General features: G+C 40.3%; 4 protein-coding genes across 4 annotated transcripts; 2 read left to right on the forward strand and 2 right to left on the reverse strand.

Moving 5' to 3' along the window:
- Positions 1 to 826: 826 nt before the first annotated feature.
- Positions 827 to 46,529, forward strand: LOC134867536 (V-set and transmembrane domain-containing protein 2-like protein). The gene is made up of 4 exons (XM_063888190.1): positions 827 to 1,128; positions 39,587 to 39,756; positions 40,937 to 40,981; positions 44,119 to 46,529. Exons 1-4 carry the CDS (start codon positions 1,011 to 1,013, stop codon positions 44,572 to 44,574), a joined length of 789 nt encoding a protein of 262 aa, XP_063744260.1. The 5' UTR covers positions 827 to 1,010; the 3' UTR covers positions 44,575 to 46,529.
- Positions 46,530 to 47,938: 1,409 nt separating this feature from the next.
- tti1 (TELO2 interacting protein 1) lies at positions 47,939 to 82,848 on the reverse strand. Its single transcript, XM_063891646.1, has 14 exons — positions 82,706 to 82,848; positions 81,143 to 81,882; positions 76,692 to 77,029; positions 75,624 to 75,918; positions 74,659 to 74,836; positions 74,257 to 74,549; positions 70,468 to 70,884; positions 69,288 to 69,447; positions 62,545 to 62,712; positions 62,234 to 62,376; positions 56,198 to 56,338; positions 55,457 to 55,661; positions 50,731 to 50,818; positions 47,939 to 48,585 (listed from the first exon to the last, which is right to left on the reverse strand). The coding sequence occupies exons 2-14, from the start codon at positions 81,866 to 81,868 to the stop codon at positions 48,366 to 48,368; spliced, it is 3,372 nt and encodes a 1,123-aa protein (XP_063747716.1). The 5' UTR covers positions 81,869 to 81,882; positions 82,706 to 82,848; the 3' UTR covers positions 47,939 to 48,365.
- Positions 82,849 to 83,129: 281 nt separating this feature from the next.
- zgpat (zinc finger, CCCH-type with G patch domain) lies at positions 83,130 to 88,233 on the forward strand. The gene is made up of 7 exons (XM_063891658.1): positions 83,130 to 83,287; positions 83,755 to 84,431; positions 84,784 to 84,917; positions 85,129 to 85,287; positions 85,436 to 85,558; positions 86,979 to 87,408; positions 87,720 to 88,233. Exons 2-7 carry the CDS (start codon positions 83,812 to 83,814, stop codon positions 87,856 to 87,858), a joined length of 1,605 nt encoding a protein of 534 aa, XP_063747728.1. The 5' UTR covers positions 83,130 to 83,287; positions 83,755 to 83,811; the 3' UTR covers positions 87,859 to 88,233.
- A 10,741-nt stretch (positions 88,234 to 98,974) lies between these two features.
- chrna4b (cholinergic receptor, nicotinic, alpha 4b) lies at positions 98,975 to 109,329 on the reverse strand. Its single transcript, XM_063894478.1, has 6 exons — positions 109,057 to 109,329; positions 106,345 to 106,496; positions 104,699 to 104,743; positions 104,504 to 104,613; positions 100,802 to 102,239; positions 98,975 to 99,914 (listed from the first exon to the last, which is right to left on the reverse strand). The coding sequence occupies exons 1-6, from the start codon at positions 109,106 to 109,108 to the stop codon at positions 99,789 to 99,791; spliced, it is 1,923 nt and encodes a 640-aa protein (XP_063750548.1). The 5' UTR covers positions 109,109 to 109,329; the 3' UTR covers positions 98,975 to 99,788.
- Positions 109,330 to 119,137: the final 9,808 nt, after the last annotated feature.

Raw genomic sequence — 119,137 nt, forward strand, 5'->3', positions numbered from 1 at the left:
CAACTTACTTAACTTTCTTTACATTACGATGTTGCTAAAGTGATATTGGAATGATACTGGAGTCCTAAAACCTGGAAATGAGTCAGCATTTTAGCACTTCTGGTTCCCTTGTCTCAAAGTCATTTTCTTGCATATGTCTTAAAAGAGTTGCTTAATGAGACAAAAAGAGATTGTCGGGACATTAAACGTTATCATGCAAAACAAAAGATTATTTCTTCCAAACAAAAGTTAGTACTGTACATTTTTGTTTGCCATAAAGCTTATTTTCTGCATTAATCCAGACAAACAGACAAAATAAATTGAAAATTAATATGTTATGTGAAAGGTTTTTTAGGGATTAAAACAAAAACAAATAAAGGAGCAGGTCTTTTCATACATTTTGGATGATTCAGGCTATTTTTACTTCATAAATCTTAATCAAATAAACAAATCCTAATAAACATTAGTAGTCAGTAGTACTAGTTTCCTGTAGTCAGATATTGGTCCATACAAATATGGGAAGCAGGCTGTATGCCAACTCTGTTAGCTAACTGGCTGTTAAGCTAATGCTGGAGCACTCAAGTGTATGATTGCGCATGTTTATCCGTTTATATTTAGTTAACATGAATAAAACAATGAACATGTTGTAGCTTATAATTTGTTATTGTTGTCTTATCTTTACATAAAATTTAAGGTGCTTGTCGAAAACGTTGGAAAGTTTAGGGTTTCTGAACGTGTTTCTAATATCCCTCCACTCAAAACCGCAGCACCTGCCATGTTGGAGAAGTCCCTCCGCCGCATGTAGAGCTGAGTGAACGAAGGCAGAGGCTCATTCAGTCCGCTGGCACACAGAGAGGCTGCAGCGACTTATTTATTCTTCAGTTATTTCACTCCCTTCCTCGCCACAACAAGTCACCTGGATTTAAACAAACAAATAAACAAAACAAATAATAAAATATCTTTCTCGACGTGCACTACAACGGAAGTGAAAAAAGACAAGAGAGGGGAACAGGAGATAAAACAGAAGAGACATGGGAGCGTTCAGAGTGCTGCTGGGGAGTTTACATTACATGGGACTCTACATGCAACTTAGTGTCTCCACAAGGCACGCTGGACACGGCGAGGTGGAGAACCACATCTCTGGGAACGGTAGGAGTGATCATTTATTTTATTTTATTGGGGGCATCAAAGGGGCTGTGGAGAGGACGGCATAGGTGATGCCATCTGCTCACATGCAGAGCAGGAATTAAACAAAGAGCAGCACACAGGCTGAGAGGCTGTTGCTGACGATATGCTAACCAATGCAAATGTGTGTTTTCTTTGATTGTGTAAGATTTTCTGCTTTCAGGCATTTAATGAAACATAGTTTATGGCTACCTGTCATTGCATGTTTATCCATCTTATTAACAATGTTTGAAGAAAGGGGGATGTTCAGACACATTTGGAAGGCTGAATGAATTTGCTAGCATTGATATAATTGGCGGTGGGTCATTCTGTAATGTATGACTGACAGGATTTTGTTTTCTGTAAGAGCTGCAGCTCTCTCTGGATCAGTGTGTGATTCATCCAGGAGGAGCAGAGTGGTGGGTGATGTCAGCTGATAGATGGAAGTTAATATTCTCATTTAGTATACCCATGAAATCTGTACTCAACCAGCTTTCCTCAGATCTGTCTTTCTGTCTCTTTCTATCTCAATGAGCTTCCCTAAATATCCTCCAAGTGTTTACACAGTGTTGCATCATGCCGACTGACAGATATGGAGTATACACAGTTTGTTTTCGGTCACTTTGGCTCAGCCTAAAAATCTCCACAGGTGTCACGATGCAGGTTTGGCTTGCGTGTGTGTGGGTTTGAAAATGAAGGGAGGAAGAGGAGGAGAAGGGGTGGATGTGATGGGAAAGGGTTCTACATTATTCACTGCCCTTGAGGTAATACAGTACATGTTACCAAGGGTTCTTAATGTGCACTATTATCAGATCCTTCCTCTAACACCTATTACTCAAAGGGTATCCTACACACCTGAATTGTGGGGTTTAAAACACAGATTCCTTTTTCCCTTTTATTTAGACGCTGATTTGCCATATCGCATTTGTTAGGTTTGGTAATGTCAGGTATCGTCATGTCTGGACCTGAAACTTGAGAAGGGCGCGTTAAGGTCTATCCAATTTAGTTTGAAGCACTGAGCTAGTGTATTATCCAGAGGAAGCAGAATTGTTAGATCTTTATGACAAAAAACTAAGAAAGACAAAACAAAAAAGAATTGTATTGAAACTGCACTGATACATCTCGCAGAGAAACTAGTTGCGGTATTTCTCAAATGTTCAGAGTCAGGATGTTCCGATCAAGATTTTCCTTCTTTTTCCTTTCATCATTTTTTCACTTGTCACATACCAGTCCAATTCAATACATATATTTAACTTAATATTGTTTTTTAAAAAATCATTCAATAAGAGTGTAGCCTGCTTAATCTGGCACACCTTATGTTTACAAGATACTCGATCCAAATACTGATTCAAAATGATGTGGTTGATAGACCTAACTTATTTTTGTATATGTGAATATAAAACTTAGAAAATGGGATTTAAGGAAATTGAAAAAGTGCAACACTAGAGTGAAGTGACCAAAAACATTGGCATAAAGAAAGGATAACATTTTTAGAGGGAGTACGTTTACATAGTGAGGGTTAAGTTGTCGTTCTTGTGTGATCTTAATTTGGAACTTCGGTTGTGGCTGTTCGTATATTAGCATGGATAAATGACTGACCTGGCATTCACCTACAAAATGTCACTAAATAAACATGAAGCAACTAAGAAGAGACTCAGAAGGGAACAAGAACAACTTTAAAAGGGGCAACGAGCACATTAAGACGCACAATAACAAAAAAGAGACAACCAAAGTGGCTAGAAAAATTGGCAAACCAAACACAGACAAAAAATAACTACAAAGAGACAGAAAATTACTACATATAGACACCAAAAAGATACGTAATGACTACAAAGAGACAATAAACTTGTATGTAGGATCGCTGGTAAAAGCTTTTGCATGTCTGACCCTATAGAAGCAAATGGCAAATAATGTGCCAATACGTACGGAGGGATTGTTAGACCGCTGTCTAAGCGTGATTCTAGTCTTGTCAGTGGTATCCTCCTTCATCTTCTTTGGTTGTCCACTGACTCCTGGCCCGTGAACTTTGACGCCTTCCCAGTTAATGCTCTTCGTTGTAGTCTCGGTGAGGTCTGCTTTAGTGTTCATTAATTGTCTTGTCAACTTTGCCATTTCATCCATGTTGCTTTCCTAACAGCTGTCCTATGGGATGTAAAATATGACTTGAATTGTTCTCTCTGGAGTTCGCTCATGATCTTTAGGTAGTACCAGCAGAGATCCTAAAGTGTTGAGTTGTTTGTTAAGAGTGCTTACTTCCTGTGACAGCAATGGGCCCATATGGGTGTCCCACTCGGATGTGACTGGGGGTTTCTGTTGATTTAGCAATGCCTACCTTCTCTAAAGATTGTCCTCATCCTTTTAAATAAATCATCAAAACTAATATTTTGTATTTTTACAGAGCAACATGAGTAATACCTCCCGGCAGGTTGCGCCATCTTAAACATAACGCATAATATTTTTCAAGCTGATTAATGTGAGAGAGATTTTCGTTGGTGTATGGGACTTTTATGGAAATAAGTGTGTGCTGATACTCTAGTACGAGAGGGAAAAAGCAGAGTCATGCACAGTATTTCTTTATTATAATATAAAATGGCCTTGAAATGCAAGTATGATGATTTGCAGGGCATTACTGATGAAGCGTTCAGGGTTGAAGACGGGGATAAACATTTATATTTGCAGAATACAGTTGAGCACTTTTAAAACCGACATCCATAATCATGAGGTGAATTTACACCGTGTGCTACACCGCAGCGAGTATTATAAAATAAATGGAAAGAGGACAAGGTCAAACACCTTCATTTGTTTTTGCTGAGAATATATTGCAGGTTTCGCTCGTATTGGTGAGTACTGAGCCCCTTGGGGAGGGTCATCATTTATTCTACGTCTCCCGTTCTGGCACTCCACCAGCTGGAACAGTGAGCAGTGATGAAAAAGAAAAGGAAGTGGTGAAAATGAAAGAAAATAGTTCTAGAAATGTTCTCATGCCTAAACACTACTTAAGTCATTGATACTTTTCAATTACTCCTAATTAGGGCATGGTTATCCAGCGAGGCAATTATTCAGGCCAATCAATGTCCTCAGTAATCAGCGAAGTGTAAATGAGCTGTTGGGCTAATGAGATGCTTTTCTTTAAAAAGGAAAAACATTTAGAATGAGACACCAGGAGCAATATGGACCGACTTTGGATCAGGGATGCACATTAGTCCCTTTTTCAGCCAATACCAATCATCGTACATCATTGTATTTAAAAAAATACTTCATCACCAGCAGTTTAAGCAGACATTAAGTCAAGAAAGGCTTACTGTAGATCTTGTGAGCAAAGATCGTTTATTTATTTCTCCGTAGCCTTCATCTTACCAATTCAGCCTTCGGTCCTTTCAATCCGTATTCATCATTTTTTCAAGATAACTACAATAAAGCCTTGGCAACTTGACTAATTGCGTGTTGTGTCCTTAAACTTTAAAGCACTTTGTCTCTTAGTCCGTTGCTGTGCTTGTTGTCTTACTGTCACTTACTTTATCGTGTTGTGTGGATGCTGCAAATGTTAAGTCAATTTTGCTTCTCACTATTGGCTTAATAATATAACTTGGATTGATATATAATGTGTTTCCTTAATTTGGATATCAGGTTATTTGTTTTCTGGCTGGCTGGTTAGAAGATGCTGTGGATAGTGATCAAAGATGGCTGCCATTCTTTAAAACCCCAACCTTTTTATTCAATGTTTAATGGTGTAATTCTCTAATTTACCATACGTGCTCCAGCAATGACAAAAAGATACAAATTGATTTTATTTTTTTTATCTAAGTTCAAGACATCTCAATGGCATGGAAACAACTCGGTGGTCTTATTTCACACTTTCTGGGCACCCTAAAAAGTAAGTGTGTCCCTTCCTAAGATCTATTTTTGCCTCCAATGTCTGGTCTGAAAAAGATATCCGTGCCTGTGAGCCTTCACTTAGGGCTTAGTCTCATATCTCCACCCTGCTTTGACCTCCCTCACCACAGAAACCAGCCCCATTCTGGCTCCCATTATTAGATTGGATTTGAACCATTCTTTCCAATTCAACAGGTGAATCATTTACCATTCAGCGAAGACAGAATCCTTTATGGCTGCTGCACCACCTTGAAAAGGCTTCAGGCATGGCTGCTCCTTCTGACAGTATTTGAGAGGAATATACTGGAGTGTAAACCCAGGTCTGGCAAAGATGCAATCACAGCTTGTGATGGTTAAGCCTCCTTTACAATCCCGTCTTCCCACCCTTAAATGGCTTTTCCTAATGATGTAAATTATAAATGTAGTGAGGGTCTTCCTCTAAAAGCAAACTGGAGTGCAGAGGCAATGACATCACTACTGTTAGATTATTAAAGATTTAACAGTGGCCAATACAGCATGCCTGGCATACATTCAGCAGCAGATTGTGGGGTTTACTGGAGTCTCCCGCAGAATTAGACACCAAATATCCCCGTCTGCTCATCGGCTCAGTCTCACTCACTCAGTTCTCACGGCGCCGGTGTATTGACACCATAGTGAGTTCCAGACGTCCTCACAGCAGAGAGTATGGAACAACAACTGTTATGACAGAAACTCAAAATCAAATCCGCTGATAATGAGGTTTTTTTCTTCTCTGTCAAGTACGAGGACAGTTATCTAAATCAGCAAGAATGGGTACTGATCCAAGAAGCACAGAATAAACAATTCAAGCATTGGCTCTAAAAAAAGAAAGCAGCTACATGAACATCTGCTTCATCACACCTGGGAGATTTTGTAACAAAACTCATCAAAATGAAAGAAAATTATAATAATACAGGTTCAGTCAACATTTAAGGAAAAACAGCAGTGATTTTCCCACTTTGTAAAGTTAAATATGAATATGAATCTCAAACAGTTAGTATTAGCCACCAGAAGCTAGCAACCAGCCTAGCTTATTGTAGTATACTAGCTGTAGCTTAAAGGAAAATGTAAAAGTAGTTGTTCCTTGGCCTTCTGCTAAACTGATCTGTTCTCACACAAGTTTTATATGTATAAAATATAGACATCCATAATTGCCAGCAGTTCACCAACATGGGTGTTTGATGCAACGATGATTGATGATGATTAAGCAGTTAAATGATGAGGAAATTCAGCAAATTTGACAATCATCTAGTTATTTAAGTCATTTATCAAGCCAAAACCGATTGTTCTATGTTGTATATTATTTTATGTTGAATATATTTAGTAGTTACATGTACATTATGTGTAAACAACAAGACCAATAAACGATTTGCATTGCAAATACAAAACAAAGTTTTACTGTAAAAGGTTCTGGTTAAACAGTAAAGTAACATTTTCTCCGTAAACAGGGACAAAGAAGGTTGAAACAGGTCAGCATCATATACGTCTGATTGCTCGCTGTGATTCCTTTCTTTAGACTATGATCATCTGGTCATGCTCCCCTCCCTACTTCTCCGTGCAGTTTTTTGTGCAATTTTTGATAATCGGTCTGGACAATAAGCAGGCAACCGTACTTCAAAGATATTGAAAAGCATTTTTACTTATTTTTTAACAAATCAAAGACTAACCACTTAAAGACAAAAAGCCCCTTCAGTGCCTCTACCTTCTTCATTCTTTGCAATGTCAATGGACCTAGACTTTTCCTTGATATCCTTTATGTTCTCTGTGTGTCTGCTTGATGTGTATACACAAAAAGGCATACAGTAGAAGGAGGAAAGTGTCAGAAGAAACAGGAAGGGAGTAGAGGACAGGCTGACCGTTTTAAAGCTTGTCTGCGCTCAGCGGTAGGTAGCCGATGTATTTAGGTCCTGACCTCAGTATATATTCCTCACTGAGAAGACAAGCGCTGCAGGGCAGCCTGGGATTAACTGCAGCGGGAGAAGAATTATTACTGTAGCTGCAGCACACCTCTGCACTGTTGTCTCAGGACCTAAGAATCAATCATACACGTCTACTGGCTTTGTGTGAATATACCTTCATGAGCAAAGTGTACTTAAAGTAATTATCCTTGACATTTTCATATTAACAGGTGTTGATTTCTCCGCTCTCCACCATTGACTGATGCCATTCCACAGTGGTTTAAGATATATCTATTTCATAATAGTGGTTTTGCTGGGATTAATATGTGACGGTAACATGAAAGTCAGAAAGGTAGTTTTTTCATGATCCTGTTTACAGGACAATGACACGTTTTGCAGTATGACATTAAAAAACTAAATTATATTTTCCTGTTTTTGTACCTAACAGATACATGTAGGGCATAAATGTTTTATTGTTTCTAATTTTAGATACATGATATGACTTTCAATGTGTAAAAAGTAACTATAAGTTACATTTCAAATAAATCTAAATCTAAATCTAAAATAATGACATCACTATGTAACTCGTGCATCTTTTGGCTAGCTCTGTAACACATTGTGTGTGATACAGCACAGGCATTCTGAGAAAAAAAACAACCCTTTTTTAAAGATATAAGTACAAAATACAAATACTGTGCCAACCTGAAAATGAGCATAATATGTCCTCTTGAGGTATGGAATAAATGTGCTTAGTTTCATTCCACATCTGCATGGAAGCAAGGCAGTATTATGCTTCATGTAATGGACATTTACTCTGAATTTACTTTTCATCAAGACTACCCATGGAAATTTGTCTGGGTTGTAATTTTATAAAACTCAAGGAAAAGATTGCCAAAGCACATCCTCCATACCATGCCCGGCTGAAACTATTTTTGGAGTCAACAGTCAACATGCTGACAGACGCCGCTGTGCCGTGATCAGGGAGACGAGGATTCACATTGAAGACTGCGAGAAAGAGCAACTTCAGAAAGCCCTCATACAAGGCAGCTTGGCTCTGTGATGCAGGGGATTGAGAAGAGAGGGCTGCCAAAGATGTCAGACATACAGACTCTCATCCAAGTGATTTCATCCAAATAAACTGCATGGTGAGCATCTTAATGAGGACATTAAAATAAAAAAGATGCCTGGTGATGTGAATGCTTCATAGATAATAGATGATCTGCCTAACTATAGCTACTTCATCACAGCGACTTCAAACCTCATTCCTTATTTGTTGTCAAACAGATGGAGGGTTTACATGAGTTATTAAATGGAGTTATTAGGAGGCTCTTTATAATTAGTTCATACAATACAGTCATACAATTTGCAAATAACTTTAAGTTTGTATGAGGCTCATGTTTTGAGTTTCAGCCTAAAGATATAGGGTTTTTTCTTACAGATGGATGGGAAAAGTGAACACAGGGCGCCAAATTTAAAATGTTGCTATTCTGAATACCATAACCATACTTTAAAGGGGCCCTTTTGTCCCTGTCATGGTTTTCACTTGCCTGTAGTGTGTTGTATAGGTTTTTGTACACACTCCCTCCCCCCAGCCTGAAACCCCTCAATTGGACTACTTTGTGACATCACTATGTAACACTCGCTTCTATTGGTTAATGCTCCAGGGCTAAGGGGCGGGACATCTCTAAGCAGTGGCCTAATCGCAACAAAGCCAGCAAGCTGTGAGAAAAATAAATCACTTTTTGAACATTAGAGCAGGTAAACATGTCACAGAAGAGGCACACAATACAAATATGAACACGAAAATTAGCATAAAGTGTCCTCTTTAAATATAAACAATAATACTTGTAATCTTACAGTACAAATCTCAGACACTAATATGTTCCTAAGTAAACATGAGGAAATTGCAATCTTGCATCCACGTGTTTAGTTTTGCCATATGTTGCTCTTTTAGAAAATAAGTAAACCCATTCTTCTGTGGTATGTTCAGAATGCATTTAGGAGTTTTCTGTTTGCATTCACTTGCTTAGCACCATTGCAAAAATATACTTTTTACACTCAAGTATCTAAACTGTAGATAATTGTTTTTTTGCACTTAAAATTGCAATGCTAATGCAGTACATTTCAGTATTCAGTGGCTCTCAAGAATAACTTTTTAGTAAGGTGGGAAAGATAAATGCGGCAGGGTTTGCAACTTACATGAGACATATCCAATAGCGCTGCACTATGATAGGTCTGTAAATAAATAATGAACTCGAAGCGAAATAATAGAACAATGTAAAATAATTAATAGAATATGCCTGCAGCATAAACTTCACTCCACCGTGCCGTAGCTGCTGTGAGTGAGAAAATGGAATGAGAGTATCTGACACACCCAGCCCATTTATCAGCCTCCCCCTTAAGGAGGAGCAGTTCAGGTGCTCATTGTCCGACGATGTGGACTCAGACCTTTCGGTGTCCTCTATCATTCTTCCTTCCTTGCCTCACCTGTCACTGCGTTAACTCTGGAACCTCTCCTCTTTCTCCACCTTTGATCAGGATGCTCTCCTTTAAAGCGGCACAAACAAGCTGCGGGGTCAGCCGGCAGTCAAGGACTCTTCCTCCGTCTTTCTCTATAAGTGCCTTCTGCTGTGCCCGTCTTTCAGTCCCTCACAAAGCACTTCACTGTGTGTGTGTGTGTGTGTGTGTGTGTGTGTGTGTGTGTGTGTGTGTGTGTGTGTGTGTGTGTGTGTGTGTGTGTGTGTGTGTGTGTGTGTGTGTGTGTGTGTGTGGATGTACTTTAGAGGAATGATGATTGCGGGCACCTTTGATAAGGCGATCCAGCGCTACACTTTCTCTAAGGTGTCCCTCTGTGACTAAAACTCATCTACAGGACTCATCATTGGACCATGTAGGGGTTTGTGGGAGAGGCTTTCCAAACTTTGTGAGAGATGATAAAGGCAGCTTTGAGAAAGAAGATCCAAACCATCCCTCCTGAATGTGTTTGCATGGGTGTACACTGCGACGTGTGTGTGCTTGAAGATATGAAGAGTGGGAGAGTATTCCCTCTATTCCGCTCAGCATGATGATGTTGGGGGGGAAGTGCTTGGCTGTGAGACATGTCTGTTGCTTATCTTCCATTAGGCACATTACTGCCAACGTTGCCATCAAAGAAACACACACACACACACACACACACACACACACACACACACACACACACACACACACACACACACACACATATACACTGTCAGATTTAGCGAGACACTTCTCCTGGGGAGGCACTTGGCAGGATTCATCTGTTGGCAGTGTCACTGAGGGAGGAAAGAGGAGGAGAAGGGAGGCAGAAGGAGAGGGGAACGTGATGAATCCGTGGTCCAGGATCTGTCATTTGCAGCCTGAAAAAGCTCTTCAGCCTCCAGCAGGCAGCCACATAATTTAGTGAAGTGTCATTCTTCCATGGAGAGTCTCCATTTGTGTCTCGAGACAATGCAACTCTTACTTCATTAAAAAGTATGTTTTATTATTACCTGCATTTATTCGATGCAGCTTGAGAAAAAAAAAGTTTTTAGTTTGCAGGATGGTGCTTCATTTGTTGTCCTGCTGCTGTATGACATCACAGGGTTTTGTCTTAAATGGTTAACAGGCGCCCTCTTACTTTTGGAGTGTGCCCTCATACCAAAATGCTGCTTTTCTGAATAAAATTTGAAAGTGATGCGGGAAAACAATGTTTCTGTTCGTTAACAACGGTACAAGTTTTTCCCACTAAGATTTCGTTCTGAGGATTATTTTGTTTTAAGAATCGTATGACTACAGTCACGTAATCTCCCTGCTGCATAAACATCCTGATAGGTAACTTTCTCCTGAAAAAAAGATGAATTTTACTCGATTATGCATTGGAGGGTTCAGGTTGTACAATCATTTCTACAGAAGGAAATCAGGCAAACCAAATGTGAAAAAATAGCTGTAGAAGTATGTTAAAGTGAGTTGGTTAAAGTTTGACTATTATCTATATTTGTTTTAAGTCTGCAAGATGGTGCTGAATACATATATACTCCAGTTATATGACATCAGACAATGCCTTAGTGCTCTAGATGAAGTCTGAGAAATCATTACATTTAAATATAAATTAAATCTAATGCATAGTTTAAAATGAAACAAGTATTATTATTTGAAAACAGAGCAATCAAATTACAAGGATGCTCCCTCAGTCCAATAAAGTTATTGTTCAGAAAAAGTGTAACAGCATAAGTTACCATGTGATATCTTTATTACAAAACCACATTAAAAGCCAGAGGATGCTTTCGGCAATCGCTTCATTATTACATGAAGGTTACTGACTTGGAAAATTGCTTACAACAACATAACTATAAAGACATTCATAAAATAATGTTTTTTTGTCTTTGTATCATATTGGTTATCTCCATAAGAAATACATGTTGCATTAAATGTCTGCTACAATAGAAACAGATCCTCACATTTTATTAGAATCACAGAAATTACTAATGTATGGAAACACAATTTTAAAAGTCAGCTGGAAAGAAAACTGACTGTAACCACTCCAGGTGGTTATTTGTAAAAAATAATAAATAAATAAAAACAAGGCAACGTTGTGTTAATGGCATAGAACTAAATCTCAAACAGAAATGGTTCATCACACTGTTAAACCATGTGAATCCAAACTTAACATAAGGCAATGGTAACGCTGTTCCAGTAGAGATATCCAAAGGTTAGCGATTATTGATTTACACACTTTTAAACATGTAATCAGATCAATATTTTCACATATTTATTTATACACCTCTGGTATTAAGGGTTTCTGCATTAGTGCCATACATTTGGATCCGTCAGGCTAGTTTTTGAACCTCAGCAACAAAAAAAATTGGAGCTACAGTTTTGTGTTAATAAGCCATTTTTCTAAATCGTTATACAATCAGATTTTCAAAATGTGATTCATTGTGATCTGAGTGTATTTTGAGTCTTTGAATATACAAATTACCTAAAATAGACCTTTTAATCTCAATAAATCAGGTTGTATCTGAGGATTATTGATTGTGAAGTTATTTCTTTACCGTAAAAAGCATATAATGTTAGTCGCAGGATGAAAGCATCAGTTTAAATGTAGTATTCATTTAGTATTCATGGTCATGTATCCTGTTCATTGGTTTGAACACCCAGCTTTCCTCCTGCCTGTGGAGCTCCTGCTCTGATGAAAGTATACCCTGCTTTTCTATACGCACTTATGTTATGGCCCTGTGTCATCCCTTTGAAATCATCCCATCCCATAATCAGCGGGCGGCATCCCATGACTTCAAGCATATGGGGGAAACTGACTTTGAAGATTGCTTTAATCTGTTTGCTTCTCACACTGCCTTTCATGTGGCTTTCTGATATGGAAGTGCACATCCACATTAGGATGATTTTCTGATGCACTGTTTAAAAGATAGAATGATGGAAGTATTATATTATTTATAAAACTGTCAGTCACGCTTTCCATATTCTACTTCTCTGGAACCTCTTTGACACTGTTATTGCTTCCAATTAGCTTGGCCCTAAATTAATTTACTTTAAATTATAGACAAAATGTCAACATTTCCAAAGATACCAGACATGTAAATAAATATGCAGCAGATACTAAATATTTCTATTTGATTTGGTCGTGCAAACCTCAAAACATTACTGTGCTCATATCTCACTATTTAATTAGACTTTAGAAAGTGAGGGTAGTGAGACAACAAAATGCAGTTTAGGGTTAGTCTTACCAAAAGTAAAGGTTAAATTCATTTAAAGAGCATGTAACACAAAATAGGCATCAGAAAGCCTCAAAGTGAACTATTAGAACATATAAACAATTGCCTTTCAGTGTGGAAGTCTTTATTTGTTTAGACATAATAGACCCACCCACCTATAACATAATGCATCCCTCCATCTCACATTTTTTTCGAATACAAAGTAAACAAAAAGTGATTAAAATGTAGGATTACATTTGGGTATGCAGTTCAAAATTACAGAAAGGAAGACTTTCAACTATCAAATGTTGCACTTAATTGTAAGATTAAGGAAAACCTGCCAGGTCGAATGCGTAGCACCCAGAATTACAAATACAAAACCTTTAAATGTAATCTCAATGTGGTTATCAAAGCCCAGCCCTGTCTGTTACCATGTCCACACAAGTACTGTATAAGCATACAAATGTATAAAAATGCCCTAACTTCACATGGTATGCCTCTACTGCCTTATGTCGTTGCTCTAACCTTGTCACTTTAGCTCCTCTTGAGTTGCCATTTCCTTAATCATAACTCCCCAAAAATGTAAGTACATGCTTTTACTATGAAGCATATTCCATCCATCAGCAGTTACAGCAGAGGGCTTTCCCTGGCCACATCAACCAGCTCTGACTGGAGAACTCCAAGGAACTCCTAGCCCAGTGTGGAGATCTAATCCCTCCACCTGATCCTGGGTCTGCCCCTCAGTCTCCTCCCAGCTGAATGTGCCTGGAACACCTCCCGAGGGAGGCAGCCAGGTGGCATCCTTACGAGTTGCCCAAACCACCTCAACTGGCACTCTCACACTCATATGCAAACCGATCCAGATCAGGTCACCAACCGATGACGCCATCAGCACCACAGCAAAAAGCAGTGATGCAATCCTCAGCCAATCGAACTGAAGCCCCGCTCCTCCATACATATGAATATGTTAACGTTAACTCTTTTGTAATGTCTGACACGTTGACCATGTACCCACACATAAAAGTACCAGGCTTCAACACAATGTTCATTAGGTCCACACATAATATATAACCCTGTAAGAGCCAAAAAAAGCAAACATCAAGGTTCCCCACTATTTTAGCCTCCCCTGTGAAGAGCACATAACACAGCATGCTCAATTATGTGTGCTGCCCCCCAGTCATTTTCAGACAGGGTTATCCATTACATCACATCTCAGCAGTGACCAAGCCTAATTATCCCGCTGTGGAGAGTCTCTTTGCTACACGTATGTGTGTGTGTGTTCGATTGTAGCCTGTGAATGACTCTCCTGGTTGGTTTCACAATCACCCAAACTGGAGCCAAAAAAACTGGCATACACATGTGTAAAGTATTGTACACACACACACACACACACACACACACACACACACACACACACACACACACACACACACACACACACACACACACACACACACACACACACACACACACACACACACACACACACACACACTGACAGGCACATTTAGCTTGAATCCAATCATGCACTTTCCCTCCTTTAGGCCGACTGCAGTGATTCACATATCCTGTCTTTTATGTCCGACTAATAGCCTCTTGGCCGTCTTTGAGGCCCTGCATGATGTTTACTAAAGTCTGCTGTGTTGGACAGCTTGATACCTGTGGGCAGTGTACAATGAAACATGTAAACACTTACACACACACACACACACACACACACACACACACACACACACACACACACACACACACACACACACACACACACACACACACACACACACACACACACACACACACACACTAGCTTATACCCTTACACTCAGCTTGGTGCAGTAGAACAGCGTAAAGTAAATGGTATTTTCTCAGTGTGGTTCGTAATGGTTGGATTTCCTGCAGGCCACAGTGAAAGTCAAAACACACTGAATCCTCTTCCACTGTCTTTCAGAATTTATTTGTATGTATTGCTCGTTATTAGGGCTGTAACTTGAGTGTTTCAAATTTTTGTTATATGTGAATATGTGGAAGAGTAGCATTGATTGCAGCTTCGAATGGTCTCAGTTAGAAGGGCTTAAGTAAACTTAAAATACTATATAACTGAGATATAACAGAATCAATTGCAATAGCTTGAACGTGAACATGAATGTTTGGCATCCTTATTTGATAAACACATTTATTTCTGACTAGTCTATCAATAGCCTTGTTGCTACTCTAATCTGCGTATGGAATTTACCTTTAAGACAGACACAACGGTGTATAAACAAGTTGTGAAGACTGGAAGAAAAGACGAAACAACTTACCTGGCTCTGAACAAACCACCAACTTGTAAATAAAATATGTTTGATCTTATTTGTGAACCTTATGCTATGCTAAGCTAAGCTAACTGCCTCCACCTCTAAATCACTGCAGAAAGTGATTGATAGGCTTGTTTACCTAACTATTCCTTAAAATATTCCTCTTGAAACAAATGTGAATGTTTAAATTAAGCCAGTCTATACACTGAACAAAAAGAGAGGGAAAAAAGGTCTACTCCTAAAGTCCCTAGAACTATCCTTTTTTTTTTAAAAAAAGCCTCTAAGAAACATGCCTCTACGAGACCCAGGCATTTGGCTCCACAGGGAGTTGGCAGCAAAGCATCTTAACGCAGAAGGGAGTCCCAGACATTTCACAGCTGAGACATGCTGAGGACATTGGACAGAGAGGAGGTGGACGAGGCTGCTAAGAGCTGTGCTTAGCTGTCCCCCGGGTGGATTTCAGTCTGCAGCTGGCTGTGCTGCTTATAGAAGAACAATCTGTCCAGTGAGGATGCAGCTCAATAACAGCCCTAAACATGACATGGTACCAGTGATGAGAGCTTGCTGCGTATCATGCTGAATTGCCACTGTAGGGATGCTTTAACCCTGAAAGTGCTCAGTGCTGAGCCTTTAAGTCCAGACAAGGGATTAGAGATGAGTATATGTTGCATATCAAATCACCTTTTAAACCTTTTAAACAAGGGATGATTTACCTAGCAGTACATTTCCACTGGTTTTCTCTCCCAGGATCTTGACCTCGCTTGTTAGAACCGCAGAGGCCATTTTGACTTCTTTCCAGTGAAATTTTAATTTGATGTCTTCAGGATCTCAAAATGGTGTAGGAGCAACATGCATGACAGAACTAAAATGGCATCATAGGCCAGAAAATCAAATTTGTCCTGTTACTGCACATCCTCTCACAGCCTCTAGCTTCTGAAGAGCCATTCCACAACTCAGAGCATGGACTCTGAGTGCCTCTGAATTCAATTGGTTACACAGGTCTAATTCACTGTCAAATATTTACATCATCCTTTAGCACACAAATCACTGTACGACTGCGGAGGGGGGGCAATTTGTACGCTAATGTGTTTGTGCTAGAATATTGAGTAAATCCTAACGACACTTAAAGTCTTCTATTACTTTAAGCTAACGTAATAAGCTGCTATAGTATTTTTACTTCCTGTGTCACTTTCTGTTATACATCAACTAGCTTTTAAAAGCGCATGTATACCTATGCCAATTTTCTGGGTTGTTATGTATTATTAAATGAATAGATCACACAGCAGGCATGATTCAGTTGGTTGTGTCATATTTTGCAGTGCTACTGAAACCCCTTCAAACATTCTATTTGCAGGTAATTCAAGTAGCCGTAGAACTTGTTGGCAGTGGGGGGAAATCCCTCAAAACAGCTGATGTTGCCTCTTAGCTCTCCTAGTTAAATTGTCTTCCATTGTGCTGCTGATGCAGTATGCTCCATTGTAATCAGATGCAACTATAGAATTGATTATTCAAATCCATGGTTATGGATCCCCAATCAAGCAATTGGAGTGGCTTGATGTTGACGTTGGTTGAGTTATATTTTGCAGCACTACTTCAATCATTTGCTTGGTAGATACTGCAAGTACAGTAGCCTTAAATCTTGTTTGCCTATCAAGTTGAATACCGGCAAACTGCTGTCATATTTGTTGTTAGCTCCCTCAGTAACGCTGTGTACAGGTGGGCTGCAGACACATGACATTCAAGAGGAATCAGACATAAACATGTATCCATATATATATATATATATATATATATGGATACATGTATGTATATATGTATGTATGTATGTATGTATATGCCAGATGTCCTCGATGCCCAATCTATCTATTTGAATCAGTATAGGCCCTTTCTCTGGTATTGTTATCAAAACACTACATCCGTAGAACCAATTTAAATTCTATGAAAGTGTACTGGTTGAAGTTTGACCTAATGTACTTACCGTTGATGTCTTTTCAAAGGTGATGGTTTACTGCCAACAATTTTATATGGACACACTTTTAAGGTTAGATCATCTGATTGAACTTTTGGCTTGTTTACAGTCTAAACGTCTGACTCATTCATGTTTCTGCTCAGTTGTGTCAACTTCATATTCCTTTCATTATTCTATTAATGCCTTTGATGTGATTATAACCCATCGAAATCCTAATCAAAACTACCAGAATTATAGTTTTATAACCATCAAATCATAAATGATTTACTATCAGAGCATCACTACATAACATAATAACTTACTGGCTTGTTCCAGACTTGTCATTTAAACATACTGATCTCCTCTACAACTTCTATGCTGATGATGTCATTCAATAATGTTATTTGAGGAGCCTTATGAAGGCCTTTAGTTGAGAGTTGGTTACTGATTTCTTTCTATAAGTGTGGTACAAGTGCAATAGCCAGAAGGGAACAAGTTATTTTCTATTATGAAATCCCAAACCCATGTCCTAACACTTGATTCTGATGCTTTGGTGCATGTCTGATTATATATTTATCCCAGATGTACGCAGCTCATTTGTCATGTGGTTCCCTCTTGATTTAATGTTATTGTGCGGCCCTGATAAGCTCAGATGTCTCGCTGCCGTCCTGAGCTGTACAATATGTCAAGATCATTAGCCCAGCCATTTAGTACTTTGAGAAAGACAAACACAATCTCGCTGCACATAAAATGTCCCACAAATGAAGCATAGCTTCAGCGATGCAAATAGATTACAACAGAGGAGATGTATTCCCAACGTCGACTCTGATTAGCGCCGCGGAGACGCAGCTCGGTCTGTTTTTAGAGAGAGTTGTTCCAGTGTGACAGCCCGCTGTCTCAGAGGAGCTTGATGTGTCGTGTCCCTATTAGCCGTGACACTTTTCACGCCAGTTATTCTTGTTTTAATCTGTTGTGTCGAAGTCTTGCTTCTCCCTTTGTTTTCTGCCATTTCCTCAATCTTTTCTGGCTCTGTCTCTAACCCTCCTTTTTCCTTTCTTTCCTTCCTCTTTCAGGTGTTAATTTGGCCAGGTGCCACATTTTTCATTCTGCCCTGTCTCTACCCGACACAGAATGGACGATTAAAGCATATTCCAGTTTGCTTACACTGTTTATTTAAATCCGTCACTGGTTCACAACCTAGTATAACAAACTCTGTCCAGCTACCGCTAATAGGTGTCACACTGTCAACAAGTCAGTGTTGAAACAAACACTACATAACAATACTATTGTTACACCACACACCCTCGCTTTTTCCCACCTCTGATTAATAAAATGTGATTTACTTTAAAATTCTCTGTAAGTTTTCAAAAGTAGGCCAGGTGTCTCTTTTTGTCAGTTGCACGTGCTTCCGTCTGAAGTGCTGAGGTGCTTTTAACTTCGATTTTTCTTTTTTCAATATAATGAGCTGCACTAAACTGAGACTGCAGTTATTTGAAAATGATGCCCTCTCTTCCCAGTTTGCTCGACTAGTTTATCATACTGTAAAGATTGTGTTAAACTATTCTTTTTTATTTATATTGTGTTAGCCGTTCAAGCTATGAATCTGTGTTCAGCTTTATAATCAGTACGTTGAAAAATTCACTGAGAATTGATAACTAACAGCCCTGCTAGACATCTAGCAAGTGTTGCATTCATAAGCAGAGCAAACAAAGTCTCTATCTTGACATCAGTTTGTATCGGCTAAGGAACGAGAAATCTCTAAGCTGTTGACCAATCACAACAGAGCCAGCCAGCTAACCAATCAGAGCAGACCGGGCTCTTGTTTCAGACAGAGGGTGAAAAGAGGTGTTGCAGGACAGGCAGTATGAGAAAAATAAAGACCTTTTTGGACATAAAAGCATAAAAACATGTCACAGTAAATAAGTAAAATAAGCAAAATAGGGCCACCTTAAAACCCACATACCAACATATTTAACTTTAACTAAAGATTCTAGCTACTTTGTAGTCAGACATTACATGCATTCCCTTAATGAGAGTGAGCCATGAACATATAAAATGTTGTAAAATGCTTAAAACCTTACAGATTTATCATATCTGAAGTCCGAACATAATGATTTAATTTAAAGGTCTCCTATTATGCTATACTTGAACAATATATTGTAGGGCGATATCTATACAAAGCGTGTCTGTGAAGTGTTTTGCTCAAAATACCAAACAGATCCCCCATTGCAGCATGCCTCATACCCCTCTATTTCAGCCCTGTTCCCAAAGTGCTGATTCTGTGACTGTCGCTTTAAATTTGAGCTGAGCTGAAGCTGGCCACTCCCCTTTGGAGCATCATGCAGCTCTTTGTCTGAAGAGAGAAGTTTCTAATGGAGAAACTCAGCTAAACGCTGCCATGATTAAACCCCATGATATGTTCCAAACCACATCAAGCATTATTTCTGAAACACTTCTCAGTGTTTACCACTAGAACAGTGACATTATATGTATTACAACAGGGGTGCCCAACCTTTTTTGAACCAAGATCTACTTTTAAAATTGATAGTGTGTCGAGATCTACCGAGTCATATCGAAAGCCATAGCGTAGCCACAATTAATTGTGCACTTATATAATAACACAATTTTCTGACACAAAGATCAAGTTTTAACAATAATAATACATTTATTGAAGTAAATGTACGACGTGCAAAGAATAAGCACAAGTAGGCCTAGGACTGGCCCGTAACAACACAACAACATACAACCCAATTAATACAATGCCTAATTCAAGTTGGAAAAATGGTTCTCTACCTTAGTGGGACTTCTGGCACTGAGAGAGGAAGCTAGTCTCTCATAGTCCGGACAGTAGGAGCTCAGTGCCAGCCGTAAGCAGGCCACAAGGTGGTCGTCAGTCATGGTGGATCTGTATTTTGACTTAATGATTTTCATATGTGAAAAGGCAGACTCACACAAAAATGTTGATCCAAAAAGTGCAGTCAAATTCTTTGCTGCTTGTCTGAGGTTGGGGCACTTCTCTTTCTGCATTAGATTCCAGAATTGGACATTTGTGTCAGGTGTAGCTCTTGATTTGAGCTCAATGTCATTATTTAGTCTGAGGATCTCATTCTCAATAGCACCGTTATCCAGGTTGAAGAGTGATGCCGCTTTGGACGTTATACAATCCACATCTATATTCTCCCCAAATGGAAAACTGAGAAAACTGACAACAGGCTCAATGGATGCAAAGTCAGTAAAGCGCCTGTCAAATTCTGACAAAATGCTTTGCAATTGATCATCATAACGTGCACTCTCAAGCTCCGCACAGTCTTTGCCCTGACGCTTAAGTTCTGTGTCCATGTGTGGAAAGTTCCGCAGATCACACTGTTGCAACCTGCTTGATAGCAGCTGTAACTTGCTTTTAAAGGTGTTCACGGAGCTGATCATGTTGATGATGTGTTTGTTCTTACCCTGCAGCTCTAGATTCAAGTTATTGAGCTTGTCAGTCAGATCGGTAAGAAAGGCTAAATCCAGAGCCACTGACTGTCTTCTAGCTGTGCATATTCAGCATGGTTTGAACGTTTCAGAAATTCTTTAATTTCGGGCAACAATTCAGAAAACCCTTCCAGAAATGTCCCTCTGCTGAGCCACCTTACGTCTGTGTGCAGCAGCAGATCTGTGTGTTCTGCACCGGTCTCTTCGAGTTGCGCACAGAATAATCGCCTCTGCAGACTCCTGGCCCGAACAGAACACGCAATCTTGTTAGCCACATCCATCACCTCTTTCATATTTAAAATCTTCCCACACAACCCTTGCTGGTGAATTATACAATGGTAATTCAGGAAATCCGGGAAAGATTCAGACTGTTTGCACAATCCAATGAACCCAGGAGTACGTCCAATCATTGCTGGAGCCCCATCGGTTGAAATGGAGATGAGTTTGAAGAGGGGCAACTTGCTCTTACTAACAAATTCCATAAAAACCTGAAAAATATCTGTGCCTCTTGTGTGCCCTTTCAAAGGCAAAATGGTCAGCAGCTCTTCTTTTACACTCATATTGTCGAAAACCATTCTAATGCACACACACAGCTGAGCCACATCCACAGCATCAGTGGATTCATCGAATTGCAGAGAAAAACACTCACATGTGTCAATATCATTCCTCAATTGCTGTTCAACATCCTCCGCCATTCCCTCGCATCACCGTGTAACAGAATTAAAATCGGCAAAAAGCGCATCTGCGGCTTCCATGAACGCTTCTTTCACAATCTCACCATCCTTGAAAGATTTCTTTCCTTTTGCAAGAAAAACGACAGACACGATAAGAAGCTATGGTTGCCGGCTTACTCGTGGTATTGGGCCTGGTAAAAATGGACTGTTTGTGCTGCTAGCTGACTTTTCAATTTCTTGACTTTTCGGGTGCGCAGTGGTGATTTAGCTGGGAAGTTTGTATCGTAGCTCTTGTGTACCGTCTTGAAATGCCGCTCCAAATTCCCTTTCTTTGGTAAAGCCACATTTGCATTGCAGATAAGACAGATGGACTTGGCATTAGAATACATGAACAAATAATCCTCCTGCCACTCTGAATGAAAATGATAAGTTTTAGATTTTTTAGCTTTTGTCCCCATGGTAGTATCCACTCGCTCTAGTCAAGCTTCTAACGCCCTTCCGAGTCCTTAGTTAGAACCTAGCAACCATACCATGCGTGCGCATATAGAAAGAAGCATGTGAGATTTTTTCTTTGATTATGCCTGATCTACCTATAGCTGTACAAATCTACACACTGCTTCACGCGATCAGCAGTTCATTGTGCCAATTTAAGATGTTTTAAGTTGGAAGTTTTAATGTAGGCCTATTTTACACAACAGTAGGAGGATAGCCTACTCACAACATTTTCTCGCGATCGACTGGAACACAGCCCGCGATCGACTGGTAGACCGCGATCGACTGGTTGGGCACCCCTGTATTACAACAACTCTAAGTCCCTCCTGCAGACATCCTGCTGAATACATAGACACACAGAGGAGCTGCACGAGGGGATTCAGCTCGCGACTATATATGGGGGACGATAGGTTGGGACGTGTCACGTGGGCGGGACGTTGCCAGGAGTTCAATGTAAAGCCAGCCCACATTTCGGTTATGACGTCATTATATAACAACAATTTCAATTTGAACACTAGAGAAAGTTATTTACAATGAATTTTGGGTAACCCCTCAAACCTTTTATATCAGCTCCGTTTCCTTACTGCTGCAGTGTACAGGGAGAAAAAGAGATGGGACAGAAACCAAAATGGCATTTGGCAAAGCTGATTTGAAAAGTCTAAACGTATTATTGTTACTTACTCTTTTTGGAAAACTGAAATGAGCATACATTTTACAGCCCCAGCATCATTATGCGAAAGCCTTATCTAAATATATTTTAGTGGCTATATGTCTTCTTAGAAAATTCGATGGAATATGCTGTTTCATGTTTAAAAAAGCTTGTTTCAAGGATTATTTTTGTAATAAACAAGGTGACATTAAAATAATTGGAGCTGCATTGCAAGTAAATTCATCCAAACACTATCAGAGTTTCTTTTAGGAAACCTCAGATAAGACTGAGCTGCAGTATCTCCATCCTTTTATCTTGCACTTGACAGCTTCAGACAAAAGCTCATTTTTTTGTTATTTCAACGTATTAGAACAGGAAAAGCTTATTTGCTGTTCATTTCTGGAATCTTTTTTACACCCTGTGGGTCAGTAATCTCATTGAACAGTCCCAGTATTATAGAAAATGTCTTTTCATCTCTAACGTCTGTGTTTAAATGAGCTCTATGAATACAAAAATTGTATATGTTAATATCTCAGCTTGCCTTATTGCATCTATCAATTTTTCAACCAAGTTTAGATTTAACCACGCTCAATAGACTGCAGCCCTGGAGAAACACTTTCGTTGGCTGTAGTGCAAGCCATGCTGCAAACACTACATTGGTCTTAGGCGAACAGAATATTTTACATAACCTGACAGTGTTGGAAACAAAATACATATATTCTAATACAGTCACTGTGATTGTCAGACATATTCAAAAAGTACTATTTTCATCATATACTTTTTATTTGCCATCATATGATTAATAAAAAACATGAACATGAATGGTTTGCTCAGATAATTGCTGTATCAGGGACTTTTATCTTGAAAATGTAAAAAACAATTATGATGAAAGCTTTATTATGACATGGCATTATCATCGCGTCCCATGCCTACCTCTAAAAACCTTATTGTCATCCAAAATGGATTTCCCTGTCTTCCAATTCCTGTCAAATCCCTGCAGGTTTAGCACCTCTGGAGTTCAGCCGATATATGACTACCTCTCCTGCCTCCATCTTGCAGAGTCTAAAGTTCCCTCGGTGCTCTCCGTGTCTCTATGTTTGATAACATTCGTTCTGTGATGAAGCAATCTCAGTCATTCATCAACGTCAGCCTTAATAGAGGCAGAGAAAAAAAGAAGAGTGAGGAGTCTTGTTGGTAAACCTCCAGTGACTGCCTATAACTGCTGGTGTGTGCAGATCTAACGTCCTTAAAGAAGCACATTTTGTGTTATGTGCATGCAGGAATATTTACAAGGAGTGTATATCCTTTCAACTCATCCCTAGATATTGCACAATGTTACCCTGTAAAACAATAAGGAGGATGAGTGAGAGATAATCAGGAAGGGAAAGGAGGGGGAGAAAGTGGAGGGAAATTTATGTGGAGAGGATTTCTACCACTCCCAGACAGGGAGGCTCGATTCCAGCTTTCTACAAATAAGGCTCCCCCCCCCCACTCATCTTTCCCCTGTTGCTAACTGCACTCGTCCAGCATTGGACACAAAGGCTGTTTCTCAGCTACTGTGGAGATAATGGGGGAGTCTTGTGGCCCTCTGCAAACAGCGCCATAACTACCAATGCTCAGTCATTGATCGTTCTCTATGTCAAAGGAAGATGTAATGCCCATCCATTACACCACCTCCAATTCATCACATCGTAATGTCCATAAACGGGCCCTTTGCAACTAGACCTCAATATAGTGACTCAACCTTTGCACAACAGTAACTGCTATGTAGCTCCTTCCTGGAATGACCAAGCATAAAAATATGTACCTAAAAAGTTTTTTCCACCTTTATCACAAGAATACATTGTGAGTATGTTTGGGCAAACGAGGATTCTGACTCCAGTGTCCCGTCAATTGGCCTCATAGAACAAACATTCTTAGTCAGCAATGCTCTTCACTGTGCACATTTCTCATGGAATTCTTGTTTCAACCTGATGAAGGGGATCTGATCAGGAGTAGAAAAAGAAAGAGACATACTTAACATGATTAATCCTTCTAGGGGAAATTCCGTTTTCACTCAGTTGTTAGACATTATAGTCGTAATACACAAATGCACATATTTAATGGAGAGGTGTCAGTGCGTGGGGGGCTGCCATGGTAAGGTGCACCACGCAGTTTGGGGCTCATTGCATTGCTTAGAGACACATTTCCCAAGAGGTGAGCTGGCACCTCTCTAGGATTTAAACCGAGGGAAAATAACTTTGAATTCCCCTTTTTAGTGCATTGTATAACTTTTCGGACATAATGAGGAATATCCAGGTGTCCGCATTGGCTAGTTAATGTAGCTAAAAAAACAACTTGCTTTTACGTCTCGTTCCTAATTTAAGTCAGTAGGAAAAATGCCTTTTTGGGCCTAAATCTTTTGACAGACTCTAACATAAAGGTTGTAGTACTACAAAAATGTGCTTCATCGCACCGTTCACTTCCTCGGGGCTTGTTCAACGCCTGATAGATTGTTATGATAAATCTAGTGGCATTCCCACCAGCTTTCTTGACTGAGATGTCAAACTAAATAATACACCAGCTGTTTTTAATGTAACTGTGATTTTCTGAGACTGGGTAAACTATTTTGAATCTGTTCAGTTTTGTTGACTGCTGTTGTAGAAGCACAAGCTATATTTTGATTCTTTATTTCCATGATCATTTCTTTGGTATTTTCATAATAATTTTAGCTTCTCAAATATTGATATGTTCGGCTTTTCTATGTATTATATCATATTAGGCTGAATATCTTTGGGTTTTTAAGAATTACCACTGAGCACTATGGTTATCAGTTGTTGCTTTCAAGGTGATTTAAACAGTAGTTTGCTTATTTACTTACTCTCTCGCCCTTTCCTTCAAGTATTGTAGGAATCTAGCAGCAAAATCCTATTTTTAACAAGATGAACAAAAACAACAATTGGATTTTCACTGAATTTACATAATCCACTACTCTCCAGAGGCTGGAAACGTGTGTTTATTTGTATGTAAAAAATAATGAGAAGCCAATGGCTTTGTCTTTCCCAATTAGCTTCCTCTCTTAACGTACATTGAAGAGTGTTCAGATGTGTATAAGATTCTTGCCAAATTGGCTCTGTTTCTACTTAAAAGCCACTGGAGGGATTGACAAATAAGACAAGCCCAGCTGATTCAGCCTTTTTAAGTCTCTTTCAACCGTACTTCCTTCACTTGCCCCTCCTCTGTTCTGAGTCAGGTGCAGCAGGGCAAGCCCAACTTCAGCTGTAAAGCGCCGGGTTTGAGCCTGTTCAGCTGTCGACTCCTATCTATCCTTCTGTGTCTGAACTGGAGAGGATACTCCAGGGTGCATTAGAGAGACTAGGGCTGGTGGAGGCAGCTTTTTAAAGAGGCAGAGGAAGAAAGATGCTGCCTGCTGGGATTTCTTTCATTGTGCCTCGTCTGACTTCATCATCTGAAGCTATTCCCCCTCCGATGCCTGCTTTGATGCTGTTGAAAATAAGAATATACTGCAATAATACAAAAAGAAAAGAGATGTTTAAAAATGTGTGTTTATTGTTCTCTACACTCGGAGCAGTGATTTTCTGTGTCTATTGGGAGCTGCTATAGATTCACCTTGGAGATGGCTTTATTGATCGCTCTGTCTCTCGGGGTGAGATACACACCTTCAAATTCATTGACTGGATGTTTGTGAGGTATTTTAATTGCTGTGTGCTAGTATACTGAGATGGTGGAAATAGAAAAAAGTGAACCATTTGAGAGAAGCTGATGTTTGGGGAGAAATACTGCAGGGCACGTCGCAACAAAGCCTTAAAACCTGAGGGCAAACTATTCTCAGATTTTAGTTTGCACGTTTGTTGTGGAATTTGAATCAAACTACATTCAAATCTAAAATACATTGTCATCATCGGTTAAATACTATGTGTTGTAGCTAACACTGGGGACCAAGTGGTGGAATTCATAACTTGGAAGCCATACAGTTTAATTACATGTGTGCTTTTAGTGGGTGAATTGTTTCGAGATGATTTATTCCAAAAAGTTTGATTTTTGTGTTGTTATTTTTGCAATTACACTATATACCATTTTTATTTTCCTGAGTGACACAATGATGTTTGTGATGTTTAAGCTTTTCTCTCATCTGCTGTTTTCTTCAAAATTGGATTGATTATACCAAAACATTAACCTTTTGTTGTTAAAATAGTGTCATATATATAACTCAGCGTATGGTGTGAACTACCTCTTTAATTGTTTATTTTCCTTTTGTTTACAACACAACTCTCACAGGCTCCTGGTACCCAATAGTAATAGTAAGGCTATTTAGCAAATGTTAACATGCTAACAAACTAAACTAAGATAGTGAATGTGGTAAACATTCTGCCTGCCAAACACTGTAATTTAGCTAAGATCAATTAAAGGGGCCCTATTAAGATGGGGTTTCCCTTTCCTGTAGTGCTAAATAGATTTGTTTGCATGCAAATGGTCTGCAAAGGCTAAAATCCCAAAGTTCCCCCCAGAGGGACACTACAAACTTTATTTACTTCCGTAACATAGTGACGATATGAAACACATGCTTCTATTGACTAGCAGTCCAACACCTTGTGCATTATAGGCTAAGGGGCAACCAAACACATATAAGCTCATTCTTGGCCATTGGAACAATAGGTTTTATCAAATTGACCCAAACATTTAATCCTGTCTTATACTATGACTAAAAGCTCCAAAATAAGCCTGCAATTTATTTTAACATTGGTATTTAAAGTTACATTTTGTGCTGAAAGGTCTTCAGTAAAATAGGTAGTACTGGTCACATAAAATTTGAAACTAAACAAATCTTGTGGTGGAAACATCCAATTGTAGATAACCTTGGTGTCTTTTATAAAGTTAGAGACTTCAGTATGCAAGCAGTGTATCTTTTACAAACCCTCATAACAGGAAGAACGGCTCATAAACACGGTGGCATTTACACATGGCGTTTTAAACCTTCATATCATCCATCACTGTTTTATGGCTAGTTAACTCAGCTCCTGCTGTACACACCCCCACAGGGCATTTTCATCCAGGCTTGTAAAAATCATTACACACCTCACCATGATGCATGCATGTCCTTTTCAGTCATTTTTTAAGAGCTGATATTTTCGCGGTGTTTCACGGTGAAGCATTCATGGAAAGATCGATGGGAGGTGTTCGCTAAATAATTGTTAATCCTTCAAAGATGACTTTGTTTTTTCTAAACTTCGAAAGAAGGTTCCCATAATCTTCTCATATTTTATTTTTAAGGAGGACATATTATGCTAATTTTTAGGTTCATATTTGTATCTTGTGCCTCCACTGTGACAATCACATGCTTTAAGGTTCAAAAAGTGCCTTATTCTTCTCATACTGCCTGTGCTGCAGCCTCTCTTTTTAGTGTCTTAAATCACTGTCTGCTCTGATTGGCTAGCTGGCCGGCTCTTTTGTGATTAGCCAGCCGTTTAGAGATGTTTTCGCTAACATCCCGCCCCTTAGCTTATCGCAACCTACAATCGCAATTGGTAAACAAAGGAGTCCAATGGAGCCGTTACCTGCAAGTGGGGAGTTTACATTACACCATTTACATGCACTAAAACCTATAACTCACTACAGGAAAGGGAAAACCAAAAAAAGCATAATAGGGCCTATTGAAACTGGTCTGATCGTGTTCAAAACCTTCAAACCTGTGGTAAATCCATGACAAATACTGTAGCAGGATGTGTGGTATTTATTGACATACTATAAGCCTAAGTAAGGGAGGCTGTGGCTCAGTGGTTTAGTGATCTTGGATCTGGGGAGCACTGGTTCAATCCCCACTGCAGTCAGCACGACCACAGTATTGAGGTAAAAGTGCAACTTCAAGTGACTTAATGTAAAGTAACGATAGGAAGGTGTCTTGCCAGAAAGCTCTATTTTTATAAAATATTTTGAAACTGCATCTCTAAATACGCTTACTCCCAAACTAGTTTGTAATGCTGTGGAAGCACATTATTTAATTCTGATGTTTGGACTGCTGATTAAAGATGTGAAGAATTTTGGACCTTTGAGTAGGCAAATTTCCACTGTGCCGTTCCTGATTGAATTCATTTGTGACTACTCATTAGCGAACATTTTCAAAAAAAGTCAAACTTAAGACAAAACAGTCCTTCCCATTCTGCTGCCTCATGCTGGTTTGTCTTCGGGTTTGCTCGGGCTGAAGGCTTCCGGCAGGTTCTCTGTGTAACCGATGGCAGCTGTTTACCACGGAGCTGTGCAGAGGCTCATTATCAGAGCGTGAAGCTTGTTATAAGGCCGTGTGAGAGACTCGTTAGGCGCTAATTATTTCTGAGGGGCTGCCTGGCGAGTGGGGATGGAAATGAGTATAGAGAGGAGCAGAGGGACGGTGCAGTAGAGCAGGAGGATGGATGTGGCGGTATAAAGAAACTGAGGGATCAATATGTCAGGAATTACAGCTGTGTATCTTAACCTGAAGGGATTTTCTTCTTGGACTTCATTCAAATTAATGTTCAGCCTGTCGCTATATCGTGAAATTTAAATAATGATTTTATTTTTTGTACAGGTGGTTCCCAGCTTGGGGATAACAACTCCCCAAGGCGTCGAAAGATAAATCATGAAAGGTCAAAAGATAATTAATATTATTGAAGCCATCAAGGATAAGAAAGACGTGAATTGAAAAGACACGTAAAGAACACATTTCTGTAAAGTTTCGCAAAGTTTTAATTCTTCAAAATAGAAATTTGTGTGTTTAACGGTTTCTGCTGTTATTCCATTTATATTTAATTAATTTCAGCTAGTTGCCAACTTTATTTGCGTCACTAGTAGCATTGTAATTAAAATATGTTGATGCGAGCTTATTGCTTCATAAATAAATGCTGCTCCATCTGAAAAACGGCAACGGCAGTGAGGGCCATAAAACAAAAACAAATAAGACTGAAAAAGCTGAGGTAAACTGGGATCATTTGATCAAACAGTGGATAAGCTAAAATTGTCTATGTGTTCGTTCTTGATGCTTTTAAATGCAAAAACAAAACAAAAATCAAGCATGATCATAACAAAGATTCAGGTTCTCGTAATGTTATTGCACTTGGAAATAAACCAAAGGATTTCTTGGCTTTTGCACCCCACTAAACTTGCTCAAATAAGACCAATAGAAACTCTCAAAGCACCCACAAAGAATGAGATCTACAAACTGTGCTGCCAAGCAAATAGAGTTAGTATGCATACATTTTGTGCATGATTGTCCCCTTACCAGTAAGTTGCAGTGAAAGTTGGTTGATAGTGAAGTGCATTTATACTGACAGCCTGGCATAATAAATCCAATGCCTGAAGTTGTTGCCTCAGCACATTGTCGCCCAGCAACTGTAGCTCGTGGTTTCTTTTTGTTGTTCTGCCCGCTGTGTTCTTGGTGCAAAAGGCACTATTTAAACTTAGAAAATTGATATTAGCATCACACGCGAAAAGGCCAAATTGTAGTCCGCTACAAAACTTTATGGCCGTGTTTGTGCTGTCATTAGCACAATCTCTTTTGTGAATTAGACCTTGCGACGGGCAGATAGCGCGCAGATCTCCCTCCTTAGCATACTGTGGCTGCAGTTTAAGGAAGCAGGGAGCTGTGTGTTAATGTCCCCAGTGTCTCTACATTTCCAGACTGTTGATGCTGTTGCCTACTGTCTGGCTGTCATCAACATATTAGCTCTAAATGTCAGCTCCTCCAGTCCATTTTAACAGTCCCTTGCTCTCACATTATACCACACTTTATTTCAACTTTTTTCTGTCCTTATCTTTACTTATATTCATATTTACTACTCCTACCAATCACTTTGTACAATCAAGTGCTTTTAAAACCAATGTATCTACATGGGCATCATCAAAGGTTTAGGCTATGAATATCAAATTTTATTCTCTTGAGAATGTAAACAGTCTGTCACGTTGTGAACAATTAGATGAGATGGCATTTTAATTTACCCCATGGAGATTTGAGTTGTCACAGCAGAAAATAACTTGGTAAAGATACCACAAATACAGAGCCAAGAACAACGTGTTAAGAAAACAAGATGAAAATAGAAATGTAGGAGGTGGATGTGTAAATATGAGTCAAAGCAACGCAATCAATTATGGATGGAGATTATTTTCCCAGCTCCACTTAAAACGTTGATTTTCATATCTGAAAGAAGGTGGTCTGTGTCAGTCCGTGCCTCTCACTGTCACTGTCTCACCAATTAAGATTGGAGACATTTTACAGCACCTTACGGGCTTCATGTTTTTTTTATGCATAGCGCAGAGGACAAAATTAGCCCCAGCATTTTTTATTCTTCAAAACAGGATCCCTGAACCATACAATGAGGTGGTCCTACAAAGCAAAATATGGCCCTTGCTGCATTAGAAGCCAGATCTTTAGCATGTTATATTGCTGATCGTCATGAAGAGGAAAGACTAGAGTTTTATATCTGACAATGCACGGCACAGAGAAATACTGCTTCTATAATTACAAACACAATGATTAGCAAATCATTGAATGTTAGTTACTGCCATATCGGGTTATTCAGCATAATGTTATTCAGATATTGTTTGCAATCTCCTGAATGATCAAGTAGCCCTCTTCAGGCGCCTGATGTCTCTCTCGGATATACGTGTCGTGAAACATAAGATACTTTCACCTCCAACAGCTTTGTACTACAAAGGCATCATTGTTATTCTGAACTCTCTGCACCCGTTGTGTTTTTGCGAGGAAGTAATCGCTTGAGTGTTGATGTGGTAACAATTTCTCTTGCAGAGGTGGCACCTTTTTGTTATGTTGAATCATAGGGAAAAAAATGACTCGTCCTTGGTGTTCCGGCTGAACTCTCTGGCTCAGGAAGCTATGTTCTCCTTTTAACCTTTTTCATTGGATTAAGAGGGAAAACAGTGTTTGACCTGCGCTGTGGGAAGGCAGACCAGCAGCTGGGATTTGGGCCAAAGCAGCAGGAGACTGAGCGCAAGTAGACGAGCTGGCAAAGCCAAGGGTGGTGAAGGTGGAAGCACAGAAATGTACACATGCGGGAATATACATGTGACACTGTGTTGCATATTCTAGCTGAAAACTGTAAATGAGAATTTGCAGGAATTTATGGAAAAAACAAGAAGGTAATTTGCCTCGGCTGTGTTTACCAAGATAAAAACTGATCTTTTACCACATCATTAGCCGATATAAATTCATTAATTCGTCAAATGGTAAATACTGTATAGTTTGAAATGTGCCATTTGGTGAGTTAGCGAGCTAGCAAATTAGCTAATGCGGAAAGATTATAAATGATAAATACAGTACATAGGGTTATTTGTTCATACTGTTTACCATGCCATATGCAGGTAGAAACATATATTTCATTAAATATTAAAACTATTAAAACGATCTAAATACATTAATTTGTCAAATGTAAATACTGTTTGATGTGCTGTGTCGTGTTAGCGAGCTAGCAAGTTAGGGGAAAGATTCTTCAAAAATGTAACCACTAATGTGATTTGTAGACTAAAAAGTGAACAGCTAAATGATAAAAGACATGCATTGCAATAGACAATGAATTGGAATTGCTTAATTCAACTCAGAATGCCAATTAGAGCTACACCCCACATGGTAACAGATGGTTAACAAAGACTAGCAGGAGCAGTTAACACATTTTTAACTGTGTGATGGCTGCTATCTGCTGGATAACTCAGTTGGTAGCAGTAGTCTGGAGTGCCGATGTGACGGTGATGCACTAGGATGCATGCAGAGGGTTGATTCCTATTTAATGGGATGCTGGCAAATATGTGTACATGTATCGAAAGAGAGCTGCTGAATGCTGTGCACGTTTCGACCAAATCCTGCCAAAGACCCACTACTCCTGGTTAATGTGTAATTTTCCCCCAAAATGTTTAATATTTAAAGATTTGTGTCTTTTTCAGTGGAAAAGCTACAAGAAATACATTTTTTGTCTCTTTGCATAGAACCAAATGGTAGAGAAAGTACTAGCTTGAACCAAACGGTACAGAAACTTAGCAGCTATAGCTGTTCAACAAAGTCAAACTCGTAGCATCCGAAGAACCAGGTATTTTACTGAGAAAAGTTGTTGGAGACTAAACCAAAGATAAATAGAAAGTGAATAATATATATACGGAAAATATGACTTTAATGGAATGCTAACGATGCTTAGTGTTTTTCAGCTTGTTTCGGAGTTCTTCAGCCCTATAGTGCCGATAATATGTTAATTTAGTATGATAAAAGCCTCTGAATAGAGGAAATACTGCAAAGTTTTGATGCGAATATTCTGAATGATGGTTTACTTGTGTTTTTTTATATGCAGTGCAACAAGTTGAATACTGGACATCTGGACTCTGTATTGCAGAATGAAAACAGAGGCATTTATTTGATATTAAATGTTTCTATTTACTTTCCAAATAACGGCTTAGCGCTAAGAAACTATACCGACAATTGGTCATTTACTGTGTAGGCTACATACATTGCTGGTGCATCAGATGCAAACATAGCAAAGTTATGTTTGATTTAAAAAGAAAGTCTTCAAAATGATGACAACATATGGCAAATGCAATTTCCCATCTGCTGATCTTAGACGACACACTTATGATACAAGTGGTTCTTCTTGTTAACTTCCTATTGAAATCCAGGAAGGATTTCCAAACTTTATTTTAAATCTGAAAGAATAAAGGATGAACAGATGTGCTGTTAAAAACATCTTGTAATTATGTAGCTGCAGATTGAATTACATCCTCTACTGAAGAGTCCTTTTAAAAGATTAAACAGGGGAGTGGAGCTTGAGGAATGTATTTCCTTAAAAATAATAATACTTTTTTTCCTAATGTACAGCATTGATCTCCTTTGGGTTGGTTCCCATCATGCCCTAGGTTTTCTGTAGGCTTGAGAATTTGATTAAGAGGGTATTTTCCTCCAAGCCATTCAGCAGACTTTTAAAAGGTGCAAACACAATAGATTTACCTTCTACCGTTTGAGTGAAGAGGTAACCACACATGTACTTACATTTAAATATATAGAGGCTATGCATTAGGGAATATTAGTTAAATTGGCGTCGTAATGAAAATACAATTCTATTTAGCAGAGGTGTAATTGAACACAACAATATATTCCCTTCCCTTTCTCAGAGAGGGGGCCCATATATCAGCCTAATTACCGTAATAACAGCGATTGAGACTAGGATCTTGCCATTTCCTCATCTGTTGTTATGAAGCCATTTGAAGATGCTGAAAAGCTCCTGAGAGCACTGTATGCGGCCCGATGCGCACCAGCCATCTCACACTCTGAACAGCATTAACATTCAGAGGCTGATGCCGCGGGCAGCCCGATCATGCAGCAGGCGGCATCTATTTTGTAACAAATAACAAATAGAAGAAGGCATATGTTAATTTTCTACTTGTCTCACAGGATTTTGTTGCTCACACTGGCAGTAAAATGAGACTACAATCAAGTGAAGTCAATTTTGCTAGCTTTACACAGTTCATACTTTTCATATTGTTTTCATTTCAGCATCTGTCTTTTATCCCTTCCAATTTCTCAAACAACAAATACATTGAAGCAGTGGTTTCCTTTAAAATGACTAATAAGGACTTACCAATGTTAATTATGTTTTCTGCATCAACATGCAAGATATATCCCCAGCAATTAAAATAAATTACAGTAACTCATCTCAGTAGTATGATTTCAGATGAATATCAGTTTTAATGGACTGACTTGTCTGGCACATGTTGGAGGTGGTTAGCCACACCCAAACAAGATAAATGTGAATCACTGTAATAACAAAGTGGCCTTATTTACATTGTGTTCTTATCTGATGTGCAAATGCGTTCGCATTTACGAGTCACACATTTTTCAAAGTAATGTACAAAGCACGTATGAACCAACAAAATTACGTTTTGATTTACTATTAAATATCTAGTTCACTCATTGGCTGACTGCTTGGTAAATCGTGCGTTATTTTCTGTCTTTCTGTGAGAAATACAATACCTGTGACGTGTATATGTGGAGCACAGTTTGCTTGAACTCCAGAAAAACAGTGTGTGCCTTCCCGAGAAGATGAAAGGAAATTCATGAATTATTTTTTAATCATCCACCGCCCATTTCATGATTTTGAAATGCCTCCATTTGGTGCTTGGCTATTGTGTCAAATAGGCCTTGCATGCTTCTGTCGGGTTAAGCTGCATACACATGATACGCAATATGCTCTTCTCTCAGCCGAGGATGGGTAGGCTCGGCTTAAAATGACACAATTTCTTGATGTTTTTGTAAAATGTGACCTTTTTTTTCTAACGTACACTCTGTATCTCCAAGATATATTGCCCATTTAGGGTATAGATTTTCTATATTACTGAACCTATATTACACTCACGTTTTACCCGATATTACAACCCTGTAACAGCAATTTTACAACGATATAAAATCTGTTACAGCAATATTACACATATAACATTATACACATATATAACACCTTTATTCCACCTATAATACACACATTGAACCCCCATATAACACCCATATTACACTTATATTATACCCTTGTCACACCCAATTTACACTGTTATTACATCCATTGTAAACAAGCTAATAGTAAGATGGAGGCCTAGGGAGGCTTGACGCCACAAAGAAATATCTCCTGCACATCCTTTTATCGCGGCTGTAATTACCACATTCCATTTGTCAAAGAAATAAACAATCACAAGCCCCCCACAAAGCAACCGCCCACAGCTATCTGCTACCTCACACATTGTCCTTCATCTTCCTCCTCTTCCTCTGCCTCTCTCTTTCTGTCACACGCACAGGCTCATATTAATTTGACCCTTTATCCTCGCCATATATTAGTCTCTCACAAACACAGAGGCTCACTCTCATACACGCCCAACCCACTCATTAATTCAATCTCTGGTGGGGATTTATTTTCTTGCTCATCGCGCAAAAACACACAGAATCTCCTGAGCGCTCTCATCTTCATTTCTCCGTCCCTTTCCCCTTCCTCCCACAGTAACTGGGTTTTCACGGATGTATGCCATACTGTAGCTCTCGAGCACTGATTTGCAGCGATCGCCTGAGAGCCTTTCAATGTTTATCTTGGAGATAATGATAATGCTTCAGGGTGAGCAGACCCAACTCATCGCAGCCTTTTATGGCCTCAACAATCACAGTGTGGATCTTAGAGATGACTATTACTGAGAGATACAGCATTAGATAGAATCACTGGAATATAGAGATTGGCAGACCAGAAGAAGATTACATTTAAAGTGGTTTCCTTTTAATGTATATGCTAAAAGATGTTTTTTCAAGCATTTTTCAGATATGTGCTGAAATTAAGTTGTTTTAGAGAAAAGTTCAGAAACCACATATCACATGATCAAATTAGCAATTACTGTGTCGATTTTGTAAATGGCTCAGTGGGAATTATCTGTTATATTATAATGGACTAGTGATGGCTACATGTATTCTCCAAATGGTTGGAATTGTGCATGGTTTCACAGCTAAGTGGTAAAAGACAGATTATCTTTGCTGAGAGCAACTTCAGAGGCTCTATCTTTTTGTATGTTCCAGCTTTGAATATTATCAACAAGCCAAGAGCCGAGGGCATTGTACCTGGCTCTGGCCGTGTAATGCCAAATCGATACCTTGTGCGCTTCGGCTTTCACAAATGAAAAATACAAGCTGATTTGATCAATGTACAAGAGGGATGTATGACTTAAGGCTTGTTCTCGCTCTGGTAATACAAGACAGATCCATAGCGCAGCCTCAGTGTTTGAAGAGGGGAGGTTAATCCATGAACCGTACTTAGTTGGTGCAGTTTGAACTCATTTTTATTGACCGATTAAAACGAAGCAGGGGCATAAGTTAAAGATGTCTGAAGTTTACACAAGGACTGGTATGACTGATTAATTAAAAACACACAGATTCCTGTGAAGTGTCACTGTTCTGTCAGGAGAAGCTCAGAACAGAAGATACACTTCAGTGGCATTAAATAGATATTTTTTAAAATCATGTCTTTTAGTCAATCTGAGACAAAGGATTTCCCCAGAAGAAAAGCACATCTGATCTACCAAAGTAGTTTCATGACGAAACAGTCACAGTGGAGATGAAAGTGGAGTTCTTATTCATTTCATGAAGTGATTTCTGGAGCTAGTCATTGCCTTTCATTATAAAAGAATTGATTGCATCCACCTTGTATAAAAGAGTTTCAGTCCTGCCTTGCAATTTAATTTTCACTATATTTTAATCATTAATTGAAATACATAGTAGAGCTTCCTGTAAGTCAATGCTTCTTCTACTATATCCAGGGTTGGGTAGGTTAGTTTTTAAAGTTATATTATAGTTTCCTTCATTTGTATTACCTCCACACGAAATATGAAAAACCCGAGAGAAAAGAAAAATGCTATTTATTTGAAGCAGAAATGCGGAAGAAAATTACAGCAGAATGCAAGTTATGCCCAACAGCTGGAAAAATGTTATTATTCTCCAAGAACTCGACTCTCACATTACTGTTGCCGGATTTTAGCTTAGATCTAAATTAACCAAATGCAAATTTCACAGTTTGGCCTGAATTTGGTTTGCTGGACCAGAAAGTGAAGCGATTTGCTCATTTTCTATTAAAAATGCGATGCCTGTCTGCTAAAAGAATCATCCTGATGAACTCTAAGTACATTGTGCCTTAAAGTTACTTGCACTGTACTCCGATGTTGTACAGATAATAGTGAAATCCAGCAAGGGAAAGCATTTTTTTTTTTGTAACCTCGATAACTCTATAGTGCCTGTGTAGATTTCTTTAAGTGCAAGACTCATGTCTGTGAAATATGCTCTCTATGGTAAATAATCAAATGTCTAAGGAACTAAAGAGTTCACTGTCCCCTTCCTATTCCTGAAATTCCCACTATCTTTTCGCAAGTAACATAGTCTCGATAAAAAAAAAAAGCCACATTCTTAAAGAGATGTCTTCTACTATAAAAATAATGTCCTGCCAAGCTCCACTGAAAAGAGAACCCTCACTTTTAGTTTGACTGTTAAACTTGACTCTGTGGTTTGAGTTAGATCATGAGAGAAGGATATTGCAGGAAGATATAAACAATGAAAAGGGAATCACAGTTTTGCAAGTAAGAGGATTGTTGTGATCCTGAAGAGCTCACTGATCAGGGAATTACGAGTTGCCAATTCTAGGGATTTCTCAAAGTTCTGTACAACCCATGGTATTGTAAGACTGTTTGGACAAAACTGTCAATGATAACTGACATTTACCATTCAGCCGGAGCCCTTATCAAATTTGATCATTGTTCCCGTGCTTGTGCCTTGCCAGCTAAAAAACACACTTGAGATATATTCCAGTAAAAAGCCGGGATCCATAACCCTAACCCTAACTCTTCTAAAAGGCAATCTCACAAAGACCATGAGTGATGTTGCCCTTTGAGCACTCCATCAACCTGGGTCATATTTTATGAGACGTGAGTTTACAGTACACGGAGTGAACGTTCAGTTCTGCAAGTGACGGACAACTGACAAAGTTGTTGTTGCAGAAGCACATTGAGAGATATACAAATATGTACATAAAATAATGAATCGATAATAGGCGTTACATACACTAAAATACAAATTGAATCATTAGCGGACAAATGCCATAAACAAGGGACCCTGACACTCATTAAGTGACAGCATTGTGATTATTAGCAGCAGAGTCAACAGGTCTCTGTACACAATCAACACCAGGCTAATATATGACATGTAATAAATGTAATTATCTCTATCCCAATATGCTTTAGGTAGCTTGTCAGCATTCAGTTAAAGTAGCAGCATGCAGGGCTCCACAGTAAGTGTATATTAAGCTTTAGTGTTTGCGTGGTGTCTCTAAAGCTATGACTTCAGAATCAGAAATCAGAATCCCTTTATTGGTCCCACAGAGGGGACATTTTAATTTGCTACAGCAGGACAGAGCCAAAGAAAATATGCATTATAAAAAATATATTCTGTATATATATCAATATAAAGGAAAACACACAATTTACAAAATGCACATCCCGAAGGATATAGCAACTTCACGCTATGGTTTCCTGACCAGAATTCTATTGAGGTTATGAGTCCTGGGTTTTTAAGGCTTTGCTAGTGGCCTCTTGTTGCTACGATGTCTTTGTTGCAGAGGTGTCGTGCCAAACCCTGCACCTTTCAAACAATCTTTCTTCCTGGTTCTTACATCGCCTGTCATTTTTTATTTTTCTGGTGGGGAAATGCATACAGGACATTTTTCTTGTCATACTATAATTAATGGAAACCTCTCATTTCTTACAATCCACCGATTTGATTTTTTTTTTATGGTAGCAGAAGGCTTAGTAAAGTACTTAAATGGTTCTCTTGTAGGATCATTCCTTATTAGGGCTGTTTAATACACTTAATGCGTGCAACTAATCAGCAAACGTTGATGTGTAAACCCCAACTTCCTCCCGTAATTCCAGCACAGATTTTTTACCATGTAATGCATGGTAGTGAAGCGGATAAATTGGTCCAAGAGACATCTCATGACATCAGTAAGAACCATTCAGTGTAACAGCACAAATACCTCAGAACAAATGTTCTACGTTCGCTTTAGGTGTGGTGAAAAGAAAGTTGCACATTAGTGTGAGATGCTGGACAAGTTCACCATTGTAGGAACAGATGGTGTTGGCAATATGATAGCAGCTTCATCTATACTAGCATAAGTGGTACATATCTTTGGAGTAGTTGACACATTTACCTCTTTTAAGGATGTTGTGTTTTGGCCTGGTCTGTTTTTCTGTCCTGTCCTTATTTTCATGAATCATTGTGGAAAGGTGTTGCATGAGCCAAGGAAGAAACCATTATTCTCAGTGGGGATCCAAATCACAGAGCAGATACACAGATTATGTTTCATTTTCGTTATCATTGCAAGGTTGGACATTTTTGCTGCATTCATGTGTGAAAATGCTGTTGTGACATGTTTTTGTAGCGTCGATGTTGTTTCTACGTTAGAAGAATGTGAATGCAGCATCAGCCTTGGCAAATTCCTGCGCTAGTGTCATTTAGACCTTAAAACCCAGTGTGAAATAAATGTGACGATCTGATATTTTCCCTCTTCGTTGACTTTTAATTTTTACTCCTTTTACTCTTTTTGTATTCAATTCCCAGTGAAGAGTGAACTAAATCAAAAGTTATGCCGAGGGCTTGATGAAGCCTTTATGCAGTGTTTATTTAACACAAGTTATATACTCCTCCTTCACTCTCTTTCACACACACTCACACATCCCACCCCCCTTGTAATCAATCTCAACACCACAGGAACTTAAAAGGAAGATGTCACCTTTTTCCATGTTTTAATTCAGTGTTAGGACTGCTGTAATTATTGTTATCATACTGGCATTTGTTGACTATCTTTGTCTGTTTCTGTGCAGCCATGTTCACAGAGGTGCCTCATGATATGACTGCTCAGAGCGGTCAGGATGTGGAGATGGCCTGCTCCTTCAGAGGGGCGGGGACGCCTTCGTATTCCCTTGAGATCCAGTGGTGGTACATCAGGAACCATCTGGACTGGACGGATAGACAGCCCTGGACAACCAATGAGGTCAGATCATAACAGGAACTCTGATTTACTTCTAATGCTAAATATATTGCTTTATACATTTGTTTCAAACTGCAACTTCTTGGCACATTCAATAATGTAGATGACCTATGTTCATAATTTATTTAAGTAGGTTAGTCCATTATAGTGTTTTAATAAGTCTGCTTTTAGTTCATGAGCAATGTATTTTTTAAATGCTGCTGTAACAAGAATCCCATATTTGGATCAATAAAGATAATAATCTAATGTAAAAGTTTAACTCCTAAAATGTAGGAACAAAGCAGCATTGCTTACAAAAGAAGTCGGTCAGGGAAAGAAACACAGGCAGTCAGAAAATGAACAGGTTACATACATTTATTTGAGCAAGAAAATGAAGCTTAATGTTAAAATTATTACACAAACCGTAGTAAACATCCCTCACAGGTTAAAGACGCACTTCACGGTTCAAATTTGACTTAAAGTTCTTCCTGCAGTGGATTAGACGTTTTTTTCTGTGCGATGAAGGATTATTACCAGAATCTCATTGTGCTCACGTTTTATTTCCCAATATGTAGTTTAGATTATTCAACTGTTGAATTTGTAGTATTGTTTAAACGCATATGTTCCGTATCCTTTGTACCAATTTAAATTGACAAAAGTAATATCCCGCTGTGGGACGGATTTCTGATTATGATTCTTTAATTAAATGGAATCCTTCTTTGTTTTCCTCTATGTTGTACAACACTTAATGTACTGTTATTTCAATTTAAAGCTTTTACTTGTCCTTGTCAAGCTCAATTAATACATGTTTGGCCACTAGGGGCCCGAGCATAACCTTTACAAGCAGACAGTTCAGCAACCAACACCATTTCCCAAAGTAAAAGTGTTTTTGCTAAATTCAGACAAACATAGGACAAAATAATCTGCATCATTGTTGACAAAGCTTCATAGAGCTAAGGGAAATATGCTATCAGTAACACAACAATGTGATCAATGTTTAAATGTAAAAACAAAATGATTAATGCAGCTATAAAAGAGAAAGGGTAAACCAACATTTTTGGAAATTCTAGGTCAATAAAACCAACAAATGATAGTGAAATGCAGTACATTTCTTGCATGGATTATTGGGAATCTATTTTTCAGTTGATTCATATATTCCCATTATATGTTTGTAACACTATCTAATTGTAATTTTGTTTTCTAGGTGGCTCCTGATGAGGAGACGCCAAAGGATGCCACAAAAATAAGTGTAAGTTAACCAATATCTGTTAAACCTCTCTGAGAAAAGCATGTTTGCCTTGGTGTAATATTATGAAATGAGGCACAAACCCTTTATGATGACATGAAAACATGTTGCTCTGAATGATCAGCAGATGTTGTACTTGTGCTGTATTACACACACATCTGATTTTCAGCTGCCGTAGACGCTCCACCCTTTATTGGTTTGTAGAATCAGTGTGTCAGCCGAAGAGCAGGCAGCACTGATGCTCATGGGCGGGGAAGTGTCCTCCTTAAGGGGGCATCACCAGCAGTGCATCATCTTCGGATTTTCATGAACACTTCCAGTATCTTTATGACTTCACACCCAATCTGAATAATAAACAATGAGGGGGACAGTGTGGGAAGTCAGCAGAACTTTTTTATGTCTTCTCCGGTGTCTAGGCACACAGTTTTCCCACAACAAGCAGCCAGGCACAACAGAGAAGTGACAGCAGTTACTTTTTTACTTTTGTTTATTGTAGAATTCAGCAGAATGTATGAACTAATGCACATAACCAACCAATGCTACTGGCTACATTTAAAGGGGCCCTATTATGCTTTTCTAAAAAAAAAACTTATTAGGTTTTTATGCTTGTTAATGGTCTGTAAAGGCTAAATTCCCAACGTTTCTCTCCCACACACTTCCAATTTAATTTACCGACCGCTGCAGTGCTGCTCGTCCACCGATGTTTAGTCTGCCGTTAACTCACGGCAGCATCGGATGGAAAGTAGCACACAAGCAACTAATGCTTATCCCTTATCCCAATAAGTGAATGTGTTTCAGTTTGAATTGACACTTTTTGGAATGTCAATGCCGTTATTAAAGTTTCTCTGATATTAGACAGGTGATGTTAGCATACGTAGCAACTGAAGCCAATGTAACTCTCTTGAATTTTTGTCGTTTCACATTGTGGCATATGCCGTTTCTTACAGGCATATTTTTACCGGCGTATTTTTCATTATGGTTTTACTTTTGTTACCGATGAACTCATTCCACAAGATAGCTGCTATAATAAAAGACAACAACAAAACTTATGAGGCAGTGTGCTGGTCTCCAAAACAGGAAATAACAGCAAACGGATGGTCATTCAAAGTAATGTAAATACAAACAGCATTACACTATGCCTGGTTAGTGTTGCCTCATTTTATATAAGTGTATTTTTGCGTGTGGTCGCTTAGGTCACTTTGCTCAGTGCTACTGCCCTCGCCGTAAGCGTGACGTATTTGGTTCTTGGTTGTGACAGGCAGTCGAGTGGGGCCAGATAAGAACATGTGCTTAATAGGGCACTCACTCCGAACTGGCCCTGGAACTGCTTTGGTGGGAAAGGGGCAATAGTGACATACAGTATCTATGTAGCTTGTATAGGCTACAAACCTTAAAGCATTTAAACGTGTCATAGAAGAGGCACAAAATACAAAAATTAAGCTGAAAATGAGCAGAATAGGGCCCCTTTAAATTGCATGGAAGCAGCTATGTATGTCAAAGTGAAAAGAAAATGTAAAGTTAAAAATATCACATATGCAAAGATGTGTTGTGAGGAAACAAAAGCACTCAGAAAACATGAAGCCTCTCTACTTCCTCCGAAGAGGCTAGATGCTGCTGATTCGCTATAATGAAAGCACCAGCTGTGGTTAGTCGTGTGTGTGTGTGTGTGTGTGTGTGTGTGTGTGTGTGTGTGTGTGTGTGTGTGTGTGTGTGTGTGTGTGTGTGTGTGTGTGTGTGTGTGTGTGTGTGTGTACAGTTTGAAAATCATTATGAGCTTTATGAATGTCGGCCCACATTCGTACAGCAGTATGAAAACATGCATGATGAATAATGCTACCAAACAACATTAAGCTAATACTTATTGTCACACACACACTCATGCAGGGAGCAGAAACACACATACTGAATGCTGCTCAAAAAGAGGAAGGTGGATGATAAACAAAGTTGTATTTATATCTCAGTGCTTCACATGTCACAATGTCCCCACTCTCATCATCTCAACAGTGCTTCTCTGTGCATTTCTACTTTAAAAGCCACAAATGGATTTTTTTTAATCAGCAGCTTTGTCTGAGTGTGTGTGTGTGTGGGGGGTGGGTGGAGGGGGGGAGTCATCTGCTGAAAATCTCACATTCTTTGTACCTCTCTATCACTGTATCTGTCTATCTACACACATGTAGATGCTACGCTTTGCAAACGGAGCAAAGCATTATTTATGACAGGCTTCCATAGAGTTCAGAGATATCTTGTGTTTTACTGAGTCTGCCTACTAAACAACTAAAAGGTAAAGTATACAGATATAAAACAGGGGAAGACTGATGGCCATGGGTCGGCCATGTGAAGGGTATATTTTGATCTTGTGATGCAAAAAAGTTATTGGGCTTTTTTTTCTACTTAGATTTGTTAGAAAATGTTTTCAACTTTAATTGACCAAACTTATTTGGAAAGTTGGGCTTATTAACACATGAATACTGCTGTGTAATATCTGTAACATATATATTTAAGGAGTACGACATAAGACAAGCACAAGTTTCAGCAGTGGGCCGTATTCCATTATACTTTGAGAATTTGCTTAGGGCCAATTCAAAATGGACAAAGGGCGGCATTTGGCCCCTGGGCCATACATAAAACGACATAGGATAATATGTTGAATAGCAGTGAATAAGTTGGTTCAACTCAATGAAAAGATATTATAAAATGAATATAAAATCGCTATTTAAACTTAAATTAATACCTATCGTTGAATTTTTTAAAAATGGATAGAACAACTCAATTAAATAACTACTGTTGACTAATGAAAAATAGTGAATTCAAAATAGCAGGCTGTTTTTATGACAAACTGAGTAAAAAACAACATAGTATGTCGAAAACATGCAAAAAGTGTACATGTCGAAGAAATGCAGAAAACTTCCTAGTATATTATGTCAAAATGATCAGAAAAACTATATAAAAATAAAGTGATTCAACTTAATAAAATAACTGTAATTAACTTGTAAAAAATAAGTTGCTTCAACTCAATGAAATAGCTAATTTTATAGCTATTATAAAATGAATACAAACTTGCTATTTAAACTTCGATTAATACCTATTGTTAAACACACAGTGTACACTAAATTCATTTTTTATCTGTTTATCTCTACCAGGTTGTTAAGGTTGTAGGAAGCAACATCTCACACAAACTCCGACTCTCCCGGGTCAAGACGTCAGACGAGGGCACCTACGAGTGCCGCGTCATCGACTTCAGTGATGACGTGGGCTCCCGCCACCACCGCGTCAGAGCTTACCTGCAGGTGGTGCCAGAGAGCGATGTCAGTGAGGGTACTCATAGCGACAACTTCGAAGCCCTTGATGACACCAAGGGAGGCGCTGCATTTGTGGACGGGGACGAGTCCCACGGCGGCGCCAAGGAGCATGTCCATCACCAGAGTCACGGGCACCACCAGGAGCACGGCAAGCGGCCATCGTCATCGGCACACCAAGGCCACAGCCACAGCGGCAGCACTCAGCAGCACAAGGCGGGCAGAGAGCTGAGGAAGAGGGACGTGGACAGGAACCTCAGCCAAAATGACTGCACCAACGAGCCAAGCTGCACGCTGTAGACATTCGGCTTATTACACCCAAGTGATAGATTACACAAGGATTGCATTACATGATGTGTGTCACCGCATAAAAAGCTATTCTTCCCACACAGTAGGAGCGTGTGCACAAATCCAGAATGCCTAGAAAGGGCTTATTTAGAGCACGGTGATTTAAACTGTTCTGGGGAATGTAGCTTTTTCTTGCTGTGCATGGGACTGCTTCACGACATTCAAGATGGGCTGATGTGTAGATCTAAGCAGCTCCATTGTTTCTGGCCTCAGCACTTATTTAAAAAAAAGACTTACTATAACTCATGCTTTGTTCGACTCTTGTACTTAAGATACTGTAAATGACACAACCCTGCTTTCAGGCTCATTCTTCTTCCACTGCCTTACTCTTTCGTTTAACACCCTCAGTAAAAAAGGATAATATTAATAATACTTTTTCCAACTGGGTCTATGCCCAGTAAAAAAAAAAATGCTCCTTTTCTTCTGAGAGTGCACTGAATGAAACTAAACCGCCAGTAATTTTCCCTGGAAATCTTTTTCCGAGTCTGATTCCTTACGGTTTTTACATTCATCTGATATTTTTGTGTTTCAAACAACGAACACTAATCTGTATGCACCTGATTCTTCAGCAATGTATTCTGTGTTTATTCGCAGGCGGGAAGAAACATGCTTTCTTCAGCAGAAACTCATCAAGGTCCCAGAGCAGCAGCGCTCATCAAGGACAGATACAGCCTCAATTCATTTGCGTTGGAGTGTGGGATTTCTAACAAAGCACATCACTGTATATTCCCCTTTTGAGCTCATGAATCTGCAGCCCAACAGAAAATGTGATTTTTGTTCACTGCTTCCGCAGGTTGAATCCATTCATGGCCGTTCAGGCTGAGAGAAATCAATCACGGGGAAGATTAACAGTTTGGAAAGCCATGAAAAGATCCAAATCTGTGCTACTAAATTAAAAAATCTGACTTGGTGTGCCTCTGAATACACTCTTTTTTTGTCTAGAAATCAATTAAAAAGTCATCTTTTTTGGGAAGAGTATTGCTATATTCCTATCCAAGCTTAATGCCCTTATTACAAATACTCATCAATCATTTAAAAAGCCTCTATCCTCTCCACTAGCCTCTAATCCACTCTGTACATATGACTGTATAATATGAAATAAAGTGAGTGCATGTTCAGTAATTTTCTTAAAAACTTTTTCAACCAACCATTCACAAAGACAGTTAGGATACTTTTTATCATTTATGTTTTCGGTTAATTAAAAGAAAATCCATTAATTCTTTTCTACTTTAAAGTCCTTTCAAATTGTTTTTAAAAGCAGTTTTCTGTTGCTTTACCGCTCTCCAGAAGTGCTGTACAGAACGATGAATGACATTCTTTTCATAGCTGCACAGAAAGGGGTCCCCCTTATGTATCTTAGTACTTAAAGCAGTATATCTGAAACTTCTGTACTGTATGTGCAGGGCCGCCAACATGAGTGTTATCTTATTTTAAGCGTGGAATTACTTTTGTGCAGTTCAGGAAGATTGGAAAGGCTGTTTACTTCTGCCAATTTTGTAACTCGATGATAATCTCTTTGCTTGTGAAAAGCACTGTGAAAGGGTAAAATGAAAGTGATTGTGGGAAATAAAACTGGATACAACCTTGAGCATCTTGGAAATGTTCTTAGTGAGACACTTATATTGGCTGTTCATACTGCCTCAAAATTAAAGAGTGTGTGTCTCAAGGCCATGTGGGGCTTCTCTGTTCCATGACAGGAACCACACCCCTCTGGTTATTCTTGGCAGACCCAGTTATCTGGGAGCGTGGAGTAATGATCAGTGGGGTTGTTTTTATTCCAATGAAGATTTGATGTTTTGTAAAGAAGAAATCAGTTGGGGAAAAAAGAGGGAAACATGTACATTTCTTCTAGAATGTTTGGTCTCACACTTCAGTGTATGGCTTTATCAAATGAAATAAATTGTATATGAAACAAACAGTGAATCTATGGTCATTTTCTTATTGATTTAAAAGTTATAAAAAGGTTAAAGCCCTCATGAACTCGTACAAAACATTTATATCCAAAAGGTAAGCATTTGTCCACTTAAACGTTAGCTTGGGTTTAGCTTCTGGTCCCTGCTGCTAGTGTGGGTTAAGGAGAAACAGTCTTAGGCGTGTGTAATAGGTGCTGCCACAGCTCCCCCCATTGCTGCTGATGACTAATGGTGCTATTGTCAGCACTGGCAGCAGGATAAATAGCAACAGCGCAGTAAGAGATAAAGAGGCGCTCTGCTAGCGTTAAGCCAGGCCAGCTAAATACAAATACGTGGCGATCGTGTTTCACTCTGGAAGCCTCATACATTCATTACGGAGCGATGAGGCGCGCGGGATCCGGGGTTCTCCCGTCAGCGAGGTGAGGAGATAATGGAGGTGGCTTCCTGTTTCCTTCATTTTAAACATGCCCTGCTCCCTGTAGGGCTCAGAGTGATAACAGCTACAATGATAGATCGGACACTTTCCCTCTCATGAGGCTTTCAATTCCCTCATGCTTACACAACCTGCCTGGTGCCTCTGCCTGCCCTGTGGCCTTCACGCAGCCACACCTGCAGACACTGTTTCAGATGTGAGTAGGGAGGGTTCAACTCATTTTCAGTTTTAATATTTGTATTTAGTGCTTCTACTGGGATTTGTTTACTTGCTTCAATGTTCAAAACTTTTTTTCTCATACTGCCTGTGCTGCAGCACCTCTTTTCACCCTCTGTCTGAAATCAGAGCCCAGTCTGCTCTGACTGGTTAGCTGGCCAGCTCTGTTCTGACCAGTTCTGATGTCCCACCCCTAAGCCCATCACGTACAATGTGTTGCAGCACTAGCCAACAGAAGGGTGACTGATACTTGGTGATGTCACTATGTCGCAAAAGTAAACAAAGGAGTCCAATGGAGGTGTTTCAGGCAGGGGGGGAGAAACTCCCTACTACTTTAGCCTTTGAAGACCATTAACATGCACAAAAACCCACACTACATGGAAGGGAAGACCCAAAACAGCATATTAAGGCCCCATTAAAGGGTGAGTCTGGTTGCTTTTTAATAATATTTAAAAGTGAAAAGAAAAGACAATGCGTTATCCATCCCTCAAAACTTTTCTTCCCTGTTTGTGGCATTTGTTATAATTTTGTGCAGCTCCCTCTGAAGTCATAAAATGCATTAGTCGCATTTATGCAGAACTATTTCAAAGACCTGTGAACAGTCTTTGAAGTGTAAAATTGGTGGAGTTCCCCTTTAAAGTGAAAAGATTATCAAGCGTTTGATATATTCCAGATTTGATTTAGTGTGTACCAATAACATTTAATACCCAGCCCTTTGACTGCAACATTACAAAATGATTTCACAATAGTTGGGGTATTTTAAAGATGATTTTAATCAAGTTTCTCAAAACAATCCCTTTATCTGGGTCAACAACAGCCAAGTTAATCTGTATTAAAGTCACTTGCAGTGGTTGGAGAAATAAAAGGAATAGCAAGCCTTTCAATATGCATGTGCCTTCATATGAAACAAAGAGCATCAGCTGACTTTCCTGATGTAGAAGACCTGTCAGAGGTGTTGCTTGTTTTCTACACCTGCAGCAGCAGAGATGCCTCGTTGACATGTTCCCTTTGTACCTCGCTGCTTATCAGAGCCGTGCAGAGCGGGAAGGTTATCACAGCCGTATCTGATGGCTCTTTCTCTGGCACAATTGTCAGATTTTCCTTCCATGAATGGGCATGTTGGAGTCAGCGGTTCAATGAGCGCTCTGTGTGAGGGATGAGTCACATCAATCATTAGCTCATTAACTGACTGGCTGCTCTTCTGTCTCAGCAACAGAGCCAAACTCTTCCCTCAGCAGCCTGAGCACGTTGTCCGAGAACTCGTCTCTGGCCCTGCCCATTCCGCTCAGCTGGATTGGGTGGAGGTCGGGGTGGGGCGGGATGTAGGAGGACGGGCAGTGCAGCTCATTGAGAGTAAACCAGAAGGCATCCGGATCCACCTGGATTAAGTGCTGGAAAACGCTGTGGAGAGGAAAGAAAGATACAGGGGGAGAGGATTAGCTCTGGGCTGTATTCTGCTAAGGTTCATAATATCTAGGGAGGGGAAAAACACCTTCCTGTAATCCAAAGTGACAGACTGAGGCCAGCACAGCCGGTTAACTCGCTTCATTCCTACAATTTGACTACAGACTTCTTTAACTTATTTCCTTCAGGTGTGTTTTAACAATTCCATAAGGCATTTTCAAGACAAAAATGATAATAAAATCCATCTCTTCATAACCAAGGACATACTCAGAATGAATAGCCTATCAGGGCTGCTGTATAGCTCAATTGTTGGAACTTGCAGCCAATGTTCTGGGGCTTGGTCCCCAAGTGGTGCCCCAAATGGTGGGTTCGAAACCGGCCCAGGACTATTTGCCCCATGTTATCCCTTTTGTCTCCCTGTTTCAATTCTGTCTTTACAATACGTTTTAATAAAGCCAGACTGAAGCACCAGTCAATCCTAACAGTAAATACAGAGCTAAATCCCAGGTCAAAAGCACGCTAAAGGGTCTTGTTTCTCTCAGTGAGTGTGATGTTGTGATAAACGTTGGTTTTTCTTGTATTGTGTCTTAATATCTGTCCTTGTAAATAGAGCTGTGATGCAAGTGAAATGTCAGACTTGATCTGACCATTAAAGTAATATTGTATCGTATAAAGGCACTGGTTCCCACCCAAAAAACTTTTTTAAAAAAGAGTTGCTCATCTACTATTTTCTTTGTATAAATGTTGTATGACAGAAGAACCTTAACAACATCTGACTTTGATATTCATGAAACTTACAGCCACAGCTTTATTCTAGCTTAGCCATTGCCAGCAGCAGGCAAATGAATCAGGTTAGAATCTTAAACTGACCTCAGCCCAGTAACATGACTTTCAAAGTGCAGTCAACTAAACGCTGCTTATTAAGCTATGCTGTCATACAGCACAGTTCCAAGTAACAACAAATAGTTTTATGTATATTTAGCATCTTTAGCACTAAGGAAACTCACATAATCCGATAAACGGCTGATTTCAGCTTTTGCCTGCACTCTCGCTTTTTATAACAAAGAAACTCAACTGCATGTAAAAGAGAGATGAAAGTAAAAGCTAATTCACCGATCAGTCAATCAGACAACATCGTTGATTATCATTTAATAATAACGACTTCACCAAAGGTTCCGCATATTCTCTGTGCCGCCTTTTTTTATTTATTCCATGTTATTGATGGGCTATTGACATTGATGTGATCCAGAATTTCTGACAAAGCAAGTCATTTTGAGATTTAACTTTAGAAAAGTGTGACTTCACAAACCAAATGATCAGTGGATTTATCTAGAAAAGAAAATGCAGATTATCTGTTAATGAACAGCAGTTTAAGCAGCATCAACCATACTAACTTGCTGAGGGTGAGTTTTTCAGACAGTTATGACTAAGTGCCACTCAGCTAAATCAAATGTTAAACCATGGGGGTTTAACATTTGATTTTGCTGAGCACAGACCTGCACATGCAAGCAGGCAATACACATGTGCCGCGGGATTTGAACATGAATAAAAACATCATCTTTATGCCCTTTCTCATAAAATTCAGGAAGGACGTGATTCAATTATAAGGCTTCAATGATAGACTGTATTTTCGTTGTTGGAAATATATCGCTATTAGAAATCAGCATTAAGAATACCACCTACAAGCGTATGTGTAGCAGACAGGACACAGAAGGCGAACACAGCGACACTTCATGCATTTGTCGATGCTTTACCTTAGTGTGGAAAATTGACTTCAAGGCAATAGTTTAGATATGATCTAAACTAAGCTGAGATGTTAATATAAAGTGAAAACACAGCTGATTTCCCTTACCAGTTTGTCATTGATTCATCTAATACGACACCACACGTGTATTTATTTGATCTCCCCCAAAATACAAGTAAATATGAGGGGTTTTATAACTAGTGAGGAATCATAATTAACAGCAGATTTGTATTGTAATTAACATGATTACAATAGTTTTAGAATTTAGATTTTGAATTCTTTTTTATATGCAAAATCCTAACCAGTGAAGTAACTAGTGAATACAGCAGTTTTTATTACATTTAATAAAGTAAAAAAGGACAATATGAAGCAGGAGATATAGGGACGTAATAGCTCACCTTATAGCAGCCTCTTGCAGTCTAATTGGTTGTCTACAGCTGAGGTAGGGCAGGCAGGCCTCACAAACAGCATCCAGGTCTGCATCACCTAAACAAAAAACAACAATTACTACATCTCATCCTCCATATTGTCTTAGGAGCCAAATAGAAATGACATACATATTTATTTGTCTTCGCAGGACCATGAAAGTGTTATCATAATACATTTCAGTCAGAAAAAGAAACTAGCAGCCTATATTGATACACTTCCTGTGCCCAAAATTCCATGTTCCCAGCATACAGCGCTGTAAGACGGTAGTTTTGAAAGTGAAAAGAGGAAAAGATGAAAGAGGGACAAAAGAATTAGATCCTGCCTTGATTTTACCTTTTCTTACTCCTAATGAGCTGAGAAACTGCTGAGGAGGCTGAGGAAAGATTTCACAGCGGGCTTTTTCCACATCTCTGGATTTCACACATCCAGCCTGCCCCCTTTGAGGAGCGAAAATGGCCTCCTTTTCCACCATCCTTCATCTTTTTTCTTCACATCCTGCAGTTTTATGTAAACAGCCACCTTCTCTATATGTACCTTTTTATAGCTCCCTTCATCCACTTGACTCCCATCCTCTCCTTCATCTCCTCTTTCCATCTCTCTCTCCATCCTTTCCCAGCAGACATTTAGTGATTCCCTAAGCTGCAAACTGGGCTTCCTTTCAAGCCTCATTTCAATACACGTCTCTCTCCCTCTCTGCTTACTCCGTTTGCCAATTCAACCCACACTTGGCTTGAACCAGGCCTGTGCGCTGTGTGTCAAGAATAAAAGCAGCGGTTCACATTTCAGAGGTAAATGGGATTATTTAGCAACCGCTTTTCTTCCGTCGTCTTTCTGGTGTTGCACTCATAGCCTGTAGTGTTTTGTGGAATCAAGGTGAATGGAGGGAAGTGGGAAGAGAAAGAGGGACAGGTGTCAGGTAGGATTTGTGGTACACGGATAACAGGGTGGAATTGGAGCTGAAGCTAGAGCTGCTCCTGAAACACATTATTTGCTTCAGTCAATCTGTGTTTCTGTCTTCCTCTCTCTGTGACTGAGGCTGGGTAATTGGCTTGCTGCAGGCGTCCCTGAGGTAAGCTGTAGCCAAATCGGTATTCACACGAGTAAGGCTGCAGCCGCTGACTGCTACGCTCCTGCTCTTTCACATTCTCTCCTTCTCCAACTCCAAATGTCTCCCCTTCAGATATGAAGGGGGACAGTGTCAAGTGCCAGTCTGCAAAATCATGCAGAAGGATTTTTAAAAAGCATGGGCAAATCTTAAAAGCCACATGTTTTACTTATTGTCATTCCAGTCATAGGGAGGTTTTAACCAAAACATCTTAAAGGGGATTTCCCTTTCCTGTAGTGTGTTACATAGGTTTGTATGCATGTAAATGGTCTGCAAAGGCTAAAATGCCAAAGTTTCCTTCAGATGGAGTTTCATTCCCTTTGTTTACTTCCTCAACATAGTGACATCACTATCTATCGCTTCTATTGGCTAGCACTCAAAACATTTTAAACATGATAGGCTAAGGAACGGGCCATCTCTACGAGGACGACCAGTCACAACAGAGCCAGCCAGCTAACCAATCAGAGCAGATTGGGCTCTGGTTTCAGACAGATTTTAGTGAACCATTGAGCTCGAGAAGAGGGAACGTGGTAAAAATAATTTCCAGGTTTAGGACTCATTCCTGTCCCACTCTTAATTTCATAATAAATATATAACATTGAAACATCTTGCATGTCAAATACTAAACCTTAAGCATGCAATACAGCACAGTCTTTGACAACTCTGAGTCAGAAATTGTTTAGTATTGCAATCCAGACCTCAGCAAATACTTGGTGAGTACAAAGTTCTAATAACTGTACAAATGATAGCCTCATCCTTTAATAAGAAAATACATTCACTGGCCAATTTTGTCTCAAATTATGGTGACACAATTTATGGTTTCTGCAGTATATTCAACCAAATGATCAGTTGTCAAAATGAAATGTTATGAGAACTTAATAAAACATGCATCAACTCAAAATCTAATGAAATAATCAACAACCCCACCTGTTTACCCTGCTTCAGGAGATTATATGTATTGAGACTACAAGGTTCAAGGGCTTTATTGTCATATGCACAGATGCTACAGTGAAGCTTTTCATTGCCATATCTTCACTGTAGCATCTGTGCATATGACAATAAAGTCCTTGAACCTTGAACCTTGTAGTCTCAATACATATAGTCCCCTGAAGCAAGGATACCGTGCTAGCGCTTCTGAGGTCACTGCTTTAATAAATGCATTAAATCAAAATGGTTACTTGCATAGCGACACTATGTGCTTCAATGTTCAAGACAAAAATGGACCAAAGCAAGTCCCAGTTCTCTCCTCAATCACACTTGCATTTAAGGCAAATAGAAAGGAAACGGAAGCAAATAGAAAAGTAATGAAGGAGGGTTAGTAGAGCAGGAGAGTTGGTAACTTAAAATAAGTAAAATAAAACCAGTTTTCACTGACATTTTTATTCCCACAAATTCCTGCTTCTGGAGGATTTTTTTAAATACATAACCATTTTAATGCAGTTAACATAAAGCAAATCCCTTTAGATTTTTGCATATCTTTCAGAATTAAATATTTGTTCACTTTTAAAGCAAAAATAATGAGCCCTATGAATCAGAGCTGTGTCAAACCATTGTGTGTTGACTTATTGCTGCTACACCCCATAAAGCACTTCTGCATTCTATTTGTGCTTGGAAATAGACGTGTTTGTAATCACCAACCAATTAATAAACAGGCTTCTTATCACTGATTGCAAACCACCACTTCTTACTAGAATTAATGAACATGTCATGTTCATTACATAGTTTGAAAAACACTTCTGTAATCAAACCTGCACACATAAAAAGAGACACCAAACTGGCATCACTCAGTCATTCCGGGTTTAGGTTGCTTAGATTTTCCAACACCGCTGTGTGACAGGGACATGGCTGCTTAAAGAACACAACGATCCATGAAAAATTAAACGAGCAGCTCATTATTATATCATTGGTAGCATGCTGTCAACGATCCCCCAGGCCACTTTTGGCTGAACACTTTCAGACCTGGAGCTATGGCATGCACAATTGTAAAAAAAAAAGCATACTGCATTTTTGAGGTAATTCATTATATTTCCAAAGCCCTGTAGTTTCTCGATTTGCTGATTGCTGTGCAGATTTGACAGCCTGATTGTGGTGAAATGGAGCTTGAGGGAGAGAAGCTGCCTGCAGCACTTATCGTGAGTGCAGCTAAGGATTCTGTAGCATCCTGCTAGCCCAGTGATATATGTTGAATTAAAGCCCTGCAACAGCTGGAGGCCCTTCTTAGTCAGGAAAGTAGTACTGTATATTATATACCTGAGTGAAAAGGACATAAGTGTTGAAGAGTGTAAGGCAAGGGGCATGCTGGGTGGTGTTGGGAATAAAACATCAGAAAGTGCGTTGACTGTCATAAAAAAAAACACTTCCTTGTTCCAAATAGAAACCCATACCAAAAAACCATTATGGTATGAATATAAGAGGGTCAGCAACTTAAGTTATGTATCTCACAGTTTAAAAACTGGATCACTTCTTCAGAGAAAAACAAAGCAGGAAAATGGAGGTACACAAACTGCTCCCACAATACTCCTGACTTATTGTTACTGTTAAACAGGACTGCCACCTGGTGGTAAAACAAGTCGCTGTGTCTTGGGTGCAAGATTCTTTGACAGAATCCCAGAAATGGCTTTAGTGGCAGGGAGCCCACATGTTTTAACTTCTCAATAAAACAAACATGTATTTTAAAAAGGTACAACTAATAGTCCGCCAAGTTGTTTCTATTTCTTTTTGTTTAAGAGCTTCTAAAAGTATTTCCATGACGATAAAGAACTCATGAAAAGGTTGGCTGATATAATAACCACATGCATGAACAGAGAGCCAAACAACAACCTGGGCCTGTTTGTCAGAAATAATATATAGCCTCTTTAAATCTCAAATAGTCTTCTTTTTATTCTTTTACATTTATTTTCATTCATTATTTCTTTTCAGGTTAAAAAAGAAAGGTTATTAGTAAATACAACTGCTTCAAACCTTTTTGTGTTGTAGGCAAATTTGGTAAATTATTTACCCCTAATCAAGCATTTAGGCTTCCTTTACTGACCGTATCTTGCTTAATATTTGGAATCATTTCTTTAATAAAAAAGTATAATATTCAATTTGTTAAGTGTATAGTTGTTTTAGTAATGCTGCCAACAGGATGAGATCAGCATGAACCTTTATGATTGAAGATTATGGCTTGTAATGGCTTGAAAAAACAATTACAATTTCATTTCGGTTATTATTAGAGCTTAAATTATGTCAGAGCCTAACGATTCTTATTCAAAATATTATGAAATATTATACGTTGAGGGTAGGTTCCAGTTATCTATCTGAATATGTTGTTGCTGTAATTGCCATAATGTTGCACCAACTTTCATCAAGATAAATACTATATCAAGGCTAAAATAACCATGATTAAGTGACCACTGTTTACCTATTACAATACAATGTACAGGAGGATAGCATATGGTGTTTCTTGGAAAACCTGTGTGTGTGTGTGTGTGTGTGTGTGTGTGTGTGTGTGTGTGTGTGTGTGTGTGTGTGTGTGTGTGTGTGTGTGTGTGTGTGTGTGTGTGTGTGTGTGTGTGTGTGTGTGTGTATGTGCGTGTTCATTCTTTTACCCAGATCCAGCCTCTGGCACAGTGAGCCCATGCCCTGCAGCACAGCCAGCTGCAGCTTGTAGGCCAGAGTGTGTGTGTAGACGGGCCCGGCCTTGGCGCTGATTGGAGCCTGCCGCACCAGTGAGGAGCTCAGTTTGGGCAGAACCTCTTTAGAGACCCTCTTCCTCAGGAAGTCGCCACATGTTTCACCCAGTGTGCAAAGCACCTGGCAGGGAGAAAATAAGTACGCACATAAAATGGGATAAAATGTCAAAGCAGTGTGTCCTTTGTTGAGAGATCTGACAGATATATTATTCTAAACCAGATCTGGATCAGCCAGAGTGTTTACAGAAACATGGAAGGAACCCAAAAGCTTAAGTTATTTAATGAAAAGCTATAGATGTCTGATGTTGTCAATTCATCAGTGAAAACATGAAAAAAAAAAGATAAAAACTGTCAAACTTCAGACAGGTTTTGACAAGTAGACTAATTCCCAATTACAGTACAATCAATTGATACCTGTTCTAAGCGAAATTATCACAAATAAGTGTGATCTTTAACAAAAAGGGAGCTCTTTGATTCTCTAAAATACACAAATAAACAGTCAGCTCTTGGGAAAAAAATCCAACAAAAAAATCATGTTCCTGTTTAAAATGTTTTAAATGAGATTTATGTATATTGATTATGTTTAACAGTTTTCAGGAAAAAAAACATTATTTACACATGATTACAACTAAGTCAAGTGGTGCTTGTTTTACATACCCTGAAAGCTCGGAGGACCGCTAAAGGGTCATCGGCTGTGAGTCTCTGCAGGAGGGGGGGCCAGCAGCGATGGGCCATTGGCAGCAATTCATTTTCCTTCTCACTGAGAACACCCACACACAGCTCCAGCACGTCCAATACCTTAGGACAAAGACATGCAGTATAAAGTGTATATTTTAAGTGTTTAAACTGTATCAAAACACATACAGTGGGGCAAAAAAGTATTTAGTCAGCCACCAATTGTGCAAGTTCTCCCATTTAAAAAGATGAGAGAGGCCTGTAATTTTCATCATAGGTATACCTCAACTATGAGAGACAGAATGAGAAAAAAAAATCCAGGAAATCACATTGTAGGATTTTTAATGAATTAATTTTCAAATTATTGTGGAAAATAAGTATTTGGTCAATAACAAAAGTTCATCTCAATACTTTGTTATATACCCTTTCTTGGCAATGACAAAGGTCAAATGTTTTTCTGTAAGTCTTCACAAGGTTTCCACACACTGTTGCTGGTATTTTGGCCCATTCCTCCATGCAGATCTCCTCTAAAGCAGTGATGTTTTGGGGCTGTCGCTGGGCAACACGGACTTTCAACTCCCTCCAAAGATTTTCTATGGGGTTGAGATCTGGAGACTGGCTAGGCCACTCCAGGACCTTGAAATGCTTCTTACGAAGCCACTCTTTCGTTGCCCTGGCGGTGTGTTTGGGATCATGGTCATGCTGAAAGACCCAGCCACGCTTCATCTTCAGTGCCCTTGCTGATGGAAGGAGGTTTTCACTCAAAATCTCACGATACATGGCCCCATTCATTCTTTCCTTTACACGGATCAGTCGTCCTGGTCCCTTTGCAGAAAAACAGCCCCAAAGCATGATGTTTCCACCCCCATGCTTCACAGTAGGTATGGTGTTCTTTGGATGCAACTCTGCATTCTTTCTCCTCGAGTTGACTTTTTACCAAAAAGTTCTATTTTGGTTTCATCTGACCATATGACATTCTCCCAATCCTCTTCTGGATCATCCAAATGCCCTCTAGCAAACTTCAGATGGGCCTGGACATGTACTGGCTTAAGCAGGGGGACACGTCTGGAACTGCAGGATTTAAGTCCCTGGCGGCGTAGTGTGTTACTGATGGTAGCCTCTGTTACTTTGGTCCCAGCTCTCTACAGGTCATTCACTAGGTCCCCCCGTGTGGTTCTGGGATTTTTGCTCACCGTTCTTGTGATCATTTTGACCCCACGGGGTGAGATCTTGCGTGGAGCCCCAGATCGAGGGAGATTAGCAGTGGTCTTGTATGTCTTCCATTTTCTAATAATTGCTCCCACAGTTGATTTCTTCACACCAAGCTGCTTACCTATTGCAGATTCAGTTTTCCCAGCCTGGTGCAGGTCTACAATTTTGTCTCTGGTCTCCTTTGACAGCTCTTTGGTCTTGGCCATAGTGGAGTTTGGAGTATGAGTGTTTGAGGTTGTGGACAGGTGTCTTTTATACTGATAACGAGTTCAAAAAGGTGCCATTAATACAGGTAACGAGTGGAGGACAGAGGAGCCTCTTAAAGAAGAAGTTACAGGTCTGTGAGAGCCAGAAATCTTGCTTGTTTGTAGGTGACCAAATACTTATTTTACCGAGGAATTCACCAATTAATTCATTAAAAATCCTACAATGTGATTTCCTGGATTTTTTTTTCTCATTCTGTCTCTCATAGTTGAGGTATACCTATGATGACAATTACAGGCCTCTCTCATCTTTTTAAATGGGAGAACTTGCACAATTGGTGGCTGACTAAATACTTTTTTGCCCCACTGTATATGTGTACAGGTAGCTTTAAGGTCATTTGACCTCTAGAGGCCATATGGAGGTCCAAAGCTTGTGGGAAACAATATTTTCCTACAGCTACTTTCTACTTGGGGTTTTTTGGGGGGGGGGTTTGTGTCTATATTCTTACTTTATACTGATTGATTTGTTAATGTTACATTTGGTAGTTGTCCTGGGGAGGTTTTTTTTCATCCAACTATCCATCCATCCATCCAGCCATCTTCTCCCACTTTTCCGTCAGGGTCGCGGAGGTAACAGCTCCAGCAGAGAGCCCCAAACTTCTCTTTCCCTGGCCACCTCAACCAGCTCGATTGGGGGATTCCAAGACGCTCCCAGGCCAGCTAAGGGATATAATCCCTCCACCTGGTCCTAGGTCTACCCCTCGGTCTCTTCCCAGCTGGACCTAGGGAGGCGCCCAGGTGGCATCCTCACTAGGTGCCCGAACCACCTCAACTGGCTCCTTTCAACGCGAAGGAGCAGCGGTTCTACTCCGAGTCCCTCCCGGATGACAGAACTTCTCACCTTATCCCTAAGGGAGATGCCAGCCACCCTGCGGAGAAATCCCATTTTTGCCGCTTGTATCCGCGATACCGCGGGTAGGAACGAAGATGGCCCGGTAGACAGAGAGCTTTGCCTTCTGGCTCAGCTCTCTTTTCGTCACAAGGGCGCGGTAAAGCGACTGCAGTACCGCTCCCGCTGCTCCGATTCTCCGGCCCATCTCACGCTCCATTGTTCCCTCACTCGAGAACAAGACCCCGAGATACTTGAACTCCTTCACTTGGGGTAAGGCTTCATTCCCTACCTGGAGTGGACAGTCCATCGGTTTCCTGCTGAGAACCATGGCCTCAGATTTGGAGGTGCTGATCCTCATCCCAGCCGCTTCACACTCGGCTGCGAACCGATCCAGTGAGTGCTGAAGGTCACAGACCGATGAAGCCATTAGGACCACATCATCTGCAAAAAGCAGAGGTGCAATCCTAGCCCACCGAACTGCAGACACCCTCCCCCATGACTACGCCTCGAAATCCTGTCCATGAATATCACAAACAGGATTGGTGACAAAGCGCAGCCCTGGCGGAGGCCAACCCTCACCGGAAATCGGTCCGACGTGCTACCGAGGACCCGGACACAGCTCTCGCTTTGAGAGTACAGAGATTGGATGGCCCTGAGTAGAGACTCCCTCACCCCATACTCCCGCAGCACCTCCCACAGTATCTCCCTGGGAACCCGGTCATACGCCTTCTCCAAATCCACAAAGCACATGTAGACCGGATGAGCGTACTCCGAGGCCCGCTCCAGGATCCTTGCGAGAGTGAAAAGCTGGTCCGTCGTTCCAAGAGCAGGACGAAAACTGCATTGTTCCTCTTCAATCTGAGGTTCGACAATCAGGCCGGACCCTCCTTTCCAGCACCTTAGAGTAAACTTTCCCGGGGAGGCTGAGTAATGTGATGCCTCTGTAATTGGCAAACACCCTCTGATCCCCCTTTTTAAAAAGAGGAACCACCATCCCGGTCTGCCACTCCTTCGGTACTGTTTCCTACTTCCATGCAATGTTGATGAGACGTATCAACCATGACAGTTCCTCAACACCCAGAGCCTTCAGCATTTCTGGGCGGATCTCATCCACCCCAGGGGCTTTACCACTGTGGAGCTGGAGTTGATCCCCCTTCATACTCCAGCTCCACCTCTAACATAGAGGGCGGAGTTGTCGGATTCAGGAGTTCCTCAAAGTGTTCCTTCCACCGCGCTAACACACTATCAGTTGAGGTCAACAGCGTCCCATCCTTACTGTACACAGCCTGGATGGTTCCCAGCTTCCCCCTCCTGAGGTGTCGGACGGTTTTCTAGAACAACTTTGGTGCCGACCGAAAGTCCTTCTACATGGCTTCTCCGAACTTCTCCCACACCCGCTGCTTTGCCTCGGCCACGGCTGAGGCTGCTGCCCTGAGGGCCCGTCGATACCTTGCAACTGCATCAGGAGTACCCAGGGATAACATATCCCCGAAGGCCCCCTTCTTCAGTCGGGCGGCTTCCCTGACCACCGGTGTCCACCAGGAGGTTCGAGGGTTACCGCCCATTGAGGCACCTAAGACCTTGAGACCACAGCTCCCCGCCGCAGCTTCGGCAATGGAGGTTTTGAACACCGCCCACTCTGGTTCAATGTCCCCAGCCTCCACAGGGATGCCTGAAAAGCTCCGCCGGAGGTGTGAGTTGAAGGCATCCTGGACTTGGGACTCCTCCAGACGTTCCCAGTTCACCCGCACTACACGTTTGGCCTTACCAGGTCGGTCCAGAGGCTTCTCCTGCCACTCGACCCAACTCACCACCAGATGGTGATCAGTTGACAACTCCGCCCCTCTCTTCACCCGAGTGTCCAAAACATGCGACCTCAGGTCCGATGATACGATAACAAAATCGATCATGGACCTTCTGCCTAGGGTGCTCTGCTACCACGTACACTTATGAGCATCCTTATGTTCGAACATGGTGATTGTTATGGCCAATCCATGAGTAGCACTGAAGTCGAGTAACAAACCACCACTACGGTTCATATCGAGGGGGCCGTTCCTCCCAATCACGCCCCTCCAAGTGTCTCCATCATTGCCCACGTGTGCGTTGAAGTCTCCCAGCAAGACTAAGGAGTCCCCTTCAGGAGCCCCATACAGGACTTCTTTCAGGGTCTCCAAGAAGGCCGAATACTCTGAACTGCTGTTTGGTGCATAAACACACACAACAGTCAGAGTTTTCCCCCCCATGACCCGCAGGCATAGGGAGGCGACCCTCTCGTCCACTGGGGTAAACTCCAACAAAGCGGCACTCAACCGGGGGCTTGTGAGTATCCCCACACCCGCTCGGCGCCTCACACCTTGGGCAACTCCGGAGAAGTATAGAGTCCAACCCCTATCCAGAAGTAAGGTTCCAGAGCCGACGCTGTGCGTAGAGGTGAGCCCCACCAGATCCAACTGGTAACGCTCCACCTCCCGCACAAGCTCCGGCTCCTTCCCCCCCAGGGAGGTGACATTCCACGCCCCCAAAGCCAGCTTCTGTCGCCTGAGTCTGGTCCGTCGAGACCCTCTGCTTTCACTGCCACCATTCTGGCAGCGCACCCGACCCCATCGCTGTTTCCCGTAGGTGGTGGGCCCGCGGGACGGGGAAGCGGAGGTGTTGCCCACGTTGCTCTTACTACGGTCAAAGCACCCGGCTCGGGCCGGGTATCCTCACTTTCATGTTGTTTGTCATGAGGTCTTTTGAACCAATCTTAGTCTGGCCCCTTACCTGAGACCAATTTGCCATGGGAGACCCTACCAGGAACACAAGGTTCCAGACAACACAGCCCCCAGCTTCATCGGGGCACACAAACCTCTCCACCACGATAAGGTGCTGGTTCTCGGAAAGGCCGACTGGAATATCCAACTAATTCAATATTAATAACAGCATTTGGAAGGATTGAAATTTGGTTCATATGTTAAATGGTCCTGCACAACGAACCCAATGTCTTCAGTTATCCACTGGCTCTCTCATGAGGTTGACATTTCTGGTTTTGAGAGACATTTCTTGTGATTATTTGCCTCTAATTCCATCATCAGGTTGATATTTTATACTACCAAAACAATTGTTTATGAACAAATACGTATACAACTAATGATCAGCTTCAGAGTTACTTTACGCTTAAAGGTTATTAGCAGAGTTTAGCATGCTATACGCTAAATTAAGATGTTTAACTTGAGATGGCTGTCTTATTTTTGCTTAAAATTAGCATGACAGATAAGCAAAATCATTGTGAACATGCTAATATTAGCATTTAGCTGACGTTCTGCATCATAGAGCTGCTACCACAACGGTCAACTTTACAACAGTTAGCTTGTTAGCTCCATAGATATTTCCGTTGATCTAACTATTGCTGTCATGGAACTCAATCTTGAACAGCCTGCATAACGAAGGCCTTTTCCTACAGCTTCTATGGCTTGGATCTAGAGTAAACATATTAGATGGATGTCCAACCACAATAAGACATTATGAATTGAGCGATTAATTATTAACCAAATACTGCATTTGCTAGACAATATAACCATCATATCAGTGCATCGTCATGATGGTATCATTTTTCAACACAACAGCATGTTTATTTATACAATATCTACAGGTTCCTTTACACGGTAAACAATCCTCTCTAGGAGTATTATCATCAAACCCCTTCTCACTGAATGTCATAACAAACAGTACCTTGAGCCTGAGCCTGAGACTGGGGTCGGACAGCAGATGAATGCAGCGCTCCATTACATCTTTAGTGATGCTGAGGTGGAGGGGGAGCTCTGCTTTCACATCAGGACCACCGATATCGTCACACTCCATGGGAGGGGGCACCTCTGGAGAGACAGTGATTGTCAGATGGATCATGTGTGAGTGTTTTAAAGTCATAAGCAGTATTTAAGTGATTGTAATTCAAACAACTGATACATTCCATCTAACATAACCTATACTTTATAAGAAATAGAACTTCCTATTTATTCCATACAGACACCATACTGTGTTACCGTTAACATCTTCGAGGTCTTCCTCTATTCCAATGCCCTCTGCCAGCTCTTTCTCTTTCTGGTGATCCAGCAAGAATTGTTGGATGTTGAAGAGTTCTTCCTGAGGCAGGTTCTGCTTGGGTCTGACATAGTTACTGGTCCTACTAAAATTGGAGGGAAACCACCTTGCTAAAGGAAAAGGGACAACAAGAGTGGGTTGGGTTAGTGGATGGTGAGGTCAGGACAGAAAAGTGGTAATAAGCAAGATCTTTTTTTTCTTTGAATTCTTCTTAAATGGCTTCTTCTCAGAGATCACCCATTATCATTGGCTTGTTCACCCCTGTCCCATGTGATAAATGATTTGACATGTAATGGAAATCGACGTATTGAAGCTTTGATAAAGTGTCATCCTAATGGAATATCACTTCTAATGGTTTTCTAAAGTGACAGATGCTTTGACCATAGTAAGAGTAACAGAGTTTTTGAGAAAACAAATGTTTTGCTGATTAGGAAGAATTGTTTTCTTAGCACAGGAGGAAAATGGTAGGAAGTCTTTTACGACATCATTTGGAGTTTCTCTGCTGAGTATATTATCTTGGGTTTTATAGTTATTTATTACATGGCTTGGTTGAATACTCGATTCTGATTGGTCAATTTGGAAATTCAGAGGTCGTGCAGTCATACCAATACGCAGTTGCCAAAAAAACTGATAAGTCTGAGACTCAGCCAGAAAACCTTGTTGGAATATTTTCATTTTTATATTTATTTTAAAAAAAGCGTAATCAAAGGAAAGATATAAAAAGACACAAAGAACAGGAGGTCACATAAATCAACAGAAGGAGACCGACTGCATTGGTTGCCTAAATCATCCTTCCTCTAGACCAGAGGTTCTCAATTGTTTTTCAGCCAAGGACCCCTTACAAGATAGAGAGTACACCAAGGACCCCCTCATTCTGATTTGTGATTTTGGGCTATATGAATAAAATTTGACTTGACTTGACATGTATGTCCCTCGGAATAATCTGACGTAGCCTATTTTTTAGACTTCTATAGTCTTAGTTATGTGAAAGAACAACACAAGAGAAATGTATTAGAAAGATATTAGATATGTATTAAAAATATTTGCACCATCTCAACACAGAATACCCATAAAACAATCAATCAATTAGCTGCAAATAACACTGTACCTAAACACAATATCAAAGGGAAATCAAGAGTGAGAGAGAATGTAACACATCAAGTGTTTCACTCTTAGTTCAAATTAAATGATTTATAAAAGTCTAATCACAAAATAAATGCAGGCTATAAACAATTGAACACATGCCTGCATTGCAACATATATCAAGTAAATTGCAAAACAACTGCAACTGCATTGCTACAATCCCAAACCACCACTTGTAATGGCAGCAAGCTCTGGACACTATTGGAGCGATGCAAGGAAGTCCATGAAGCTGATTGCTTCTCTCTCCAACTGAAGACACACATATCAAACTAAATCAATAAATGCAACACATCTGACATTTCTGTTGCTCACACACACACACACACACACACACACACACACACACACACACACACACACACACACACACACACACACACACACACACACACACACACACACACACACACACACACACACACACACACACACACACACACACACACACACACACACACACACACACACACACACACACACACACACACACACACACACACACACACACACACACACACACACACACACACACACAATTGACATTTTTCACACGCTCTCAGCCACAAGTCCATTTTCTCATGCAGTGAAAAACAAATTCATAACTGATAATGTCTTGGCGTGAAAAGAGGACACTACTGCACATTGCGCAACAGCAGCACCAGGCAGCAGACCATCTGAATAGCGAGAAATATACACAAATGTATTATATTGTAATTTATTCCCATGCATGTTGCTCAAATTAATCTCAGTCAGTCTCACTTCTGCGTCCCTCCCTCTCCTCTCGTGCCATGCGCACCAGGCAGGAGTGAGAGTGAGTTACCATGGTTACGGGGACGCTCTGTGTCTCTGTCGCTCTGAAACTTCTCGCGATTCCCAATAATACGTTTTTAGTAATATAACATCCTTTTACAGTTTTGGTTAACATCATACAGGGTTAATGTCTCTTGATTAAATCCAAAGAGGTTAGGCAAGGTGGTGTAGACACACAGAGACAGAGAGACAGAGAGAGACAGAGAGAGACAGAGAGACAGAGAGAGACAGAGAGAGACAGAGAGAGCGCGCGCTCTTACTATTAATGTGAGATATGGGCCCGTCTCTCGCTGCACAACTTCTCCATCCTTGGAGAAGTAGATGAGAGGCATACACGTAGGTTGTTCTCCACTTCCATCCGAGCCCTTTACTTGGTCTTCATGGAGGTCAGCGCTGAGAATGATATCTCGCACAGGTATGTGGTTGGAAAGGGGAGCAACACCCGCATGGCAACAGCAGCGATTTCTGGATACTCCTGTTCAACCGAAGGCCAAAAGTCCACATGCCCCCCTTGGCCAAACTGGATTCTCAGCTTCCCGTCACATGCCAGGTCCAGCAGCTCTGCTTTTCCACTGAGACCGGTGTCATCGTCAGTGAAATAGTAATTGAAATAGTCACCAAGGGAGGCAAGATGCGAACCGATTGTATTTTTCACAATCTCAGCTGGTATTTGGTTTGTGTCCAAAAACTCTTGTGAGTTGGGGGAACATGTCTGTAATGCCATTTTGCACCCGCCTTCTCCAGATCGCTGTTTTGGCATGGAATGCCTTGATTTTGTTGCTTACCTCCAGGATAGAGGCATATCTGTCTTGAACGGACAAACTGAGATCGTTTAATAAGTTGAACACATCTGCGAGGTAGGCGAGCTGTGCGATCCATTCGGGGTCCGAGAACGAGCGCTGCAGTGGTTGGCTTGTCATTCTGGATGAACTCACACAGCTCTGATCGCAGTTCGTACACCCGCTGTAGCACTTTTCCACGGGAGAGCCAACGCACCTCTGAATGGAACAGCAGGGTGTCCTGTCCAGCGCCCATCTCCCTGCAGAGCTGGCCGAATAAACGGGACTGCAGTGGCTTACACTTGATGTGTTTGACCATAGATACCACCATGCTGAGAAGGGAGTGTAGCTCAGGACTCAATGATTTTGAAGCCAGAGCCTGCCTGTGCAGCATGCAGTGGGTAGCTATCATCATTGGATTATGCTCCTTGGCACGAGCAACCACCCCACTCTTGCGTCCGGTCATGGCAGCTGCCCCATCCGTGCAAATTGCAATGCAATTCTCCCAACTCACATTGCCAGTCTCCATGAACATACAGTGGGGCAAAAAAGTATTTAGTCAGCCACCAATTGTGCAAGTTCTCCCATTTAAAAAGATGAGAGAGGCCTGTAATTTTCATCATAGGTATACTTCAACTATGAGAGACAGAATGGGGGAAACAATCCAGGAAATCACATTGTAGGATTTTTAATGAATTAATTATAAATTCCTCGGTAAAATAAGTATTTGGTCACCTACAAACAAGCAAGATTTCTGGTTCTCACAGACCTGTAACTTCTTCTTTAAGAGGCTCCTCTGTCCTCCACTCGTTACCTGTATTAATGGCACCTTTTTGAACTCGTTATCAGTATAAAAGACACCTGTCCACAACCTCAAACAGTCATACTCCGAACTCCACTATGGCCAAGACCAAAGAGCTGTCAAAGGAGACCAGAGACAAAATTGTAGACCTGCACCAGGCTGGGAAAACTGAATCTGCAATAGGTAAGCAGCTTGGTGTGAAGAAATCAACTGTGGGAGCAATTATTAGAAAATGGAAGACATACAAGACCACTGCTAATCTCCCTCCATCTGGGGCTCCACGCAAGATCTCACCCCGTGGGGTCAAAATGATCACAAGAACGGTGAGCAAAAATCCCAGAACCACACGGGGGGACCTAGTGAATGACCTGCAGAGAGCTGGGACCAAAGTAACAGAGGCTACCATCAGTAACACACTACGCCGCCAGGGACTTAAATCCTGCAGTTCCAGACGTGTCCCCCTGCTTAAGCCAGTACATGTCCAGGCCCGTCTGAAGTTTGCTAGAGGGCATTTGGATGATCCAGAAGAGGATTGGGAGAATGTCATATGGTCAGATGAAACCAAAATAGAACTTTTTGGTAAAAACTCAACTCGTCGTGTTTGGAGGAGAAAGAATGCAGAGTTGCATCCAAAGAACACCATACCTACTGTGAAGCATGGGGGTGGAAACATCATGCTTTGGGGCTGTTTTTCTGCAAAGGGACCAGGACGACTGATCCGTGTAAAGGAAAGAATGAATGGGGCCATGTATCGTGAGATTTTGAGTGAAAACCTCCTTCCATCAGCAAGGGCACTGAAGATGAAGCGTGGCTGGGTCTTTCAGCATGACATTGATCCCAAACACACCGCCAGGGCAACGAAGGAGTGGCTTCGTAAGAAGCATTTCAAGGTCCTGGAGTGGCCTAGCCAGTCTCCAGATCTCAACCCCATAGAAAATCTTTGGAGGGAGTTGAAAGTCCGTGTTGCCCAGCGACAGCCCCAAAACATCACTGCTTTAGAGGAGATCTGCATGGAGGAATGGGCCAAAATACCAGCAACAGTGTGTGAAAACCTTGTGAAGACTTACAGAAAACGTTTGACCTCTGTCATTGCCAACAAAGGGTATATAACAAAGTATTGAGGTGAACTTTTGTTATTGACCAAATACTTATTTTCCACAATAATTTGAAATTAATTCTTTAAAAATCCTACAATGTGATTTCCTGGATTTTGTTTTCTCATTCTGTCTCTCATAGTTGAGGTAAACCTATGATGAAAATTACAGGCCTCTCTCATCTTTTTAAATGGGAGAACTTGCACAATTGCTGGCTGACTAAATACTTTTTTGCCCCACTGTATCTATAACATTGAAAATCTCCTCGCCTGTTGTTCGTCAAGTTTTGACAAAATAAAAAATCTTCCTGAATCCTTCCTTCCCACGGGTAGCGAACCAGCGCGATGAGCTGCACAGAGCCGGACACATCAGTGGACTCATCCAATTGAACCGCGAATTTAGACCCTCTCAGTCTTTCCAGCAGTTGTGATTTGATATCAGCAGATATGTCCTCAATTCGTCGTCTGATGGTGTCATTTGACAGAGGTACACGTCTCAATTTGGCAGCCGCATCTTTCCCCACCATCACCTCACACAGATCCACCGCAGCAGGGAGCAGCAGTTCCTCCGCTATTGTGTGGGGCTTTCGCGCCTTAGCAATCCTCTGCGCTACCAGGTAGGAGGCCTGCTGCACTTTAGCAGAAACAGACGTAACATTAACCATCCATTGTTGTTGCTGGCGGTAGTCCTTGCCCTTCCTCTCAAAAAAAGCCCGGTCTTTTTTTACATAATCTGGATGCTTGGTCTCGAGGTGCCTCTTCAATTTGGCAGGCTTCATCGCCTCATTGGCAAGACACTGCAGGCATATCAGGACATTTCGGTTTCCCTTCCACTTCAATAAATCCATATTGGAGGTACTCCTCATCGTATTCCTTACTTTTGTTTTTTGTTTTTCATTTACTTCATTTGTAGCCGTACCCGGTCTTTTTAAAAATCTGTCCATCTTCGTAGTATGCTAGTCGTGTTATATCTCTATGATGCTAGCAGCGGAGCTCTCTGACTGACGTACCAGTTATTGTTGTTTCCACGGTAACGGGTGATGTGCTTGATTTTTAAATGTATAGATTTGTTAGATTAGAATTTAATCTATGAACTATTTTAGATTAAAAAAATAAAATATTATTTGTTGAACTATGAAGCCTTTTGTAAAACAAAATAAAAATGATATCATGATCATTTAAATGAATGAATCTGAAAACTTTTCACGGACCCCCTGGCAGAGAGCCACGGACCCCACTTTGAGAACCACTGCTCTAGACCAGCGGTTCCCAAACTTTTTTTGCGGCGCACCACCTTCTACGTCCCAACCGGGTTGATACCCCCCCCAAAAAAACGCAACAAAAAAAAAAACGCAATAAAGCTTTGTTTTATCCCCATATCATCACTCATGTTTAATCATGCGCAAATAACCAGAACACGCATGACGATAACAACATCAACAAAGTTTCAATATAATGCAACAAAGAAAAATTGCAACGATCCACAACATTAAAGAGCATTGGCTCAGAAGCAGATAAAATAAATAAAAACAGGATCAATCATTTCCTGACTCCTGCTCATTTTCTTCTCTCGTTCTCGTTCCTATTCTCTCCATTTCTGTTGCCTCCAAATCCTCACTCTCTCTTGATCCCTCTCCTCCTTCATGACCAACAACTTTGTCATGAGACGTTCCACTTGACAGTTTCCCTGATTTCAGCCAGTTTATCATATTTGAAAGAATGAATGAAACGAGTTGGCGCGCATATATCAAGGCTACAGTGAAACGTAGAAGACAGCGGCTGTCTTCTTCTACGTTTCTATCAAAAACTAATAAATTAGAGTTTTTTGACTTCAAATAAAAGGGATTACAAAGGAAATGTTTATTGTTCCTGTTTTTTATTGTAGCCTATGGAAAAATCCCACTTAAAAAACAACACTGTGTAATATTTCTACACCAGACCACCATTACATGTTTCATCTCGCGCACCCCCTGGTGGCAGCTCGTGCACCACCCTTTGGGAATCCCTGATCTAGACTGTGGCTGATTTAAAGTTAAGACATCACTTAAGAAACCTCACCCAGAGCCTTGAGGAGCGCATGCAGCACAGCGCAGAAGTGAGCAGCTGTGTGCTGGTAACTGAGATCCAGAGCCATCAGCACGTCCTGAACGATGTCCCCGACCAGAGGCAGCAGGCTGCAGTCAGAGTGAGTCAGCATCACTGTCAAGACCCGGGGAGCCTGGCCAACAAGACAGAGATATGATGAAATACATGTTGCGGAGCTGCCAGCCGACCTTTGGAGACTTACTCACTGTGTACAGTACAGAGGTATGGACCCATGACTTGGACAAAAGTCACGGGTCAAACTCGAGTCATGAGTATGAGGAAACATGGCTTGACTCTGCAAAATATACTCTAACACTTATTGTTACTTTAGCGGCACATTGGAGATTCTTTAATTTTATTTAGATACGCTCTTATATATGCTGTAAATGTGTTATCTTTTTTATATCTTTACACACTACAACAATTGCACGTCTCCCTGTCCTGGCAGAGTGACCCCTGTCCTGGCAGAGTGACCCCTGTCCTGGCAGAGTGCTTCCATTTTTTTCTCGATTAATTGTGGGGTTTATTTGGGAGTTTTTTCTTGGGCGCTCTAAGGTGTCGTATAATATAAACACTGTAAAGACCCCTGAGAAAAATATGTAATTTGTCATATTAGGGTTTAAATCAAATTTGATTGATTTGACTTGTTTAGTTTAGGACTCAAAACACACTACAGAGGATTTTAACTTTACCTTGGTCTCTTATAGAACACGTTCTCTTGTATGCCATATTAATTTACTGTGTTAGTACCCCATCAAAAATATAAACCACTACGTTATTCCTTTGGGTTCACTGTGAAGTTATCATAATCAACAAAAACTTAATCACCACGATTTCTGAATAATTGATCGAGTCATTCATCTAGCAAAAATGTTAAATATTCACTGTTTTCTTAATTTATTATTTGTGTGACTTTTGGACAAAGCAATGTAAAGATGTCATTTTTTATAGCATTTTCTTTACATTGTATTGACAACATCGTTTAAAAGAACCACACAACCATTTATGCTCAGGTAATGTTAAAATACAATAAAAACGACAACTTCAACATTCACAAAAGACCATAAAAATACCTTAACTCTTCCTTGTTTATTTTTCTTTACTTTTTTTCTCTTACTACTGTGCATTTGAACAGCATACTGAATGGTGTTACCTGTGGATGCTGGCCGAGCCTCTGCAGGTTGAGAGAGATGTCGTTGAGCAGGTAGTCTGAGTTCTCATTGATCAGCTCCTTCAGGGAGGGGTATCCGCAGGCCTTACAGATGTCCCACATTGAGCCCAGTGCTGCCTGGCTCACCAGCAGCGTCTCTTCTCTGGCCTTCTCGAGTACGGGGTAAAGTGATGTCATCAAAAGAGGCCGAAAGTCCTGCCTCAGTGCTTGAGCAAAGCAGGCGATGCCCTCCAGTTGGATACACAGCTGCCAGATGTTGCTGTTGAGCTGGTGGATGGCGGAGGTTGATGGTGAGGAAGACTGGGAGCTGAATGAAGAAGACATCTCTTGGATGGAGTTTGTCTGACTGTGGCCGACGTTACTGTTGGATATGGAGAGGAGGCTGGACGGGCTGAGCAGCTACAGAGAGATAAAAAGACCTGTCAGTATGAGGCATCATACTGTTGTTTTTTCAATAGGGTTTTAATTTAAGAATAAGACGGTCAATATAAAAAGTATAATGAAGATTAACATTCTTCATCTTCTAAGGAGGATGAGGTTCCCTATGGAGATTTTTACTAGTATTTGAGCAATGTTTATAAAAGTGTATCCTCGTTTTGGTAGCATCTCATTTATGCAGCATATGACGCATGACAATTTTTTGGGGTCGTAAAGCACCCAGGAATGTGGTACATTTAAAAAAGAGGCAGACAAGAGGACAGCCAGCTAGCAAACATTAACGCAAACATAGTAAGTTGTAAAGGACACCTATCAAATGTGTAATTCTATATTTTTTGTTCATGCCTTTTGATCTAATAATGTTTTATTTTACTACGTCTCTATCCTCCCTTTTGCTGTAACAATGTAAATGTCCCCTCTGTGGGATGAATAAAGGTATTCTGAATCTGAATCTGAATCATTTTATAGAAATACAATACAGGGCACCTTTAATTTCCAAAACAAACCTCCTCATGGTACTTCTACTTCAAAAAAACTCTAAATTTAATTTGACAAATAAAAGATGTTACGTTCATTTCAAAAACATGTATAGCCAAGTCAAATCGATATCACAACATTGGAATATTAAAAACGATACATTACAATCATACATTTACATTGATGGCTGTTTAAACCTCCAATCCATAAAAGCCCATTTGTTGGACTGCCAACAATGAATATAGCTCACATCAGTTATTGGTAACTAGCTGTTATTATGATTTACCATTACACAGTGAAGACGGTACCAGTGCAAAATGTTGCAATAAAACTGACTGAGAAGGCCTGTAGTTTCTACCATGTTCCTCTATTCTACATTCCTTTAATGATTGTAATTTGACTCGAGGGAAGAGCCCACAGCTGTCTCCACAGAGAACAAACCTTCCCTCTCACTGGTGTATATTTCTGTCCTTGGAATACTTTTGTATGATGGTGCCTCTGGGCTAACACTTTTGCTGACAAAGAGAAACTGCAAGTTTATCGACAAACTAGAACGGCACCGCTAATGTTTTCAGGCCTCGAAATATTTTCTCTACCTGTCAGCTCAATAATCCAGCCTTGAAGGTTGAGAGCAGAAACCTGGTAAACCTCAGTGTGTTCATGCATAAAAGCACACAGCGCTCAGTCCAAGGACAAACTGAGAGCTTGAATATCTTTCTTTGTTTGGAGCGAATTGATCCCTCCATGAACGGAATTTAAATGCAGGAGGAGCTGTGCAATATGGGCTGAGCATGGGAGTCTAATATCACACTTGATTAGAAAGTGATTCACAGAATACAAAATGAGATCGATGAAATTAAAAGTCAGAGTATCACTCATACTTCAGAATATCATTCCACAAAGAGCGGGATCATCTATGACACATGATGATTATTCCCAGAGAGTTTGTTGATCACGGAATTTAAGATGATGATTCATAGCCCATAGGACGATCCATTGCCACAATCCCTTTTTAAACTTTAAAGGACTTTAAAGAGTCCCTGATATACTTTTTGGGGTTTAACCTTTCCTGTATTGTGTATATATACAGTGGGGCAAAAAAGTATTTAGTCAGCCACCAATTGTGCAAGTTCTCCCATTTAAAAAGATGAGAGAGGCCTGTAATTTTCATCATAGGTATACCTCAACTATGAGAGACAGAATGGGGGAAACAATCCAGGAAATCACATTGTAGGATTTTTAATGAATTTATTATAAATTCCTCGGTTAAATAAGTATTTGGTCACCTACAAAAAAGCAAGATTTCTGGCTCTCACAGACCTGTAACTTCTTCTTTAAGAGGCTCCTCTGTCCTCCACTCGTTACCTGTATTAATGGCACCTTTTTGAACTCGTTATCAGTATAAAAGACACCTGTCCATAACCTCAAACAGTCATACTCCAAACTCCACTATGGCCAAGACCAAAGAGCTGTCAAAGGAGACCAGAGACAAAATTGTAGACCTGCACCAGGCTGGGAAAACTGAATCTGCAATAGGTAAGCAGCTTGGTGTGAAGAAATCAACTGTGGGAGCAATTATTAGAAAATGGAAGACATACAAGACCACTGCTAATCTCCCTCGATCTGGGGCTCCACGCGAGTTCTCACCCCGTGGGGTCAAAATGATCACAAGAACGGTGAGCAAAAATCCCAGAACCACACGGGGGGACCTAGTGAATGACCTGCAGAGAGCTGGGACCAAAGTAACAGAGGCTACCATCAGTAACACACTACGCCGCCAGGGACTTAAATCCTGCAGTTCCAGACGTGTCCCCCTGCTTAAGCCAGTACATGTCCAGGCCCGTCTGAAGTTTCCTAGAGGGCATTTGGATGATCCAGAAGAGGATTGGGAGAATGTCATATGGTCAGATGAAACCAAAATAGAACTTTTTGGTAAAAACTCAACTCGTCGTGTTTGGAGGAGAAAGAATGCAGAGTTGCATCCAAAGAACACCATACCTACTGTGAAGCATGGGGGTGGAAACATCATGCTTTGGGGCTGTTTTTCTGCAAAGGGACCAGGACGACTGATCCGTGTAAAGGAAAGAATGAATGGGGCCATGTATCGTGAGATTTTGAGTGAAAACCTCCTTCCATCAGCAAGGTCACTGAAGATGAAGCGTGGCTGGGTCTTTCAGCATGACAATGATCCCAAACACACCGCCAGGGCAACGAAGGAGTGGCTTCGTAAGAAGCATTTCAAGGTCCTGGAGTGGCCTAGCCAGTCTCCAGATCTCAACCCCATAGAAAATCTTTGGAGGGAGTTGAAAGTCCGTGTTGCCCAGCGACAGCCCCAAAACATCACTGCTTTAGAGGAGATCTGCATGGAGGAATGGGCCAAAATACCAGCAACAGTGTGGAAACCTTGTGAAGACTTACAGAAAACGTTTGACCTCTGTCATTGCCAACAAAGGGTAAATAACAAAGTATTGAGATGAACTTTTGTTATTGACCAAATACTTATTTTCCACAATCATTTGAAAATTAATTCTTTAAAAATCAGTCAATGTGATTTTCTGGATTTTTTTTCTCATTTTGTCTCTCATAGTTGAAGTGTACCTATGATAACAATTACAGGCCTCTCTCATCTTTTGAAATGGGAGAACTTGCACAATTGGCGGCTGACTAAATACTTTTTTGCCCCACTGTATATATATATATATATATATTTGTGTACATAGACGGAACTTAGGCTAAAATCCCTGGGAGTTTCTCTCCGACACACTGCCTCCTTGCCTGAAAAATTGGGTTTCCAAAGAAAGTGAAATAGTGATTCAGGACAAAATATCAACACTGCTTGTCTGAAACTCTCCTCACCTGCTGGTCCTGTCTGTCTCTGTCCGTCTCCTCGCTGACGGTGATCAAGTGCCAGTTGTTCAGACTGGTGTACTCCTCCATGATGGACACCACTGCCCCTTTAAGGTCCTCCGGGGTGACAGACTTTCCCCAAACTTGACTCTCCAAACCCTGAGCTTCTGTTGCAACGCTGATTCCTGCTGCACCCCTGACGATCTCATTCAGCACCATGGCAGCCTGCTTCCTGTATGCTGAGGACTGCTGGTACAGATCCAGGAAGTGATCTGTCAGCAGGTAAATGTTGCCATAGTAACCTAAGATAGAAAGAGGCATAGGTAGATTCTTAATTTTGGGCACTGTAATGTATACAAAATAATAAGAAATGCCATATTTTTTTCCTTTAAATACCAAAAGTGCTCATACCCAATGTTCGACAGATCTCCATGAGCAGAGAGAAGATTTTCTCATCTGTGAAGTAGAGGAAATGCCTCCTCTGTATCCGAGCAGCGTAGGAGTTATGAGAGTCTTGGCTGGTCTCTATGGTAGCGGCGTAATTCCTTTCCTCCACGATGCGAACATCCATCACATCCAGCTCCAGCACCTGCAAAGGCACAGAGTGTTTGTTGTGTTTTTAACAAAAGTTTAACCTCTTTTTACTGTGGTTTAAGTTTTCTGCCATTATAAATTAAGTACAGAAACAATAAAAGCAGGCAAAGTCAGACTCAGGTGGGGTGTGATTAGAAGTTCTTGGAGTGGGAAGAAAACATATTTAAACATATGAAATCATGCATTTCTGAGCTAAATTGTATAACAATGATTTAATTAGCTTATTAACATTACATGTTATTTTGTCTTATAAACACATTAATGGACTGCAATCACAATCTCTACATTTTATTGATACCAATGGAGAACTAAATACAAGATAAAAGTAAACTGTGATGTGGGTTGGGTCAGGTTTAAATAAAAAAAACAACTACGAAACAATCCTATTATAGTGACATTAAAATCCAAGTTCTTTCATACTTTAAAATCTAAAATCCAGGCAGATGTGTCATAAATAACTATGAGGATATCATATGATTCAGTATTATAAGTGTTAACAATGACATCATAATGACACATATTTTAAGATAAGGGAAAAAGCTATATTTTTTACAGCTAAGGTTTTCAGCTAAATTTGGTAAAGAAGATGAAGATATCAGCTGTGACTCTGGTTCAGTGACGAAAGGAGATCTTTAACTTCTTTAATTATTGTATATAATTGTATTTGAGAATTAATCAGGTGGATTTACTTAACTTAATTGAATAAACATCAGTCATGAAGACATATATTAACCTCATTCCCATTTAAACAGAATACATAGTGTAATCTGACACAACATTACCTGCATCAGAGCTTTGGAAATCCTCTCTAGATGAGCAGCCGAGTTTAGTACCACAGAGACCTGCGAGCCCAAAACTTTTAAATAACCCAGAAACACGTTGAGGACAAATAGCTTCTTCTGGTCGTCAGAGGTCCTCATTAGTCTGGGCAGGGAGGTGGCCAATGAGTGGAGGTTCTCTGAGAGGACGTCAGTTAAGTTCTGAGCACTGCTGCTGCTGCTGCTGGTACTGTTCGTATCACTGCAGCTGGTACGGCTCTGATTCCTCTTTGAGACCTCTCTGAGAACAACCTCACACCTACAGGAGAGGACAGGAGAGAAGACCCATTAAACATATTTTATCTTTAAAGTAGTCTGGTCACAAAATGTTTTTATTTGAGATGGATTTAGACCCAAATACAGTTGGTGAGTCTGTTGTTAAAGTGTTTTGTATACCATTTGGTTGTTTGCTATAGTTATTCCCACTACATTCATCAGAACGGCATTTATGGCAAAAAGGAATCCTTCTTTTCAAAGAGGTCTATCAGGTATGCATGCTGTCTTATTAACACCTCATTGTTAACAAAGATGAAACCCGGCGATCACTACACGCAGAATTTACAAAAAACATTAACAAGCAAAATGATCTTTCTGGGATGTGAGAATAATGTTTTGTTGATGTAACAATAGAAACAATATATAGCTGTTTTCCTGTAGGATATTAAGCACTATGTGAAACTACTTCTAATTCGACCGACATAAAGGCTTTCAAGAAACTCTATATATCTGTATGTTTTATCATTTATTTGTCTAGTGTGATATACCTCAGGCTTTTTTGTTATTATTATTTTTTTTTAATGCTCTTATGTATTTTTATTTTCATCCCTTAAATGTATTGTATGTTGCACTATTGGAGGAGCCTGGCACTTAAGCTTTTAACTGCCATCAACTATCCTGTAGCTATTGTGCATATGACAATACAACCTTTGAATCTTTATGTTATTTTTGGATTGAAGCTGTATAATCTAGTTTTGTCAATTTAAACTTAAATAAAAATCAGTTTATCTCACGAAAATGTAAATCAAATCGAACCTCCTCCTGACTCTGGGCTCCTCGTCGTTGACTGCTCCCACCAGTGCTTCCAGCAGCAGCCCCACACACTCGCCCAGTGAGCGGCTGCACCGAGCCAGCAGGTGTTCATCCAGCTCCACCATCTCCAGCCGGACTCTCCAGTGCTGGTGGGCTGAGGTACAGGAGATGATCTTCTTCAGGAGAGAAGACAGTCTCCCCGCTGTGCTCTTCACCCAGTCCTGTGAGCGATGGACCATCAGCTGTGAGATTCTCCCCAGGTCTGGTGAGGCAGTCTTGCAGGGCTCACCAGCCTGAAGCTGGGCGTCCTCCAACACCAGCCCAACAGTCCTGTACCACATCTGAATGAAAATCAGAAGGAAAGGAGATGATGGTGTGGCAAAAAGGAATCATTGAATTCGTTTTTTAAAGGAATATATACATTTTGTTTCACTCTAAAGAACAGAAGACCTGTTTACTTTAGGCTATTTTATATGTAAACGTTTGTCATAACCTGCAGTGTGTTATTTAACATTTAGCATTTGGTGGCATAGAGGAGTTATTACAAATCTATACAAAGATTGTTATACCCTCTGTAAAAACTACAAAGATATGATGGACTTCTTTTTAGTAGTATATTTCCCAAGGACAGTTTAACATCAGTCGTGCCAGGAGATATTTTATTAAAAATTAAGTCAAATGTAAACAACAAAAACTAAATGAAAAACACATAAAGCCTACTGATTTATACAGCAGGTGATTCTGTAAACATTTGTCATGAATTAAAATACATAACTGAATTCTTCCCTTAATGTTATATTTTGTCAGCATAAAAAGACTCTGAAACGGCATAAAGACTATCAAGGGCACAGTGTATACCATATATTTCCAGTATAGAGTGTTATGATTAACTTAACGTGAATGTGTCAAAAATATTATACTGAATATAATTGAATATTTTAAACTTTTGGACTGCTGCAGGCCTCACTAGGGTTTGAAAATTCCGGGAATTGTCAAAGATGGAAACTTTCCATGGGAATTAACGGGAATTAAAGGGAATAAACTGGGAATTTTCAAAATTGAAGGTTGGCTCTTCATAGTGAACTTAAATATAGTTGAGGAAAGTATATTTTAGCATAATCTTGACAAAATCAAACAGATGCCATTCAAGTACACTTAAATATCCATGCCATTCCTTAATCACATGCACATAGCACACAGCAGCTTACTGCATGGCTATTGAGACCACACCCTCTACAGGCACTGTGCATTCATCCATCACATGCACATATGATTTCTAGAAGATTGGACCACACTTTAAAGCCCAAAGCACAAGACTATTGAAGCCAGACACTTGAACCTGTGGACTACACAAAGTGAAGTACGGTTTGATGATATTATGGGGTAATGTATTTACTTTATGTTAAAATTGCAAATATCACATACAGACGTATTCATCTAGTAGATAGCTAGCTGATAACTTAGATGCTAAATAAGCCATAGCAAGCATCACTTCATTTACCATCTATGAGGCACTCTTATAAAGATGCTAGCTACCTCAAATGTGATGCTGTTGTTTTCTGCCTCCTGCAAGATGTTTTGAAGATCATTCCAGTTGTTTAGCTATCCTATTTATATATATGTTCATGCCATTGCATTAGTATTCTTACAAGCTGTTGTTGTATTTTTTTACAGAAAAATGCCACGTGCGCTATCCAATGTGTGGAGACATTTCGCACCAGCTAATGTTCAAGGAAAGTCTGTGTATGTGTAAATATTGTGATAAGACATACGTGAAGAATGCCACAAAAATGCAGCAGCATATTGCAAAGTGCGAAAAAATTCCTCAAGGCCCAAGACATGCAGCAGACAGGAGTTCCACTCCAGGGGAAATGGAATCTGTTTCAGCTGTATCAGAGTCAGAAACCCTCTCATCAGCCCCTGGCCCCTCTGGCATCAGAGAATTCTTTGAATTTATGGATGAACCTAACCAGGTAAATGCAGATGAGTGTTTCGCTCATTCAGTCAACTGGCTCACCACTGATGTTGCCATCCAATGTGTACTGGAAGAGGTTTTTGAATGTTCTCCGACCAGCATACACCCTCCAAACCAGACAAGCGCTGTCTACTAATTTGCTGGATGAAGAGTTCAACAGAGTGCAAACAAAGTTCAAGCAAACCATTGACAAAGCAGACTGTATTTCAGTCATCTCTGATGAATGGTCAAATATCCGGGGATAAGGAGTTATCAATTACATTGTCACCGCTCCTCAACCTGTATTCTACAAGAGTGTAGACAAAGGACAACAGACACACAGGCCAATACATTGCTGATGAGCTGTAAGTGATCATTAATGACCTTGGACCAGATAAGGTTTGTGCACTGGTCACTGACAAATGCAGCCAACATGAAGGTTGCCTGGGCACATGTGGAGGAGACCTACCCTCATATAACAACTATTGGCTGTGCTGCCCATACACTCAATCTTCTCCTAAAAGATATAATGGCACTGAAAACAATGGACAAGAGAGCAAAGCAAACAGTGAAATATGTGAAGGGCAAACAAGTAGCTTCAGCTGTAGAATCGGAGGCTGAAACCTTTATTTGTCACATACATGCACACAACAGAGCACACACAGTGAAATGTGTCCTCTGCATTTAACCCATCCTAGTACTAGGAGCAGTGGGCCGCTATTGTGCAGCGCCCGGGGAGCAATGGGGAGGGGGGATTGGAGATGTCCTGTGCCTTGCTCAAGGACACCACAGCAGGGCCTAGGAGGTGAACTGGGACCTCTCCAAGTAGCAGTCCACTTTCCATATTTCATGTCTGTTTGGGGACTTGAACCAGCGACCCTACGATTCCCAGTCCAAGCCCCTACTGACTGAACCACTGCTGGACGTAGCTGGAGCTACGTATCTGTCAAAGCAAAAGGAAAAGAACAAGAGTACTACACTGAAGCTCCCCAGCATCACACGATGGGGTGGCATTGTCATCATGTATGACAGCCTTCTGGAGGGAAAGGAGTCTCTACAAAAGTATGGCCATATCCCAGACTGCAGGCATCGAAAGTGACACCAAGAAAGTCATGTTAGATGATGTGTTCTGGGAAAGAGTGTCTAGCAGTCTGAAAATCCTCAAACCTCAAAAGGACGATGCCATCTTATCTGATGTCCAGTGTCTTTTTGCAGAACTCAAAGAAGAAATCCAGACGGTCCTGCCCCCTTCCCTACTACTGAAAGCAGAGGAAACTGCTGTGGTCAAGTCATTGGAAAAGCAGCGGGAGTTCTGCATGAAACTGGTGCATGCAGCAGCGTACATGCTGGACCCAAAATATGACAGGAGCATACTTTCTGGGGAAGAGATTAACGGTGCCTACGCAGTCATTACAGCCATGTCTGACCACCTGGGTCTCGATAAAGGCAAAGTTCTAGGCAGTTTGGCGAAGTATTGAACAAAGCAAGGCCTTTGGGAAGGGGATGGAATCTGGCTGTCATGCCAGCACATATCTGCAGCCACCTGGTGGAAGGGACTTTGTTGATCTGAGGCCCTGGCACCTGTAGCCTCCATCATCCTCCAAATCCCACCATCATCAGCCGCCTCCGAGCGCAACTGGTCACTGATTGGGAACAAACACACAAAGTTTCGCAACAGGCTCACAAATGTGAGAGTGGAAAAACTGGTTGGCATTCGGGCAAACCTAAGGCTCTTTGAGCCTGACACAGAGCCATCCTCAACAAGGCTGGACAGTGACACTGAAAAGGAAGACTCAGAGTTGGATGTTGAGGAAGTGGACATGTTGTTGGATGTTGATGAGGCCCAGGAAGAGCCCATTGACTGAAAGGGTTTAGCAAAAATGCAGAGGATTGCTTGAAGAAAGATTTGCATGTTTAATGTGACTTTTTGGAGGGAGAGGGGCTCTTTTCATTTAACATTTTGAATGGGGGATGCATTTTTGAATGAGTGGGGTTGGGGGGATGAGTAATATTTAACTCAACATTCATGTTTTTGTTCTTCTGTTCTACTTACAAATAAATCTGTTGAATTGTCATGGATGTTTTCTTATGAGAAAACAAAATGTTTATATTTATGCTTGGATATGACTCCATTTGATTACATTACCCTCAATTCCCAGTTGGTTCCCATAAATTCCTATTAATTCCCATGTAAAGTTTCCAATATGGAATATTTCCAAAATTCCCCAGCTTAACTTCCCATGGAAATTTACCAGAAACTTACCGGAAATGTTCTGCCCCTTTGCAACCCTAGTCCTCACAACTTGGGATATCTTATAAATGAATCAAGAGAAATAATCAACGTCTTCACCAAAGACATAAAATAGGGTTGCAAATTGTGATTATTTAGTCATCTCATTCAGACGTGAGAGAAGTCACTATAATGAATGGCAAGTTCTGTTACAAAATGCAAGCATGCATCATCACAGAGGTAATGAGAATAAACACAGAGATAAGATACCTTGATCGCCTGGACTGTGACTGCATGGCCATGTCTCAGATCTCCTGTAATGATCCTGGATACAGCCATCGTGATCCCAGGTAAAAATGAAGCCATGGTGCTGCCTAGAGCACACCTCTCCTGTGACGATGGGACTACATGCTCCTGAGTGCAGTCACACTGCATAGTCAAAGCCTGGAGGCACTTCAGCCCTGCCAACTGCACATCTCGAGATTTCTCCTTCTCTCCTAGAGCCAGCAGGAGCGATATGGCAGATCCAAGTCCAGGCAGCATTATCGGTTCAAAGAGTTTGAAGATTATATCACCATAGGCTGAATGAAGCAGTGCATCCAGGCACCTCAGCACAACAGATTTCAGCTCCTCTGAAGTCTCTGCAGGTTTCCCAGGATCTGTCGGAGAGCACAGGCAGAGGCAGAGCTCTGACAAGAGGTCACGGAGAGTCTCCCAGCTCTGAACACAAGTGTTCTCCAGGACGTAGCTCATAGCCTCAGCTACAGCCAGCACAAGTTTGTCCTTCTTCAACCCGGGGACTTTAAGGACAAAACGGAGTGGGAAGAGGACGTACTCTTGGAGCTGCTGTAACGTGGCATCATCTACTTCTTTTAACTGAGCGCTCAGCGTCTCCACGTTGGTCACTGTGGGAGCTTTGGTGAGGAGGACACAGGCCGGGCGCAGGTAGGCAAAGGCGATCTTTGGATCACTGATCTGATGCATGATTGTAGGCATGATTGCAGGAGTCACTTTAAAGAGGAAGTGCAGAAAGAGATAGAAGACAATTAAAATAAGTATTAATGCACAAATTGAAACAACAGGCAGTATTGTATTTCAATGAAATTGTACTACTCAAATATTCGAAGAAACTAAATTTAATGTATTTTAGAGCTAAAATAATGAACATCACAACAATGAGATTCAAACTGTGTTGGTCAGCTGCCATGTTGGCCAAATACTTTTTGCGGTGAGAGGTTTAGATAGGAAATTCAAGCATATTATGAAAATAAACAATCTTTAGTTTTTCAGCCCTGTCCTATAAATTTGACCCAGTGAGATGAGTACTGTCTGATAATGTTATAACAAATGTTTAACACTTGCACTGAAAATGTTATTGACCAGTTACCAATCATACATGCATTTGACTCATTAACTTAATTGTATAGCTAATAAAAAGTCAGGCAGCCTTTAGTCAAGAAAATAAACTGTATTTTGTCTGAATCTTGACACTGTCCTTTAGACATTCTTATTGAGGTCAAAGCTGTGCCTGGTTATGGTGTTGCTCGTGGTCTTGGTTTTGTTTTGTATTGCCAGACATTCTTCATGTAGGTTGTTGTACCAAAAAAGTAGTAAGTTGTCTGGAAAGTGCTGTATTACGTGATTATTATCATTAACCAATAGCCCACTCTATAAAACTGTAAACTAGTGCCGTAAAGAAACAGATACAGAGCAATATTGTGTACATGCACTAACGGTACAACATGTGTAGCATCGATGCGAGTTAGCTGACAGCATCATGCAGGCTGCTGAGGCTACACTAGTGGTACTGGCATCACCAAACAGTTATCCTACCTTCACATTAGCAGAAGTAAAGAGACCCGATGCAAAGCCGAATCAGCCCATATAAATGGCTTTATTATAAATAGAAGATTTAAAATCACTCATTAAGTTGCTGAACTCCAGCCTTGAAGAACGTCATGTTGCTGCGTCGATGGCGCACGTATGACGTAGGGCAACCTTAGCAACCATTAGTTTTCCGGGACCGGCAGTTGGATGTCACAATAAAATGATATATAGTGTTACTGTGAAAAAGAAAACCTTAAAAAAAATATAGTAAACAATACATAATAAAACAACACCAAATAGGTATAAAAACATTCAGACACGTAGCCACTGAAAACCTACTTCGCACTGTCAGTTGTTATCGTTCAAAAACTTCCAACAGCTAAAGCCAGTTTTATTTTGAAAGGAACTGATACCATTCATCCTCGTCTGCTAGCTTGCTACACGACTGGCCCATGTTGTCACTGTGCTGTATCATTATCTAAATTCAACCAATGGTTTTCTTCTTTTCCTAACATAGCACATCGTTTTCATGGCTGTCAAGTTTTCTTTCTGTGCAGTGGATGTCAGACAGCTAGTCTAAAAACCAAGGTAACGCTGCTGTTATTATGCTCAGTTGTATGTTAGCTTAAAAGCGGCTAGCTAACACTAACTCACAAATAAACAATGGTTTGCTATTAAACGCTAACGTTCTGTTAAAAAGTTCTGCAATGGTATCTATTTAGATATACGGGGGATTTGTGAATCTTACGGAAAAGATACCCTAACATACCGCTAGTGTATGATGCAGGACTCTTTTTTTCTTTTACCTTTTATTACAGTAAATCATATAATGTTGCTTTAGTGGTAACGTAACTGTATTCCTTTGACAGCAATCATATGAACTGTATCCTTCTAAACTCAGTCTTTCAATTTCCTAAAACTTTGTTATTAATAGATAGCCACTAAAATATGATTTAAGATAAAGGAAAGAGTTTAATCCTCATGTGATGTACTCATTCTGCTGTTATCTCCTAACTTGATCGCCACTTTAAATCTAACATCTTATTTTTCCTCAGTGGTCTTGGAGGCTTCATGCTGTCCATTCCTGCCCGTGTCCTGTGCCAAGTGTCAGCATGGATGAAGAAACACTTGAGGCGGCCATCAGTGCCTATGGTGTCCAGCTGCAGCAGGTAGAGACTGCCCTGTCTGCTGGTCTGGACCCTTCCCACCAGTCAGACCTGCTAAAACTGAAAGATGATCTCAATCAGCTGATAGAGCTCACGGAGTCCAGCCTGGTGTCTGTCAAAAAGAGTCGGCTTCTGGCCAGCCTGGAGGAGATCAGTGGACTTCAGGCTAACACCTCAACCGCAGCAGCTGACACAAACGGAGCACACTGCAGTTTGAACGATGAATTTGCTGCTTTCTACACTGAACTTGGGGAGTCGTCAGGTAGTAGCTCTGACATTAGAGAGAAAGACAATGAGGAGGAAGCTGGAGGAGAGTATGGTGAAGATGAGGAGGAGGAGGAGGAGGAGGAAGAAGAAGAAGATGCACTCAGTGGCACCAAAGTAAGAGCCCCGTACCGGACGTCATGGGGGACCTTGGAGTATCACAATGCCATGGTGGTGGGGGCAGAACCAGCAGATGGAGAAGAGGCACAAGTTAGAGTTTTCTACGTCTACCCCACCCACAAGTCTATGAAACCTTGTCCATATTACCTAGAGGACAAATGTCGCTTCCCGGATACTTGCAGGTAAAGTTCCAAAGTTTTTACACTTAGACCTGCAAGGGGTTGTTGTATTATCAGTATTTCCCTCCTTTGTAATAGCAGATATCCTCCAGCAAGTGTCACCCATTGACCATGTAATGCAGGCGGACCATAGCTACAGAAATCAGTCAAAAACTCTGAGAAATGTCTCTTCTTTTATCAAAAATTGAGTTATAACCTATCCAACTGTTAGTTATTTGGTGAACCATGACTGTCTGAATGCTATTTAAGAGTATTTTCACTCATGAGAAAACATTGCTATGGATTCTCTAGCTCCAACAAGCCATAGACTATAAAAAATCAGCTTGATCTCAGTTCTGTCTTCTGCTTCTTGAAGGTTTTCCCACGGTGAAGTGGTGTTTGTGTCGGAGCTTAGAGAGTTCATTGAGTTCGACCTCAGTAATCTGGAAGCAGGTTCGTCCTGCTTGGCTCGCCATGAGGACGGCATCTGGTACCCTGCCAAAATCAAAGGTATTTTGGTGACGGTGCCAGTTTTTGATCATGAATTTTAAAGCAAACTCACAGTTTTGGCAGTAACACTAAGATATGCTGAATGTAGTGTCCAATAGATACATTTTCTTGAAAATCATCAGTTATCTGAATACCATTTATAAAAGGTAATAACATGTTTGTTAGTTTCAAACTTTTTCTGACTAAACTTTTCTGTTTTCTCTCACTGTAGAATTGGACAGTGGTTTCTTCACTGTGAAGTTTGACTCTGTGCTGCTGAAAGATGTTGTGGTGGAGGCAGACTGCATCATCCCTCCTTTGAGAGAGGACGACCTGCCCTCCTCTGACTCTTCTGACTCTGGAGATGGAGATGATGTGGCTTTTGCAAAAGGTGTCTATGAACATGTGTTGCTATACGTGTCAATCAAACCTACAGCTATTCTAATAAAACCTTTAAAATATGGTATTGAAAGATTTCAATTTGAGTGAAAGTTGTGTAACTCACCGTTTCGTCTTGGTTTTCACTTATTACCCAACAGTTATGGACTCCGCTGTAGATCCCGAAGAAATGTTAAGAAGTGCAAATTTCGGTGGCTGGGAGGCCCATACCAGAGGCATCGGATCCAAGCTAATGCTCAAAATGGGCTATGAATATGGGAAAGGTAAGTCCAAGTGCCCATTAACCACATTTTAGGTTTAGAGTCATTACGTCCTTTTCTGGTCATGACACTAATATCATGGATTTATTTAGTTTTCACCAAGATAATTAATCCACTATTCTCCATACAAATATTTCACAAGCATTAAAGGAATGTCATAACAAGTCCAAAAACATTAGTTTATATCTTCTTTGCTAAATGAATGCTAAGTGCCTCAGTTGCATTGTCATCTTACAGAAGTAAGGTACAGATAAGAACCAGGGCCAGATTTTGCATGTTTCCTCCAAGGTTCCTCCTTCGCTAAACACATGCATGCTACATTTACTTAATTCATCTACCTCTGCCCTCGACCAAAGCATTGGCTTTAGAATTTAAGTTGGTCCCTACGCTCTGCTCTGCACTGTGCTGAACTCAAATATTTAGGATGCGTTAAATGCGCAGGAACAATTTGGCTGAGCGCCCAGGCAACAAAACCTCAGTGGGATAGGTGCTGTATAAAAATAAATAAATCAATATCATTGCAAAAGAAGGAGTACCCCCGCATAAGCCAGGACACCCTTATAGTGAGGTAAATAATGAAAGGGCAATCAGTACAGGTAGGTGCAAAGTTCGATTGGAAGGGGTCTTTCAAAAAACTTAAATGGGTCCCAAAAGATACAATAAAAAAAATGTGATCAAATTAAGGCCAATGATACATTCAAATGCCTCCGGTCATCCCATTTCCAGAGTTAAGAAGTAGTTCTTCTGACTTTGGTGTGTTCATGAGCTTTAACTCGTAATATGGTGTTTTCAGTAGTTCCGTGTTAATGATCAAATAAGCAAAGGAAAAGGAGCAATGAAGCCCTTAAATGTGTGCTAAAATGTTCTTTCAGAGTGCACATGTGTTTTCCCAGTTGGTAACAAACTTTCCGATAATTCCAAAAACACCCAAAGCACCACAAAGACCTTTTCTCACAATGGTAGCAAACGTGAAACCTGAGTGGTGAATTAGCTCCAAAACCTAATGGGTTCTTCTTTAACCCATGCTTCTCCAACAAAAAAAAGCAAAAAGAAACTGTTCTCTTTTGCATAGATGCTACTGTTGGCTAGCGCTCCAACACATTGTACATGATAGGTTAAGGGCCGCTACAGTACACATCTGTAAGCGGTTGAACAATTACAAGAAAGCAGGCCAGCTAACTAATCAAAGCAGACCGGGCTCAGGTTTCAGACAGAGGGTCAAAAGAGGTCCTGCAGCACAGGCTGTAAGAGAAAAAAAAGTTTTGAACATTGAAGCAAGTAAACAACTCACAGTAGATACACAAATTAGGGGTCCTGAAAAAGAGCATATGTCCTCTTTAACATGTCAAATTTGCAGAAAGGTGTAACCTAACTATGGCTTTATAGTGTTTGTTAACATCTAGTGTCGTTTATATATTCTCAGGCTTAGGAAAGACGCAGGAGGGTCGTGTAGAGCCAGTCATGGCAGTCGTCGTGCCAAAAGGGAAGTCTCTGGACGAGTGTCCCGAGCTCACCCCGAGACGCCCCCGCATCAAGGCTGCCAGAGATGGGACGGAAACAGGTCGCCCAAAAAGAAAGCCTCGACGCAGAAGGCCTCGAGCCAACACTGGGGGGCGCAAAAACGTCTTTGACTTTCTCAACAACAAGCTAGGGGGCAAGAGTATTGGTCCTGCTGAGGGGGGTGCTGCTGCTGCTGCTGCTGCTGTGTTAGCAACTGGGGTGGAGGCTTATAGAGGGGGGAAAAGCACCAAGAGAACTCTGAATGTAAAGGTGTTCCAGGCTGGTGAGAGGGTGTCCCAGACTGAGAGGGAGATCCAGAAACTTACTGAGACACTCCGCAGACAGACAGGAAGGTCAGTACGGATCAAATGTTCATTTATTATATGTCTAATCTGACATCTGTGAAGGCTGGGAGCTGAGCGAAGAGCCAATGCAAACAGAAATACAGAAATGCACAGCTATAATTTATTCTGGGATATGAGCCCACAACAGGCTACAGAGCTCCTGTCAAGATGGTTCGTGGGAGTTGTGAGGAAATGTAAATAAGCTGCAAAGTTCCGAGGCAAGAAACTCATTTCCGGTGCCGACGTATTCTGGAAAGTGCAGCTAAAACCAACCAGTCTCTCCTCACATGCTAATCTATTTGTTGTTTGTGTGTGCAAAGGGATGCCTCCAGAGTGAAGCAGCTGGAAGAGAACCTGTCAGCAGCACGCCAGTTGCTGGCCCAGCAGAAAGCCCAGGAGCTGTCCGTCCAGAGCCTGCACAGGAAGGCTGACACACACAAGAAGATGACAGAGTTTTAAAAGCTCAGTTCCTTTCAAAGACTCAAAGAGGGTAACAGGAAGCACGGCCTGCCTGAAATGAACTTTTGTCCCCTACCTGTTGTCAGTTATTTGCTGCAGAATGTTTTTTAGCATTATTTCTCACAGGCATCGTGGACTCAAGCTGGCAGCGATGCCCATTTTATGCAGAGTGCAGCATTTAGTAATGATCATTTCTGCTTCTTATTTTATTTTGAAGGACCGAGCGGTTTATTTTGTTTGAGCAGTTGGTTTCAAATTGTACAGTTCACACTTACGTAACAAACTTAATTGTGTTTGTGAGGAGTATTCTGTCTGTCATTTTTTTGTATGTCTATTTTTCTTTATAACCCTGATCATAAAACCCTGTTTGAAGAACCTTCAGTGCATTGTTCTTTTCTTCTTTAGCTACACACTGTAACACATCTGAAACTCCAGTGTAAAGAAGTTTTTCTCTACAGCAGAATACTTGATGTGTTCTTTTGTTATACTTTTCCGACCAGGGGCTGCTTCGATATTTAGTGCAGTATACCTCGACCTGGATTTCTGACTGATTTTTAAATTACATCCTCAGGAGTTCGGAGACCTTTAACAGTTTTGAAGTGAAGCCCCTCCATTCGCCCCCGCTTCTTACCAACTCGTACGCGGCGTCTTTGAAGCTATGACCGTAACCTCTCTGTTAAATAATGAATTTGGGGAGCAGCTTGTCTGCTCGTACAACGGACATAGAGTATGTACAGTATATGCAGTTAAGAGTGATTATGTAAAGATAAGGGCAGTATAAAGAGGTGGGAATAATTGGCATAGTATAAACAGGTGTAGTATGAACAAATATACAGATGTGCTATATTACTATACAGAGGGCCAATATACATATATAATAAATATCTATCTCTATATCTATCTCTCTATCTATCTCTAGATATATCTCTATATCTATATATTTAAATAATATATATCATATATAACATGGACAATACACATACTTTATGACAGAAGGCTGTGACGTCAGCCCCGCCGCCAAATCCAGCTGCATTCAGCTCGGGGCGCAGGAGAGGTGCGCCCCCAACATCGTCCTATCTCTTGTATTGCAGAGGAGATACTGTAAATATGGATAGTTTGTATTGAATAGATATGCCTACCGTAAATATGAATATTGTGAAGTGAAGCCCCTCCATTCGCCACCCCTGGTTCTTTCTTTCAACTGGATAAGGGCCAGAGAGTCCTCCTTGACAGTAAAATCCGTGAAAACCACTCGGACAAACATACTTAGCTGGGCTGTGTCTGTGGCGTCGGTAGACTCGTCAATTTGATTGAAAAGTATTCCGAGAAAGATAAGTCTTTTAATCAGTGGCGGCTGACCACCACTCACCTCTCACCACATTTCCTTGAATAAGACATAAAAAAATGAAATAAAAATGAAATAATAAAATAAAAATATTTTGAAATATATGTATATATTTTTTTAGATGTGCAAGATAAATATTTCATAGTTAATGATGAGTAAAGTTGTTTCGTCCGTTGACATTGTCTGATTGGTGACGTATTTCCGCCCTGGGGCGCAGCAATCTTTGCCCATTCCCCTTATTCACCTGGCGGCCATTTTGAAACTCGAACGAGGCTGAGGGGTACACAAACCCGGAAGTTTGACTCCGACGCATACGATCTATGGAAGATTCAGCAGCACCAGCAATGGAAACTCCAGTGTGGACCACCAACCTTTCTTGTTTGCCAGAATTAACAATTCAAAATGTGGAGCAGTGGGCCAGTACCGACTGCTCCACACACACACACATACACTGAGTGTGCAGTGAACCTTCCTCAACCCTGGATACACTGCTCCAAGAACTGAGCAACTCTTATCTTATGAATGTTAATACTTAGCTTACCTTATCACTTACCTGATAGTTATACTGTCATTATACTATCATTGTCAACAAGCAATAGCAACATGCACCTAGCGCTGTCTGGCTTTGCTAATTTGAAACAAGATAATACTGTATTTGAGTAGATATCAATGAGGCTTATGTGATATTACATCAACTAGAGATAACATGTTAATGAGATAAAATCAACATGTTATTTTCAGTCAGACAGGGAAAGGTACATCGTTGATAAAACTCATAATGAACATTTAGCAAGCTGGTTTAAACTGTGGCACTGCTCTGCGAACTGAGCAGTTTGCCCACTTAGCACTATGATACCTGTATGTTGTACGGTGACTCATTTTTCCGCACCGAGGGAAAAGACCTAGCCCTCACAAATATGTGTGTTGGGCTCCTATTAACTGTCGATTAAATACATGTTAAGTTTTAAATAAAATCAAACATAGTACAGTCAACAACTCCATATCACAGCTAAGCTTACTACCCCTAGCTGCACACGCTAGCAGAAACTGAGGTAAATTAGCGTCCATTCTTACCTTCAATGTCGTGGATAAAACCTTCGATCCAGTTACTGTATCCTTTAATTAACACCGCCCGGGGGATGTTGCAGTCGGTACTGGCCCACTGCTCCACATTTTGAATTGTTAATTCTGGCAAACAAGAAAGGTTGGTGGTCCACACTGGAGTTTCCATTGCTGGTGCTGCTGAATCTTCCATAGATCGTATGCGTCGGAGTCAAACTTCCGGGTTTGTGTACCCCTCAGCCTCGTTCGAGTTTCAAAATGGCCGCCAGGTGAATAAGGCGAATACTATCGTTAAAAGTTGTACATGCGCAGTAGCTCCTCTGCAATACAAGAGATAGGACGATGTTGGGGCGCACCTCTCCTGCGCCCCGAGCTGAATGCAGCTGGATTTGGCGGCGGGGCTGACGTCACAGCCTTCTGTCATAAAGTATGTGTATTGTCCATGTTATATATGATATATATTATTTAAATATATAGATATAGAGATATATCTAGAGATAGATAGAGAGATAGATATAGAGATAGATAGATAGATATTTATTATATATGTATATTGCAGTGGCGGCTGGTGAACATTTTTTTGGGGGGGGGCGCAGTTGGGCGGCACGGTTTAAATAGCACTTTTTTAGAGGTTTAGCTTAAGACAGTTGGTTAGGTGGCTGCGGCCACATTCGTGCTTCTTACATTTTTGTGTGAAGTGCTTTAGATCCTTCATCCCGGTTGTAGTCCAAAGTGTTTCAGTCCCAGGACTTTGAAATAACAGACAAGGGAAACAAAAAAAGGCATTGCTCACTGTACAACCAGCTAACCAATTCCGCTTAGCATACAAGTTTGAGGAGAAAGTCCGAGTGTAGGTTCTCCCCGCGATCAGTGGTCGTCTGTTGAATGTTTAAATCCGGACGCTCGGGTCCCAAGTCTTTCAATTTCTTCTTTTCGACATCTGATAGTCGATGAAACGGTGTTTTAAGTAGAGCTTGCACGGAGTTATCAGCCATCGATGTCGCCATATTCACTCAATCTAAGTTTCAGCTAGCTACGGTGCTGCTCTTTACGCTTGTGGTTAGGGAATGATAACGATGCTGATTCGCCGAAATAGTCCAATCGCGTATCTAAGAATGTCACATTGAACTAAGAAACAATGCCATTGGCTGTGGGCGCAAAGATTTGCGCCCACAGATCTAAGTTTCATCCCCCAATGAAAAGCTATCCTTGCTAAAATGACTGAGAAAAGTATAAGCTCTCCTATAGACTCCCATGTTATCGGCGCCCACGGACGGTAGCCGACCTGCCTATTCTCAGAAAAGGCGAATGGCAATATATTATGTCCGGACACATTTTAGCGGTTCTTGACAGTGGTCTCCCATACACATTTAACCCATAAACACGGTACATTTCTTATTTCAATTATGTTGTATATATAACGTTTTTTAACTCAAAAAGTCAGGGTGGGCGGCGCCCAAGCGCCCACTATTGACGCACCGCCACTGGTATATTGGCCCTCTGTATAGTAATATAGCACATCTTATATTTGTTCATACTACACCTGTTTATACTATGCCAATTATTCCCACCTCTTTATACTGCCCTTATCTTTACATAATCACTCTTAACTGCATATACTGTACATACTCTAGCCTATATATCGCACTTGTTTCTCTTTGTACTTCTATCTATCTATCTATCTATCTATAATGTTGTTTTTGTTGTTTTCATTTATGTAAATACACTCGTTTGATACCTTAGAAAATGTATGCATGCTTTTTTTTATATATATATATATATATTTTGGAGTTATAGCCCCCCCTGGAGAAAACTCCACCAGCCTCACTGCTTTTAATACTTGCTAGGATACATCTTCGGACAATGACTCGACTCGTCTGGCTACACAACACACACACACACACACACACACACACACACACACACACACACACACACACACACACACACACACACACACACAAGAAGTGCACCAAGTGGTACACTTCTTATCCTTGCTTTCATGTCTTCTTTGTTTTTAAAATCAGCAAACAAGACGTCAGCTGTAACGCTCATATTGCTTCTTTGATCAACTCACCATCCGTAAATGTTTTTTTGTGCTTAGCCAAAATGTGGCTAACTCGGAAGGACGTTTCTGTAGCTGCCTTGCTCTTTGCTGTAGGCGCGACGAAAAGCGACTGCTGTGCTTGTAGTCCTCTTTTCAGTTCATCAACATAGAAAGTAGGCTATGTGTAAATATATCATTTTTTAAATTGACATAATTTTTTATGTCTACAAAGGGGGTCTAGGCTTGACATAGAAGCCGTTTCTCATTTGTCCAATCCGGCAGCACCAACACCTGCTCTGCCAGATATGGAAGGCCCCGTTTACGTGCTGAGCCCAGAGTGAAACGCTTTTTTGTGCACAAACTAGAGGTGAACAGTAAACACCAGTGTGATTTGGTAAATGCTCTGCTGAACATCGGCTGTAAATAACCGTGCAGATCTTCCCTATTTACACCAGGATTAACCTTATCTAAAATAAGGAACTTTAACAGTGTGAGAGAGGCAAAGATATTTTAGGGCAACTTTCAAAACATTCAATGTCACCTTACAAATTAAACAAAATATGAGAGGCATTAGTAGCCTATACACAAATGTGTTGCTTTGGAAACCACAGAGGAAACGTACAGTCAAAGGAGCAATTAAAGTGAGTAAAGCCAGTTTGAACAAATATATTTATTGTTTATGCTTGGTTATAAAGTAGCAGACAAACAACAGAGGTTTTATGAAAAATATGGACTGTATGACAAATTACATTTTATCTTTTCGTTATCTATTCTGTAGGAAGGAATAAAAATAACAGAGTAGGCCTACACTTACAAACAGAAGTTGGTTCCAATATGGAGAATGTTAGCCTACATATTTGTCAAGTTTCCTTAAGACGATGAGCCTCCTACTTGTATGCATATTATTTATTCAGCCGTTTGCTGTTTAATCTTATGGGAAAGATCTCAGTGTAGAGAAGGTAAATAATTTCCTTAATTTTACCGCTTAGAAAACTAGACGAAACACTCAATAACTGAAATGACGTCTTGTGCATCTGCACGAACATGGCTTCAATCTTCGACGAAAATTTGCACATGAGAAACAGCTAGAGAGCTGGAGTGCTGGTGTATTTTTGATGGCCAAAACCAATGGGAACTCTCAATGTATTAATGCTACTTTTATAATGTTATTGTGAATGCAACTGCCACAAGCATAACGAAAACAAAATGGCAGTTGCATGACTTCACATTACCATTGAAGCTAAAGGTGGCTAATGTCCAGCGTGAAGACGTTTTGGGTTATTACTTATGACTTACTTATAGCCACTTGTTAGTAACCACTTTTTACAACACCAAATAACTCCAAGACTTTCCCCACTGGGGTATTTACCGACGTTGAACAAGACATGAACATTGTGTAATTCACAACATTTCTTCACAAATCCAAACAATTTAAATATTAAAACAAGGGAGCCCGAAAATCCTCAAGTGCTAACTTATTTCCAGGTTAAGGTCTTATTCCTTCACCATTTCTATTACAGGGACACTATTCTTGTCAGTATTCCCATAGCAGGAGACCCAGTAGGTTTTTAAAGGCTTCAAGTACAATTGGCGTGTTTAATGTGCAGTTAAACCTAATCTGCAAAGACAGAGGATTAAACATCCTGCTGTACAGTATATGTACAATGTATTGATTCATCAAGGATCCCAGTCTGTCTGAGCTTGTCTAATTCACTATACGGGCAGATTTCACTCAGGGCGCTGCTCACATCGTGCTTCCAATGGAGACGGTGTAGTTTGACAGCAAGGAAACATGACTAGGGGGTGACATTACTTTTTGGATGAGTTGAGTATCTTGATGTGGATGGCATCAGCTGGAAGGAACGTCTGGCTGCAGAACACAAAAATGAATTCACTTGACATTTTTATGATGAAACTGCCACTCAGATTTATTAACTTATTAAATGAAGTTGCCAGGACGCAGTTCCGGATTGCCTCAGCCCACTTTAACCTGTGGTCACAATGACCGTGCAAAACGCTGAATGCAAGAAAACCTAACTATAAACTTGGTGATTAGCATAAAATGTCTCCTATAAATAAATATGCTGGAGTCCATGAAAGACAACTATAAAACTGGTGACCATCAGCAAGTCACAGTGAGTGTGTTGTCCCTAAGGGGAAAGAAACAGTAAATATCTCATGTTAAAGTGATAAGCAGGGATATACAGTGCCCTTTGTAAGCCCTCCCTTCAGTCTCTGGATGGAGTCTTGCGGAGCAAAGGGCACCCGCACATCACTCTTGGGGAAACCCTGCACACACTGGGTCTTTTGAGTGGCAGCACTTTGAGATTGCTAGTGAGTGGAGGGATCAAAAATTGCTGATCGTTGGGGAACATTTTTAAAATACAGTGTGTGAGTTGATTTAATGGGATCCCTTGAGGGTCTGTGCTTCACACTTTACCCCATTTATGAGCCTGGGGTCCTTGAGGGAATCCGCTGCACAGGCCAGCAGCAGATTCACTGGGAGTGTGTCTAGGTGTTTTGGCCATCAGCATGCTCTGCACACTCCTGCAGACGTTTTCTTGTGTATGGATTCAGACTGGCCTATTAGGGGAGTTTTCGCTGCTAATCGGCACATATCACAGCCTGGATTATGCGATTAAGGAGATGTGATGGGGAAATTGATTGGAAGGCCACCTTGACAGATGTTCTACATAGGAATCCACGTGAAGCTGTCCATCTGGGGACTGCTAGGCTACAGAGGACGACCTATGAATGCCTATTTGTAATCATGTAGTCATCATGATGTGTATTTTTAGCATTCTTTTACAGGGCTTGTATTTTAATCGTGCACATATTAACATTCATACCTCAAATAAATACAATTGCACATATCTATACCTACAGACGAATATCTCAGTTTACACTTAACAGTTTATCAGGAAGCAGCAAGCAGCATTACCAACGGGTTCATCATGAGCCAAAGTTAATTAATGTGTCTCCTTGTGTAAATGAATTATCAAAGCCCTGGCATATGTATCTGCAAGACAATCACTTCATTTAAATTTGCGTTGAAGGTTAATTTTCACCAACGTAAATGTAATAAGATGACATTTATTTGTGATGAATAACATTGTGTACCTTAATGGAGCTCTGCCATCTGACGTACACATTTGTAATTTGCCTTTGCACGAGTTTTTAATACTGAAATTATGGATATGAAATCCTTACGCCTTATCATTTCAATTAGCTCATAGTTTCATGAAGACCATCCTCATTTCATTTTAGGATTCAATATACAGCGGTATTGTGTTTCTATAGGAAACTCGAACGAGAAATTGAAAGTAATATCCGTTCTTATATGAATCTCATGCATACAAACACTAAGTTAACGTGTCGTTTTTATGAGGCTGAGTTTTATCCTCATTTGGAGATGCAGGAAAGTGCTACTTTGTATTTCAGACATTCATCCAGCCGTTCTGGATTACTGCAGGAATCAATGAATAAATACAAAGCACTGCCTCCATTTCACCTTGTTTAAAGTACTGTCTTTCCATATTGTGCTTAATTGCAATTTTCTCCTGTCTATGTTTTACATTAATGATCAATGGGTGGTTCTCTGCTGAGTCAGTGGAAATACAATAGTTTGTTGGCTGAGGTCAACATTCAGGTCATCACTACGGGCATTCAGGTGTAACGTTACATGCTTTTAAATCTAATTGGAGGTTTTGCGGAGGCGGAGAAGCAGATCTGGGAACAGAATTAAAGTGGAGAGGAGTTCCTAACTCGCTGTTAACAGTAGTTTAATAATAAAATGATAACAATTAGTTTTTGGTGGACAGAATGACAATTCAGAAAAGCTACACCTGATTGGATAAAAACACCTAAGCTTAATTGATACATTTGTTGAAGTCAACTTAACCAAAAGTAAAAACAAGTTATTTGAAATGCACTTTCATTAAACAGCCAAGAATTTTTTAAAAGGGAAAAATCTACATCACACCACACAGCGATGTCCGATACATTTCTCTAGATGGCACATTTCTTTTAGCATCACAGAAATGTTTGAACAAACATAAAGTAAAGATGCTCTTCCCAAATAATATAAAAAATGGACAGAAAACCTTTTTCTTTTTTGGCCAGAGCGGAATCTGCTATCGCTAACAACAGACTGCAGAATGTCCAACTTGACCAATCAGAATGGAGTATTCAACAAAGCTGTGTAAGTTTTACAAAATAAACTCTACAGTGTGATACAAAAATAGACCCATATTAAAGCAAATGAGAGACTGTACATTCATAAACACCCTGTTGCCTACACCACGCATTGCTTGTTGGCAGTCTCATCTGTCGAGAAGTTTCAGTGAGTTTGATTTACACCTGTCTGTCAATGTCATTTAGAATCCTGAGCATCGAAAAAGTTCTCCTCAGTCTGCTCGACTTGCCTACTGGTTCAGTCTCAAAGCATAATATAACTGTAAACTGTATATAACTATTCTACTTAACCTCTTTTTTTTAGGAAGCCCAGGAGTTTCAAGAGGGAGAAACTCCTGGGAGTTTACTGCCATACAAACAAAATGTAAGGTATAGCCTCAATTTAAGATTTCATACCCATTTGCTTGTTAAATTGTGTTTACCAGATAAGTGTGCATACAAAGAGCTACTATAACAGACCATCCTTGTTTCCCAAAGCATGAAACACAGTGCACCTGCTTCAAGTATTGGTAGGTTAAGTTGATTGTTAGGATGCGAGGGTTACACAAGTTGCTAGCTCATGAAGATGTAAATTGTTCTGTAAAGAGATAACCAGTTGCGGAAATACTTCATCTACATAAAAATATTATCCCGAAGCTCTCAATATCTTTGCTAATTTATCATCAATAATCCCTTGCAGAGCTAATGTTGTCAACATGTCTTGTTAACTCGTCCCCGGCTAATGTAAAGCTTAATTGAAGAGCTTCTATTTATAGCCATCTAAAAGACATGTGCCTTTAGCAAGTGGTGGATGGAATTAAAACATGGGAACAGTTTGATTTAATTGAGGTAACAAAATATTGTGTCCACAATTAGTCAATCACGATGTCAGTATTTGTTTTTCTCTCTATGGCCACTCCCAGTCTCAATGTGCACCTAAAATAAATAGGAAATCAGAGATAGATAAGGATTTGTAGTGGGGGTTATTTCCCCAAATCTCACCTTACTGAAGGAAAACGTTCCCCATGGTGTCACTATTGGATGATCCACCATTAGCACGTCAGCATTTTGCCAGGTCATTGAGTTGCATGTTGTGGTTGGGGTAATTTTGGTCACAGAGTGTGGCCGTTTGGAGGTGCATTAGATTAGTGAATAATAGAGCTACAATAATGCTATGCTAATAGCTATATCACTAACCGTATAGTGACGTCATCTTTACATCTAAAGCATTGTTAATTTTTTTCCTCAATTCTTGCAATTCCTAATGTGATTTGTACAAAACTATGCAACCTTTATGTTGCAATGTCTTGGAGTATGTGCCTGATTTGGGTTTTTGTCAACTTGAATTGAGTTAATTTGTCACTTTTGGAATGAGCTAGCCACACCGTAATTTCGATAAAGAATATCAGGCTCAACTTGGCTTTTAGCTGAAGAATAACCTACGAGAGATTTTTACTCCTAACATTTGCATGACTGAAACTGAGGTAAGATTTCAAAATTATCTTTACCCGACTTCTAATAAATTCTTGAATTGACCATCAAAGCCTTAAACTAGAAAATCGGTATAAATAAATAGGTAGCTAACATATGTTGACAGTTAGATGGACTAAACTACATCAAAAAACAAATATGTGCTCAGTATTCTGATAGCAATCTAGTATCTTGCATCAATAGAGGCAGACTATAAATCGGTGGTAGACCAAATATACAAATGATTGGAAAACATGAATAATATATTGTATGCCTTCATCCTTGACCTCAAATAAACTGATCCCATATTATATGCATGCATTATTCAGCTAGCTTGCCAATAACTCATGAATGTGCACTCACAACTACCAAAGTGTGCACCACTACCTCCTGCAAAATCAAGCCTATCTGGACTTGTTGCAGCAACTGAAGTAAATGCTATTTGTTACTAGCACCCCTGTACCTACTATTTTCCCCACGATATTCAGCCTATTATCCTCTGCAGAGTTGTTTTCGCTTTATAGTTTATCCCTTTTGTACAGAATAAATGGTCTCATCATAAGTTTGCAGATATTGAAAAGATTCATTAAGCAAAGCAGAAAAAAAAGTCGGGCACTATCTAAGTTAACACAATGTGTTAAGAATCAGCCTGTATAATAATAGTATACATTTCTCTGTATGTGGTTGCCACAATTTTAACATTGAAATATGTGCTCAATTGGTGATATTGATAAACATTTCCCCCAAAATCTTCTTTGCCCCCTGGCATTGCTTTAGAAATGTGTATCTGTTGTTAAGCATATTCAACTGTCTTCATCAGCCTTTTACTCTTTCTACTGCCTGAAACCTCAATTTGACTGTGCGCTTCAATGGCCACTTCTTCATGTTCAGCACTTTTAAAGCCATTTGATTTCCTGTCAGATCTGATTTCATTGAACACGGTGTCAAATGCAGTGTAGGGGCTGGTTATCTTTAATCAAGATAATAAATACAAATATCTCCCAAAATAATGTGGCAGTTATTTATTGATATTCACCACTCCTGTTTTACTAATTTATCAAGCAATTGAAGTAGGAAATAGGTGGCCAGGGTTGAGGGGAGGAAGGTTTATTTGCATGACTGGAGAGATTGACTTTAAATCCCTTGCTGTTAACACCAAAATGCTGCGGTGGTGACAAAAGGAATATTGAATAGATGAGTTTAACATAATTGCTGGGATTAGAGAATCAGAGAGCTGCATGTGGGTTTACCTAAACTGTGACCACTGCAAAAAAAAGCATCACACCTGAACACACACACAACTTCTTCAAAGATTGTTCACCAAATTCTGCCAAATCAGGCTGCTCTGAATCGGATATATTTTATGAATATTGTTAGGATACTATATCATTGAAAGTAGGAATGTTATTGTAGATTCAAACCAAACCATATACAGTTTTATGAACATCTTACGTTCTCAGAAAGTAATAAAATATTTTTCCTGAGTCTTTGTTTTTTCTGCAGTTATAAATGGTTCAATCTCTATTCTTCTTCAAAAAAAAATTCCTTTATGGTGACAGCATGAGCTATACAGCTCAATGTCAAAATGAGTGGTGAAAGGATATTTTTCACTGTTGGCCTTTTGACCTCATAAATAATATATATGCCCCACTGGAATCAATAAAAGATATTTCAACTCGTTACTGCATGAGTAACCTTTTGATAAACCCGGACAAGACAGAGAAGTAGGAATAGTAGTTATTTTGAAAAAATGAAAAGATTAATGATGAACCATCTTTTTTTTATACAAGACAGTCAGTGTTTATTGCCGCTCTGTCCTTCAATGGGGAGATTCTAGATCATTCCAGCCAGCCAAGGAGGAAGGAAGAGTCCAACAGATCCCAGTATACACACCAGTACAAACATCCAGAGGAATATCCTGTCAATGACCATGGCCACATACTTCCAGTCCTCTTTCACCTAGCAGAGGAAAGAGACACAGCAGAGAGGGGACATTTCAATCTTCACACCACACCATCTCTCTCTCTTTTTTTTTTTTTTACCAGATGTCAGTTTTCACCCTTGATTGATTTCTCTCGAATGGCTGATTTTTTCATTATGGTGGCACCTATCTCCTAAATGTCAGTCAATTTTGGCTTGTCTCCTGCTGAAAAATTCAAGGTCAAATTAGAGAGGTCCCATTGTTCCAAAGATGGGGGTTCTCTGGCTAGATAAAGACATCGCATTGTATTGCTGACAATGGTTGGTGTCAATGAATACAATACCCTCTTTTTAACGTTTGGAATAATTGTAGACATTTCTGATCTTTTCCCCAATTTACATAAACAGCCTTCAACATTGAATCAGAACTGTATACACAAAGACATTTTTCTGCTTTGCTGTTTCCTTATCAGAATCTGTTTTAACTGATATGCATTTCAAAGAAATAAAAAGGTGAGTTATGTAACTTTTTACATTGTCAAACCAGGAGTTTTAACAGCCAACCTGAGGTAAAGTCTCAGGAAACTGAGTTTTCTGATGAACACTGACTCTGGGAAATTCTCAATTATGTTATTTAAGTACGTTTTGTAACAACTTGCAAACAGAAGATTGTGCTCTTATTTAATGTCTATACTTCACACTATATTGCAGATATTTTATATTAAATCCTCTTTTTTCCCCAATATCTCTGGCGACAGCCCTAATGCTTGTGCTCAGGAGATTGCACTTTCTATAAAAAGCTACAAATAGTATTGTTTATGGAGCGAAGCAAGACTTTTCTTTTTCAAAATATAAGCACTACATTCAAATTTAGAAACCTTTATATCTTTACATTGCTACTTAAAATGAAGATGATTTCAACTCACTGAGAAATCTTCATCCTCTGCCCTTAAATGATCAGCGACATACTGAACTCCCTCTATGGCCCGCTGCATGGCTGGGGAAATGGTTAGACCCATGGTGTGCTGTTGGGTACACACGTCTTTAGTGGCCTCCACTCTCAGGGGTTCTGTTGGTTGATCTGTGGTAGGCTGTTTCTTCACCCACCCAGTGATTCCCATGATTCCTGGCCCTTCATCGTGCAGACAGCAGTACTGGAAGCTGCTGGAGCGACACCGATGTCCAGCTTTCTGAGGAAGCTCCTTCTGTTGGTCAGACATCTGCTCTGCGCTGTGGGAACGGCCATTTGGGGCCATTGTTTTTATCTCTTCCCTTGATAGGCTGCGGAGTGGGCACATTGGTAAAGTGAGGGGTAAGGACATTTGGGAAGAAGATGAAGCGGCAGAGTTGAGAACCCTTAGGGGTTGTTTCTCAGAGAGAACTGAATATTGACCTGATCCAGGGCGGGAAAATGTTTTGGCCTTCATTGGGTGATCATTCCCGTTGTGGTTCTCAAGAGGGGAAGAAGGTGGGGAAGGTGAGCAAACATGGATGCTTGGACTATCGGATGGAGTCTTTGGGAGGGCATTGTTTACCTGGCTCATCTGTCTAAACCCAGTCTCTAAGCCTGTCCAATAGGCCAACGAGTTTCCCGTTGCAGATATGGTGGTTGGACGGTGCATCATCTCGATGAGCTTCTTGCAGTTCTGCTTGGCGGTGCCCGGAGGACGCTTCATGAAGAGGACTCGGGGCACCGTGTCCAAGAACACTCTCCGCACCCAATGCGGCATGCTATGGGTTTGTGGCGACCGGTGATGAACGTTTAACACAAAGACAGTTATTACAATGGACAGCGTGACAAAGACCATGGTGAAAAGAAGGTATTCCCCAATTAACGGAATCACCAGTGATGTGGACGGTATAATTTCTGTGATCAGCAGGAGGAATACGGTTAGGGACAGTAAGACGGAGATACACAAGGTGATCTTCTCTCCGCATTGCGATGGCAAATAAAAAACGAGCACAGTCAAACATGAGATAAGAAGACAGGGGATGATAAGGTTAATGGTGTAGAACAACGGAAGCCTCCGGATGATGAAGTAGTAAGTGATGTCCGCGTAGATCTCCGTACAGCACTCGTACTTTTTGGTGTTGTACTTGCCCACTGCGTTGACAATGACCCACTCACCGCTTTCCCAGTAGTCCATCTGATCCACATCGCTGGCCATGCTGATCAGATCAATCTTGGCGCGGTCGTAGGTCCACGAACCAAACTTCATCTTGCAGCTTTGCTGGTCAAATGGGAAAAATGTAACGTCTATGCTGCACGAAGACTTGTAAATGGCCGGTGGCATCCACTTTATCCTACCGTCATGGAACAAGTGGGCCTTCGTGAGGTGAGTTACCGCGAAGTCGCCATCAGCGCTGCACATAAGAGGGGAGCAGAGTGGAACATTTTTTCAAATATACCTTTATTAACAGTAACTTTCATTAAGATTGTATTTCTGTCCAAGTTCTTCAAGCTATACATTTCATGGGATTTAAATATTAACTCAAGTGGCCCTTGAAACTTAAATTAAAGTTCTCATTTGCAACAACATCTCAAGCTTGTTTTAAGTAGATGGTGAACACTCAACTTAGAACAATTAAAGCAATGCAATTATTCCTAAAACATAATGCTGTAAATATATACTTATTTCAAGCTTGACTCTCAGTAACTATAAGCAAAAAGCTTTTTATTTCAATAATTAACATAAGAAATGATAACCCTCTGTGCAAGGGGGTAAGGGTGGTGGTGGCCGAAAGATACCGAGGTGTCTCTGAGCAAAGCATCGTTCCCTACACTGCTCCCTGGGTGCTGTACATGTGGCAGGCCACAGCTCCTAACACTACGATGGGTCAAATGTGGAATGTTAATTTCCCCTCTGTCGAATGATTAAGGGTATGTTTCTTCTTCTGTCTTCAAAGCATGTAAATAGTACATTTTTACAGACCTGATGATGTTTAAAAAAAGACTTACATAATGGAAGAACATAATAGCAGAATAAAGTACTGTAATTTCTTTTTTCTTCTTGTACTCGATGCAAATATACATGTCTGAACATACTGTAGGATGTGCAGTGCTGTGCAATTAACAATACAAGGAAAAACCAGATTTGGCGCAATATCGTGTTTTTGGTGCCAAACATAACATTCTGGAGGCAAGGGATGTAATCTCTGAAGACGGTCATGGGGACAGCTGCCCCATCCTGCTCTCTGCTCTCCCGCCTCTGTAGTCTGATCCATCTTTGTTAGAACCCTCTCATTACACACCTGAGGCACACCCATTACTTCTTGCTCAGCTCATTTTCTAACCTAGTCATCTGTCCACATTGTTGCCAATATCTTCAGTACATAGAGATGTTCGGCCTGTACGTGTTTTAGTCATAGGCCTGCCCAGCCTCCTGGGTTCTTGTTGCCAAATGTAAAATTGTGTTTTGACCTAGAAAAAGACCACTGAAGGGCCAGTAGTCTGACAATGTAATGCAATAAAGTTCATACAGTAATATTGCGGTATTTATGTTTCAAGGCCTACATTTAGCAGACCAAGACTACACCAACATCAGCATTTTACCAACATAACAATATATCAGATATAAGAAAGTTGTTGTCAATGTATAGCATATATATTCAGTAGGTTTTGAAATCAGACATCAACAACTCCTTGTGAACATTTAGTTTGTCATGTCTAAGAAAGCTGAATAATGTTTTAATTGCAAAAGGTTAAAAATGTGTTCTCTGAATATAGTTAAAGAGGCCATATTCTGTTTTGGGGGGTTTACCCTTTCCTGTAATATGTTAGATAGGTTTTTATGCATGTAAATGATCTGCAAAGGCTAAAATCCCAAAGTTCCCTCCAGAAGGAGTTTCTCCCCCACAACACACCCCCCTGCCTGAAACGCCTCCATTGGACTCCATTCTTTACTTCAACCAATCAGAGCAGACTGGGCTCTGGTTTCAGACAGAGGGTGAAAAGAGGCTCTGCAGCACAGGCAGTATGAGAGAAATAAAGACCTTTTGGAACAACAAAGAATGTAAACATGTCATAATACAAGCACAAAATAAAAATAGCAACCTGACAATTAGCATCATATTTCCTCTGATTTTGTTAGTCATCCTCTTATAAGAAGGATTTGGAAATATTATATAGTATATACTATATAATATGAAATGTGCTTACAATGACGTTGAAGTTGCCCTATCTGAGCCTTGGATAATATTTGCATGGTGATGTGAATATAATGATACAGTTTTTCATATTCATGGTTCTCCCTTAGAGTGAATTAAATACTGGTCTACCTGAGGGACGAACACTGGATGCTTTTTATCTGAGGTCCTTTGAAAACCCTCCAAATTATATTTCATCGTCTAATTCTTAGCCTGATGTAATGTTTTGTGCGATGTTTCAAGCAGTGTTTGTCACCACATCCATTTAGGCTGACTTTGTCCACATTTATTCTGGCTAAATTACTTAAGAACATTGGCAAATGACACAGTTTGGAACCGCAAATAAATCTTCATGTTTTCCAACTGTTGGAACTACATCATCAAAATGCGAACATGTGTTGATATATAATTAGCAATAATAGAACCCGGAATCCTTTTACAATTTCTGTATATGAAAACAAGCTATTGACACAGGTCCTCACTTGTTGTAGAGGACAATGTCTGGCCTCCAGATGATTTCTGAGGGAATCCGGATGGATGTGACGTTTTCGTATTCCTCCGGGTTCCAGCGGAGTTTGTAATCATCCCATTCCTGTAGCAAAATATTCTGATCATTTACTGTAGTTTTATAGCTGTATCTATCTTCATCATGTGTGTTATCATTCAACATTACATACTTGCTTGACCCAGACGTTTGTGGTCATCATCTGGTTCTTCTCATCCTTATAAAGGAAGAGAACATTATTTTGTTATTATTATCTTCTTTAAAATTGGAAATTGTATGTCTGGACTTCATCTTCGCATAGGACTTTGAACATATTGATCTTTCAATAAAACTAAATCAGCAAACATTGACTTCTATTTATAAAGATATTTGTATCATATAGTTGTGTAATCCACTGGAAAAAACACATTATGCAGTGCTTTGTGCACAACCGCCCTCACTGCACTGTGTCTGTTGCTTTGCTGCAACTGCTGGCATCTCCAGCTTTTTCCCAGCAACATCTAACACACAGCAGTCAGTGTGAACCCACTGTTGGAGAAGACAATTTCACCAAGAGCTGACACTCATGGCATGTGGAGCATGTTCTATCAACTAATTGTGTGTCAAAAACCTGGAGAATCATCACTAAAGCCTGCAGGCCGCACCTAATCAATCTTGAAGCTGCACCATTTTTGCATGGCTCCAAGCAGTTTTAAGTGTTTAAAAACAGTTGTTACCTAAGTCAACAGAAAACCTGTACCATCATTTATGACTGTAGACAAGAGAGAATGAAGATGTGTTTTTGTTTAGACCAACGGTGGCTTGATTTGAACAGTTACTGCCAGTGTTAGCATACTTGACAACTGAATTTAATTTGGGAAAATAATTCAATCTCTTCTGTTGTGGTTTTCATATCCGCTGATAAACGATCTGTATTTGGATTTATCTCTCTTAGCTTTGAGCTGGTTGCCATTATGAATCATAATGAATATAAAACATGACACAGAAAGACTACAATTGAAATGTATCGTTTACTCAATTGCAATGCAGCGACTGCATCATGACATTCATAACACTAAATCCACTTTAATAAGGCCATGCAGCTTTTGAAGTGATATTTGCAGGTAAGTTTACATGATGTTTTAAAAATGCTGCATTTGATCAGCTTATTATTATTCACCCTGCAAACTGGCATTAACAGAGCACTTTTTTAAAATGCATGTTTGGTGGCATGTTCCACAAGCTGAGATGCAGGAGATGATGTGTGTTCATGTTTGTAAGTTAGATTACAAGGAGACGTTAGCAGGAAATCTAATATCAGAGGTCTTTGGCTCTGGTCTTGTGTAGCTGCCTTCTGTGTGGATGTTGTAATGGTGCCTATGGCAGAACTGTGAAGCTGCTTAATAAAAAAATGAATGAAAAAACAAATATCAGTATGCCAATCAGCCATGTTTAAATAATAACTTGTGGCCAAAACTGTGTTTTGTAGCCACAGGAATCTATAATTTTGACCACCTCATTCAAATCTGTTCATCCTTGAGTCCAAGTCGACGTTTGTACCACATATCAAGAAATGTCCTAAAGGCGTTCATAAGAATGGTTCAGACAGACGGACATACAACCCTAAGACATAATGCCTCTGGCCATGGCTGCTACAACATCAAAATGTAATTTTCTGTATTTTTGTTTCTGATTCTTTCCTCGGAAAAGACCACAACATAGCAGATATGAAGGCTATAGCACTAAAAGAAGGATAGAATGTTTTTAAATGGACTTTATTAGTGGTATCCGGTTTTTCACTATTGATAGTGCTTAGCAATGCTGTGAGGTTTTACTCACCACATCAATAAGCTGGGCGATTGACAGTCCAAAGTGGACGAGCACTGTGTCAGTTGTGTTTTCCACAGGCCGGGACAGCTTATTGTAATTTGCAAACAAATCATGGAGAAGTCGCTCCTCAGCGTGAGCCCGAGGTCCAACTTGAGAAAAAACTAAGGGGAGAAAAGAAGGGATTAAACACACACAAAGCTCTGTGGCCTCTTGTTCAGCCCTTATGTGTCATTTAATACCTTTGCTTAAGACTGCATGCAGTTGTACATGCATCAGACAACATTGCCCCTCCTTTTTGCTCAATCATGACAGGGGCCTATAGACTTTGTTTGCACCAACTAAAATTGAAACCTTGATTTCAAATGCATAACATTAATACTGGATATATTTTCTAGAATGTACAATACATTAGTCTATAATGGATTTAGCTGATCCTTGCCACCGTGAACAATTCACTATACAGAGTGTAATCTAAAAGGAGGGTGACCTCTATTATACAGGTGGCGTATGGTTACACGAGACCGTATCTGAGAGATGGGGGGGGAATGCGAGATGGAAAGAGCGGAAGCATGAATGCAAGTCTGAGGACATCCTGTGCGTCTCCGAACAGACGTGCTGTTGGAGGGATCTGTCAGGACGTCTCACCGGCATTGCCCCCCCACACCGCCTCTTACTCTCCTCTGCCATTGAGCAACTCAACCCCCCCCCCCACACACACACACGTACACACACACAATGAGGATGACATAACAAGATCTGGGAACAATTTAGGAAACGAGGAGCGTCCCTAAACTAGCATATCACAGAGTTCTTTGTATTCCGGTCTTTTGTTTCATGTTCAATAAGGCATTTTTTCTATTCTGGACATTGTGCTTTTGTGAGGGTAATTCAATAGCAAAGTAATTCATCAAAGGCTGGGATTTGATTTTACCAGCCTCACTGAAAGTTCATTATGCCTAGCATATTTCACTGTCCTTCTGTGTAGATTGTGGTATTGTATATTTCTATAGTCATGCTAATGCACAGGAAGAGTCTTTATCCATCTAAGTGTCTACCTATGTTCGTCAGAGATGCTCTGTTGTTCTATTTGTATTCCTAAAATCAGGGACAGCGGTGATTTATGCCATCAATCAAATCTGATGGCCTGTCCTTCAGTTGCCTGAAAACTGGCATCCTCTGTTTCTAAAGGCATGGGATCAATATCTTATTAAACAGATACATTTTCCTTTCTTTACTCCACGTATTTACTTCCCTTTAAACTTGAAACGTTTCTGGGTTTTTCCAGATGGAAGAAACCTTTGTTTCATCCCATCAGCCCCAGAGCATTATCTGTTGAATGATGCTGATATTAAATAAAACCGGGACGCTTCAGTAGATTCTAAAGCAGCGTGGCAACTAATGGGTTTAGATGAGGGGAGCTCGCAGGGTGCCGTGACTTTGACAGCGTGCGGGTCAGAGCGGTGATGTGTGCAGGAGAAGGTAGGCAATTGGTGGATGAGTTTGCTTCTGGGCAATGTGCTTTACAGGACACTATGAATAGCACTGGTACCGACTGTGATGTACCGGTCACTCAGATAGCTGGGATGAGAGGTTCAGGTTTCTCCATTCTGTCATATCATGACTCAACTTTATTTTTCTATTTCTGTGAGAACATCCAGATTGTTTACTCTAAATGGGGACTTTCCATTGGATGCTTGTCATTGGTATCTGTTTTTATGTCTAATAATGCATATGATAAAAAAAACTAAAAACTAATGATGTTAATCACCCTGAAAAACAAATTAAAGTCTGCAAGAACAAGCAATTATCCTTTTTCTAGTTAGGTTTATTTTCTGAAATGTTCACACCAAACCCAAGCCATTACATTGTCAGATCTGCCAACTCTGTCCTCATTAGAAAAATGTTCTGTAGTTGGCCACATTTTTAGTTTGAAGCAAATATCATTCTCTGTGGATGGGAATCCTGTTCCGGAACAGAGAAATATATTGTAACCCAAGTAACTAAGCAACAGTTTATAATTCCTCGTCCAATCGAAACTACAGAGAACAGCAAAGTTTGTGTGAACTGAAGGTTGTGCGTCTTTGTCAGTGATTGTGTTTTTCATGATTGCTTTCAGAAGGTATCTTATGCAACACTGACTGGAGCTCTACTAAGGATTGTGCAACGATCATTGGAATCGGGAGGGTGGGGGCCGAACCTTCAGTAACTGCACTCTCAAATACTTTTTCTGGGAATACATTGTCGACTAGATATATATATAGCGTATAATCGTCGTTACATTTTTGACTGCTTCAAATTGAAATAAATTAACATTGATTTGAGTTTCATTCGTGACTCGAAACAACGGTCTGCCGGTAAAAGGCCCATTGTTCTGTTGACCCATCCCTCTATCAATACCGACCACATTACGAAAACTAACGAGAGAAAATACATTATCTCGTAATCTGACTGGCAATGCACTGTAACAGAATGTTTACGAAACAAGGCTGCAATGTAAATATTCATGGCATAAACAAAATGCAGGACCACAACCACCAATGGTTTAACTTTATCTGGGATTGAGCACTGCAATATTTTCCAAAATCAAAATAAAATGTTATTTGTGATGAGTAAAAGTTCCCTGTTCTCCAAATATAAAGCACCCCCCCCTAACCATTTTCACTTAATCCCTTAGGTTGTTTGAGACAAGTGAAGAAACTGACAGAGGAATCAAATATTTACCTTCTGAAGGAAGAGTGAGGAAAAGTACACTCAAACATTTGTATAAATCCATACTGAACTCCCTCCAACTTCTGCTGGATTTCACTCCCGATGGTGGGTCATCCGTCCGTCTTCAGTAGGTTCAGATCAGGGTAAACAGCCAGATGGTCGGGTCTCATAACCGGGCCTGGTGCTCCACCTCGCTCGGTTCTTCCATCTCTTCAGTGTCCAGAACGAAGGGCCACACTGCTGTAGTTCCCCTGATCCAACACTTAAAAGTCCCTCCTCGTTCCACAGGAATCCTTCATCCAAATGTGGCTTCTCCCTCTCTTCTCCACCCTCCCCGTCTACATCACTCCCTCCCTCGCCTCTCATCTCTCCGCCTCCTCACCTCATCTCCCTTTCTCTCTCTCTCTCTCTCTCTCTCTCTCTCTCTAACACACACCTCATTTCTCTCTTTGGATTTCCCTCCCACTTATTTGCTTTTCTCCTTGTTTCAGTTTTATATCTCTCCTTTACTTTTTCCCCATGAACTTTTTTGTGTGTAAGGGAAAAAAGAGAATATATACACAGGCCAGCATATACAGTATGCATGAGCAGTGTTGTGTGTGTTTGTAACTGTGTGTTTTTGCTGACCAGATATTTGTATGTGAGAGCAGCCTGCGTGTTCATGTCTATCAAAGTCCAGCCTGGAACAAGTGCTGTGAGTCATAGGACCTCTGGATACTCTCTTTCTGCCCTGTCTCCCAGGAGCATATTATCTCCCCCCTCCCTTTATCTTACCCCCCCCCCTACTTTTCTCTTTTAAACCCCCCTGACCCTCACCTGCTGTCAATTTTTCTCCCATCATAATGCCTTACACACGGACAGAGTTTTCCCTTTCTCTGCCACCTCTCTGTGCTTCACTGCCAGTCTTCTTCACAGCTTGTAGACGTCAGCAGGGCTCAGCGCCAGGGCTGGCCATCTATTGAGACACGTACGTTTACTTGAGGTGTGTTTACTGCTGTCGCACATCTTTTACTTTTCACCAGCAGTGCCACAATTTCATGTTTTGATAACACAAAGGAAAAAGGAATTACTGAAGACATTTAAAAAAAACCTTGACTCGAGAGTCATGTTTACTTTAGATTGGAAGAAGACGTCTTTTGCCTCTGTTATATGAGAGAGTGCAACAAAAGTGCTCCTGGTGGAGATATATTTTGTCAGATGCGATTCTTTTCAATAAACTATGAGCCCACAGAGAAAAACCCCCGCAGTGTACAAATTGATTTTTCCCAATCAAAGACACAGCTCTCTTGATCCTGTAACAGTGACTTGACAGATGATGAGATTCTCACCAGTGAGCCGCCACAGCGCAGATGTACGTTTTTAACCATCAGAGATTTGATAGCCGATTATTTAGTTGGATGGCTGACAGGAGTCCAGCAGGAATTTCTAAAATGGGACAACGCAGCAGCAAGGGGGGCCACCGGAAATAGAAAATTCACTTTAAGTAAAGGGCAGGGTTCAAATATAGGCCAATTAGAGCCCGTTGGCTGTCACATACTGAACCTTATTTTATCACACAACCACGTATGGACACATATAAGCTCCCTCTGTGGTCATTTCAGCTGAGAAAGACCTACCATCTGTGTATGATTCTGATGGAAAGGGAACTATACAGAGTGGCTGTATTACCCTCTTTCTACAGCTTCCTTAATAATTCAACAAAAATCCTGATATGGGAAATGATTTTGTGAACCCCAAGCAAGTACTCTGACCTCTGCTGATTGTTACAACCAAACCACACTTGACCCATTATTTACTTAAATAAGTAAAACCGTTAAAGTCCTGATTGGGCTCAGTGTGCCTCAGGTGTGTTGAATGCAGCACAGGAAACTGAAATTCTGCATTACAAAGAAATCTTTGATAATAATATTAAAGATGCCATAGAATAGAAAACTGTATTTACCTCGGCATAGTTGAATAAGGAGAGTTCGGTACATTGAACTGACATACCATGAACCTCAAATACCATTACAACAATCCCTATGTGTTACTTCACACACGTGAGTCCAGCCCCAATCTCCGACCAACTGGCTGTTCTTCAAATTCATCGGTTTCCTCCTCCGATAAAGGCTCAAACATGTAAGGTTGGATGCCAATAGCCTCCATGGTTCATCTCTCACAATTTCGCAAACTTCCCTTACTTCTGTGGGCTCTGAGGCAGCCATGGATTGCTGCTTGTAAACCAGCCAATCAGAGCAGAGCTCGTCATAATTATTTAAATGGGCCCCCAAATAAGGACATGCAGCTTGTTTCATTCTGGGGCCAAATCATAGAGTTGTAAATGGGCCTGTAAAACCGCATCTGGACATTTTTTGGATCAACCAAAGTTATATACCTTCTTTGTAGACATCAGAGAACAATTTAAAATACCAGATAGATGCATTCTATGGCACCTTTATAATTGAATACTTTATGATGTAGGTGTCGTCGACTCATCTTGCCATTTTTATCATATAAAAAAGGTTATTAACAAATATATTAGTCAGAGTTTTTATTAACAATATGAACACTGAACACATTCCAAGGCTTGCCTTTTGGAAAAGACATCCATGGCTGCCAAAGATTCTAACTACGGTGATTGCCTTTGATCATATGCTACATTGAGCAGATCAAAGTTTTCCAATCTCATCCGATGAAATACCTCCAAATCAACATTTCACAGCGAGATCCCCTGGCTTTTCCATTAAAGGCACTACTTTTGCTTCGTGTGAAGTAACAAATGTTATCCTGCTAAACTAAGATGTTGAGCGTGGTCAAAATAATACATGCTAATCAACTTGAGAGACCAGGTCAGAAAGGGTATGCACTTATTGCCAATACTTGTGATTGCCTAAGTTTTAATTGTTCAAATTATACATAGAGGCTTTATGTGTTTGACTTTTGCTATCACTCCCACACTAACATAGAAACCCCTTGTATTGTTTTGTACAACATATCACCTCACAACAGTTTGTGTGATATCGAACATAGAGATCTCACAAGAGATTTCATTATGTTTGTGCATTTTCTACTACTCTGTTAAGTAAGGCCATTTCCCTATTTATTTTAACCCAGTACACAACTTTTTGGTGAACTTAAATATAAAAATCTACTCAATAATTAAGTTAAGTTCTTGTTAAGCGCTCTACACTTATGCTGCCTCACAATTATGCGGGTTACATATCAAAATTACAATTATGTATAGTTACAGTGCATTATCTTTCTTCGGTATGAGAAGGGACAGTATATGAGAAAAGCAGGTTTTGTTGTAGAGCTATATAGTTTGGTGGTTATAATAAAGTGGTAGACCCCAGGCTTGAGACTCAAAGATTACAAAAAAAATAAAAAACGTCTTTGAATTAAACAACAACCACTGAAAACTCCACTTGGGCTTTAGCCTCTAGCTTGATATGAGCCGAGATCCTGCCAAACCCAGATTAATCATCGTGATTCTGCTTATCATTGTTACTCAAAAAAAAAAGCAAGACGGAAAGATGTTAGAGGGTAAAAAAACAAAATATAATGTAACCACACCAGAAATACTATGCCTATGCTGCGTCAGTCTGTGTATGTCATTTTATATCAGAAAATTCCTAAAGGACAAAGGGACAATTGAAGCAGAGGCTTCTAGAGTCCTATGCTAAGCTGTCCAAAGGTAAGCTAAAAGAAAATGAATTACTCAGACAATGTTATAATCATCAGTTCAAGGATAATTCCATAACTGAAGAAGACTCAAGAACTGTGTTTTGGGACTTTTTGGGGAAAAAGGAAATTGCCATCAATGCCAGGCCTTGAAATTATCCCACCTGAGCTTTCCTGATGTAGCTTTGCTTCAGGTGATATTTCTTAAAGTTAAACAATGCCTCAAAATGAAACCCAGTCGAGTAGAAACTTAGTCAAATCAGATTGAATAGAGCCGGACAACACGTCTTGTTTTAGCTGACCATTTTATACCTTAACTTTGGTCTGGCCTAAATGATACAGTACGTTCTATTTGATTTTATGTTTGCTGATAAATAGCCACACTTATACATCACTATGTAATTTAAAGCATTTATTAACCACACAATGCAATCAAAACAATGACCCCCAGGATTGCTCTTGGCCATATCGTTTAAATGTGGTGAAAATGGCACATTATTTTAGACAGTCACTCATGGGAGTCATTCATAGTGTTGCACTCAGTTGTACACACACAATTAAAGAAATAGCTTTGTCAATAATAAAAAAAAGGGCTGGAGAAAAAAGTTCAAATGCTGCCCTCTTTTTCACCTCCACACAGCTGGCCAAGTGGGAGTAAGTGTTGGATTGTCAGCCTCTAAAAAGTTACAGAAATGGTCGGACACAGCCAACCCAGTGTCTGAAAGGCTGGAGGTTGGGGCTATTCGACCATCCAAAAAGCATCTCTGATGTAGTATGCTGGCCCCTCAAGGAGAATTTTTTTTTAGCAATGTGACCATTTTGAAAAAAGCCAAAGGAGTTAGTGCCCATCCTTAGAGTTACTCCAACTGCAACCTGCCAATGATTGTCCTTGAAGACTTTATAAACTCAAGCTAAATATCCTTCACTAACAACTCAATGCTTCAGGTCAGTACGCTACTCTGTGGTCATTAACAATGATAGCGACATAGATCTTCTACATCGAGGTAGCCTCGTTAGCAGGGATATACATGTTGATCAGACAACTCTCAATAACCATAAGGGGATTGACTCATACATGGGAATAGTAGCATTATTGATGTGCCCGAAACCGTGAAGCATCTGTAATATTGATCAGATCAGAGTGTTGCCTCTGTAGCCATCCTCTGTGAGGATAGCTCCCTGGAGCTGCCCCAGGGTCTCAGATCACCAGGTCAGCTGCCGCTCAACAGCCAATGTTTTGCCTTAGTGACTCACAAAGCTCTCTTTGTTACACTAACATGCATACACACAAAAAACCCACACAGACACAGGGACTCATCCCATGCATGCATAAACACCTAGCCCACTCGGATAGCCAAGACCACAAGTCAATCAGGGCTGCTTTTCCTGGATTAAGTCTATAAAATTAAAAGGGGTTGTTTAGCGTGTTTGAATTAGGGTTGTATGAGGTTATTATCTAGGCAAATCGCCGACAATTAATAATTACATCATACTGCACAACCCCCCTTTGAAACTATTCCTTTAAGGAGTTTCAAATTAACTTCTGTGAAAAATGTTTTGAAAGAACGCTTATGTAATAATAGTGTTGTAGCCCTTTGCTGTCACAGTCTTCTTTTTGTCAAATTTGCTTTAAGGATTGGAGTAAAATTGGATGAATCCAGCACCCCGAAGCAGTAGATGGATTATGAATCTATTCTGAAGCCTGTGGGCAAAGGCAAATGTTGACAAAGTCAGATGCCAACTGCTTAGGGGTAAGCCGAGATGGCCGGTGAACGGGTACCAACAAAGATGGGGCCCTTGTGGCACCTGTGAGGTGAATGCCATCTGTCAGCCTTTTGCAACCACAACAAAGTTCACCATTGAGTCTTATATTAATGGAGGTCAATATTATTATGATTGCAGTAAAAATCAATATCAAACGCCATAAAACTAAATGATTATATGTCTAGGGATAATAGTAGCTCTGTCTTCATGTGTTCTTTGGCAGTTGTTAATACATTTATCATCAGAATGCTATCACAGATCCATAACAACTACCTTATAATGGTGTTAGTGGATGTCACAAGTTAGTAAAAGTAATGATAGGCACTGTTATGGCAGAACATTTTCATGTCAATGTTGGGACACCACATCAGGAAGTATGAGTGGGGGGCAGAGGGCTTATCTTGACCTATACATTTGACATTTATAGAGAAAAATGTTTGGCTACTTTCACTAACATGTTCAACGGCAAGACATTTTATTTTTAAATTAAAAAAAGGAATTATTTGAGTTTATAGTGGCAGATTACCCGCTTTCAAAAAATGGAAACACCAGTGCAGTGATTCTGCATGATTATTGTAACATTTCAGCAAAGTGAAGCCACAAAATAGCACATTTTATTATCAATTAATATTCATGAGCCAATACTCAACTGGCTTGTTTGCCATGATGCTGAAATACCGTTTTGTTTTCCTGCGGCAACAAATAAAAAACTCAGAGCAGAATTCGGGACTCCATGAATAACCTAGCCCTTCCATTCAACACGCACAGTTAGTTTTTTTACATGAACATATTGAAGCATGCCCAACAGAAGAATGGCAGCTTTGTGAAAGAAAACCATTTGGGACTTAAGGATCCCCCTTCAGCCTCCACCACCCATCCGACTGTTTTGGATATTTCTTTTTAAAAAATGTTTATAAATCATGTTAAGACTGCACTTTGGTGTCATAAATATAGTGTAGTCCAAGTCTTATTGATCAGCCATGTTAAAGATGGCTTGGGTTAATTGCAGAGAAACAACAAGAGGCTAGATGCATTGGCCTAAATGTAACCTTGGAAAAATATGTGTTTTTTTAGCAAAACAAATTACCTTGTAAACAGGCTAGATGTGAGTTGTGAGTCATTAACGTTGTCTGTAAACTTTAACATATTTTTGGTACCTGCTCATCGGTCTGTAAACAGCACTGAATATAGCTAATATTTTCATCCTACCCCGACAAACAATAGTTTTCTGGTTCAAAATCATATCCACAATAAATACAAAGCTAATCAGTGGAGCGCATCTATGGAAAGCCCAATGCCACTGGCTCTATAGAAAACATCCTGTTAACTGTAATTACTGACATGGTTGAGTTTTGCCTCATAGCTTTGTAATTGGAACCAGGCCTTCAGTGTTTTTGTTGAGATTTTTTCAATATCTATATTAGACTAAATAAACTTAACAGCACCTGGAGGCTGGTAAAGTTTATACAGTAACATATGTTTATACACAGTGGGTGTAGGAAAAAAAATCAATTAGGGTTTAATTGCTATACACAGAAGATTTGAGCCCTATGATCTTGCTGACTGCAGTGTTTTCCAAGCGAGTGCAGGGTTCTTGTAGAAATGCACACAGAGGGACACCTTGCGTAAAAGAGATGTTTGTAGACGGAATAAATATAAATAAATATTTATCTACTCACCATATCTAACTTCTCAGGGAGTAGTTTGAGCCCTGGAGGGCGGCATCTGACAATAATGCAATATTGCTTTATATGACATGCATTTGCATCATAGTGAGTGTGTGAATGGTTGGGGCACGGCATAATTACAAATGGGAACTCACAGGAAACTGTAAGTGTGCCACTATCGTTGGTATTCCAAAGGGACATGTTCATCCGCCTAGGAAGAGGAACACCCAATGCAATGTTTATTCACCTTTACCTTTTTGAGTACTTAAGCCATGTATCTGATTAAGTATTTCCCATGGAACCCACTGTCTTCATATTAAACTCACGATTGTTCTAACCAATGTTTGCAGAGTGCTGTCAGACATTTTAAATATACTGCCAACTCAATTTAATCAACGAAAGAAAACTTATGTTCACTGTTTTTCCTGGTATTTTTTGGAAGGATTGTTAAGAAATGTTCAGAATAAAAGCTTATTATAAGCCTGAAACCTAAATCTGAAAATAAACTGTTTGAAAAGCATGGTCAACTTCTTGTGCAATGTCTTTTAAAGATGAGAATTCATGACAACACTATTCATTCTGTGCATCCACACCCACTTGGTGTTGAGTCATGGCAGGTGCTGTTGATCCCTCTGCTTATTAACCATATAGGGGAAGTATACTCACTAGAATAGTAATAATGGTATCAAACTGTTCAAACCTTTCAGAGGGTTTTTTGTGGCTACACCCTCATACTAGTTCTTCTATTAACACATGCTGGGAGAAAGACTGTCATTAACAAGTGCAATCCTCATTCAAGGAACCCACAAAGAGAGCCAGTGACATAAAACCCCTCCTCCACTTTGATTCAAAAAGGAATCCAATTGGAATGCTTACAAAAGCAACAGCAGGAGAGAGAATCATAATTTCTGGGTTAAGCATGCACACATGTTCCTTTATTGCCTTATAATGCAATAAAAACCAAAATTAGCCAACAATATGGCCATAAATCAACATCCTAATCATGTTTAGGCAGTAAATCGCCATGAGGAATATTTGCTCCATGCATCATCTCAACAGTATGCCACCCAATTGTGATACTTCTGGAGGATGTGTTTAGAGGATAGTGTTGTATGTGGGGGAGTATGGTGTGAAGTCCTCGGTGTGTCAGCAACATATCAGTAAAATAGCTGAGGAGGCTCCTCTGGGAAACAGTGCTGGGATACAAATTCACAATTCTCTAGGGGGAGGGGGGAGGGATTCCAATGATCTTTTTCCTTTTACTGTATTTAGGACATTAGTCTCCTACATACAGTAATACTGCATCAACTATCTGCCAACATTTGAATTCTTTTCATTTATTTTTACTTTGTGTTATTTAACTTATAAGCAACGCAATAATTACAGTTTTTAACCCGTCTGAAAGAATGCCCCCATGAGATGATTTAGAATGTACTCATTTAAACCTCAACTCTGAAATATGGGGAAAAGACCTCCAAAACAAATCTACAGAAAATAATTGTATCCCAAAAAAGGTAATAAAAAATCTAGTAGGTTAATATGAATATACAACTCTGCTATTCAAGCAACTTAATATTGTAAAATGTGTTGACATTATTGAGAACAGTGTTTGTCGTTGGACTGAACCCGAATCTCTCGAGTGTAATTTTTCATCAACAATCCAAATCAAAGATCATATATATAACAGATTACACAAATGTACTGTATGGAAATGATAGATTCCCATATCAACTTTCATTGGATCAGATACCCAATAATGTTTATTCCTAGGATTAAAAATGTAAATGAAAATGTTTTATCTTTACATAATGATGTTATAGTAAATGCTTTTGTGATATATATGTACTTTTTCCCCTGGTATTGTATTGTTATGATATCAGCCCTCAATGTCAGAATTGCAGGCAGCATTGTAAGCTATTGAATATACTGTTTTTTAATCATTATGGTGGTGATTGCATTCTAAAATTTGACTTACGTATTGCTTGGATATCCCAACTTTAAGCTTCACTAAATGAAAGTCACAGTACAACCTGCATTTGCACTGGGCTCTCCTGCTAGGCATAAATTGGTAGCGCAGGATTGTTGCATATGAATGTAATTCATGGGAGACAGGGTGGAATTAACGAGACGTCTGGAAAATGTCAAGTGAATTAGGAAAAATCTCCAATGCATATTAAGAGTCATTTGTCTGGACCCGGAGTGAGCGGCCCCCAGCAGGACCCCGAACATCCTTTGCATGTTACAATACGGCTCCATCATCCATCACCAGTCAAACTGACTGCACACACTGGTTGACTACGACTATTAGCCTTTGATCCCTCATTGCCCATCCTACTGTGCTTCACAGCATGCCATGTGTCATTGTTTTCTCCAAATGGTAATCCATCAATGACATGATTATTACAGGTAACATTTCCACATGCTGGGACCCTTGTTGCGCTAATCCCTCTTTGAGAAGGCCACTGTCAGGAATGCACCATGGTCCCAAATGTGTTCACCCTTTGAGTGTAGTGATAGAATCTATTTATTTGTATTATTTAATACTCTCCTAATGCTTGGTTTAAACTTTTTAATATGAATTAAATAATTTATTTTATTTCAATTAAATTGCTAGTACTTTAGCAAAATGTAAGGAACATAGACCTGAGTTTATTGAAGAGATTTTAGTGAAGAACCAAGAAACTTTCCTTAAACGGCCCTCAAAATTGACCACAAAAAAAGCCTTTTTTTTCATTAAGGATCATTTAAAATCACGGAAGGAAAACAAGCGCGGCTTTCCACCACTAATGTGCATCCAGACTGTCCAACCGATTGAATCCACATCCACTCCTATACTCAGGTCTCTAAAATTAAGGCCACCACTACCAAAAAATACAGACCTACAGTGTATTTATTATATAGAGGTAATGATAGGGGTCATCTTATTTCAACACTAATATAACATCCTCGCCCTATCCCAACCTCACTCTACTGAAACACGACAGGAATAATTTTCAGTGCTC

Source organism: Eleginops maclovinus, chromosome 1 (assembly GCF_036324505.1).
Source record: "Eleginops maclovinus isolate JMC-PN-2008 ecotype Puerto Natales chromosome 1, JC_Emac_rtc_rv5, whole genome shotgun sequence".
NCBI lineage: Eukaryota > Metazoa > Chordata > Actinopteri > Perciformes > Eleginopidae > Eleginops > Eleginops maclovinus.

What these genes read in the sequence shown, in the direction of transcription:
- tti1 (XM_063891646.1), bottom strand. Translation starts at nt 81,868, where the DNA reads ATGCCTACAATCATGCATCAGATCAGTGATCCAAAGATCGCCTTTGCC. An exon ending in GAGCCCAGAGTCAGGAGGAG is followed by an intron (nt 75,919 to 76,691) that starts GTTCGATTTGAT and finishes CCTCTCCTGTAG; the next exon opens with GTGTGAGGTTGTTCTCAGAG. An exon ending in CTGCAAGAGGCTGCTATAAG is followed by an intron (nt 48,586 to 50,730) that starts GTGAGCTATTAC and finishes TCCTCTCCACAG; the next exon opens with CGTTTTCCAGCACTTAATCC.
- chrna4b (XM_063894478.1), bottom strand. Translation starts at nt 109,108, where the DNA reads ATGGATTTATACAAATGTTTGAGTGTACTTTTCCTCACTCTTCCTTCA. An exon ending in TCGCCCAGCTTATTGATGTG is followed by an intron (nt 104,744 to 106,344) that starts GTGAGTAAAACC and finishes TTCCTTTATAAG; the next exon opens with GATGAGAAGAACCAGATGAT. An exon ending in CAGAGGATGAAGATTTCTCA is followed by an intron (nt 99,915 to 100,801) that starts GTGAGTTGAAAT and finishes TTCCTCTGCTAG; the next exon opens with GTGAAAGAGGACTGGAAGTA.
- zgpat (XM_063891658.1), top strand. Translation starts at nt 83,812, where the DNA reads ATGGATGAAGAAACACTTGAGGCGGCCATCAGTGCCTATGGTGTCCAG. An exon ending in CGCTTCCCGGATACTTGCAG is followed by an intron (nt 84,432 to 84,783) that starts GTAAAGTTCCAA and finishes TGCTTCTTGAAG; the next exon opens with GTTTTCCCACGGTGAAGTGG. An exon ending in GGGCTATGAATATGGGAAAG is followed by an intron (nt 85,559 to 86,978) that starts GTAAGTCCAAGT and finishes ATATATTCTCAG; the next exon opens with GCTTAGGAAAGACGCAGGAG.
- LOC134867536 (XM_063888190.1), top strand. Translation starts at nt 1,011, where the DNA reads ATGGGAGCGTTCAGAGTGCTGCTGGGGAGTTTACATTACATGGGACTC. An exon ending in AGCCCTGGACAACCAATGAG is followed by an intron (nt 39,757 to 40,936) that starts GTCAGATCATAA and finishes TTTGTTTTCTAG; the next exon opens with GTGGCTCCTGATGAGGAGAC. An exon ending in AGGATGCCACAAAAATAAGT is followed by an intron (nt 40,982 to 44,118) that starts GTAAGTTAACCA and finishes TATCTCTACCAG; the next exon opens with GTTGTTAAGGTTGTAGGAAG.